Source organism: Camelus bactrianus, chromosome 1 (assembly GCF_048773025.1).
Source record: "Camelus bactrianus isolate YW-2024 breed Bactrian camel chromosome 1, ASM4877302v1, whole genome shotgun sequence".
NCBI classification, from domain to species: Eukaryota; Metazoa; Chordata; class Mammalia; order Artiodactyla; family Camelidae; genus Camelus; species Camelus bactrianus.
Genome location: NC_133539.1, coordinates 72,289,478 through 72,433,656, shown reverse-complemented (window position 1 = coordinate 72,433,656; position 144,179 = coordinate 72,289,478). Strand labels below are relative to the sequence as shown.

Below are 144,179 nucleotides of genomic sequence, written 5' to 3'. Positions count from 1 at the left end.
AATTTCCAGTGTAGAGCACAATTTTTCAGTTATACATGAACATGCATATATTCATTGTCGCATTCTTTTTCGCTGTGAGCCACCACAAGATCTTATATATATTTCCCTGTGCTATACAGTATAATCTTGTTTATCTATTCCACATATGCCTGTCAGTATCTACAAATTTCAAACTCCCAGTCTGTCCCTTCCCACTACCCTCCCCTCTGGCAACTGCAAATTTGTATTCTATGTCTATGAGTCCGTTTCTCTTCTGTATTTGTGTTCTTTTTTTTTTTTTTTTTTTTTTTTTTTAGATTCCACATATGAGCCATCTCATATGGTATTTTTCTTTCTCTTTCTGGCTTACTTCACTTAGAATGACATTCTCCAGGAACGTCCATGTTGCTGCAGATGGCATTATGTTGTCATTTTTTTATGGCTGAATATTTTGTATAAATACACCACATCTTCTTTATCCAGTCATCTGTCGATGGACATTTAGGCTGTTTCCATGTCTTGGCTATTGTAAATAGTGCTGCTATGAACACTGGGGTGCAGATATCTTTTTGAAGTAGGGCTCCTTCTGGATATATACCCAGGAGCGGGATTCCTGGGTCATATGGTAAGTCTATTCCTAGTCTTTTAAGGAATCTCCATACTGTTTTCCACAGTGGCTGCACCAAACTGCATTCCCACCAGCAATGCAGGAGGGTTCCCTTTTCTTCACAGCCTCTCCAGCATTTGTCATGTGTGGACTTTTGAATGATGGCCATTCTGGCTGGTGTGAGGTGATACCTCATTGTAGTTTTGACTTGCATTTCTCTGATAATTAGTGATATTAAGCATTTTTTCATGTGCCTATTGATCACTTGTATTTCTTCCTTGGAGAATTGCTTGTTTAGGTCTTCAGCCCATTTCTGGATTGGGTTGTTTATTTTTTATTATTAAGTGATATGAGCTGTTTATATATTCTGGAGATCAAGCCTTTGTTGGTTTCATCTTTTGCAAAAATTTTCTCCCATTCCATAAGTTGTCATTTTGTTTTGCTTATGGAAGCTTATAAGTTTCATTAGGTCCCATTTGTTTATTCTTGCTTTTATTTCTATTGCTTGGGTAGACTGTCCTAGGAGAACATTTTTGAGATGTATGTCAGATAATGTTTTGCCTATATTTTCTTCTAGGAGGTTTATTGTATCTTGTCTTATGTTTAAGTCTTTGATCCATTTTGAGTTTATTTTCGTGTATGTTGTAAGGGAGTGTTCTAGCTTCATTGCTTTACATGCTGCTGTCCAGTTTTCCCAACACCATTTGCTGAAGAGACTGTCTTTATTCCATTGTATATTCTTGTCTCCTTTGTCGAAGATTAGTTGACCAAAAGTTTGTGGGTTCGTTTCTGGGCTCTCTATTCTGTTCCATTGGTCTATATGTCTGTTTTTGTACCAATACCATGCTGTCTTGATGACTGTAGCTCTATAGTGTTGTCTGAAGTCTGGGAGAGTTATTCCTCCAGCCTCTTTCTTTCTCTTCAGTCATGCTTTGGCAATTCTAGGTCTTTGACGGTTCCATATAAATTTTATTATGATTTGTTCTAGTTCAAAAACAGCACAATCATTGCAGGACAAGGGGGCATGAGATAATGGTCCCATCCCAGGTCTCAGGTGGGTCTCTGAGTTGAGTGGGACTCCAAGTGAAGGTCCTTGGCTTCGTGCAGGAAAGAATTCAAGAGCAAGCCACAGTAAAGTAAAGCAAGTTTATTTAGAGATATACACACTCCATAGGTAGAATACAGTCCATCTCAAAAGGAGAGAGCTGCCCTGGGTATGGGGTTGTTAGTTTTTATGGGCTGGGTAATTTCATAGGCTAATGAGTGGGAGGAATTTTCTAATCATTTTGGGGAAGAGCCAGGGATTTCCAGGAATTGGGCCCCTGCCCACTTTTTGGCCTTTTATGGTCAGCCTGGGAACTGTTGTTCACCTATGGGTGTGTTATTTAGCATTCTAATGTATTACAATGAGCGGATAATGAGGATCAAGGTCTGCTGGAAGTCGAATCTTCTGCCATCTTGGGCTTAGCTGGTTCTAATTGTTGTCATATCCTCAGTGGCAGTGTCATTCTTTTAATGGTTATGCCCTGCCCCCTTCCTTCCTGTCTCATAGATTCAGTGAACCCTTGAATGCAAATAACCCTTGGCCTAATTCAGGAAGCACAGGAACCAGCATTTGTTGTGTGCTTACTATGCGCGAGGCACTGTGCTTGGTGCCTTACTTACGTAATTTCACTTATAGCAAGCACATTATGCAAGTGTAGAAACGTAGTGTGCAAGTGGGGCCTAACTAGGTTAAATGTTAATTTACTTTCTCAAAAGCATGAAGTAAATAAGAGGCAGACTCTGGAGTCATACTGTGGTGTGTCTGACTCCTAAACCATTGTTTTCCCAGTGTAGTCCTCCATCTAAGGGAAGGAGAGACAGAAAGCGTCTGACCATGGCCACGACTCAGTGGTTTGTTTTGGGTTTCCTTAATTACCAGCAGCAGATTATTCCTTTGTCTTAGCCAGTCCTGGCCACCAAACCAATGGCTAAATAATAAGTAAATAGCACACAATTGAGAAATTGCTCAGCAAATAAAAATCTAATATTATTCTGCTTTGTACACCTAACCAATTGCCTTTTGGGGCTGTGATCTCCAGTACTTTTTGATTACTCATCCTAGTCAATAAAAAATTATTGAGCACACACCCTCAATAAATGTATATTTACTTTTGTAAACTATATACAGGCACTATTCTTAGAAAAAAAAACCAAAAAAGTAACATTTATGAAATACTTTAGCAGTTAGAAGTCTAATATTTTCTTTCCACGTTTGAGTATGTCAGCTTGCATCACTGCTGAATAAACTGTCCACCCGGAAGACCACTCTCATGTGTAGTTACTGTTGAGACACAGACCTGCTGCTCCAGACCCGGACTCACTTGTTGACATCTAAGAAAGCACCAGCAATGGTTAGAAATGCCTATAATGAAAGATTATTGCTTCTGTAGCCTAACATTCAGGTGACTATAGCATCATCCACGTGGCCAGACAGAACCCTCCCAGATCCCTTTATGTTCAAGTGGCACTCTGGTTCCCAGGGAACATTTGCTTAGCTCTTCCCTAAGTGTCCTGGTTCTGACAGCTAATGTGTTCAGAAATGGTCCTGAACTAAAGAGTATACCATAGAAACTCAGACTTCTGCTTACACTTTGGTTATAAAGGACTTACCTGAATTTGGGGTGGGATGCCCTGAATTTCCTGGAAGTCATTCCATCAAAAGAGCATCCAACTCTCTACCCCATGAAGTCTAATTTATGTTTTCTATCAGAAACAAATACCTCTGGGTTTGTCTGTACCATGGGATGTTTAAAGCCCTCCTCCCTGAGTGGGGAGGCTCTTTGTAATGTCTTTGTAAGTTAACCCTTCTGCATGCCTTGTCTGAGCCGAGGAGAGGGGCTGGCCTGGCAGGGTGGCCTCACTGACAGGGATTTCTTTCTCCTGGACCACAGATGGGTCAGAATGAACTCAATGTACAGGGCAAAGCAGCCTGTGCAGTGTGTGTGGCCTTGGGGATGAGAGAATCAGGGAAGAAAAGGGTGATTATCCAGAGAGGACTGTTCAAAGAGGTAAGCAGACAAAGAGGAGGGTCTGCAGTAAATATCACAAGTCAGGGTTCAAATCCAAGCTTAAAGAACCTGTGAATCCCAGTAGGGCTGAAACTGTGTGGGCCATCTTGGCCAAGTGCCTGAGGGGAGACTTGGGGGAAAGAAGCCCAACTCCAAGGTGAAATGCCCTGGCTGGCAAACTTTACTGGGTCCAGGATCACCTGAGTACTTGTCAAAAATGAGAATCACATTCAGTAGACTTTGGAGGAGAAGAGGGCATGGAGACTATGAATCTGCTTTTTTAACAAACACCCCAAGGGATTCTGATGCTGGTGTTGCATGGACCACATTGTAAGAAGCAAGTAAATAAGTTATAGCAATGCTCAGGTTACTAGGCTACTGTTGGAGAAATAGTGCTACGATGTTTTAATGATATATAGGTGCATAAATGATCTTAATGATCATAGTCATTAGTGTATGCTATGTATTTTTCTCATCGAAATATGTATCCAAAAATCATCTCACGGTGCATTAAGTGCTACCAATAAAAAGTCTAAAACTAGGAAGAAAGGAATGTAATGGATGACCAAGCAATAGCAATTATGATTCCCTCCTACTAGTGGGGTACAGCACCCTTTAGGAGTCAACTTACAAAAATTACATCACAGGTCCCCAAATTGATAGGTTTAGAATTTATATTATTCCTGTCATAATTTCTATTTCACATTACATTTCTCTCTTTATTTTAGTAACTCATGGCTCAAAAGCAATCATTTCTCTAACTTTAGAGTCGGGGTTAATGTTTTAAGATTTGGAGAGAAAAGACCATAAAAGTGTTGCCAGGTGCTATTCAGATATTGCAACAACCAAGAAAATTACAAAGACTTGAAAACAAGAAGAGAAGCATTGCATTAGTAGTAAACACAGTATTATAAAGCAAAAGATAGTGGTGAAATCAGTCTAGGAATGTGGATTTACTGATTTGAAGGTGTATTGGCTTCATTTTTAGTGCAGTGATACCCTAATGATGAAAAGTCCCATCAGGATTCAGCAGTGGTAGACGGTTTGGGTTTTCATGTTTAGCAGAAGTTGAAGGAGAAGGTTTCCTAGGTTCTGAGGATAAATACAATCTCTACCATGCCTTTTGTCCTGTTTCTGCTCATTATTATGGGGCTGTGGTATTAACTGTAATACTGATTTCTGCTGAAATTCAATTTGTTTCTCTGTTGCTTTCTGTACACTAATTTTCTGTGAACTACTTGATTTAGCTGCCCAAGTGACTGTGATATTGACATTCTTTCCAGTAATTTGATCCTGTATTTTGTGCCAATTTTTAGTGAAATACTTGTTTAGCTACACGTGCTGTGACTCCCTGTATAGAAATTCATTCAAATTTATTTTATGTTGCTGCTTGCTTTGTGCCCATTTTTTATTGCTATATTAACTCAATTGATATAGACTAATGTATTTTGTATTATAGCTCACTTTTTGGTACGAACGTTTTACAAAATACAGTCTCATTATTTGCCTTTACAATACGACATGTAGAGTAGGGAACTTAATTTGCCAGTCAGTTTGTGATGCTTTATTATCTTCTAGTCACCAATATTCAGTGTCAGTATATATCAATATATTTCTTCAGAATCGTGTATTTTATATTTTTCTAAGTATTTTATATCTTTCCAATAGTAGAATATTATTATATATTGTATGCTGTATTATATGAACAAAACCGTATTTTCCCCTTACAAAAGGCACTTTGAAATTACTTTTAATACGAGTTTAGAAATAGGTCTATTATTGTTTCCTGTGTTGCAGGCAATTTTACACAGGTTATTTTATTTAATCTGTATGGCAACTCTAAGAGGTAGGTACTACTATCATCCCTATTTTGTAGATGGTGAAACTAAGACTCAGTGAAAGGACATGACTGCCCAAGTCACGCAGCCAGTGACTGGGCTTTGGGTAAAGCACCAGGACTCCTCAGCCCTGCGCTTGTCTGTGTGATCCCATCTGCCCTGAGAGAACCCTCTTGTATTCAGTTGTGTATGTTGGCCAAGGAAAGGAGCAGGTAGAAATCTGAGATTTCCATTCCATGTGATATCAACAGTGAGTAGAGAGAGTCACAAACAGGAGTCAGTCCATTCAGGTTCCTCTTTCATCTCCAGTTCCATCATTAGTCACCTAGCGAGCTCAGACAAGTCACCACCTTCCCTGATCTTGAGTTTCTTTGAAGTACAAAATAAGTAGCTTGACTGAATGGTTATCAGGAGCTCGTCAGCTCCGAATGCTAGAAGTTAACTTGCCTTCTATGTCTGTATGTGGAGGAGAGAGGTGTTAGAAAGCTAAACTTCTGGTAAGCCTGCTCGACCCCATCTTCATAACATCAGACACCATATTCTTTATCCAGTACTTACTGTACACCAAACTTCAGATATTCTCTCATTTAACCCCAAAGAACTTTAAAAGATCAATGGTGTTATTCTCATTTTACAAGAAAGGGGATTGAGTCTCAGAAAAGATAACTAACTTGTCTAAAGACACAACCAGTAAGTAGTAGAAATAGGAGATTTATCTCCCTCCAAAGCTCCTGCAATGAACCACCACACTCTCCTCCTCCAGCCATGCTGGGCATGGGTTCAACAGAGAGATGGGGAAGATGGGACACCTTCTTTCTCTGTCTGTGGCTACAATTTTATGAATAAGAATGTATATATAGTATGACTTGTAATCTCTCCAAGTGCCCCACTTCCTCCCTCTTCCATCTTCTAGGATGGCTAAGATTAACTGCTTATTAACCATCAAATAGAAAGCAGCATAGAGAACTTAAAAGAAATGGGTTCTCCCTCCTACACTGCTAGTGGGAATGCAGTTTGGTGCAGCCACTGTGGAAAACAGTATGGAGATTCCTTAAAAGACTAGGAATAGACTTACCATATGACCCAGGAATCCCGCTCCTGGGCATATATCCAGAAGGAACCCTACTTCAAAAATACACCTGCACCCCAGTGTTCATAGCAGCACTATTTACAATAGCCAAGACATGGAAACAGCCTAAATGTCCATCGACAGATGACTGGATAAAGCAGATGTGGTATATTTATACAATGGAATACTATTCAGCCATAAAAAACAACAACATAATGCCATTTGCAGCAACATGGATGTTCCTGGAGAATGGCATTCTTAGTGAAGTAAGCCAGAAAGAGAAAGAAAAATACCATATGAGATGGCTTATATGTGGAATCTAAAAAAAAAGGAACATAAATACAAAACAGAATTAGACTCATAGACATAGAATACAAACTTACAAACTTGTGGTTGCCAAGGGGAAGAGTGGTGGGAAGGGATAGACTGGGAGTTCAAAATTTGTAGATACCGACAGGCATATGCAGAATAGATAAACAAGATTAGACTGTATAGCACAGGGAAATATATACAAGATCTTGTGGTAGCTCACAGTGAAGAAAAAATGTGACTATGAATATATGTATGTTCGTGTATAATTGAAAAGTTGTGCTCTACACTGGAAATTGACACAACATTGTAAAATGACTATAACTCAATAAAAAAAAATGTTAAAAAATAAAAATAAAAAAAGGCTTGGGTTCTGCCCTGACTCTACCACTTGTGTGATTTTGTCAAGTACCAATCGTCTGTAAAATATATCAGTAAAATAAGACTAAGAATACTTTCTCTGCCTGTGTCACATTACTGTTATGATAATCAAATTCATTCTTTCACTTACGCATCCATTGAACAAATATTTGGTGTGTACCTATTATGTGAAAAGTATTATTCTGGATGCTGGTAATAAAATAATGAGCAGAATAGGTAAGACCCTGCCCTCATGGAGCTTATATTCCAATAGAGGAAAATAAAAAATAAAAATGTAAACAAATTAGTAGGATAATTTCACACTGAGATAAGGATTGTAACTGTGGTAAACAATGACTAGGAGAAGGGGGACGATTTTAGATAAAGATGGGGATGAGGGTAGGAGTCAGGGAGGACCAAGAAGGGATCTGGAAAAGGTGATATCACTGCTGCTTCCAAAGCATGAGAAACAGCTAGCCATTTAAAGGGCATTCCAGGAAAAGGACACAAGTGCAGAGTTCCCAGGGTGGGAATGAGCTGAGCACATTCAAGGAAGAGATGGCCAGTGTGGCTAGAGCACAGTGAGCAAGGGGCAAGAGGTTGAAACAAGAGAGAGGCATGTATGAAGGTGGTTTTCATTCTTAGTGCAAAGGAGGGTATTCAAGGGTTTGAAGCTAAGGAGTGACAAGATCTGAATAATGTTTAAAAGAGGTCTTTATGGCTGGCGTGGGGGTGGGGCAGATTGCGTGTAGAAGGAAGAGGCAGCAGGGATGCAGGAGACTAAGTCGAAGGTCGGAGTCCAGCAGAAAGACAGAGAGTCTGGGCGAGGCTGGATCGGGGCGGAGAGATGGGAGAGACCAGGAAAAGGGAGGAATGACAAGAGACAAAATATGTGCAAAGATTGCTCAACTGTAACACACTGTACCAAGCTAAGGAATTATCATTGGATTATGGCTTCCTGGGGGAATGGCCAAGAAGAATTCTGCTGGGAAACAGACAGAAGTACCAAAAGGTCAAGGAACTGTAAAAAACACATAACATTAAATTTACTGTCTTATCCATTTTTTAGTGTACAGTTCAGTAGTGTTAAGTATATTCACATTGTGCCAACAGAGCTCTAGAAGTTTTTCATCTTGCAAAAGTGACACCCTATACTTATTAAGCACTAATTCCCCACCTCCCTTTCCCATTTATACTGTATTTTGAACATAGATCTAAACAACTGTATTCATTCTCCATAAACTTAGGCTCCATCCCTTGGTACTTGTCCTTCATATTTGAAAATAGCATTGAAATTAATCAATGTCTAAAACATCCAACTGAATTGGATTTTGTTCTCAAAGAATTTGATTCATTCGCTCAAAAGCTACGAAGTCTACTGGCAGGAGGGAGCATTCTCTGATACCTATGACTTAGTATTTTTCATCAGGGTGATATTAGCTTGTTTGGGGGACCTTTCTTCCCTGTGCTGCACTCTCCATGCAGGAGGACCTCAAGCATCCCTGTGCCCCACCCTCATTAAACACCAGTCACATCCCAATCATTGTGACACCCCAAAACACCCCCCTTACATTTCCAGACACCCCTTGGGGAGCATTGCCCCCTCCCAGCAGGGACCCACAAGTTGTACATTTACTTGGACCCCTTGACTCTGGGGACTTGTCTGTCATAGCCATATTACCTAACTCAGTTATGTCATCACAAGTTCTAGTTACTTATTTTGCATGAAATAATTACATTTTCCCACACTCCTTTCCCCTAGAAGCATCTGCATGAACTTTTTGGCCAATTCCCTCAGGCTCACACTTCTTTGAAGTGACTATCATTAAGTAAGAAGGTTTTAATAAGAGAGCCCTGCCCTGCTTCCCTCACTGCCCGCCCAGTCCTGCCACCACTTGTGCTTTTTATTTCTTTATCTAGACTCAAGGAGGGGTGTGCCCAGGAGCATAGAGGGTGCCAGGAAGGGGCTGGGTTAGAAGGGGCTCGCATGCCAAATGACTGGTTCAAAAAGGGAAGACCTGGGTGAGGGCCATCATCACCACCACACCATTGGCACCAGCTACCTTTTCAGAGCAAAAGCTATTTTCCTGAAGAACAGCCCAGTTTTGTCAGAGAGAAAGAATACAGCAACCTTTATCAGACAAGGCGCAATGACTCACTCCTTCCCTGCAGGTTTCTCCAGTTCTTCTGGTGTTGGGTGGTTTGATCTGGTAGTAAGAACCAAAGGTAGACTACCTCCCACTTCCGGGCTCCGCCTCCGATTCATAGCAGGTTTTTCTTCTTCCTGTGGTGAATTTATTACTCACCAAAGTAAGCTACAGCCACCAAACTTGATAATTGTCTTCTCTGGGATCCTCCCAGAGAAAGAAGTATATATTCCACAGCACACAGTTATGAAATTTGTGTCACCTCCAATTACATCTGTACTTTTACCTCATATAAGTGATGACAAGTTGTCTGTATCATGTCATGATGAGGTTGCATTATCTACTTCTTGTCATGACAAGACAGACAATTACCCTATTTTCACTGGAAGCTACAAAGCTAAGGGGTGCAGCAGACTGTGTATCCTTTTATTTATTTATATTTCCCTAGCTCAAACATCAGTTTACAGTAACATAATCTCCTGTGAAGTCTGCTGGGGAGAAAAGCAGTTTGGACGTCCCCACTGTAACTTGCTTCACAGACTATTGAGTGCAGCAGACACCTCATGTTACTGTCTTAGCGATCCCGGAAACACATGATAGATGCCTCATCTTCTCTCCATTCTGCCTCCAGGCATGTCTCTTAACACCTTTTCTTTCGTCCTCTCCACCAGTCTCAGCTGTGGGACATACCGCTTGCTCTCCCATCTGCTCCCTCCATCACTGTCTGTCTTCCTTCCCTCCTTATTCGGTGGAATCCTCTCTCTCTAGCTTCTTCACTCCCTTCTAGTTCACTGGCCCTTTCTTCTGTCTACCATCTGGAACAAACCTCTTCTGTCCTAGATATAAAACCAAGCAAACAAAAAACCTTGGCTAAGCCATGAGGAAACCACCCTGCTCCCCTCCTTCCTTTCTCCGCCAAACTCGTCTCCACCCACCGCCTCCACTTTTGTACCATCCACTCACTTTAATCTAGTTCCACCTCCAGAGTCCAGCGAGTCTACAGTCTCCTGTGCTGTCCCCTTGTCTCTCTGCTGATCTCTGCAGCTGACACTCCACTTTTTGAGAGACTTGCTTTCTTTGAATTCCAAGAGTTTTCTACTCAATCCTCCCTCTTTCTGTTTCTTTTGCTCCTCATCACTTTCTTCTCACAACCACTCCCCCAGAAATCTCACCCACCCTCGCTCAATTCTGGCCTTGCCAGGCACTTTTAAGCAGCTGTGCCTACCCAAGCGGCATGTCCTCGTTTCACAGACTTGGCTCCCTGAATTGCAGCAGGTGGAGGCTAGATGTCTGGCAGGGGAAAAGGGCCTGATTCATTCCTAGCCCTGTGCCTTTTGACATTCCTTCCTGTCCATCAGCCCACTCCGCTGTTACAGACTTACCTCTCCCCTCAGACCATCACACTGTACCACCTTGCCAGCACAGATTCTCATTATATCTTGGATCCTGATTTTTCTCCTGAGGTTTCATTCTACCTATTAACTAATCACTAAATATTTCTATTTGATTTTCCTGTCATCATCTCAAACTGAAAGCCTAAGAATAAATGTACTTACTCCTGAGGGAGTTGGGGGAACATGGTATTCTTTTTGATTCGCAGATTTCTGTCAGTGGTACCATCATTCACTTAGTCTCCGAAATCTAGTCATTGTTGCTGCCTCTTCCCGTTCTAGTCACAAAGCCCTCTTAATTCTTCCTCTGTACTTCTCTTTTTTTTCCTTCCTATTTCCACTACTGGCATTGATTTCTGTACCCTATCTGCTACTAGTTAATCTTCATAAAACCCTGCCCACAAATGTTTATTGCCTATACTAATCAGAAGTTTTTCAACTGCAAATTAAAAAGCCAGTTCAGACTGACAAATTAAAAAAAGAAATGTATTGGCCCACACCTAACTGAAAAGGCCCAGGGTATCTGCTTGCAAGCGTGGTTGGATCCAGATACTCAAGTGACATCACTGGGAATCTCTCTCCCTCCACCTCTTGGCTAAGGGTTGGCTTTACTCTCAGGCACACTCTTCCTAAGTGTGACAAAACAGCCACCTCTACCTGCAGACTTGTACTGAAGAAATGTAGCATCACTAGCAGGAAGAGAGGACCCTTTCTCAGTTGTCCAGCAGAAGTTCTAACGCTGACTCCGATTTCCACAATCTGGGTAACGGACCCAGCCCTTCACCCAGCTACATAGAATAAGAGTGGGAAAGCCGGTTCCTGTAGAAATTAAGGTGCTATTACAAGATGAGGGGATGGGTTCATCTGTAGGCAAAGGCAACAGATGTCCAGTACACTCTCCCTTGACTGTACAATACAGTTAAATTGCCTTAATCTCTCATTCTAGATCCTTGTACCTTAACTTGGCCTAAAACTTCCTTTCCTATTTTCTCACCCCTTATTCAACATAAGCCTTTCACCTGAGCCAATCTCTTTTTTCTTCCGCTTTATTGAGATATGATTGACATATAACATTGTGTAAGTTTAAAGTACATAACGTAATGATTTTATATGTGTACATACTGCAAAATGATTACCACAATAAGATTAGAACATTTCCGTCACATCACAGAGTTACAATTTTTTTTGAGCTAAGTCTTAACTATTTGTTATCCTCTGATCTCTCCATGATCTTCCTATCTCTACATCTTTGCTAATGCCACTACCCCATTACCTCTTTAAATTCTGCCCATCCTCCAAATCCAACAGTAGTCCACTCTCTTTTAGGTCCACCTAACCCTCCAGATTGCAATGATTTTATGCTTTTATTCACTAGATTAACATTTATTGACTATGAGTTAGGCCAAACAGAATATCACTCAAAAACCCGAAGCAGGAGTCAGTGTCTGCTGTTAGACTGTGAACACGTAACCAAAAGAATAGTAAACACAGAAAAAGCTGGTTTGGAAATAATATTTATTTAGAATGAAAAAATAAATTGCTTTTTCTCTTTTTAGTGTACTTTATTCACCTAATCGTCATTTATTTTTTAAAGATTTTTGGATTTTTTTTTTAGGGGGTTTGATTTTTGGGTTTTTTTGCTTTTTTTCAGGTGGTTAATTAGGTTTATATATTTATTTTTAATGGAGGTACTGGGGATTGAACCCAGGACCTCATGCATGCTAGGCAGGCACTCTACCACTGAGCTATACCCTCCTCCTAATTATGAATTTAGAAAAGTTGACACATCACAAAATCACAGGATCCAAAAAGAAACAATTTTTTTTATTAATTGCCTGGCACCCCTCTATATTTGTTTGGTATATTGTAAGCTGTATATTCTTTAATCAGATCTTCATTTGACAATTATTTTGTCATATTTGCTCTAAAGAAAATAGAAAGATAATTCAGTGTATTCTCTAGCCTCAGTGACACTTTTTACTCTTTATTATTGATATATTGCATAACTTATTTCAGTTTCACAGCTTATATTGGTAATATCATGTAAACATTTAGGACACTGTCGCATTTGGGGAAAGCTCTGTCATCAGGCTTTTTTCTATTTATGATCTATAACGTTTGGAAAATTTCTTCACAGACTAGCTTCTGGCTCCTAGTATTCCAAACGTTGCTGTTTGTTTCTCCACAACACACTGCCACTGGTACTGGTCTGTGTGGAACATAGACATTTCATGGTAAGAATCTGGCCCTGCATTTTTGGGTGGCATGTGACATGTGAGTCTGCACAGAGTTTGGTAGGAATGTTCTTAGGAGCCGTTTCATGTCCTCCAATAGAATGGCTAGCAATAACTTTACCCATGGACGTGACAGTGAACTATGTAAATATATCTTTTTAAAAATCTCCACTAAATGTATTTCTAGCTCTGCTTCTGGCCTTAACATTTTATGAATAGGGGTGAAGTGTGCTTTGAAGGGCAGCTTAACCCTCTCTATGCCAGGCTGGTTGTAAGGTAGAAAAACAGAAAAGAAGGCACTGGGGAGCTGATACAGTCATATGCAGGGCAAAAATTGCTCCCAGTGCCACTTGAGACTGCGTATAGCGCCCAAGTCTCAAATCCCAGGTCTCCCTCGTCTGGCCAAGCCCTCTGTGTTCTAGAGCACTTCCTTTCCCAAAGGGGAGCATTCCAGATCAGCAGCCACAGGTGTCCTACTGCCAAGGGTCCTCTAACCACCTAGACTAGTTCCACGAGTCCTTCTCCATTCAAAGAAGTGTGAGCCCAAGGGAACTGGCCAAAAAATCCAAGCAGACATATGGGCAAAAGAGCAATGCTGAATTAAAATTACAATATCCTAAATGGCCAGTTGTAAAATTCTAGTTCCTGTTTACTAAATGATGTTCCCTTCTCCCAAGCAATAATGCCTACATATTCCAGTTCTCAGGCTGGAGTGGCAGCTGAACCAGCCACCCCAACTGATCACCAAGGTTCAGCTACTCTTTCTCCTTCCCCTTAACTGAGCAGTGAAAAACTGCAATTTTTTCCAAAATGAATTTTAGTACGTGGAAAGCAAACTAGAGCTGTGTTTTCCATGTTCTCCTGTTAGAGCTGAAATTCTACTTTGAGGTGCCATTCCCCTTGTGCAAGATAGTGCTTCTTCCAAGCAAAGAACTGTGCGAGGGGCCTAGCCCAGATAAATCTGAAGTTTTTGAAAACTGCAGGCCTCCATCTTTTTATCATTCTTCTGAACGGCTTCAAGGACCAAAATAGGTGGTTAGGAGAAAGCTAGGAGAAATAGGGAACTAATAAAAGGAGCCAAAAGTTTTCCTCAGGTTAATTCTATTGCATTGAAATGGGAAAAAAAACAAAAACAAAAACAGGATAAATGTACAATACTGCAGTTGAGTCAGAAATTCTCCAGATGCTTGCAGAAGTCCAAGAAGATGAAAGCAGTTAACATTTGTTGAATGTTGCTGTGTCAACCACGATTATAAGGGCTTTGCTTGTGTTTGCCATATCGTGGATGCATTGATGGTAAAGGCTGTGTGAGTGTTAGCTGCCATTAACTCATCTAGCAAGGTTGTAAGGGTTAGAAATGGTGTAGGCACACTGCCAGGCACATAGTAGGTGCGCAGTGAACACTGGCTAATACTCGTTTCTAAAGAATGCTTGAGGGAACCTCTACCTTTTAATATAGAGTGATTCTTTAATCTTAGATGGAGAGATGTAACTAAAGATAATAGTTGCCCCCAGTTAGTTGTAGGACTGTCAGTCTGAGGAGGGAATGGTTTGTTTTGTGTGGCCCTATAGGAAGGATAAAAACAGTAAGTGGAAGGCACTGGTGAAAAAAAGAAAGAAAGAAAGAAAAGGAGGGTGAGAAGGGGAAAGGGAGAAAGAGAAGCACAGAGGAAGGATTTAGCGGCTGTCCTGAGAAGCAGTGAGTCCCCACATGTCTGTGGGGCTGTTCTAGGAAGGGCAGGAACAGACCTCTGACAAGGGCAATTATAAGGGGAGTGCAAATATCAAATAAGTTACAGATAAGGGATGTTTTTACCATTAATCTAACACCAACTCCTACTTCAAGTTTGCCCAGATGGCTTGAGATATGAAAGTGAATGCCATGGAGACTTTTCATCAGAACTCAAGCTTCACTGGACAAAATTTCCCACCAAGTGGAGTTCTGATGAATTGAAGCAAAGAATAAAGTGGATTCCTGTATAAACCAAAAAGTAACTTCCACATCACTCATTTTTAGGAGCCCCTTGAAATTAATAAGAGAATAAACTTTCCCCTATCAGCCCAACATTCCTGAAGCCAGTAACTCAGTGACCTTTTTTTTTTTTTTCCTGCTGCCAGAGGACAGTGGATATTTATAAAGCTGTAGGGAGTTCATTAGTCAAGCGAATGTGATAATGTAATTCTTAGAAAATGCTGGATCTTTTCTGCAAAGTAAAGAATTGCTCCTCCCATAATAGCAAACTCAACACCCATAAACATTTAAAAAATAAAACAGTAGACAAATACAAGGTGCCATTTTTATTATTTTCACAGTCTCATTCAACACATTTCTTGATAAAATGTGCTTCATTATAGAACCTCTTTTTTTCTCTTTAAAAAAGGGTACTTTTCCCCATTCATTTTCTTTTTTACTTTTTTTTCTTTTTTTTAATTGAAGTATAGTCAGTTTAAATGTGTCAATTTCTGGTGTACAGCATAATGTTTTAGTCATACATATACATATGTATATTTCTTTTCATATTCTTTTTTATTATAGGTTACTACAAGATATTGAATATACTTCCTCCCATCCATTTTAAAGAATCAACTTAGAGCTTAAAAAAACAATATTTATGTTAACTGGATAAGGTATATTCTTTATAAAATATTTTACAAAAATGTTACAAAAGTTCACTGTAGCATAGTCTCAGAGTCACACTTCTGATTTTCACTTGATTTAAAATCAACCACATGGCAAATGCAAACCCTAGTCAGGCATTTTGTAGAATACGATACATTTAACACACTTACATCTATCTTAGTGTACAGTATGGTATAATAGTTAAAGTGAATTAGTGTTAGAGATGACTGGTTCAAATCCTGGCTCCACCACTCACTAGCCATTAACTTAGTCAAGATACTCAAACTTTTGTGCCTCACCTCTAAAATGAAATTAATGACTGTCCAACTTATCAGCCTTTTGCAAGTTAATACAAAGAAAGCACAGGCATGCAGTAATTGGTCAGTGACTGTTGGGTACCACTGTTATTAGTACAAATATTAAAGGAAGAAGAAAATATGTCACATCTCAGAAAAACTGACTAATGCTGAGTTAAAATATCATACTCTAAGTAACCAATTGTAAAAAGGTTAATACCTATCCATTAAATGATGTTCCCACACACAGTAAATACCTACATTGGCATGAAAAGTTAACATTGTATTTCAAAGACATACATTTCTTGTTTGTTCTTGCATGCAAACACTGAGGTAAGCAATACCTTCTGCTATGGATGTGTGAGTGTGTATGTGAGTGTGTAGGTGTTGTTTAGGGGACAGATGTGTACCAGGGAGTATCGTGGCAGAGTCCCATGTGATTCCACAGTAAGGTTTTTCCACTCTGATGTTTGAGATCACACACAATAACTCTTCAAGGCAATCTCATTTGATAACACACAGTGAATTTTCTGAAGCTTCATTATTATAAGAAGCAAGTATGTCAAATATATATAATACTTTTAAACAAAAGAATAAGTAACAATATCCATAACTAATTGGTAGGATGGATTACATACCATCATTTGCAGTGGTTCCTCATTCTATTTTAAAAATATTAATAATAGCTAACATTTCTTATGTACTAAATATGTGTCAGGCAGAGTTGTAAGTGCTTTACATGTATTTTTTCATTCTATCCCCGCAACAACCCTGTGAAGTAGGTATTATTATTATTACCCTCATTTTAGCAAGATTCTGAGAGGTTAAGTAATTTGTTCGGCATCACACAGAAGATGTGAAGGCAGGATTCAAAACCATGGAGTCTGATTTCTGAGCCCCTGCTGTTAACCAACTCATCATGCTGAAAAGAGTTAAATCATTCATCAACTTCTCACTTTCAAAAAGGGTTTCCTAAAAGAGTTTTATCAGCATATCTTAATACATTAAAATATGATATAATTTATAAAATCTTGCATCACGCATCTCAAGAGCATATAATTTGCATAAAGTGGTTTTTATTAGTTCACTCTGGGAAAATGGCATATTCTCCTTTTACGATTTCACCTTCAAGTTATCTAGTTAAATGCCTTAAAATTAACCTATGCATGGATCTTTATTAATATACCTGAAACACAAACAATACACAAATCTAAAAATATGATTATTTATTTGAAAATGCATATATATATGTATATATATATATATATATATATATATATATATATATATATATATATATATATATATAAAACACATAATTTTCTGTGCTAGAGAATCCTGCAGGGCACAAATAAATTTCAAAAAGACTATGATTACTACCTTCAAAGAAAAAAGATAAAATGTTAAATCCATGAATCAAAAACAGGATGATATATCTATACCATCATACATGACACATATGTAGAGCAGGAGGAATGTTTAGTGATATTACAGGGGAAATGGTTTGGGAATCTGGTTTCCTTAGACAGCAAGTAAAGAATGTCTCTTCCTAACACATAAAGTTTGAAATGCCCCCGTGAGCTGAATGAAGTAAGAGAGGAAATGCCACAAAGGAACACAGATCACACCTAAACCTGGGCTACAAGTTCTTCCCAATCCCAGGAGGCAGGAACTGGGAATTTACATCAGGATTGTATATTTATCTTTAAAGCAGTTTATAGTAAAGTGTATAGAGTTTTCATTCCAGAGTAGATTCAGTCAAACATAAATGCCTTTATTGTCTTTACAAAATCCCAAGATAAAAACCTCCTCAAAAGACCTATGTATAGACCTGTGTCAGGATAATTTTTTTAAGTTCTAATTTACCCAATTCTTCTGTTTTTCTCCTCTTTCAATCTCAAGCAAGAAGGAAGCTCCTTTTTAACTTTATACCTTAGGAATTTTTACAGAGCTGAAAACATGTACCTATGAAATCAGAGGCTCTTCGGCTCCTTTGAAAAGTCTAAGTCCATAAAAGACATAACTGTGGGTGTCTTAGAGGGAAGAGGAGTGAGGGAAGAATTCTTAAAATCAGAAGAGAGAGAGAGCTGAGATTCTGGGAGACTGGACAGGGACAGAAGTCATGGGGTTCTGTGGAGCACCAGGGACCTGCTGCATAGCTTAATGGCAGTGTGCCCAGGACGAGGCAAGGCCTCCGGGAAGAAGGCTTATAGAGCTCCTAAGGAGGATGGACCCTGGACACAGGATCCCCAGGCTCCCCTGAGGTTCTCCTGCCCCAGGCATGGTCCAGAAGCAGCCGAGTCCTCAAACCATGCTGGCGAGACACAGACATGTCAGCAGAAGCTGGGGTGGACCATTGGTCAGTGACTAGAGGGGTCAGTATCTACCCAGAATCTCAGCACAGTTCTGTGGCAAGATCCAGCCAAGACAGTGAGTGAATTCTGCCTGTTCTGCAGGATGGGGGCTCAGAGTCAGATTTCAGTTGATTTAGGGAAAATAAAGAAATGTGATATTTCCTGCACAGCTGTTTGTGAACTGAAATTCATTCCCACAATAGATAAGTATCTAGAATATATGACTACCACCACCTGACTTTCCCAGTTTTGGTGTTCAGACGGCATAAATTCAGCACACCCGGCCTTCTTACAGAATGATGTCTTAACAAGTTTAAACGAGTAACTGGGGTGGAGAGCTTTTAAAAAATTACTTATTGGAAGCAGTTATCATCCCACTTCTGGATGGTTAGGGAATATAGTGAATTAAACTTCAAAGTATGGAAAAATTGGTAACAGGAAAAATTGGTAAATTGGAAATTTATTAACTTTGATAGTTACAATCTTACAACCTAATGGAGAGAAAAAATACCCCTGAAAAAAATCTCATGAACAAAGCAACACAGTCACATGCTGGGTGAGGTGCCATATCATTTCATTGAACAGACTGAAAACTGAACAGTCACTTCACGTTTGTGGAGTATTTTATCATCGTTTATTAGCTGCTAAAATGTTTGTCAATCTCAAATAAAGGGCAAGGAACTGGGAAAAGAATTGAGGACAGCTGGAATCAGGCATCAGGGAAGTGTTTCTCTACTGATTTTCATTGAAACTCACAGTCAACTTTAGTGTTTTCATGTGTCTCTTTTTGCTTTGTTGTGTTTTCATCTTCTACTCACCCCCTCCCCTCCCTCTGTCTTCTCCAGCACTAAAAGCCAGTAGACCCATGTGGTTTTGAAGTAGTGTAAAGTTTTCAGGCAAAAAGACTTGAGTTTGAGTCTCTACTTGCTTTTGGGCAGGGAAGTTAACTTCCCTTTGTCGCCATTTCATCACAGGTAAAGGGAGATGACAGTGCCCACCTCACAGAGTGAGGATGAGGGAAATGTCAGTCAAGAAACCAGCACCAGGCAGTGTAGGCACGCCATCAGTGGTGCCCATTATTCTCTCCCCTTTAGAAAAAGAATAGAAAGAGGAGTCTTTGCCTTAGAGCAGTGCCTCTCAAGTTTTCATATGTATATGAAACATCTGGAGATGGTGTTAAAATGCAGATTCTGTCTGGGTGGAGCCTGAGATTCAGCATTCCCAATGTTGCTGGTCCTGGGACCACACTTTGAGTAGTAAAGTTTTTAGAGGTAAAAAGAACTTGGAAATGGTTAGAGGAGAAAGATGAGTGTGCAGGGAAATATACCAACATTTGTGGAATGCTTACTGCATGCCTAGAATTGTATACTTAAATACATTTTTTTAACCCTCAAAATAACTATGAGAAGTAAGTTTTATTACCATTTTACAGAGCAGGAGATTGAGGATCAGGTGCACTAGCTCAGAGGAGATCTTTGTAATTCCAAAGCTCACATTCATCATACAGCTTGAGAGGACACAAAGTCTGACAGATCAACAGAAGGAGGTAGGGACAAAAGAGTCTAAGTGGGAGAGAATGACCAAGTAGGTGTAGGCATCAGTGACCTGAACAGGGAAGAATGAAGGGGCTCAGTGAGAGATGAGAGTACAGAGGCAATAAGCCCTTTGCCCTCCCTCTTTCTCCTGTACACCTTCAAAAGCTGGAATAGCTACTGTTCAAGGTCCAACCCTTCACCTATTCTGTCAAATCGTAATCAGCCAAGCACTAGTGAACTGTCACCTTCCATGCAATGAAGAAGTGGAGCTGGGCCAACTTCACCTCTCCCAGTTATTTCTATGGTTACCAAGATAAGAAAGAAAATGCAAAGAGCAGGTCAGAAGGAGGACAATCAGGTACGGCCCTTCTGAAGGGATTTTTTTGAATCACTGAGTTTAGCAGAGAGTTCATATCTAATCTAAGTTTAATTTTGCCCTAGCAAACAAGAGCTGGAGCCAAAGGTAGAGTCCATGATTATAATGAGGTCTAACAGGTGACAGTCATATGACAAGAAAACCATGCTGCCATAAATGTCTTCCTGTGAGGCAGTAAGTATTGCAGTGCTTACGTTCCATAAACTGTGGGCTTCACTTAGGGAAGACAAAGAAATATAGTGTTAAAAATAAACTCTAACCTTCATTGTTTTCAAAACGACACACTGTTTTTAACATTAAAGTACCCTTCAGGAGGGTACCTTGAACCCAGATTTGTAATTTCTTCAAAAGTTTTCATGAAACCTACAATTGTTAAATGTTAATAATTCATTGACTGTGTTTTATTATTACCACTCCCTCCCTTGAGAGTGTAGGAGCTGGGAGGAATTGCATTGTATGCATCCTCATCCTTGACTTCATAGATAGGATCTAGCTAATATGATCTCCCAGGGTAATCCTGATTAAAGAATTAAAATAATACCAGGAAAATGGTCAAGAGAAAGCAGAACTAGCTTTATGACAAGGGAAGCCAACATATATTTAGTACGGTCTACATATGTTACTTTTATTTAACTTTCACAAATCTGTGGACTAGGTACTGATATGCCCATTTTACAAATGCTAGGACTGAGATTCAGATGAATTAATTAACTTGTTCTTGGTTATACTACTGGCAAGTGGCACAGTTAGGATTTTTTGGCTTAATTAATTTAATGGCTTAATTGCTCTTACAGAGGATGTAAGGATTGTGGTAGACAGTGGTCATTGCATCCCTGTATCAATTCTCCTCTTCCTCCTTAGCAGAATCTCCATTTTTATCTCGGCACACTGGCCCTTAGAATAAAAGACTGTATTTCCCAAACTTTCTTGCAGCTAGTTGTGGCCATGTGCCTAAATTCTAGAAAATGAGATATATTTATATATGTAGAGAAGTTACATGGTAATTTGGGAAGAATTAATAGCTCTCTTGTGTGTGGCAGCCTGCCTCACTGGCCTCCCTACTTAGTCCCTGGTTCTTAGTTCTCAGGCCGCTTCCAAACAAGACCAGACTTCAAATGTGAACTCCATCACAATTGGCTTTATCCTTCCTGAACCTCAGCTCAATCCCTACTTCCTCCCCGCCTGGGGATGACACTTGTCTGTTCCTCTGAGCTCCTTATGATAGAAAGTGAATCCCAGATGCCACATGAGCACCAAGGAGCCACTATTCATATCTGGCTTACACTAAAACTGACCAGGGTTCACAGCTGGTACTCGGTGCCTGGTCGCACCTCTCTCCTGAACCTCTATGAAATTAGAACCCAGCTCTGAACTCTTACAAGCTGGCTGGGTGCCCACTGTCTCCTGGCTGCTGCCAGCCCCATTTCCAGAGCTGGCCCATGGTATGCCTCAGCACTTCACAAACCCACCTCTAGCTTTACAATCTTAGGCCCCAGAACTAGTTCTGCCTGCTCTGCCCCTTCAAGTCAGATCCCTTAGGCAATTGACACCTGCAGGAAACAAACTGAAATCTGTTGCATGCCACCCCACCACCCTCAACAAGATGTTATCAAGCTGTGATGCCTTCTGATGAGCAAAATGCCACATGTACATCCCAGTCTGTATATCTCTGGACAGTAAATTGCAAATCTGTCTCCGTTCAGAATGTTTCCTCTTTTCTTCGTATTATCGTTCCAAATGCCATTTTGTGAAGGAAGGAGGGAGTGCAAAGAGAAGAAACCCTTTTATGAAAGATAAAGATATTTAACCTCTCTAGATTTAAAATATGTATATTTTACAACAACCTAAATGTCTACCAACAGATGACTGGATGAAGAAGATGTGGTGCCTAAATATTACAATGGAATATTACTCACCAGTAAAAAGTAATGAAATACTGCCATTTGCAGCAACAGGGATGGACCTAGAGACTCATACTAAGTGAAGTAAGTCAGACAGAGAAAGACAAATATTATATGATATCACTTACATGTGGAATCCAAAAAAAATGATACAAATTCTATTTATAAGCCAAAAACAGACTCACAGACAGAAAACAAACTATGGTTACCAAAGGGGAAAGGGCAGGGAGGGATAAATTAGGGGTTAGGGATTAACACACACACATTACTATATATAAAATAGATAAACAACAATGACCTACTGTATAGCACAGGGAACTATATTCAATTTCTTGTAATAACATATAATGGAAAAGAAATTAAAAAGAAAAAATATATATGTATGTATGTATATATATATAACTGAATCACTTTGCTATATACCTGAAACTAACATTGTAAATCAACCATACTTCAATGAAATTTTTAAAAATAATAATAAGCATCTCATAAAGAATTGTAAATACTCTATTGCTACAGAAAAATATATATATATATATAAAATTGTCAGCTTTAAATTACAGAGGTATGACTAAAATCTGACCATTATTTTCTACTCACTAGTCAATAGATGTGAACATCTATTCTATATCAAGATTCTGTTTAGACGAAGAAAGCTACTAGGAGGCACAAGTTGGCAAAGAGTCTAATTTGAAAGCAATGTTTAAGTCACAGCATGCAATGCACTGTTTAAATTTGGTTTTGATCGAGCAAATAGGCATACAGGGGCTGCTTGTAAGGTAGCATTAGTCTCATTAATGTCAAAGAAGATCAAACTCCCAAATATGAGTTCCCAGAGATGGCTCATAGGGAAAACTAATCCAAGGAAGGGAGAAAAGTAGGAGAGCTTATTGTTAATTATTTTGAACAATTTCAAAATCCTTATTGTATTTGAGTGTGGGAAAATGAATCCTTTTTCTGTCTGGGGGCCTGGAGTCAAAGGCTGACATTGCTGATCTGGAGTTTTTAAGAGAAAAAGGGATGTGGCTCCATTTTGAACATGCGTCATTTCACTCAGCACAATGTTGCTCTGAAACCCATATTCCAGGACTCCGTATAAGAAAGAAAGAGAAAAAATGAAATTGCCTAAGAAAACATGAGTTCCTCATGGGAATTAAGGTAGCTTCCTTATTAAATGTAGAACTAGCTCCAGAAGGCCAATCAATAAGGGAAAAAATAGGATCAGGATTCCTGTACTGTTGATAAAATGTGGCGCTTGTCTTCAGTGACAATCTGAAAGGAAAATCAGTCCATGATGACCTAACATAATACATTTTTTTAATATTAAAACTGTTATTCTGGGATGTCTTCCTGACTCTCCTGTAGATTTAGACACTACCTCTTTGTACCCACTGCAGTTGGGACATATGTCCAATTCAGCAGGTATTGTTATATTGTCATAGCTTTAGTTTATCTGGCTCAAACTAAGATTATTAACTACTTTGAGTCATGGACTGTTTTTTCTGTGGTTTTTCAGTGACCAGCATGGGGCCTGCCAATATGTATTGAATTAATTATTAGTTTTATGCCATGAAGTCGTAGTATAATACCAATATAAGGTCATTTCTATCAACAGAACGATTTGGAAAAACATTGGTGATGACAACTAAAACTTGTTTCCTTTGGTCCTTTCTCTAAGATAAATATAGCAGGTAGGATCGTCTGCTTATGGCTTTTAGAAGCACATTTTTTCAGGAATATGATTCATGGGAAGACAAGGCACTTTCACATAAAATTACTGTGTCAGTGTTGCAGAATTTAGTGGTAATTTAAACACTGCTTCTTTCTATTTGAAATACATATGCATTAGTCAGGCTTCTCCAGAGAAACAGAACTAAATATATACAGAGAGAGAGAGACTTATTATGAGGAATTGGCCCATCTGACTATGGAGACTGGCAAGTCCAAATCTGCAGTGTGGGCCAGCAGGCAGAGACCCAGGAGAGCTGACTGTGCAGATAAAATCCAAAGGCAGTTAGTCTGCTGGAGGAACTCCCTCTTATTTGGAGAAGGGTCAGCCTTTTTGCTCCATTCAGGCCTTCAGCTAATTGGATAAAGCCCACTCACAATTTGAAGGGCAATCTGATTACCAATTAAATTGTTAATCTCATCCAAAAACCCCTGTGCAAAAACATCCAGAATAATATTTGACCAAATATGTGGTCATCCTATGGCCCAGTCAAGTTAGCACATACAGTTAACCATTAAAACATTCATGTGGCAAGTATCTGTATAGGCCTGTTCACTATATATCGCTCTGCACAATGAAGGTTTGGAGTAAATCTGGATTGAGTAGATTATGGCTAGTTTTGTGTGATTGTGCATAGCATGGGCTTCTGCTTCACAGAGGCCTGGGTTCCAGGCCCTTCTATGCTGATCTGCTCTCTGTATGACACTGAGCAAGGTATGTAGTTTGCACATTTCAATTTTTTCATTTGTATTTTAGGAAGAACATTAATACCTATTTCATGGAGTCATTGTGAGGATTAAAATTAAACGCATGTAAAGCCCTTAGCTAGTACTGGGCACGTAGTAAGAAGTCAATAAATGTTAGTAATTGTTATAATTATTTCCACATGGTTTTCTCCCCAGTTGATGGTCAATTTCTCAAGACAGAATTTATTTTTAACCTGTCTCATTCACCCTCCATGCCTAATCCATCATGTGCATCTGATAAATATTTATAGGTTTAACTGGTCTCAGATTCTACGACTTTCCTTTTATGACGAGAACGCTCAATAGCAGAATTTGTGCTTGTGTTTTTTTAAAGAAACAAATGTGGCAAATAGTTCATATGTTATTGAAGTAGTGGGGGAAGCTAGACAAAATCCATGAAGCAGAAATAAGCCCTAAATAGGCTCTGGTGAAAAAAGATACATTCCTTCAAAGGAATACATAAATTTGTAAATGGAAAGGTCTGGAGCACATGTGCAACATTCTGTGGGCTTCAGTTACATAACAAAATTGGTGTGAGTTCTATTTAAGAAACCCCAGATTGTTCTGAAGCAAATTCAAGATATAATGTCATTCATTCTATATATATTTCAATATGCATCTTTTTTAAGGACTTCCCTTTTTAAAAAGCTACAATACTATCACTTTCTCTAAAGTTAGGAAAAATTCCTAAATACTGCTGATACCCAGTGCTCACATTTTCCTTATTGGAATTATAAAAATTTCTTAAAACAGTTTGTTCAAATCTAAATATAGCCCATATGTTGTTATTTATTGATACAGATTTTGAGGGCTTTCTTCTTTAATCTTTAAGTTTCTCCTTGGGTCTCTCTTTTTTTTTTAACTTTCACTTTTATTGAAGAAAAAGGTCATAGTCCTGCAGAAGTCCTCACTGCCTAGATTTTGCTGATTGAACATCCAGGGACTCATTAAACATATTCCTCTAGCCCGTGTATTTTCTATCAATTAAAATCTTGAGACTTGATTATATATTAGTTTTTTTTTTGTTTTTTTTTTTGATGGAGGACAAAATCACCTCATAGATGTTTATAAACTTCCATTAGAAGGTACATGTCTGGTTGTCTCCTTGGGATGCAAGCAGCCACTATTGAGCAATACCTATGTAGTGACATTCTAATTCTATTATTTCTTGCTAATTTATTGGCTGTAATAGTATAAAAGAGAAACTTTCCTTCATGACTATTAGGCTCTTCTGAAGTACAGGTCATAATAGGATCCTTAGCTATTGAAACTATACTTTCATTAAAATTTTAGTAATTAACTTTCATGTTTGACATTACATTGTGAGTCAATCATTTCTCACCACTGTCAGCTTCCGGATTCTGTCAGTAGTCTCTGTACTATGCATTTATATCATAAAATAAATGCTTATTTTTGATTATGATTGATGAAGGAACAGGGTACCTAGTTTGCAAAGATGATCAACCAAAGTCTTAATCTATACCCTTAGTATTGGTTATTTACTTTATACCAATGTCTTATTATTATGAATAAAGAGGTAATGACTGTATTCATGTATATACTTTCTTGTTTCTTCTGAATTATTTGTTTGGGATAAATTCCTCAAAGTAAAATTAACGGAGCAAAGAACTTGATTATATTTATGTCTAATGTTCTTCGTTGCCATATTCTTTCCAAAAGGATGGTATTAGTTTACAGTGCCATCAAGAACGAGCACACACTTTCACTTCAACATTGACAATTGTTATAATAAGAAGCTATACTTTTTTTTGCTGTTTTATAGATATAAAAATGGTATTTTCAAGTTGTTTTCATCTGCATTCTTTTGACTACTATCATGGATGAACATTTTTTTCCCACGTATTTGTTTATTTAACTATATTTCCTCAGGTAGAAGAGAGATTTTTCTTGAACTATTAAAAGTCCTGTCTGAACAACATAACTATATAATGGGGACAGGGAATTTCAGAATCTGATTAATTCACAGTTTTCACAGACTGGCTTACAAGAAATGGATATAAATATTTCTGGTTTTCATTTCCTTTTTTGTAAAGTTGAGCTGATTATACTTTAACCACAGTAGAAGGCTATTCAGAAAATTCAGTGAGTTTACATAACTTAAATTATTATGAAAAAAGAATATATCCAATCATTATTTTAAGTATTTTTAAAAGTATGATTTTAAAATATGAATTTAGCATTACAAAAAAAAATGTTAATCCAAGATCAACCCTGAATCTTCTTACATTCAGTTATATCCTTGAACTTGGGATCAGAAATTTATACTGAAAAACAAAACTATTCACCTTTATATATTCCTATTAAGAAAAAAGTGGGGTAGATATAAAATGAAAAATTTAAAAAAAACAGTTCTGAAAAAAGTCAATTTAGCAAATTTTAACTAATACATTGGGTTTCTTAAGGATGGGAGCAGAGGGTACTATTTGGGGAAGGAAGATTCCCTGAGGGTTTAAATATATGATAATATCACCTCCCTTTTTTTACCCCCATTGGAAAGCCTAGTGGATTTAACAACCAATCCTGCGACCATCCAGATACAAGTCAATGTACTGCCTGCTCCCCTGGGAAGGTGACTTTCCAAGCCAAACAGTAGCTCTGGCCTAATCCATAGAAGTAATCAAGAGGTGGAGAAGACTCTGGAGAGAGCACTTACAGAGTAGCTACCTGACCTGGTGCTAGGCTAGATCTTGTGTACCAGTCAGCGTGCTCAGTGTTAAGCAAACAAACTAACTTGAGCTGATTTAAAACTGACAAGGATTTTTGCTTATCCACTTTGAACAGTTTGCTGGCCTTAGCAGTTTTCTTAACCCAGAGACACAGTCATAGTGAGAGAATGCCCAGTTGACAATGATTTTACAGAACATTTTATATCTCCCATGGGTTTTACTTCTAGGAAATTTAATCAACTGTTTTCCCTAGTATACAATAGACTTTTCTTCTTTTAATTGGCACCTTAGTGCCCAATTAAATAGTAAGTGTGCTAATTAAAAGAGTAATAATAACATATAATTAACTTTCAAAAACTAGTGAATTTATCAAAGGATTAGGCATTAGAAAACCCTAATTTTAAACCTAGCTTGTTAATGATGCACTCTATTTCTATGCTATTTCTTCCATTTCTGAAACTAACGTAAAACTGGAAATGATGTCAAAATAATTAATAGCTAAAAGTTTAGTAATCACTCTTGTAAGTCATATTACATTCGATAAGGAGATAAACTGGAAGAATGAGAAATAAGATTGCCCTCTGGGTTTTAAAACAAAAATCAACACTGAGATGCCCCTTAATGAAATAAAATAGCCTGCCACCTAATTAAGAGAGTGAAGGTGAAAATGGTAGTGAGACCTGGTCTGCCACAAAAATATAGGAAAAGGAGATTCACAGTGTAAATACTGGCAGAGCCCAGTTAATTTGTGTCTTGAAAAAAGGGAACCCAGACAGCTTCTACTTAGTATCTGGACTGCCTGGTAGGTATTTCCTTAGAGCAGAAATGTGTGCATTGGGCTATCTTAATATGATGCCAGTAAATATAAGTCTCTCATAAATACCTCCTTTCTAAGCCTATGATCCTCAAGGTATCTTCTGATTGTTTGGCTTCTTATGGGGTTTCCATTCAGAGAATGAAAGGGAAAAAAAAAAAAGGGCCCTCCAATCCCTGAAGATTTTACTTCTCACTGTAAATTAATAAAATACCTTTCTGATTTCATATGTCAGTCTTTTGAGAGCTTTGCTAAATTGAACATCCCCAGTCTGATCAACTTCAAAATATTCTGATGAAACATTTTCTAACCTGTGATGTCTGGAGCTGACTCTGTGGAATAGTAAATTTTCCAAGTCTTCCTCAGGTAATCCCCTCTGCATTGATGTATCAGGCAAACCTTTTCTATTCCAAATTGTCTACACCCTTACTAGTGAGCACAGTGCACTCCAGGTGATCTGCTGAATGCAGACAGAATGGTGGATGCACAGGGATGACATCCAGAAGTTGACTTCCTTTTCTGTCTCCTTCAGGTGACACAGGCCTCCCTTGTCCCACCTCCCTTGATCTATATGGTAGCAAATAGAGCTTGTGGCACATAGTAGGTCCTCAATAACTATATGTTGAAATGATGGCTGCTCTTGTGCATGTTTCATGGTTTTTCACAAAGGATAAGGAGGAAATTCACCATTCTGGGAGTATTTTCATGACTATGTATGACTGGACAATGTAATCTGACTGTGGCCCTAAACACAACAGAACTTCCCACAACTTGGGTGACTTTTTTTAAACAGACACTTCTCAGGTTCCCAGGGGGAAAAACAGTGCAAAGAAATGAAGATCACATGGTCATCACCAGCTGAGGGCCTGTCCAGCGTACTCGCTAGCGATTCAGCTCTCCCCATCCAGGTCCCTTCTGTCTTCCATTGGGGTCCCAGGGCATTCCCACCTCTCCTTGCTGCAGTCTCAGCGACCACAGTAGTGCCTGCTTTGACTGCTCCCTACCAATCCTGACCTCTCTGGGTGGAATGGTGAGGAAAAGCTCCAGTTTCAGGTGTTGTTCCTACAACTCTTTGAGGTCAGATCTTGCCTACTGCCACCTTGAACCTGCAGAAAGTTGATGGTGGGGCAGGCTGCATCCCTTCCTAAATGCTGTTGTTAATTCCCAGGATTACCTACCACCAGAGAGCTGTGGGGCCACAGCCTTAGGGCCACAGGTGTTACTCAGAGCCTAGGAGAGATACCAGGTGGGTCTCTCACCCCTGCTGCTGACGTTGCTTGGTGCTGCTGCAGGCTGGCACCTCAGCTGGTCCCACAGGGTTCAGATAGAGCCAAAAGCCCCACTGCAGACTTGAATAGACCTGGAAGAGATGGGCACAGGCTGCTGTCCCAGAAAAAGAGCCAGACTAGAACCTCCATTAAGACACCTTGGCCGGGCCCCGGATGCTACACATATGGGTCTTCCAAAGGTCTTCCGGCTTATTCTCTTTCCAAGTGTAAAAAATGGACAAAATGTACTGCTTCTCTCACCACGTCCAGGGCATTTCTGCTTTTCCCCTAATCAAATTTTCCTGCTTTGGCACAGGGGTGAGGGATATCGCATCCTGGGGGGCTTATTGCACTTTGTTAAATGAGAGTGAACTTTGTAGTTGGCAAATTTGTTGATTTATGTGTGGGTGCTAAGTAACAGCCTGTAAAAGATACACAGCACTGTAATAGTAGCATTTGAATTTCCTTTACTACTAAGGATGGGGTTGTGTATGTGACAGGGGGTTGTGTTGGTGACCTGAGCATTGATGTATGCTAAATTGGAGGCTAGCTTTTTATCAGAAATGGATAGGAAGACAAAGAGACGAGACACAGAAGTAGAGAAGCAAAATATAATGCCAAGAATTTTCAACATCTGGTATTTGGATTTTAGACGTTAAAATTATATAAAAGTAAGCCGAGTTTAAAAGTATATAAAAATGTTACTTTTGTAAACTGAAATTCTTGGTAAGGCTGAATACCAAATTGTGTGGGTGGATTAAAAGACCAATCAGGGCCAAGTAAATATTGCATATATCACAGCTTTTCTAGCTACTAAGTGATTACTTGTACTCATAAGGCTGTGGGAAATAATATGAAAACTAGGGAATAATTTTAAGAAAAACGAAAAGTAACTCCTATAAAACATTTTATAATCTGGGAATATACCTAGTTTGTCAAATAGTGCAAAAGAAAATTACATTTATAAATATAATTGCATCTGACAAATTGTTGACTGTAAGTCCAGAGAAGGCACAATAAAAGGGAAGTGACAAAATAAATCAGTTCTTGCATCCTTAAAGTAACTTGAATCTTGATTAATTGTTATTGATAAGTTAAAATCCAATGGTATATTTTTTCATATCTGGTAGTTTGTGTTAGAGATAAATCATATTTTTGGCTAAGTTAGCAAGCAGGTAATGATTTTTCCTTAATGAAATACATCAGTTCACATCTTGAGAGTCTTCTGAAAGCTTCCTCAGACTACACAATTTAACATTTCCTCAGACTACAGTTATACAAAATGAAATAGCTATTTTAAAATCACTTGCTTGTTTTTCCTTAAGAGTACATTCAAAACAAGATAATTCAATGGATGTGGGTTTTGTGGGCTTTGAGCCTCAATTGTGTCCTGACACTCAATATTAAATCAATTAATTACCAAACTGCCATCTCATTTTACAATGACCTTAAAGTCTCCATTGAACAGTTAGTGGTCTAGTGGTTTGGAAAATGTAGGTAAGATGAAGTGAAATTCTACTGAACTTATCTACAGCTTTTAAAAAGAACATTATTTTCTTCTTAGGAACTTTATTTCAGATACAGTAGGAAAGGTCAACACATTATTTTATTTTACTCCATCAGGCAGCAATCATCACCATTGCTGTGAGGGACTTTGTGTCTAAGGGCATCAACCAATCACCTAAGGACACCCAGAGCCAGAACTGAGGGTCTTACTTTCAGTTTTGATTCAGTTTTTTCTCCTTCTTTGAGCTTTGCTGGTAAGCTCAAAGCTAGTTTGCATTACTGATTATTCAATATTATACCATGAGTTCTGTCATAGCCTTAAAGGGATTTTTCTACTCAAGTAATCCTGAGGGAACAAAGGTTCCTATTGTATAAGCTGTTTAAACAGAAAACTTTTAAAAAGTGTACTCAGTAATCAGGTTGTACACCGTTATTAAATACACAGTGTGATACATAATTTTCTGGCTTCTGTTGATGTACTAGCTTTCCAAAGACTCAGTCTATCTGAATGATGAAATAAAGGAAATTGCTTACAGAGAAGGAAGCTGAAACTAACTGGGGATACAGAGAAGAAACATAGGTAAGAGCACTATGGAAGATCCTCTATTATCCACTGAGATGATGTTGTTGGAGAAGAAATACAAAGAAGTAACAGTCTTTGAGCCTGTCAGCACTGTATTTTTACAAAAGACGTCTTTTACTCCACAGTTATTTTCCCTGAGCACCATATTGAGAAGATCTCTTCGTTTATGAATAATTAAATTTGTTATGAAGAAAACTTATCTGTTAGTTACAAGAAGGTACGTGTTAGTGTGATTACTGCATTACAGTTAAACTGCATCTTTCTATAATTAGGCAAATTTAATCTAATTAAGCATACTTTTACTCTCCATGTAACAATTAATCAATAGAAATTTGAGACAGGTGAATAAAGAGGAACAAGCACAGGCTTTATTTTGTTCACCTCTGATAATTATATTAATTCTTAATAATATTAAATTAATATTAACATGAATAAAGCATCAAAGTTATATTAAAACAGGTGCTCAATAGCAGCAAATGCTGGCCTCAGGTAAGAAGAGGTTCTTTCTGGTACTGGACCAGCACACCCCCCCGATGCTGAGGAGCAAAAGAGCATGTTTAGGGGTCAGTAATGGAGGATTCATTTTAGGGAAGATAGTAGGGACAATATCAAAACTACAAATGAAGTACTGTATCAGAGTTTAAATAGCAACTGGATAAAACGCGACAGATGGAGCTAAAATGGATGGATGCAACTTAAACTCTGGCATCTCTCTCAACATACAATTTAATTAAATAACAGGAGAAAAGTTGCATTTTCTTGTCTGACATATCAAAACAATTCAAAAAAGTAAAAACAGGATGCCATTCAGAATTCGAATGCACCCATGTGGAGCACTCACATTCACTGAAGTTGTCATTAATTACTGGTTGGACTAAGGCCTAGTCATTAGAATCCACATGTATTATTATATTATTCAAGGTTAAACTAGATTTACATCTTTCTGTACAGGTAAATTAATAAAAACAGCATACATAAAATAATATAGAGGAAAACATATACATATGTGTGTGTTTGACACATTGTTTACCTTTCCTATTGTGATTATGAGGTTTTTTTCCCTCTTTTTTCCACAGGACAAAGGAAAGTCACAGACAGATGCATCTAACAGTAATCTCCTCCCCTTTATTTACTTGTGATGAGAATCTTTTTTTTTAATGGAGATACTGGGGATTGAACCCAGGACCTCACATGCTAAACACATGGTCTACCACTGAGCCATACCCACCCCAACCCTCCCCTTTATGTACAATGATAATATTGACCGGCCATTATATGACTGAATTGAATTTCTGGTCATGTTGGTGATTCCACTAAGCTACCTGCTCTCTCTGTCCTATTTTGGGGCTGGCGGTACAAGCTATGGTCATAGGATAAAGTTCTCTTCCTTGTAAAGCTAACAATCACCTCTGAGGATTGAGCCTACAACTTTACACTCGTCGATAACTCTGGATGAAAATCAAATGAGCTAAGAAATAAAACCTGCACATATCACCTCCTCGTATCTTCCCCTCTTAGCACATACTTATACACATATATATACATAAATATGCATATTCTGTCAACACCATCAGCCCCGCTTTATGTAGATGAGGCGCAACCTCCTTTTCCGCAGACAGGATGTTTCTTCATGCAAGGTCACCAAGTGTGTGCGTGCTGATTGGCAAGAAACATTGCCTCATGTGAAAAAGTTACCACGTCCCAGTTGAATCACTAAGGATCTGGTCGGTGAACAAGCAGGTCTGAAGTTGGAGGTGATAGAACTAAGACATTTTTAAACTTTACCTTCCTTTGGACCTTCTTTACTCCATGTACCTGTAATTTCGTACATAGGTACAAGTTAGTACATTTCTGAATACTTTCACATAATATTTTTACTATATTTAAGATGACTGATGTAAAAATGTGTAACTGTTAATAACTTAATGCTAAGACAGTGCTCCAGGCCTAAACTGTGAACCCCTTGAGTGCAAGATGTGTGGGAATATTAGCCCAGGTACCTAGCACAATGGCTAGCACCTACTTAATGCTCAAAAACATTTGTTAAATAACTGAACAGTGGCAGAAGAGGTAAGGGTGGAGGGAGAGAGCTAGAATGAAGCATCTGGGCCAGAATAGGAGAGTCCTTAGTAAGACTTTATAAATGGGTCTTATAAAACTATCAGTTACATATTGACTGTAATGGCAGATTTATGATATATTTGACTAGGAATTATTAGAGGAAATCAATTTACCTCACCAGAATAGCAACATTAAATAGTCTGTGAGGTCTCTGAGTAAATTAGTATAGTAGAAGAAAGTACCTCTTAATTTCATTTGTTTTTCTCACCTAGTAGATCATCATCTTCTTTTATCCCCTCTTTAAAAGTCCAATTTATCACTCTACAAGATTCCCTGATTTATTCATTAGTCACTTAAATGTTGTTTACATTTTACAGAACAGCTGTTCAAGGAACCAAAATTTGAGCTCCTAAACTTCACAAACTGAGACCTTGTTCTACAGAAGAATACAGTGTCACAGGGAAGATGGACATTAAACAGATGGCAGCAAACAATTACATGATTACCAGTGTGCGAAGTACTTGGAGAGCAATGGAACACTGGGAATGCTTAATAGGGAGAGCGCAGACAGTTGACTCAGCAATTGCTTGGGGCACTAGCAGAGGCTCAGGAAAAAAAGAAACAGAGAGAGAGAGACAGAGAAAGAATAGGGCAGCATGTGTGAGCAAGAGAGACAGAGGGAAATGACTTTAATCAGAAGAAAATCCAGAAAGAAGTTATCCAGGATAGGTGTACATTTTGTAGTATGTCATTTCAAAGACAGCTAAAAGTTTCACACATTTTTTGTGTGTTTCAATTCATATTTAGGTTGGTGGTGGGGTAGCCACTAGGATCTTTTAAGTGCTTAGAGTTTGCAAATGTCTTAACCCAGCTCTGCAAGGGAACCAAACCTTCTCTGAAGGGTAACTTCTAAGCTGAGACTTAAATGATGAAAAATTAACCAAGGTAGAGGATATCAGAAGAGATTTCCAGAGGTGCATACAGCATGTGAAAGGACCCAAAAGTGGCCAAGACCACAGCCCAATTCATCTCTTTCTTCTCCTCTTTAGGGAATCATTTCCAAAGGCTGATTCATCCAGATCCTGTCATATCTGCACAACAAATGGCCGTCTTGCCATGAGAGCTACGTCAGGATATCAACCACAGGCAAGTGGGTAATCACAGTAACACAGATACAGACTTCAGGGGGGAAGAGGGTATAGCTCAGTGGTAGAGTGCATGCCTAGCATGCACAAGGTCCTCAGTTCAATCCCCAGTACCTCCATCAAAAATAAATAAATAAGTAAACCTAATTACCTCCCCCTTCAAAAACAAACAAACAAAACCCCCAAACAAACAAAAAAATCAGACAGGTTCAATTTGGTACAGCTTTATTTATGTAATGAAAAAATTTCTGAACACATACTGTGTGCCAGGCCCTAGGTTAAATGCTGGGAATGCTCAAGGATCTCCTGCTCTGGGTTCTTGTAGGTCCAGCCCCAGATCTCCGCTCTCTCCAGTTGAGATCTTGTTCTCACCTGACTCACCTGAGAAGTGTGACTTCTCCTCCTGGCTTCATTCTGTTTCTGTCTCAGCATCCTAACCCCCCAAAAACCCAGCCACTGTCTTCAGTACATCCCAGGGCCCTTCTCAGCCTCCCTGAGCACCAAGGGAGCAACAGGCTTTAAATCTGTTATCCAGGATTACCCAGGGGTCTGCTCCACTCCACCCTCACCTGCTCTCTGATATCCCCTTGCTGGTATTACTGTGAATTTCCCACATCCTTCCTTAGTGGTAAGCTGTTACCAAAAACCTCTTGAACAAGTAGCCACTTTCTTCCTGTTTCCCATACAGAAGTCTCTGTGAATTAGTATTTCTCAAGACTCAACTTCCAACCCATTCTACTTCTTACAACCTTAACAAACACAGTTCTTGATTTCTCTCCCTTTGATTCAGCCTGTTTTCTTCTTGCTCACAGTTTTTTCCTCCTTTCACATACTGCCTAACCTGGCTTCAGCCTTTACTCATTGTTTCCTCCCAGTCAATCTCCTACTCACACAAATTAACATTTATACTCATTGTAAAGCAATGAAAATACATATGTAATTGTGTGGAGGTAAAGGAAATCACATAATCTTCAGATTAGATTACTCAGGGCTTATTGTTATCTTAAAATTAATCTTTATGACTTATAATAATGAATGATTAGCTTATATTTTCCTTTATTCCTTCTATTCAGAAAAGACTGAAGATAACTTAACAAAATAATTGATATAAGAAGATAGAAAGGAGGTGGAGTAACCAGCCAAAGGGAAACTAAGAGTAGACAAAATAAGAAGTCAAGGTAAAAGTAATTCATAAAATGTACATGGTAGTGCGTGGGCACTTGCCATGAGCCCCTAAATTTTTAAATGACCAACACAACAGTAGAAGGAAGCACATTCAATTACATAATTGAAAACACTCAGGAGGTTATAAAACAAACGAGTTGCTCAAGAGAAGCCGAGTCATTTGTGGTAATGAATTTCTGCGGGCTCTGATCAAAAGAACACAGTGTGATGTCCTCAGCTGCAGCTCCATGGCGAAAGCAGTCGTGGGATTTCGGAGGCTGCTTCTCCTATGTCTCTAGACTTAAGCTGTTCATGTGATCCTAAACTGCGGTTCAGTAACAGGAACCACAGCAAGAGCCAAAACAAGACTATCTAAAGGCAGATTTCTGATCATTTTTCTTTAATCTAAAGATAAAATTTCCAACACCAGAAGAGAGTGTAGAGTCCTCAGGAAATCCTCCATTAACATTACTTCTCCCAACTGAGCATTTCTGATAGCTGCAAAGCAGACAAGCGTGTTGACAATTTAGGCCCTATTCATTTCCATTAGTACTCAGCAGAATCGGGGACGTTGTTTTATAAAAGTTAAGGAAACGGAGGAGAACTGAGAAAATATTTGCAAGCTAAGCCAAGATTTTCCTCAGAAAAGAATTTTAGATCTATTCTAATACAGATAAAGGGGCAAATGCTAAGATTTTTGCCGTTGAACACAACTGTGTTGGTTTAGCCTAGAAAATCTATGAAGCAGCTGTTAACAAACCTCCCTGTGCAGCCTTTTTTTCCCCCATTTTTTATTATGATAAATACACATCTAAGATTTATCATCCTAATCATTTGTCAGTGTACAGCTCAGAATATATTTATGCTTTACATATTTTGACTTTTCAAGAAAGAGATCATTTTTATGGACCCTAACTCTCACAGTGGCTTTGAGTTTCAGTTCTGTATCAGCATAAATAGCCAAAAACTAAAACTGCATTCATATATATAACTTAGTCTACCACTGACACCTGTTTGAAAAAATTTCAAGAGCAGTTGCAAATATGTAATGTGATAATGTTCCTAATGAATTTTTTCATAAGGTGATAAAATATGTAATCCTGGTCGGTACTGGAAAAGCTTGCCTTATGTCTTTTTTCTTCGCCTAAAGTCTGGTCTGGAAATTCTGGAATGATAGTTAACCAGAAGGAAACTGCTTTTTAAGTATAATAATTTATAATTACTAGATTTATGATTTTGAAAAAGTAGAAAGCTGTCCTTTTAAAAATGAGAGAAGATTCTAGGGCCCAACTGATGGCTCCTCCATCGATGTAGAAATAATTAAGGCAGCAGATTCGCAAGGCTCACTGTCCTCCAATCAGACTGAACCTTGAAGAGTTCTGACAGGCACAAAACAGAGAGCGCCCTGAGTCTAAAAGATGGTGATCAGTGGTCTTACTGCATAGCTTAGGATCCACTGAAATCATTCAGTATACTTTGCTTTATATCACTTTGCTATTCCTGAACAAGGTATTTTTTCCCTAACTACTTAGGTATTGGCATTAACTTATTGATTCATTTAAGAAACATCTGTTGAGTACCTTTTAGACACTATGGGTTCCAAAATGAATGAGCCAGGAATCTTGGTGTTAACAAGCACACAGTCTGTGCTTTCTATTGATAGTCCAAGATGTTCTGATCAAGAAAAATATCCCTCTTTGTTTGTCTTTGTTATACCTAAGAATCTCTATTAACAGCAAACCAGGAGATTTCCCGTCTCACCCTGGGAAAAAAAACATCTCACAGGTATAACTATCACAGAATTATATTAACAAGTTTACTCAAGAAAAAGAACCATACCATTAATTCAGTGGCTGTTGTGTGATGCTGTTATTCTCTTGGAAAGGTCTGTCACCTCACTTGAAATGACTTAAGTTTCAGGTTTCCTCGTCTGTCACCAGAGCACAACTTCCTAGAATATGCTTTACTTCTGGCTCTTCAACAGTCCAGTACTTCTAAACTTGATGCTTCACCCTAGCAATAATTTCCTATCTGCCCTTTCTTCTCTCTTCACTGTATCACATATAATGTCTATGGACTAACACTCTAATTTCATCTTGTCACTTCATTGTTCAGAAAATTCCAGGGATTGACCATTTCTGGTAAACTCCTGTGACTAGCCAGAAACTCTCCTAACACCATGCCTTTACTCACTCAACCTCACCTCTTACTACTCCAAATTAGTTGTACCTCAAACATTTTGAGGTTTCTGCAATTCTTCCAGTTGGAAAGCCTTTCCCTCCCACCTTCATTTCAAGTTCAATTCAAATTCAGATCCTTTCCTCTGAACTCTTCCCAGCTGCTATTGCCCACATCCATTTTCTGAAATTAGTGATTATTATCAGTTTAGTTTTTAGAACTTAATCCCATACTACATTTGACTGTTATTTAATTGATTCCTCTCTGCAACTTCTCTTTCCAACTAGATTGTAAACTCTCCCCAGAGAAAAGGGGCTCACCTTAAAGTTGCATTTGTGTCTCCTCCTACTTTTAGTCAGTTGTTAGGCATATATTTGGTGTTCAATACATTTAAGAAATAGCTGTGGAATTAGTGAACTACCACTGACTCCAAATGCACTTTCTTTCGTTTGCAGCTGGTGCTTGCAGTAAGTCCTATGTATTCCAACCTCAATGTTTTCAAACCTTTCCAACCACAACCAATAAAAATAAATTATTTTTATATTGTGATCTGATGTGCATGTGTGTGTGTGTACCTGCTGAAACAAATGTTTCAGAAAACAATACATATTATTTACACTGCATAATACATTCTAATATTTTCTATTCTGTTTTTTAGAAACACTGATCATGACACACTAAATTGATTCCATCAACACTAAAGAGTTATATAGAATATATACTCTATATTACGCTCCTTGGATTAATATGAGGTATATAATGTTGCTCTTGAAAAATGCTTAGACCAAAACACTACCTTGAGTGCTTATTCTGTTCCTGAAAATTTGAACTACAGTTATGATCTTTATACAGTTACCCTGAGATAACTTCTTACCATATTCCACCATGGCATTTAGAATCAACTCCTCCCACTTCTACTTTTTGAAATTTGGGACATAGTTAAATAATAATACAAAAAGTGTCCTCTAGATTTCTATTTCTTATGTTGTATTGACAAACTTTAGTCGCACATAAATAAAAATTTCCCAGCCTAATTTTAACCAGACCACTTGCAGATGAATAAAAGTAGTTATGTTCGTATTTTTGTTTCTTTACAATATCTGAAGAGCATGAGCTCTTATTGTCTGACCATCCAGAATCTGATTCCCAGCTCTGCCAAGTTACATAACCTGAGAACGTTATTAACCTGGGCCTCCATTTCTGCATCCATGCAATGGGAATAATAGTATCAAGTTCAAAGGATTGATGGGGGTTAAATTAGACCTTGCAAGTAAAGAGCTTATTACAGGGCCTGGGACACATAAGTGCTCCATGAATGGAAATAATGTTTTATCACTGTAGCAGGTAAGTAAATGTATCTCAAACTTCCTTTTAGGATCATGAAGCAAGGTTCAGTCATAAGAACAAAAGTGAGATTACTTTTTCTCTTTACATGTCTAAGTAATTCTTGTAGTTGGATTATTTATAATGTAAAATTCCATTTCTGGTTTTTTCAGATAATAAATACACCAAAGGAAAGGCTCTATTTGTGGTGCTGGATAATCATTGTATAATAAGGAATATTTATTGAAACTAAAAGACTGTGTATGTCTTGCAAAGACTTGCTTAGTTTTTCAAATCTCATTTAGGTTTCTGTTTTCGCTTATTAAAAAAATCTTTTTAAACTCTTGTATGTTGAATGGTGAAGTGTGCTTTAATTCAGCAAAATACTGCACACAATACACATACATAACAATCAAGATGTATACGGGCCTGGTTTTGAACAAAGCGAGACCCGGCGCTTCATTTCAGCGTTCCAAGTCAAAGTCCAGTTGCAGTTGCTTTTATACCCCTTCTTACCTCCACTTATCCACACCCTTATCTTGCCTAGGTCTTGCTACTTATGGGGTGTTTTTGATTGCAGGAGTTCAGCAGTTAACAGAAAACAGCCACCTTCCCACAGGAAATATTTTCCCCCTTACTTTTTAAATAATGCAAAACAGAATATCTCGTCCATTCTACCGGAACACTGGTCCAGACTGAACCAGGCACAGGGGAGTTGCATCCCCTTTCAAAATTACATAAAGGAAGTGATCAAGGTTCTCCTACTCCAGCTCAGTCGTTTGCTAAAGAGAGCTGCGTTAAACGTTGAGACAAAGGCTTCCACAATTTAATTGAACCGAAACTGGAGATCTCTGGGGATTAACTTTCAGTCATTACTCTCCAGATCGTGCGTATGCGTGCTGGGCGACTGGGAAAACCAAAGGCAGAGAGCCAGAAACACACCTGCAACAGGAGGTAGAAACAGAGGAGTCGGCTAGAAGCCGCAGACTCCGTGTGAAACTCTCAGACCCTATTTCATCGTATCCCAGAAATGAGAGGAAGAGCAGAGCACATACGGGGCGATCGTGAACCCGCAGCTCTCCACGCTGGCCGCCGGCCCCGCCCACAAGGCTGAGCCCGGCTTAGAACAGCGGCGGGGCGCGCTGGGCCCCTCGGTCGGCGCAGCCCCTTTCGTCACGTCCGGGGGCGGGGCGGGGCGGGGCTCCGGGGGGTGGAGCCCGGGGTCGGGGGTGGGGTTTTGGTGGTACTTCGGGTGACAACGGTCAATAATGAAGGTGGCTGCGGCGCGGCAGCAAGCTCAGCTGCGCCGGGCGGGGGCGGCGCCGGGGCCGCGCCTGTAGGACTTCGGGACCGGCGCGGCGAGATGGGGCCCCGGCGCGGGGAGTGAGGCGGCGGCGGCGGCGGCGGCGGCGGCGGCTGCGAGCGAAACTTCAGTCAGAGGGTCTCTCCCTCTTCCCCCTCTGGCTCGTCGGCCTCCGCCTGCAGCCCCTCGGCCCCCGCGTCCTGCGGGACAGGGACGGCGACGGCGGGGGCATGTGGCGTTGGGTCCGGCAGCAGCTGGTAGGTACCTCCGCCCCTCACCTCCCGGGCGCGGGTGGCAGGGAAAGGCCGGCGGCGCGGAGCCGCGAGGCCCCGGCGCAGGCTCTGGGCTAGGCCGCAGCGGAGGCGCTCGCGGGAGAAGCCCCTCGCAGCCCCGGCACACGTCTCGCCTCTGGCCCGGCTCACGGAGGTCGGCGGCGGGAGGCGGCCGTTCCTGCAGCGCTTCTTGGTTACTCCCTACTCCTAGGCGGCTGTGGCCAGAAGTGGGGTCTGGAGCCGGGTCGGCGTCCCCCCACCCCGAGGATATAGGGCGAGGGAACGGAAAGAGTTGGTCTGGGGAGAAAAAACAGGCTTGTTTTTCTTTCCTCTAACAATTTGGGACACGTTTGAGTGAAGGGGAGGGGGAGGACTAGTCTTCTGCCCCCTCTCCTCGCTGTTTTCAAGGTTGCAGTTGATTATCTAGGAGAAGGGGACCTTATCTAGTCTACCCCTCTCAATGAAACAAATTTTACTCGAGGACTGGGTTAGGGAAAGAAAGAATATTTCAACACCCCGTCTAGTTTCGCAAAAGATTAGTACGATAGTTATGAAGGACTGTTTTCCTTACTACCTTGTCCTCACCCCACCCCAAGTGAAACTTTTGGAATGCGAACCTTATACGTTTTTCCGTTCTCCTCGAGGCAGTTTGAGTGAGACCTGTTGGAACCAATGATTGACTTTTCAGTTTTACTGGAACATCTGGAGGAAAAAAGGAATCTTAGAAAAGGATGATTTAAGGCATCTAAAAAGCGCCACCTGTCTCAGAATTAATTCACAGAGAAAAATCTGTCTTGTCGGCTGGCAACTACAGCATCCAAAATACAGAACTTAAGGGAATATTGATAATTAAGACATAAATTGCTCCTGGCTGGGGAAGCCTAACCTTATCTCCATGATGAGGTCTGTTTCTGGCTGCTGCTTAATTTCTAAATCGCATTAGTAAATAAATGCTTCTACAGTTCCGTGTTCTCATTTACTAATTCAAAAGGCGGTGAAGCAGAAACGACTTTTGTGGGACTAAAGCGTTGATACCTCTTTTTCCCCGCTCTAGAACAACATTTTTATGTTGAGGCTGAAACGTTATGTTCATGCTGTTTCAGAGCCAGCCTTCTGTTAATTCATTTTGCAGTGGGCATCATTCTCAAAAAAAAAAAAAAAAAAAAAAAACTAACACGTAAAACTAGGACTGTCTACCACTCCTTCAAACAAATGTTGGCTCTCTATTTTTAGCTAAGTGTAAATTCAGATATCCCAGATATATGCCTTGTTAGGAAACCAAGCTAATGATGTCATTATAATACCATATTGTTGCAATACTTTGGCTTTGTTGCAGTAAGCTGCAGCTTGGTAACTTGACTCTGGAAGTTAATTATTACAGGTAAATAATCTCATGATCTCATGCTTTTGATTTGCCCATCGCCATGTATGGAAGACTTAACTGATGGTGTTTTGTGTGCTAGGAAGATCATTTTAAAGTAATTCTCTTAAAGTTTGTTCTAGTAGATTAAGACACCTCTTCTTAGTGTTAGGTATTTTTGTTAACCTGAATAAAGTCCTGATTGTATAACCATTCTCATCTCCAAGACAGTCTGATAATGTTTTTTAAAATGGCTTAGAATGAACACAACTAAAAGGAAGGGCAGGAAGTTGTGTGGTTAATTTACAAGACAACTGCATTATGGGGTGGTTAACAAGTTGAGCAAGTTGCTGTGCATAAAAAATGCTATCTCTGACATTGGTTGCTCACCTCACTGGTTTTACTTTTAAGTTATCAGATCTTTCAAGTATGTAATAAGACCTATGCCAATGTAGGACTTTGTCTCTCTGATTAAGTTTGTACAGTCACTTAAATTATACATTGAGGACAGGTGGATACACAGAGTAATGGAAGTATATTTTACCATTCCAGTCGTAAACAGCCATTCTAGTTACTACACCAGGAATTATTCAACTCAAAGTCTAGTTTAAATCACACAAACTTCCATTTGCTCAGTAGATTGAGCCTTTTAGCAATAGGTTCATTTAAAAATTTCAGATATATGGGACAAATTTGGGAAAATAAGCAGATCACAAAGACAGGTGTGTTTCTGGAGTTTTAAACACACTTTATTCATTATAAAAATCCTGATTTTCAACACCTTAAGTTGTCTAGCCAAAAGAAAAGTTTGTTGTCATTTTATTACAGAGACGACCCCTATGTTCTAGTAATTTTTCTCTAATTAAAAAAAGTTTGACTCCTTAAATCTCCACGAAGTATTTTCACTTCTTGACACAGTGAGAAAAATTAGGCCATTGTCAGAAGTTGATGTTTTCCTTTGGGGAAGTAGACTGAAAAGATTGGAATACTCTTTCCTTTTCTTTTTCTTTCTCTTATGTTCTTTCTTTCTTTTGGGTCTCACAATGCTAAAGTTATTTTACAGTAAAAATTTTTTTCTTATGATGTCTTTCTCTACAATTAGTATTATTTATAGTGTGCTTATTTCTAGCATCATATTATGTATGTTAACTCAGAGATGACAGCACCTTGATTATGATAGTGAAAATGCCATTAACTACTCGCTGTATTTTAATATTTAGATTTGTATGGTGCCCATTAACCACATTGGCAATTAAAATTCTAATTAACTAAAAAATCCATGTGATACCATATTGGATAATTCAGAGTAGAACATTTTCATTATTACAGAAAATTCAATTGCACAGTGCTAATTTAGAATTAAATGAAAGTCTTTGTCAATTCATATTTTAGTTGATATGTAATATTTCTTTACAGGGCAAGGTAATGCTGTTTTTAAAGTACTTACTGTTTGCAGACATGAAGTGCTAAATACTGGAGACTCAAATGTAGGTCACAAGGGCCTTGTTTATCTCTGTGTGCTCAGTGTCTCACACAATACTTGACAGAGCAGGCACTAGGTACATGTTTGCTGAATAAATGAATAGGTGAGAAAAAAAGAATTAGTCCATGGTATTGCTTCTGTGTTTAAAGTGACAAAATTCAAGATTGACCAGTCCAGAAGAAAGCTAGAAAATTACTGTAATTTTACAAAAATACAACTTAATATTGTCATTCTAGGATACAGTTTCTTAAATTGTTCCATAAATATAGTCCCTTTAGATTTGAATTGGCAATGGTGGAAGGAGTCTAGTAAGATTGTCTTCTAATTCACTGAGAAAATGGGAAGCTCTTTGCCTAAACTCTCAACTTTCTACTCTCTCACCCACTTAGACTTGCCAAACTTGATTATATCTGTACTTAATTCTTCCCTTTCCTCTTGTCACAAAGGAAGGTTTGACTGTCCTTTTCTAAACCAATCCACTTGTGCTCTTTCATCCTGCTCTCCATAGTCCCCATCAATTATCTATTGTATGTTTAATCTTACTCTTTTTCTTTAAGCTGTGAACATGTTCAGGCCTCCCTACACTAATTTACTTTGTCCTGTAGCTGTGTCTAATTCTTTTCAATTTTCTAAAAAATAGCTGTATCCTGCATAACTGTGCTAATGTAGTACATTTGTAATGTGGCTAGTTCAAATTGAAATTTGCTTAAGTGTAAAGTACACATAGGATTTCAAAAACAGGATAAAAAAAGAATATAAAATACTTCAATTTTTTGTATTGGTCACATGTTGAAATAATATTTTGGATATATTGGGTAAAGTGAAATATAACTAATTTTACCTGTTTCTTTTTACCTTTTAAAAAAGTGTAGTTACTAGAAATGTTTAAATTTCATATGTGGCTTGCATTTGTGGCTTATGCTATATTTCTGCTGTTGCTGCTATATAGCATTAAAAGTGAGCTCATGTTGGAGGAGGGTATAGCTCAAGTGGTAGAGTACATGCTTAGCATACACAAAGTCCTGGGTTCAATCCCCAGTACCTCTGAAAATAAAATAAATAAGTAAACGTAATTACCTCCCTTTCCAAAAATAAATAATATAATATATATATATATATTTTTTTTTTTTTTTTTAAGTGAGATCATGTTTCTATACAGCTCGTTATCTAAGTCTAGTTACTTTCACGTACTAGACTAGACTGTTAGTATCTTAGGGCAGGGGCCATATTTTTTTTGTCTTTATGTCTCCCTTGCACTCAAGATAGCAGTTGGCCCACTGTTAGGTATTCACCCACCAAATGTTGGTTGAATAAATAAATGAGTATCAGATTTGTTTTAGCATCAGTTTGAAAGTACCTGTGTTCTTTGCCTTTCTCTCAAGGAACGAATGAGGAATAGGAAAAGGAAGCACTGGCCTATGGTAATATTATTTTGCCGTGGCTGAGTAAATTTTAACCTCAGAAATTAATGTTTAAGATCCTAGATCTTTGAATATTTGCTTTTTTTTTCTCATGTTCATATATATGTTCTTAGATACTCAGTTTTTCATTTTGTTGGAGAAGTCAGGCATTAGTGGAATCCCACGTGTCCTAGCAGCACTGAAGTAGGGACCTTGCCCAAATCCTCCAAAGAACCTTGTGATTGCTACTCTCGTCATTAAATATCCCTTCTATCCCTGCAGTCTGTTGTCAACATAGCAGCCAGAGTGATCTTATTAAAACACAAGTTACATGATGTAATTCCTGCATTTAAAACCTTCTGAGGATTTGCCTTCTTGCCCAGAGTAAAAGCCAGAGTCTCTGCTGGCTCTGTAACCACCCACCTCCCCAAACCACTTCTCATCCCCCATCATTCTTCACTCACTTTGCTTTATCCACACAGACCTTGTGATTCATCAGAAGTGCCAGGCGTACTTCAATCTTGGAATTTTTGCCCTGCCTGTTACCTCTGCCTGGAATGTTCTCCCAGTTATCTGCTGGCCGCTTCCCTTCATCTTTTTTCAGGTGTACCTTATCAATGAGGCCTTTTTGAGCCATTCAGTATAAAATTGTATCTTCCCCCACCCATACTTCCCTGTCCCCCTTCCCTACTTTTTATTTCTCTTAGCACTTACCACTATTTAACATTTTCTGTACATATTTGTCTCTTTCATATCATGAAGGTGCGGATTTTTGTCTGTTTTGTTTTTATTCTCCATGTAATAAAAGCTGTTTCTCAACTCTACATCCATTTTTAGGTAACACTATTTCTTTCCCATTTATTTATTCATTCAGTCAAACATTTCTGAACATGTACACTGTGATAGCATACTGCTAGGCTCTGGAACTACCAAAATTAAGCATCCCCTGCCCTAGCCAGGGCAATATCAGACTAATGGATATTTGAATTACTGTCAGCTTTTTCTTGTTAAAAAAAAAAAAAAATTTTGCAGAGACCACTCTTGTTTGTTTGTTTTAATTGGAATACTTAGAAATGGAATTGCTGGGTCATTGGGTGTGCACGTTATGACTACTACTAGATATTGCCAAATTATTTTCCAAAACATGAGAGAGTTCCCCTTTCCGTACATCTTGGTCAACACTTTGTACTGTCAGACTTGAAAAAATTTACCCATCTGATGAGTGTGAAAGGTATCTCCTTTTGTTCTAGTTTGCATTTTCCTAATTGCTAGAGAGATTCTGGTGTCCTATATTTCATTCATGTGAGTAGATTACCTGTTTTCCTGTTGGGTGGTTTGTCTTTTCCTTATTAGTATCTTCTATAGTCCAGATGCCAGTTCTTTGTTGTATATGTTGTAAATATCTTCTTCCAGTCTGTCCCTTGTATTTAAGTTTGTTGATGGTATCTTTTTTGATATTGTAAATTTGTTTGTAGGTAAATTTATTAGGTGAATGATTTCTGCTTTTTATTACTTGTTTAGAAATTCTTTTCCTCTACCAGGGTCATAAAGCTATTTTTCTAGCATTTTCTTCAAGTTGTCTTAACATTTAGTTTTACAACATTTAGATCTTTAATATACCTGGGATTTATTTTTGTATATGGAATAAAGTAGGTAATTAATTTTCTCCCATATGAGAAGTTATTTGTCCCAATGTGATTTATTGAATAAGCCATTCCCCACTAACCTGTGTTGTTTGCCTTCTCTGTCATATACCGTGTTCTGTATCTAGGTTCTCTATTCTGTTTCATTCATCTGTTGTCCAGTTGGTGCACCAATAACGCACTGTCTTACTTATAGTACTTCCCCCAGTTATCAACTGGCTGCTTCACTTTTATGTACTTTATATGTCTTGATATCTGGCTAGGCAGAACCCCCAATCCTTTTTTTCCCTTTCAGAATTGCTTCGGAGCTTTACTCTTCATATGCTATTTATAATCACTTTGTCTAATTCTGTGAAAAATCTTTCTAGGATTTTGATTTACTTTGCATTGAAATTGTTAACATTTCTATTCTATTTCTGTTTTCCCCTTTGGATCATGTGGAAGCTATGCATTGTATTTGTTTTCTAGCTATGCTTATGTATTAATTATCTCTAGGTACAAATAACGTAGGGGTTTAAAAGATTTTGACTCCAGTATTCCCTCTCTCACCTTCCACATTACTGTTATAATAGTTTAGCTCTATTTTTTCTTTTACCAGCTTTGTTGAGATATAACTCATAGACCATACAATTTATTCATTAAAGTGCACAACTCAGTTTTTTCAATATATGCAGTTGTGCAGCCATCAACCACACTCCAATTTTAGAACATTTTTTTATACCCCCTAAAAGAGATTCCCTACCAATTAACTCTCATTCTCCGTTACCCCAAACCACTAGCCGCCTGCCCTAATCAGTCACTAATCTACTGTCTATATAAATTTGCCTACTCTAGACACTTTGTATAAATGACATCATACAACATGTGGTATTTTGTGACTGTATTCTTTCACCTGGCATAATGTTTTTAGGGTTTGTCTGTGTTGATCTCTATATCAGTACTTCATTCCTTTAAATTACCAAATAATGTTCCATTGTATAGATATACAACATTTTGTTTATCCATTCATTGATTAATGGACATTTAGTTTGTTTCTACCTTTAGGCTATTAGAAATAATGCTGCTTTGAACATTCATGTGTAAGTTTTTTGTGGATGTATATTTTCATTTCTCTTGGGTGAATACCTAAGGAGTAGAATTACTGGGTTATATGGTAGCGCTGTTTTTAACTTTTTGAGGAATTGCCAAACTGTTTTCCAAAGTGAATGTGCCATTTTACATTCCCACCAGTAATCTGTGAGTTCCAGTGTCTTCATATCCTTGTCAGTACTTGTTTTTGTCTTTCTAATTCTAGCCGTGGTCTTGGGTATGAATGGGTAACCTGTTTGTTTTGATTTGTATTTCCCTAATGATTGATGATTTCTATATCTTTTCATGTCCCTTATCGGCCGTTTTTTTGTTTGTTTGTTGTGGGGTGTGTGTGTGTGTGTGTGTGTGTGTGTGTGAGAGAGAGAGAGAGAGAGAGAGAGAGAGAGAGTGAAATGCTTATTCAGATCTTTTTGCCCATTTTTGAGTTGTCTTTTTTTAAACTGAGTTGTAAGAGTTCTTTATATGTTCTGGGTGGAAGACCCTTATCAGATATGTGACTTGCAAATGTTTTTTCCCATAATGTGTGTTGTAGTTCTACTTCTTTTTAAACTCAAAACATTTCCTAACTTTTTAACTGTTCCATATTTTGATTTATTACTACAGGGATTTAGTGATTTCTTTTACTCACCATTGTTTCTTGCATACCACCTTTTCCCTCTATATTTACCTTTATTCTTGCTGAAATACATTGTTCAGTTATTTTTAAGCAAGGCTTCATGTTTTGTAAACTTTCTTAGCTTTCATGGCTTAAAGTGTCTTTATTTCATAATTACTATTGAATACTAATTTAGGTAGATTCAGAATTCTAGATTAACAGTTACTTTCACTCAACATACTGAAAATACTACTTATTCCATTGCTTTTTGACATTTATTGCTGGTGTAAAATATGCTTTTAATCTAATTGTCATGATTTTGTTGATAATATCTTTCACATTGTTTTTAAGATTATCTCTTTGTCCTTGATATTTTGTTATTTTACTATGCTGTGTCCCTCATATTTTTTCATGTGAGTTTTGTTTTTCCTGCTCTACACTTGTGTGTACTTTCAATCTGAAAGCTCTCATTTCAACAGTTCAGAAAATTTTCCACTGTTTTTTTCCTTTAAATATTGCTTCTCAGCCTTTTTCTTACTTTAGAACTCTTGCTTGGTATTAACCTATGCTCTTGAACTTCTTGTTCATATTTCTCATCTGTCTTCTGTCTTTGCTGCTTTCTGTGTGAATTCCTTAGTTCTAGCTCCTAGTCACCAATTCTCTCACTTGTGTTCAATCTAGAGTTCATTCGTTCTTCTGAATTTTTAATCTAATTAACTGTTTTTCTGTTTCAGAAGTTACCGTTGGACGTCTTTCATTTCTATCTGTTCTTGATGCCTATCTGCCTGATTCATCTTGTAATAGTTTGTTCTTTTTTTTCCTTCAAGATACTATTCTGTTATCTCTTTGGAGGTTTTATACGTATTTAAAGGTACATAGCTTTTTTCTTTAGCCACTCATCTGTTGATCAACAGTTTTTTTTTCAACATACCTTGATACCTTTTTCCCCCATACCTTGGCTATTGTAAATAATGCTACAGTGAACATTGGGGTGCATATATCTTTCAAATTAATGTTTTTATTTTCTTTGGGTAAATACCCAGAAGTGGAATTGCTGGATCGTATGGTAGTTCTATTTTTAATTCTTTGAGGAGCCTCAGTTCTATTTTCCATAGTGGCTGCTCCAATTTACATTCCCACCATCAGTGCACAAGGGTTCCCTTTTCTCCACATCTTCACCGATACTTATTATCTCTTGTTTTTTTTTTAATTAAATATTGCCACATTTATTCAGAAGCATCAGTTCATTTTTTCCTGGAACAAAAAGTGGTGATTGAACATAACATCAAAAAGCCAAGGATAGAAATCAAATTACGTTTCTCAGAAAGATCCTCAACAATTGAAAAACTGCTCTATAAAACTGAAGAATAACTTGGGATTTAGAAAATAGAAACTGCAGAAATAGTCTGTAGATCCTAGATATGTCCCCACTGCTTATTAGCTTGTCTGTTTGAGAGCAAAGAGGAAGGACCATCTTGTCTTTTTTATAATAGCCATTCTAGCAGGTATGATATCTCATTGTGGTTTTCACTGATATTCTTTTTCTGGCTCAAAATCTCATCTGGGATAACATATTACATTTGGTTTTCCTGTGTTCTTAGGCTTCACTGGGCTGTGACAGTTTCTCAGACTTTACAGGAGAGCTAAGTCTTAGCTTGTTTTCCTTACTTTCTTTTTTGTTAATATTCTTGCTTAGAAAAATTTATAGTTGGTAACTTTGTGTTAGTTTTCCAATTAAAATTCTTTTTGCTGGTCTGTGAAATCCAGAACTGTGAGAACCAGTGCCTTTGGTTATCAGAAATCAGTGTGATGACCATATGTAATTAGAATCTCCAAGATCCTACTTATGTTTTATTTTTGCTGTAAAAGAAGTATCTATTAGTAATAAAAAAAAAAGTGAATATGAAGTTTAGTGTTAATTGAATCTTATAGAGAGGAACTGCTGGTCTAATTTGTGACAGCCATCTGAGGTTCCATTAGATTTGAGTTATACAAAAAGCCGTAGGAAGGTATGAAGTCTGTAAACAGACACTGAAAAACTGAACTCAGTCACTCAGTTGATGACTGTATCAGATCATCACAAAGGTATTTCTTAAAATTATCAAAATAGAAAATGTGATAGTATATGATTTCAGCTTTCTTCATTTTTCATGTTCAAATAAAAAAAAAATTCCATTTCAAATGAGAGATCCTGTCAGTTTCCAAAGTTAATGTTTTACACCTTTTTGGCTCTTGATCATTTTCTCTTCTTCCTTAATCCTTCAATAATTTTTCCTTCCCATAACTTTTTCTTCCTCTTTACCAGATCCTTCATTTCAAACCTGAAAATAAGCTTATGGTTTGTTTACAGTAAATATTTTCACTTAATCCAGTTTTTCATTAGTTAACTGCTATTCCCACTTCCCACCCTCCTCCCCACCTCCATTCATCAATCCAATGTAGCCCTTTTTACTTTACTCAAACTGTGTTGGCAAAAGCCACCAGTGATTTCCTAATTATTACAGTTGTCTTTTTTCTTTGCAGCATATAATAATTCCTTTTTGCAACTTCTTCCTGGGTTTCTGCCACACTGCTCTTCTTGTTTTTCTTCTACTGTAATGATCTTTTCCTCTGCTTACTCCCTTTCTTCCACAGATATCTCAAATGACAGCCCTGAGAATTCCATCTCTTAACCCTTATTCTCTTCTGTACACTTTTAGTAGGCAGTCTCCTACATACTTTTGACTTTAACCACCATCATTATGCTTGCCCAGTTTTAATCTCAAGCCCAACCCTCATTCCTAAACTCTAAACAAGCATATCCAGTTGTTTACTAGGTATCCTTTTTGAGTTTACCACATTCAAACCAGAAAATAATTCTAGTTTGATCTTAAATATATGAGAGGAAATAGGAAATTAAATGATATCTAAGGTAAATAAGACCTAAATCAACTCCATGTGGTTAGGGACTAAGTCACATATTCCTTTTTATCATCACTGGTCCTTAGCACACAGAGAAGCCCTTAGTAAGTTCTCAGTAAATACTCTTTGATTGTTTGCTGAAATAAATTTTTTTTATTACATTTAGGAAGATACCAGAAAGCAAGAATTTTCAGTCAGTGGTACAATTTTAATAGTCATTACACAGGGTAAATGAATTGCTTATTGAAAGAACTGATAATAAGCTAAAATATTCCTTTGTGTTTTTTTATAATACATTTTCAGAATTATGTGGGTTTGACCCAGTGTTGCTAAATAATCATTTCTGTGTTTAAAGTTCAGTTTTCAAATTTTCATAGCAATCGTTTAAGATCTGCTGAGTTCTTTTCTTTTTTTAACCTTTTTTAACATGTTTTACTTTCTTCTGAAGCATGTCTCAGGTTCCCAGAATATAAAATTAATAAGATAATTGTGTATCTTCCTTCCACCTTACTTTTTTCTACCTTTTGTTTTAGTTCTTATCTAACTTATTAAATAGGTTTCACTCATTATGTCTGTTTTCTGACTTCAATATATTTTTATGTTGTTACTGTTTAGAATTTTTTACCTAACACATAAGCCTGTTTAAATCTCTACTTGGAAATATTTGTTGTAGTTTCCTGGTTTGAATACTGGTATTCTGCTTATGGTATAAGCAGCAGCTTCCAACTTGAGAAAGTCTATTGTAGACCCAAGATAGTGATTACTTGTAATATTACTTAGATTTTGGCCATCCAAGTACATGGTTACTTTTCAGCCCTGTTGGGCCCACTGCCCTCTATTTCTAACATATTTCAAAAATGCTCTTTCCATTCTTATCCTGAAATAAAATTTAAACATATAACCTGCCACATATATAACTTGATTCTTTTAAAAATTAACATTAAAACCCTAGTTTTCATATGAATAAAAATAAATAAATATATTAAATAATATCTACTTCCATATGGAAATGCTCAATTGTAGCTGCGCTAGAGATAATGAGTATTCAGATGCTGTAATCAGTGTGAATGCATGGCTACTAAATGCAGGCTACTGGAAGTGTAGTATATTGGTGATTCAGGTACAAGTGACATTTCCATTGGTGATGTAATTTTCTGAAACAGTAAATACTTTATAAAGTTCTGACAAATTATTATCTTCATTTTACATGATAGTTCCATTCCTGAAACACTCGTAAATCTATATAAAACATTTTGTGTTTGTTTTTAAATAGGAAGTTCACATTTTTCTGAAGAGATTTTTACCAGTGTGAGTATCAGGCAGGGCATTTGAAAGTTATCTGGTTCACAGGACATTTCTTTGTTGGCAGGACTCTACAGTTGATTGAAGAATATCTGATAATCTCTGCCCTAGCCATCCACTCATCTCATAAATACCACTAGACACCACCCTCCCAAATCATTGTTTGATCCTTCCCTTAGGCTCTTTCCCCAAAAGGAGTTCTGACTTTAAGGCGAGTAATCTCTTAGCTGTAGTAGAGAAATTATATATAGATCTCTATGTACTATATAGTAAGAATAGGGAAACACAATTAAGCAACCAATCAGAAAACTGGTGAGTAAAAAAGCCTCTAGAGCAAAGTATATGGTCATTCAGAAACATTATTTCAGTGACAGTATTATTTTGGTTGATTTTTCTAAACATAAATGCTTGGTATTACATTGTACCTATCTGGTAACAAGAATAGCATTTACTTTCATTTCTATATAAGAGCAAGAGTGTTATGGATTTTGGGAAACATTGAAAATGTTTATAATTGTGGTGAGATGAAAGGATGTCTAGACTGTGGAAAGTCCCAAGCCACCTTTGCATTAAGGCAAAGTTCTTGGAAGCCCAGACTGCTCTGATAGATGGCAAAAACTACCTTAAATCCTAAAATGAAAATTATGTAACATGACACAAAAGGCTAAAATTAAATTATTGTGTTTACATCATGGGCATTTTAAGTTATTCCCTATCACCTTGCTTTGGTCTGCTAACAGTGTAAAATTATCTTGCCCTTATAATACCTTCATGTAAGTATATTTTATTTAAAGTTTATGTCCAGAAAACAGTAGTTCACAATTAAGTTTGTAGATTTCGTAAAATACATTAAATCATTCTTCCCCAGAAACGTATTTTTCCTAGGCCATTTTTCATGTGCCTGTGTACATTGGAACATGTAGCCAACAAAACTCACTTTTTGTTATATAAAACGTATGACCTAAATAAACCTCTCTTCATTTATTTTAATAATAGTGCTATTGCAGTTTTGACTCTGAAGCTTCTTTTTCCTGTTGTTTTTGCATTTTTTCATTTATTTTGTAGCTTTTCTATTATGCAGGAAATAGATTACATATAAGAATGATTAAATACACAAATTTACTTTCATCACCATGAACTCTAAAGATAATGTTTTCTTAGTTATTTTAAAGAAGTGTAACACTAATTACAGGACTATGGTTTTAGTTTCTTCTTAGCTGTTATTTATAATGCTTGTTGTTTTCATAAAATCTTTGGGATTTTTAGAATAGTACAGAAGCTGGTATATTTAGTATGAAAATATAAAATGTTATGATTCATTTCCAAATACTGCTTTTTGCCAAAGACCAACTTCTAAAAATTAGAAAGCTTTTTTCTAATTTGGTTTCCCTAGGCTTCATCAGTTTGCTGCTACAAAAGGAGTCTCTTTCAGATCAGTCCCATGTGTTGTCAGTTCTTCCCCTAAATGCCACCATGAGATTTTTTTCCACCTTAAATACTCGTCCACTTTTTTTTTTAATACCAGTGGTTTTTACATGTGTTAACAAATTCAGATGGAAGAAAAAAAGGTTTTTAATTTCATAACTTTTTTAGGGTATGAGAGTTTTTATTTTTAAATAGTTTAAGTTTGTGTGCTTCCAAAAGCCTATATAGTTGACCCTTGAAAAACACAGGTTTGAACTGTGAAGGTCCCTGTATATTTGAATTTTTTTCAGTGGTAAATACTGCAGTACTGCATGATTGTCAGTTGACTGAATCCAAGGATGCAGTAACCAGCTCTAAAATTATACTTGGGTTTTCAACTGTGTGGAGGGTGGGCTCCCCTAACCCCCAAGTTGCTCACGGGTCAGCTGTACTGTACTTATTATTAGCAGGGATTAAATTAAAATCAGGGTGGCTAAAATGGCTTTAATCTGTCTCAGTTCCTTTGCCCAGGACAATATGAAATCAGAGAAGAAAGGAGCAGGCAAGCCATCAAGGAGTTCAGAGTGTGAATGGGTAGTCTAGGATGACAACAGAAGGTGTAATACATGCCACAGGTTTCTGAACCCTGGCCTAGTGATTAGGAAGTTCAGATTTGACAGTGCCATAGAATTGCTGAGAATGCTTGCTAGAAATCGTGTGAAACTAGTTGAACTTCACACTGACGGTATAGTTATAAAATTAATTTTGATAACAGATCTTGTTTTGATTCCTGTTAAAGAAAGTAGAGGTGCTGTTGAAACAGATTCTCTGTCATTTTTAAAATATGGAATATTGAGATAGGAAACTGATTATAAAAGTGAGACTTGAAATAAGGGGTTTTAACTTTCTTTTCGTCATGAAAATCTGATGAAAGCTATGCTCACTGTCATTAGGAAAATGCAAGTATATCCAAATTTGCATACAATTTCAGATATTCACAGTCCTGAAGTCCTGCTCTAAGTCACTTCTTTTCATTTTTTGGACAGTTTTATTTTTATTTAATTCGGGGCTTGAATTTGTTGCACAGAAGACAATGAATTGTTGCGCAGAAGATAATGAATTGAAGTTTCAGGTTTAATTTCCATAAGGGACACTTAGCTGTACTTATACTACAGTCACAAATAGAAAATTTAACCATTTTCTGTGTGAAAAAAAGTGACACACAGCTGTATGTATATGGATGCCATTGATTATGATTGGTTAAGATCATTTGAATTAATCACTGGAAAAACAACTCAAAATGCTTAAACTGGATGTTGTAACATCTTTGGGAATAAGGAAAAATGGATTATCATTATTCTTTCAGAATTATCATATTTTAAATCATGATTTCTTGGAATATGGTGATACTGAATTTAAAATTCAGTTTAATTTAAAACTGATTTCATTTTTTGGAACATTTCAGAATATCTCCTTGAAATAATTGTAGAAATCTCAGGAGTCCCAAAACTTTAGTATGTGATAGCTGGTTCATACAGTAGAGATGAATGGAGAATGATGAGCATTTGCTTCCTGGAAAGTGCATGCATTTCTGTGTAGCATATTCTAGTCATGAATGAGAGGATATAGTATATATGTATCATAATATATTTGGGGGAGGGTCTTTGTATCACTGATTCTCAGTCTCAGTTGTCTTGACGTCTTAAAGACTTATGTATTCTTTCAAACTCAAATTTACTTTCTTTTTTCTTTAATTTATCCCAGAAATTTACAGGTATCAGTACAACTTAGTGTTATGTTAAGATGGTTTCAAAGTGAATGCAGAATAAATATGTTGCATGCAGTCTACTGCTTCAGTTACCTTCACGTCCCTCTCAGTTTTATGAACTCTACAGGCAAACTTCCTGCAGATCCTCTTTGAGAAATACAGCCATAGACTACAGTAGCATTCAAACTCTGTTTGTACATTTATTTATTTATTGAGTTGGAGCGTGTTATGGTTTGCTTTCATATATAACAAATCACATAATCCTTCATGGCTTCCTGTAGTACTTAAACCCAATAAATATTTATTGATTGAATAAATGGAATATATCTTTAAAATGATTATGATATTCCAGATAGAGCAATGAGTTCCAGCTCTGATTTTGAAACCTGCTCTTTTCCCCCCATGAGTTGTTACAGGGCACAATTGTGAAATGTTTAAAAGAAAATTTATGAGGAAGATAAGCATGCATGCCACATTTAATCCTTGAAGAAACTAATTTTGAAATTAGACATATCATGGCACATTCTTATCCATAAAATGTGACCATCACTGTAAGTAGCATAAACAAATAAAATAAAACTTCACTTTTTTAATGGAGCATACAAATTCATTTAATTTGCACACCCGTATACCAGCTGTTTCTAAGATCACAAAATAAATTTTTTAAAATCACAAATAAAAGCAGTTGAAAACCATGCATAGCATTGCTAATATCCTGATGTGCTAAATAAAATAACCCTCTAGGTTATATGGAAATTTCCACTATCTGTTTATGTCTGTGCTTGATAGAAATTTTACAGGGATGCTAAGCATTGGAAGGGCAGTTGCAGTACTTTCTTAGTAGATTGCTAACTTAGAGTCCTTAATATATAAAAATGGATCACTGTAGTTTATGAATACCAAGTTTAATCAATCTCTTAATAACTTAGTAGTGCTAGTAGATAGCCCTTGACCACCATGAAAAACATAAAAATCTAAGAAAATTTGATTCATTGTCTGTTAGAAGAAGTCTTGTATTTGGTGATTGCTTTCAGCCTGTCAGAGGGTCCCCAGGATCTACCAAAGGAGTCTAGAAGTTTCACTTGCCACCCTGGAAAAGAATATAATACTGTAGGAATAAATTATCAGTATTCTTGTCACCAGGGAAAAATTTTCCACTAGAGATCGTTACTAAACATACCTTAATAAATGGTCTTCTAAATTTGAGGCTAGAATTATTACATATGTCCATATTTTAGGAAGTTGATTGATAATGTAACCAGCACAGAGAAGTGCTTGTGTGGAATGAATCTGGGTTATCCAATGCCTTGTTAAGTCCTTTGGGAACAAACCTCTTTGAAACCGAGTTGATTTGGGTGTAAAAGAAATGAAGTGTAAACCTTTCATCTCATGTGGTAGGTCCTGACTAGGCCTTTGCTACACAGGACTTCCACATCACTGAATAGGAATCTATCCTAAGAAAAAAAACAAAGAACCCCAGGAATGAAAGGGAAGGAAAGAAGCCTTGTCTTCAAATGCTTCTGTAGGTCTTCTATATGATTATTCTTTTCTTGTGAAAATATTCTGACAGAATATGGACTGTTTTTCATTACCAGATGTTATTACCTGGTTAGTTTATACCTGAAGATAGTGTTTACTTGTTTACTTGTGAAAAAAAAAATATGACTCAACTCTCCTAATAATTAAATAGATTGAGCCTATATGCAGTTTAGGGTCAGTAATGGTACATATAATACGATCAATTAAATAGAACCATTAGTAAAGAAATCATAGCAGCTAACCTTGTTGACCATTATTTTTCTTTTGCTTGACCTTAGGGTTTTGACCCACCTCATCAGAGTGACACAAGAACTATTTATATAGCCAATAGGTTTCCTCAAAATGGCCTTTACACACCTCAGAAATTTATAGATAACCGGATCATTTCATCTAAGGTAAGAATTAACACTTTCATAATTAAAACTGTGGTTGTGTACTGTTTTGTTTCAAAAAAAAAGTGATTTGTTTATGTATTCTAGTATACATTTATATCCTTAAAAATTCCAGGAAATGGTGATTGGTAGATTTATCTTAACCAAAATTATGAACTGTAAACTAAAAGGAGTTGCTAGTTGCTAATATCAGGTAGCCAACATGCCAAAAATTATCCTTAGTTGCAATTAAACCAAGGAACTAATATTTATATCATGTGCTAGGCACTGTATTTGGTGCTTTCCATATTATTTAACCCTTACAACAACTTTAAGATAGCTTTCACAAAATTGTTGTTATACTCATTTTATATCCGTTTCTTCAGTTAAAGTGCTGGAAAATAATTTACCCTAGGGATGAGATAAGAATTTAAACTCAATTCTGTGTGACTTTAAAGCCTGACTTCCTCCAATTTTATGACTCTTGTGTAAACATTTTATAGTACAAAAGTACTGCTTCACTCTTATATATTCTTCCTTGTTTCATTTTTTTTCCCATGACATTTTTAAGGTGTTTAAAGTTTAACTTGAAACTGAATATTATAGAGTAATGCTATCTTATAGACTCTTCCCTCATGATTGAAATGTTATCCGTGCTATTATCGATGCTAATATGATAGTCATTAGCCACATGGGGCTATTTGTCTTGAAATGTGGTAATGTAATTGAGGAACTTAATTTTTAATTTAATTTTAATATACGTAAAATTAAGTGTTAATAGCTACATGCAACTAGTGGCTACTGTATTGGAAAGGTCAATTATAGAGAATGTGAGTCAGAGACTGAGGGTCAAGTTCTCCTTTGAGCATACCTGTTGCATAATAGGCCATCTTAAGAAGCATCTTTGTCTTGCTCTTTCCCTCCCTTCCAGGGCAACTAAAATTTTCTGTCTAATCCTGATCTCATTTTTCTGAAAGATACTGTCGTAGGCCAGTGGTTCCTTTGTCCTGTTCCTTTTTTACAACTTTCACGTTATTTATTTTTGCAACACACCTATTAGTGACATCTCATTTTGGACAGTGGTTCTCAAGTAGAAGGCAGGAAGGGGAAATACCAAAATCTAGGGTAATAGAGAGTTCTAGATTGATAACACAGTTCTTAGTAAATGATGCAAGAAATGTCCATAAGAATTTTAAGTGTTTTATTTTAAACTTTGGTATATGTATATACAATAAAATTCACTAGTTTTAAGTATATAATTTGATAAGTTTTCACAAATGTATAACATCATGTAACCGCTACCACAATCAAGATATTGAATATATTTGTCACTCCAGAAAGCTAGTAGCCAGTCCCCCTCTTCCTCACCTCTAGCACTAGCAACTGATCTGCAGAAGGTAAACTTTGAATTCATTTTTCTTGGCCATTGTTACATAATTAAAAGCATTTTAAAACAATCATTTACTATTTTTCTTAGAAGTATTTTCATGTGTTTTAATATTTACTTGAATGCCACCTCTCTGGCAGGATAAGCACAGAATTTGGACTCATTCAATCTGTTAATTTGTTTATATTTCAGAAAACCTGAAAACAACAATTCGTAACATTTGTAAACTAACTTTCATGAGAAATTGTTATGTACCATCTGAGTTTTTCCATTGTATTTTTGAGCTAGCCAAAGAAATCCTGAAACCAGTTGCCATTTTGTCAGTTTATACAGTTGCTCTTTTCAAGATTCTGGAAGATGAAATATATTGTCACTATTGTAATTTAAATAGATTGATGTAAACACTGAACATAGCCAACTTAATTCTTATGAAGTTTTACCCATTTGATCTGGTGACTGAGGAAGTTGCATGGAAATACTATGACCCCTGTAGGGACAACTGTCTTTTTACTGTAGTTAAGATCAGCTAGTAATGATTTGACCCAGAATTAACATCTAATATGTGCATATTGAGCAGTGACTTGTTTTGGTTCTAAGAAGTGTCTACTTCTCTTCTCTATAGAGCCCTGAACATAGTTCCCAACCCCAGATTCTAGAGCACTGGTGCTGTGACCACCACAGGGAGTTATGTTTCAGGAATGCCAGGTTAGAAATGAAAATGTTGTTTCACCTAAGAAAGGCAGGATCTTAGATTCTGTACTCTACTCTTTTTATACCCTTAGGACAGATAGGCTTTTGTGGGCTCTTCTGGAACCTAACCCTATTTATAAAATTATTCATATGGAAAAGGATGTTTCATGTATCAAATAACTAATTAAGAAACAAATTTCTGACATAAAATTAGAACCATCTTATGTTGCACCAGGTAAAACTAAGTAAACTATCTCTTTAAAAATCTTGAATTGGTCAATAACCAGTAAGGCTGCATTCATTGCCTGACATGAGAAGAGTTATCTGAAAAAAAATTTATTTCCAATCGTATTTATTAATTTATCTATCTATCCTGCTACAGTTTTGATTCCTGTGTGCCAAGTACTAGTGTAAGTACTAGAGGTAGAGCAGCAAATAAAGCAATGTCCCTAGCCTCAGGGATCTTACTTTACCCCATTTACATTCTCCCAGTAGAATGTAACAGTGCTATAAAGTTTCCCTGTTTCATAAAGTTGTGTTGTGAGTAGTGAAAGGCACAAGTAAAATTTGTACTGAATTACCTTGCCCACGTAATATAGCATTACAGGCTTATAAACTGATTAATAATATAACAGATATGTGTATAGCAATTAGCATAAGCCAGATTCTGCCCCAAGTTCTTCATAAGTATATTAGCATATTTAATAATCCTATACAGTGTAATTATTATTGTCCTCATTTTGTAGAGGCACAGAGTGGGGTACAGAAAGATTAGGTCCAAGGACATTCAGTGACCTTGGATTAAGGATTTAGAGCAAAGCAGTTTAACCCCTTACCATCTTTGTTTGTGAGCATGATATTCTAATGTCTTACTTTGAAAATTGACATTGTGACAGATTTTTGTGTCCTTTATGAGATTTTCTTGGTGGTTATACCAGTGATCACTTATCTAAAGGCTTTTTAATGAATGAAAGAGTCTTTAACTTCTGTAGTGCTTTATAATTTTCAAAAGTTTCACACAGATGATTTCATATAATCCCATAATAACTCCTTTTTTAGTTGATTTATAGTGTTTCAGGTGTACAGCAAAGTGAGTCAGTTATATACTAAACATATATATGTGTGTGTGTATATTCTTTCTCAATCTCTTTTCCATTATAGTTGATTTTTTATGATGATTTATAGTTGATTTACAGTGTTTCAGGTGTACAGCAAAGTGAGTCAATTATATACACACATATATATGTGTGTATATATTCTTTTTCAGACTCTTTTCCATTATAGGTTATTACAAGATATTGAATATAGTTCTTGTGCTATACAGTAGGTCCTTGTTTAATAACCCTTTATTTCCCTCCTACTCTTATGTTTCCCTGCCCTCCTTCCCTCTCCTCACTGGTAACCACTAGTTTGTTCTCTATATCTGTGAGTCTGCTTCTTTTTGTTAAATTCACTAGTTGTATTTTTTAGATCCCACAGTGATATCATATATTGTTTGTCTTTCTCTCTCTGACTTATTTCACTTAGCATAAGGCCCTCCAAGTCCATCCATGTTGCTGCAAATGGCAAAATTTCATTATTTTTATGGCTGAGTAATACTCCAGTGTGTGTGTGTGTTTGTGTGTGTGTGTGTGTGTGTGTGTGTGTGTGTGTATTTATCTCACATCTTTTTATCCAGTCATCTGTTGATGGACACTTAGGTTGTTTTCCTACCTTGGCAAAATGTATCTTTTCAAATTAGTGGGGGGTTTTGTTTTTGTTACTGTTTTGTATATATATCCAGGAGTCAAATTGCTGGGTCATAGGGTAGCTTTATTTTTAGTTTTTTTGAGAAACTTCTGTATTGTTTTCCACAGTGGCTGCACGAATTTACATTCCACCAGCAGTATGGGAGGATTCCCTTTTCTCCACATCCTCACCAACATTTGTTATTTGTGTTCTTTTTGGTGATAGCCAGGTATGAGATCAGGGTGATGCTGCCCTCATAGAAGTAGTTCTCAAGTTCCTTACACTGCAGTTTTTTGGAATAGTTTTAGAAGGATAGGTATTAACTCTTCATTCAGTGTTTGGTAGAATTCACCTGTGAAGCTATCTGGTCCTTGGACTTTCGTTTTGGGGGAGTTTTTAAATTACTGATTTAATTTCATTAGTGATAATTGTTATGTTCGTATTTTCTATTTCTTCCTGGTTCAGTCTTGGGAGATTGTACCTTTCTAAGAATTTGTCCATTTCTTTTAGGTTGTCCATTTTATTGGCATGTAGTTGTTCGTAGTTTTCTGTTAATGATCCTTTGTATTTCTGTGGTGTCAGTTGTAACTTCTTTTTCAGTTCTGATTTTATTGATATGGGCCTTTTTTTCTTGAAGGTTTGGCTAAAAGTTTATCCAACTTTGTCTGTCTTTCCAAAGAACCAGCTTTTAGTTTCATTGATCTTCTCTATTGTTTATTTAGTCTCTACTTCATTTATTTTTGCTCTGGTATTTATGATTTCTTTCCTTATACCAGGGGTTTTGTGTGTTCTTTCTCTAGTTCCTTTAGGTGTAAGATTAGGTTGTTTCAAGATTTTTCTGAAATAAATCCAATTTGAAGAAAATGGCAATACGAACATACATATTGATAATTACTTTAAATGTAAATGGACTACATGCCCCAACTAAAAGACATGGAGTGGCTGAATGGATACATAAACAAGGCCTATATATAGGCTGCCTACAAGAGACTTACTTCAGATTTAGAGACACAGACTTAAAGTGAGGGGATGGGAAAAGGTATGCCATGCAGTGGAAATCAGAAGAAAGCCAGAGTAGCAGTACTTGTATCAGACAAAATATACTTTTAAATAAAGACTGTTACAAAAGACAAAGAAGCATACTACATGATGATTAAGGGGTCAATCCAAGAAGATGTAACAATTATAAATATATATTATGCACCCAACATAGGAGCACCTAAATATATAAGGCAAATATTAATGGACATAAAGAGAGAAATCAACAGTAACACAACAATAGTAGGGACTTTAATACCTGACTTACATCAATGAACAGATCATCCAGACAGAAAATCAATAAGGAAACACTGGCCTTAAATGACACATTAGACCTGATGTACTTAATTCGTGAGTATAGATCATTTCATCCAAAAGCAGCAGAATACACGTTCTTTTCAAGTGCATATGGAACATTCTCCAGGATAGGACAAATGCTAGGCCACAAAACAAGCCTCAGGAAATTTAAGAAAATTGAAGTCATATCAGGCATCTTTTCTGACCACAACTCAATGAGACTGGAAAGCAACTACAAGAAAAAAACAACATGAAACACAAATACATGGGGGCTAAACAGCATGCTACTAAGCAACCAGTGAATCATGTAGAAATCAAAGAGGAATTCAAAAAAATACCTAGAAACAAATGAAAATGAAGATCCAAAACCTATGGAATACAACAAAAGCAGTTCTAAGAGGGAAATTTATAGTGATACAAGCTTACCTCAGGAAACAAAAATCTCAAACTAAAGTATTTTTAAATCTTTTTTCACATTTTAGGTTATTTTTCTGCAGCCTATGCTTAATGAGAAATAATTGAATAATTATACCATTTCCTCTGTTTCTGACACTGAGCTAAATAAAACGTGAAATAAATTGAATTGAATCTAGTGTTAGCATTTCTATCAGCTCTTATTCATCTTTAACATTAGATTTAGTTTTGTGTAAACAAAATCCAAAATAAATTATTAAAATATTATTTTAGATCTGCCATTTCCAACTTACAAAAAATTAAGGACTTAATAGCAAAATTAATAGATTCTGGTTTATCTCATTTTTAAAAATTATACTAAAATTACCAATAAATACTAAAAGAAAGATAAAAAGTTGAATAAAAGTCCTGAAACTCTAAAAACCAGATAGTTTTATAGCATCAAGAGTTACATGAATTTAGCTAAGGGCTTAGTTAATCTGATATTACTTTTCTTATTACATGTATGTAGTATATATTATTTTGAAATATTAATTCATTCATCTCTCCCCTCTCCTTTATTTTTTTTTAGTATACTGTGTGGAATTTTGTTCCAAAAAATTTATTTGAACAATTCAGAAGAGTGGCAAACTTTTATTTTCTTATTATATTTTTGGTTCAGGTAAGCTTTATCGCTTCATAAATTTTTAAGTTTATAGATATGATTTCTAAGAATATATCTTCAGAGAAAAGTTGCATTGTATTTTAAATCATTTGACTTTGGGGCCTTTTATTTTTTTCTGCAGAGCTTACTCATTGTATTCAGTGAGTACAATGATTTAAACCACATGTAGATGTCTAAAAAATAGCCTATGAATTTTAAGATTAATTGTATTTTGTTTTATCACTGATGTGCTGTGGTGCTGACAATTATAATCAAACCCAAGAAAATAACATCATTCTTTTAGATGCTCTGCCTCAGAAAATAAACATTTGTCTTCTAACATACAGCACTTGTTTTTGGCCTCATCTTTGTACAAAGTAAATTTTTCTTTAGCTTTTCTTTTTTTTAATTTAAATTTTACTTTTATTAAAACAATTTTTTAATTATAATTTTTAAGAATCACTATGTAGATTTTTATCCACGAGGTTATTTTCTTAACTTAAATCTGTGTTTATATAAGCTGTTTGACAGTTTCTTAATTTTCACATTGTACTTTTTTTTTCTAATATCAAGATATCAAGAGAACAGCTTACAAAACTTGAGTATAAAGTCAAGATTCAAAATTAGTAGTTGTCATTTTCTTTTGAAGAGGTTATTCTTTTCTGATCGTGTTCTTTTCTGATCATTCTTTCTGATCATATTCTTTTCTGATCAGCAGTCTCTTTCAATGTGGCATTGAATTTTTTTTGTATAAACTTTGAACCGTTCTCTCTATAGAACCTGGGCTTTCAAAAGGAAAAAAAAAACTTGTCAAGTAATCACTTTAAAACTCAGGAAATTTTTTTATATTGCTTTCTTTCATGAACAGAAAAAGAACTTCTGATTTTTTTTTTTTTTAATCAACATCAGCTTGGGTTTGGTCAGAAAAATAAGAAATTTATACTAACCACATTGATATTAATGCATGAATTTGTGAAATTACTAGCCAGGATCAGGAATTCACCTTGTCTGTGGAATAGAACAAATTTAATTAGCCTATCCAGAGTAAAGGAACATTAATAAATCATTAGACCCACATCCCAAGTAACCAAACATAATTACTGCAAGTATTTTCTTTAATTCTCCAGCAATATATTGAAATCTAAATCTAATCTAAATCAGTTGTATGATTTAGATTGTATTTATAGCATCATTTTACAAGCTGTAGCCCTCTGGGTCTGCTAGTTGTAACAAAATCACTTGTAGAGAAAACCCTTTCTCTAGTCCCATTTCTTGTTCTCTCCCTAAGTGATGAGTTTATTCTGGATCCCAGGGTAAAAATTGACTTTTCAGCATTTCTCAGGATGGGCAAAGAATGTTAAATGAGATTTTGAGCAACTGTAACTCTACTTCAAGGCAAATATTGAGGAAGATCTTAAGTACTGTGTGTGCTAAGAAAGCTGAGTGACTGAGTCCATCCTAGCAGTATTTGTGGGGATGCAATAGATTTAGATATTTTACTAACCCCATATAATAGCCAACCAAGTGAGCTTGTGAAAAACTATGAACTTTTTCACTCTGGACCATGATCCATATTTTGTATGATGTTCTCTGAATTCCCAATAAATATGAGATTTTAGATGTTAATAGTGTGATATGTACAATATAAAATATAATATTCTGCATTCTTTTTTAAAATCCAGCTTATGATTGATACACCTACCAGTCCAATTACCAGTGGACTTCCATTGTTCTTTGTGATAACAGTTACTGCCATAAAGCAGGTATGAATTACTTTCTATTGTTTTTTTTCTTCCCCAAGTTATTCAGAAGTTGCTTAGTATTTGCACTCCAAAGTAAAATTAATTGTTGTGAAAATAATTTTCATAAGAAAGAAGTAAATTAGTTTGATTTTGCATACAGTAAAATTAAACTGCGTTAAGCCACCCTGTTATACTTTAGGTACCTGGTGACTCATGGGATGATTACAGTTGTTAAAATATGCTGTTCCTTTGACACACCTAGGAAGCATCCAAAAGCAAACATTTCATAGGTACAAACCAATTCATATATGAAACAGGTTAATTATAATAATGATCTTTGTAGAATTTGGCAGTATTTCAAGGAAATATAATTCAAAGGGGATATATTTATAGGAAGTGAAGCTTGTGCTTCTGGTGTGAACATTTCTGAAGAAAAATTGTGTAGTGCTTTCCTACTTTTTACACCTTCTCTGGTGATGTTGATTTTTATGTAAAGTAGTGTCCTAGGGGAAATAGCTCTAACCGACTTTTGAATTGATATTAAAATCTAGGTATAGAAAAATAGGATTCTTGGGTAAACATGGCAAGTAAGAAATTTAAAAATTCCTAGAAATGTCATGTTTGTATAGCTACCACTTCTCAGAAAGTCTTGTCAGAGGCTCAGTTATACAGAGTTGATCCTTTGCACCTGAGAAAGAGTTAATTTGAATTTTATTGTGTAAGTGTGATAAATTTTCATTTTATAAGATTTCAAGATAAGATTTAAATTGACTTAGAAACAAATTGACAAACATTTTATAATTCTGGAATGTAGTATATTCTTTGTTACTTACATGAGATAAGGGGAATCTATAGATTTAACAGTACATTCTTTTTCTGATGTGTCAGTATCAATGCTACTGTCCTCACTAAGTTTGATTTCCCTTTCTTCACTATTCTGTTGCAGACTAGAATTTGTGTAAGTTAGTAAGCACCCAGATTACTTCATGCAATTACATATTTATTTGGTTTTGCAGATGTCATTTACAGCAAGCATATATTTTTCACAAATGATAGCATAGAATATAACATGTTCTGTACCTTACTTTTATCACTTAATGCTATCTCCTAGATATCATTCCGTTATCTATACTTATCCTTTACCTCTGAATTCTTGAATTTTCCCTAAAATAGCACAAGTTTTTTTCTACTTAAAAAAAAAATGCCACTCTTTAACATTTAATCAAAGGATTCTTTGTGAAATGCTTGTTTCCCTTTTTGATGGTGATCTGTATAGCCTACCATATTTATTTTGAAGTACAAATTATAATTTTGTTGGTCTGTTGTTTAAGAGAGTGAAAACTCAACCTCGGTTTCAAAATCTGTTTATTTTTTCCTATTTATTGTCTGTAATAATGCCCTGTGAATTTATGTTCTATGATTAAAGTATCATTTGTACATAGAAGCAATAGAACTTATTAAATGAATAGATGTTAGAAAAGGTAGAAATCAAGAGTGACTCCCCAGATTCTGGTAGGAGCAACTCAGTAGATGGTGAGATCATTTGTCAAGATGGGAAACATTGGAAATGCAGCAAACTTGGGGGATAACATCATCAATTTACTTTTGAAATGTTTAATGTATTTGTGAAACATTAAAATGGAGATATTAAGAATGCAGTTGGATGTTCAACTTAGACTCAAGAAGAGAGACATGGGCTAAAGATATAATTTTTAAAGTTTTAGAACATACAGGGATAGGAAAATCTTGTAAGAAGTGAAGGATGAAAAAAGGCCCATTAAGATGACATAGAAGGAACCTCCCATGAGGAAACTGAGGAGTAACTAGAGAGGTACTGTGAAAACCAGAAACGTGTGTAATGAAAACCAAGAGAAGTGTTTCTAGTAGTAATGAATGTCAAATACCTATGATATATGCATCAAAATAGCTTAACGTAATGCTAATGAATGAAATGCTTTGGGAGAAGTTTTTATGTTTCTTTTTTTCATTTGATAAAAGTATCTTCTAATTATACTAAAAGGGGCACTTGTTATTTTTTTGATGTTTACAGGGATATGAAGATTGGTTACGACATAACTCAGATAATGAAGTAAATGGAGCTCCTGTTTATGTTGTTCGAAGTGGAGGCCTTGTAAAAACTAGATCAAAAAACATCCGGGTATGCATTTCATTAAAAAAAAAAAGATCAGTTTTATCTTGGTATCACAAATTCTAATGTAAATTATATTTTAATTAGAAGCCTTCTTTCCTACATTAAAATATTAGGGTAGCCCACTTGTTTAGCACTGAATGAAAATAAGATCTGGCCTTTTAAAATCTGTATATTCCCTTTTCCCCAAAATTCTTTATAGGTGGGTGATATTGTTCGAATAGCCAAAGATGAAATTTTCCCTGCAGATTTGGTGCTTCTGTCCTCAGATCGACTTGATGGTTCTTGTCACGTTACAACTGCTAGTTTGGATGGAGAAACTAACCTGAAGGTTTGTATATGTATATGTGTGTTGCTTTTGGTAAACAAAATGCCTTTGGATTATAGTGATACTTTCTTTTGCTTAAGGTGATAAAGTTTGACTTCATAAAAGATGTTTTAAATTACTGAAAAAAATTTTTTTTTCTTAAATAATATTATTAGGTATTTATTTCAAGGATAGCCCCATGTGGTTTAAAGTTTAAAATGAGAACTATTTTTAGGGAAAATATGATCTTTCAATATTTTGGTACTTATTCAGATGGGAGACACATTTAAATTTTTCTCAATTTTCAGAGTACAATCAAGGGTTGTACTTGATTCACTTTTTTTTTTTTTTACTATTAAGTTGTTTACAATAAATTTTGAACAGTAGTGACTATTAACACAGACTTAATTTCCTTATATGCAAATTGCCTCTGTGGACAGGTAATCACAGTAGCTTCTTTTGTTACTTGTTATTTTACATTCTTCTCTCCTCTGCTGTCTAAGTAGTCTCAAGTAGAGAATGCTATGAATTCATCTGTAAAAGAGATGTTATTTAAATTAGATGATATTTAAGGTCCCATTTGGATCTTGAAACTACAATTTAATTTTTTTCAGACACATGTGGCAGTTCCAGAAACAGCAATATTACAGACAGTTGCTAATTTGGACACTCTTGTAGCTGTGATAGAATGTCAGCAACCAGAAGCGGACTTGTACAGGTATGGTGTGATTACCATACTCATTTTAAGTCCTATTTACAGATCTTGTTTTTACGATCATAAATGAGTGATGAAATCTTTAGCTTATTGAAGACATTATTGGAGTGAGCAAGGCAGGAGATCAATTAATGGGGGAAAATGGTAAAGGCAGAATTTACCAGAATTCTAAGTTAAAGTTGATTCAAAAGTACTACTTTTATTCCATTTACCTTCTTTTTTGGCATGAACTGGCTTTATAACAATAACAGTAAACTTTATAATACGGGGAATGTATAGCTCAAGTGATAGAGTGCATGCTTAGCATGCACAAGGACCTGGGTTCAATCCCCAGGGCCTCCCCTAAAAATAAATAAACCTAGTTATCTTCCCCCCCTACACACACACAAAAAAAAAAAAGAAAGAAAAAGATAACTATAACTATTTTTGTAAACTGACTATAACTCAATAAAAAAAATTTTTTTAAACTTTATAATAGTAATTATAACAGAAATAAGATTATTTCCTTAGAAGAAAATAATCTAATGAGGGTGTGTGTCTGTGTGTGTACTTCATGAAGGCATGTCTTTTTGTTCACTAGGAACTAATTCCCTTTTAATATTACAATTCATTAAATAAAATGTAAGTCATCTTTCATCGATACGCTGCTTATTGTGGACTATGGAATAGAAACAACTTTTTATTATTAAAGACTTACAAACTAAACTTATTTTTACTCAATAATTGGTGATAGAATATAAATTACAGCCATATTGTTAAAATTACCCTCAGTTTTTTGTCACGTATCTCCCTCTGTTGGTTGAAGTGTTTCAAAATCTTATCATTAGTCATTGGCTTTTTCAAATCTCATCTTTGTTCTGGAACCATATATTTATAATGGAGTTTTCTCTATGTGATGTTCTAAGTCTTGCATTTTCATCAAAGTCAAATGCAGTATAGAGTTTTCCAGTTAACTGTAAAAGTTTGGAGTCTTGTGCTTTAAGAGCATTGTAACTATAAAATAGAGTTAATGGAAAAATTTAGTACTTTATGAGTTCTATATTGCTGTTATTTCCAAGTCCCAGGCAAGGGTAAATTATAAGATTATTAAAAACTAGAAAATGATGCAGCATTAAGCAAGCATAAGATTAATATGAGATCAAATATGACTAACGCTTTGGTGGGTGGTTTTTACATTATTTGGAAAATGGGGAGAAAATTTTTTAAAACTTTTTAATTACTGTTAAATATAAGGTCTTCCTTATTATTTTTTCTTTTCCTCTTCCTTAATAAAAGTGTGTATTTTCTTTTAAATATTAACGTAACATAACTATTACGGAAGACTGTTAGAATAGAAAGATAATTCGTAATTATGCCATTATTTCAAAAATTTTACAGCTATTTTTATTCATTTATTTAACAAATTATTGTTGAGCACCTATGTGCTCATTATGATAGGTGATAAATAAGATGAGTAAGCATAGTTTCTGTCCTTGAGGAACTCAAGGTATTTTATATATAATAAATATACTCAAAGATATTATATATAATATATTAAATTATATTTTTTCACTTTATTATATGTTATATATGAGGGAAGCATTGAAAGCATTTTCAGTGTCCAAGGAGGAGAATGCTTAAATGGGTATATGGTACAGATAGAAGATGAAATATGCAGATAATAAAAATGATGCTTTCAGAGAATTTAATAACAAAGGTACATACTAAAATATAATATTAAATAAAATAAGAGTTGTGGTTTCATATGATCCCAATTATATGAAAAGAAATGTGTATGTATTTGATGGGTAGGTAGTTAGGAAGATAGAAAAAATATATAGGTATAGAGAGAAACTTGGAAGAATTACTTGTCAGAATGTTACTAGTTGTTTCTTGGTGTTAGGATTTCAGCTGCCTTTTAATTACCTTTTTTATTCTCCTAATTTTTTTAATATTTCTTGAAAGAATATGGGTTGTTTTTATCATTGAAATATTTTCCATCTTACTGCACAGTATTCTTCATGATCATTTTTTAACATTTTTTATTGATTTATAATCATTTTACAATGTTGTGTCAAATTCCAGCGTTCAGCACAATTTTTCAGTTATTCATGGACATATACACACTCATTGTCACATTTTTTTCTCTGTGAGTTATCATAACATTTTGTGTATATTTCCCTGTGCTATACAGTGTAGTCTATTCTACAATTTTGAAATCCCAGTCTATCCCTTCCCACCCTCCACCCCCCTGGTAACCACAAGTCTGTATTCTCTGTCTGTGAGTCTATTTCTGTCCTGTATTTACGCTTTGTTTTTGTTTGTTTGTTTGTTTTTGTTTTTGTTTTTTAGATTCCACATATGAGCGATCTCATATGGTATTTTTCTTTCTCTTTCTGGCTTACTTCACTTAGAATGACATTCTCCAGGAGCATCCATGTTGCTGCAAATGGCATTATGTTGTCGGTTTTTATGGCTGAGTAGTATTCCATTGTATAAATATACCACATCTTCTTTATCCAGTCACCTGTTGGACATTTAGGCTGTTTCCATGTTTTGGCTATTGTAAATAGTGCTGCTATGAACATTGGGGTGCAGGTGTCATCCTGAAGTAGATTTCCTTCTGGATACAAGCCCAGGAGTGGGATTCCTGGGTCATATGGTGAGTCTATTCCTAGTCTTTTGAGGAATCTCCACACTGTTTTCCATAGTGGCTGCACCAAACTGCATTCCCACCAGCAGTGTAGGAGGGTTCCCCTTTCTCCACAGCCTCTCCAGCATTTGTCATTTGTGGATTTTTGAGTGACGACCATTCTGACTGGTGTGAGGTGATACCTCATTGTAGTTTTGATTTGCATTTCTCTGATAATTAGTGATATTGAGCATTTTTTCATGTGCTTTTTGATCATTTGTATGTCTTCCTTGGAGAATTGCTTGTTTAGGTCTTCTGCCCATTTTTGGATTGGGTTGTTTCTTTTTTTCTTATTGAGTCGTATGAGCTGCTTATATATTCTGGAGATCAAGCCTTTGTCGGTTTCACTTGCAAAAATTTTCTCCCATTCCGTAGGTTTTCTTCTTGTATTATTTCTGGTTTCCTTTGCTGTGCAGAAGCTTGTAAGTTTCATTAGGTCCCATTTGTTTATTCTTGCTTTTATTTCTTCTAGGAGAAAATTTTTGAAATGTATGTCAGATAGTGTTTTGCCTATGTTTTCCTCTAGGAGGTTTATTGTATCTTGTCTTATGTTTAAGTCTTTAATCCATTTTGAGTTGATTTTTGTATATGGTGTAAGGGAGTGTTCTAGCTTCATTGTTTTACATGCTGCTGTCCAGTTTCCCCAACACCATTTGCTGAAGAGACTGTCTTTATTCCAACGTATATTCTTGCCTCCTTTGTCGAAGATGAGTTGACCAAAAGTTTGTGGGTTCGTTTCTGGGCTCTCTATTCTGTTCCATTGGTCTATATGTCTGTTTTGGTACCAATACCATGCTGTCTTGATGATTGTAGCTCTATAGTATTGTCTGAAGTCTGGGAGAGTTATTCCTCCAGCCTCTTTCTTTCTCTTCAGTAATGCTTTGGCAATTCTAGGTCTTTGATGGTTCCATATGAATTTTATTATGATTTTTTCTAGTTCTGTGAAATATGTCCTGGGTAATTGGATAGGGATTGCATTAAATCTGTAGATTGCCTTGGGCAGTGTGACCATTTTAACAATATTGATTCTTCCAATCCAAGAGCATGGAATATCTTTCCATTTTTTAAAGTCTTCTTTAATTTCCTTCATCAACGGTTTATAGTTTTCTGTGTATAATTCTTTCACCTCCTTGGTTAGATTTATTCCCAGATATTTTATTACTTTGGGTGCTGTTTTAAAGGGGATTGTTTCTTTACTTTCTTCTTCTGTTGATTTATCGTTAGTGTAAAGAAATGCAACTGATTTTTGAACGTTAATTTTGTAACCTGCTACCTTGCTGAATTCTTCAATCAGCTCTAGTAGCTTTTGTGTGGACCTTTTAGGGTTTTCTATATATAGTAGCATGTCATCAGCATATAATGACACTTTTACCTCTTCTTTTCCAATTTGGATCCCTTTTATTTCTTTCTCTTGCCTGACTGCTGTGGCTAGGACTTCCAGGACTATGTTGAATAGGAGTGGTGATAGTGGGCATCCTTGTCTTGCCCCAGATTTTAGTGGGAAGCTTTTGAGTTTTTCACCGTTGAGTACTATGCTGGCTGTAGGTTTGTCATATATAGCTTTTATTATGTTGAGATATGTTCCCTCTATACCCACTTTGGCGAGAGTTTTTATCATAAATGGGTGTTGAATTTTATCAAATGCTTTTTCTGCATCGATGGAGATGATCATGTGGTTTTTGTCCTTTCTCTTGTTGATGTGATGTATTACACTGATTGATTTGCGTATGTTGAACCAGCCTTGTGTCCCTGGGATGAACCCCACTTGGTCATGATGTATAATCTTTTTTATGTGTTGTTGGATTCTATTTGCTAAAATTTTGGTGAGGATTTTGGCGTCTATGTTCATCAGTGATATTGGCCTATAATTCTCTTTTTTTGTAGTGTCTTTGCCTCGTTTTGGTATCAGGGTGATGGTGGCTTCATAGAATGAGTTTGGGAGTATTCCTTCCTTTTCAATCGTCTGGAAGAGTTTGAGAAGGACTGGTATGAGTTCTTCTTTGTATGTTTGGTAGAATTCCCTGGTGAAGCCGTCCGGTCCTGGACTTTTATTTGTAGGGAGGTTTTTAATTGCTATTTCTATTTCCTTTCTAGTGATCGGATTATTCAACTGTTCAGATTCTTCTTGCTTCAGTTTTGGTGGACAGTATGTTTCCAGAAACTTGTCCATCTCCTCTAGGTTATCCAGTTTGGTTCCATACAGTTTTTCATAATATTCTCGTATGATATTCTGTATTTCTATTTTGTTTGTTGTAATTTCTCCATTTTCCTTTCTTATTTTGCTAATTTGTGCTCTCTTTTCTTCTTTGTGAGTTTGGCCAGAGGTTTGTCGATTTTATTTACTTTTTCAAAAAACCAGCTTTTGGTTTGGTTGATTTTTTTCTATGGTCTTGTTAATCTCTATTGTATTTAATTCCTCTCTGATCTTTATTATTTCCTTCCTTCTGCTGCTTTTTGGGGCTTTTTGTTCTTCTTTTTCTAATTCATTCAGGTGGTGGGTTAAATTGTTTACTTGAGATTGTTCTTCTTTTTTGAGGAAGGCCTGTATCGCTATAAACTTCCCTCTTAGCACTGCTTTTGCTGTGTCCCATAGGTTTTGAGTGGTTGTGCTTTCATTATCATTTGTCTCAAGGTATTTTTTAATTTCAGCTTTGATTTCCTCATTGATCCATTGTTTTTTCAATAACATATTGTTTAATCTCCATGCTTTCCTTTTTTTCTCCTTTGTTTCTCTGTTGTTGATTTCCAGTTTCATGGCATTGTGGTCAGTAAAGATGCTTGAGATAATTTCTATCTTCTTAAAATTGTTGAGGTTTCTTTTGTGCCCAAGTACATGATCGATCCTGGAAAATGTTCCATGTGCACTTGAAAAGAATGTGTATCCTATTTTTGGGGGGTGTAATGTTCTGAAAATATCCACCAAATCTAGTTTTTCTATTGTAGTATTTAATTTCTCTGTTGCCTTGTTTATTTTCTGTCTGGAAGATCTGTCTAATGATGTTAATGCAGTGTTAAAATCTCCAACTATGATTGTATTCCCATCAATATCCCCCTTTATCTCTGTTAGTAATTCTTGTATGTACTTAGGTGCTCCTATATTGGGTGCATATATATTAACGAGTGTAATATCCTCATCTTGTATCACTCCTTTAATCATTATAAAATGTCCTTCTTTATCTTTCTTTATGGCCTTTGTTTTAAAGTCTATTTTGTCTGAAATCAGTACTGCAACACCTGCTTTTTTGGCTTTTCCATTTGCATGGAATATCCTTTTCCATCCTTTCACTCTCAATCTATATGTGTCCTTCTCCCTGAAGTGGGTCTCTTGTATGCAGCATATTGAAGGTTCTTGCTTTATTATCCAGTCTGCCACGTGTGTCTTTTGACTGGAGCATTTAGTCCATTAACATTTACAGTAATTAATGATAAATGTGTGTTTATTGCCATTTTGAACTTATCTTTGCAGTTGAATTGGTATATCCTCTTTGTTCCTTTCTTCTTCCTTTTGTGGTTTGGTAATTTTCCTTTGTATTATCATGGATTTTATTTAATTTTTGTGACTCCTTTGTAAATTTTTGGCTTGTGGTTACCCTTTTTTGTAAATCTATCAACCCATTACTATAACTGTTTTTATTAAACTGATAGTAACAAGATCTCAAACCCATCCTACTGTTAAAAAAATTTAAAAAAGAAAGAAAAAAAATATTCTATATTTCCCTGCCTCCCTCTCCCACTCTCAGTAATTTGTATGTCTTCTTTTATAATTTCATGTTTACTTTATTTGTAATTCATGTGTTATCACCTTTCCAGTTGTGTGTTTCTCATTTCTGTAGCATCCTGCTGCTTTTCTATTTAGAATAGCCCTTTCAATATTTCTTTTAGCATGGGTTTAGTGTTGCTAAACTCCTGCAGCTTTTTTTTTGTCTGTGAAACTCTTTATTTCTCCTTCTATCCTCAAGGATAGCCTTGTTGGATAAAGGATCCTAGGCTGCATCTTTTTTTCATTCAGGGCTTTGAATATATCTTGCCACTCCCTTCTGGCCTGTAGTGTTTGTGTGGAGAAATCAGCTGAGAGCCTTATGGGGGTTCCCTTGTAACTTACTCTTTGCTTTTCTCTTGCTGCCTTTAGAATCATTTCTTTATCCTTGACTCTGGCCATCTTGATTATGATATGTCTTGGTGTGGGTCTATTTGGATTCTTCCTGTTTGGGACCCTCTGAGCTTCCTGTACTTGGATATCTGATTCCTTCTTTAAGTTTGGGAAGTTTTCAGTCATGATTTCTTCAAAAACCTTTTCAATCCCCTTTGATCTTTCTTCTCCTTCTGGGACCCCTATTATGCGAAGATTGGGACGCTTTATATTATCCCATAGGTCCCTTATGCTATTTTCATTATTTTTTATTTGCTTATCTTGTAGTTCTTCTGAATGGGTGCTTTCTATTGCCCTGTCTTCTAGATCACTAATTCGTTCCTCTGCATTATCTAGTCGGCTTTGCACAGCTATTAGATCATTCCTCATCTCTGTCAGTGAGTTTACCTATTCTACTTGGCTCTTCTTTATAGCTTCAATTTCATTTTGACATATTTTATATCTCTATAAACACTATCTCTTTTAATTCCTTCAGCAATTTGATCACTCCTTTTTTGAAATCTTGATCTAGTAGGCTATCAATGTCTATTTCGTTGATCTTTCTTTCAGGGGATTTCTCTTGTTCTTTTAATTGGGAAAGGTTTTTCTGCTTCTTCATCTTGCTCATACCTCTTTGGCACTGTGGTTTATGGAGTATCAGTTGTTTATTTTGGTCCTTAAGGATTTTATCTATCTAATGCCTATTTAGGAATAGAACTTAGGAAAAAAAGAAAAAAAAAATAGAGAGAGAGAAAGAATTTTAAAAGAAGGGAGAAAGAGGGTTTGAAAACAGTGTATAATGAATAATAGAAGAGTGAGTTGAAGCAGAGTATTAATTGGGTTGAGACGTCCTTTTAAAACCTTTACAAAAAAGGGGGGGGGAGATGAATAGATGTATTTGAAACCTGTGTCTAATCAATAGCAGGACATCAAAACCCAAGAGAAATAGAAATGAATGAAGAAGTAAAAATTAAGAGAGTAATAGAAAATAGAACAGGTAAAAACAGATTTAAAAAAAGGGGGGGGGTTGTCGGTGTTCTCCTGGAGTCTGTGTGTTTTTAATGTGAAGTCTTTCTGTCTTCGTCCTGTTTTGGAAGCTCAGCTTGCCGTTTTCAGAGGCCCTCCGTTGGCGCCCTCTTCTGTGCTGCTCCCAGCACCTGTCGGCAAGCCGATCGCGCCTCCTCCTAACACTGGGTCAGGTGCAGCTCTCTGCTGTGGGCGGGCGGGTCGCTGCCCCTCCAGATGCCTCAGTCAGATGTTGCAGACTGGCCGAGTAGGAGGGTGGGTCTTGCCCCCTCCCAGCACCTCGGTCAGGGGCTGTGTTCTTGCCCGAAAGGCGGGGGGGCCGCTCTCCCTCTACCTGCGCCGGTAGCTCCGCTCTCTGTGCGGCTGCGCGCTCTGTCCTGGTCGGCGCTCCGCCCTGGTCGGCGCTCCGCAGGTGGGCTCGGGGAAGACTGAGGGACAGCCCTGTCCCTGCTCCCAGCGAAAACCCAGCTCCTTGTTTGTCTTTGTGGAACAAGTTCTCTGAGGGACCAATGGAAGGATCCTATCTGCCCCGGGCTGCAGGCCAGTCTCAGTCTGGCCTTTGAGGCTGCCCAGCCCTTCCGTATGGATGCATGTTTCGCCCCACCCCCGCCTGGGTGCTCAGCGCAGAGGATATGGCGGCTGTGCCTGAGCCCCGCCTCTCTTCCCCCGAAAACTTTCCGCGGGTTTTCAGAGATGGGGGTGTGCACCCTTCCCCCGAGAGCACATCAACCTTGCTGTTTTATGGAGGGCCCAGGTTGTTCTGCCCTGTGCACCCACAGTCACAGCGTGCAGTCCCTTACAGTACCCCGGGCCTGCCTCTGTGCAGCCGCCCCCGTCCTCCACCCGGCTTGTGCAGCCTGGCCCTGCCCGCCGCTGCCGGCCCGCTCTCACGCTGGGTGTTGGGGGGACGCTCTGTGCCCCTTTTAACTTAGTTCTGTTAATCAAGGGCTGCTCTGTACAGATCCGAGCCTCAGAGGCACCCCCTCCGTCCCGCTGGCCTCTCGGTTGGAGAGGGGAGACCCAGCGAGCGAGTGCCAGTCCTCCTTTGCCACTCCCTCCCCCGCGGGACCCGTCTTGCGCTGCTTTGCCTTTTGTTCTTTCTTTTTTCCTTTTCTCCTACCAGATTTTTGGTGTCTTTATCTTTTGAAGAGGGCGATGTTCTGTCAGAGTTCCGCAGGTGCTCTGGTTGGCTGAGTGGGTCTGTAGACGTGGGTCTTGGTGTATTTGTGGGAGAGGGTGACCTGCGAGCGTCCTTTTACTCCGCCATCTTCTCCGTCTCCCATGATCATTTTTAATGGCTGCCTAATAGTCTTAGTAAAGGTACTAGAATCTAACCATTCTGCAGTCTTTGAATACCTGATTCTTCCATTATTTTGCTGTTAACAAATACTGCATGGCACCTTATTACACTTAAGTTCTTCAATTCAAAATCCAGTAGTTGGATAGTTCATTATTCCCTCCTCTTTGATACAGTTTGTTCCCTTGCCTTCTGGGACACTCCCCTCTTGATTTTCCTCTAATTTCACTAGTTCTGACTTCTTGATGTTAGCGTGCTCCAGGACTATTCTCAGTCCTCTTCCCTTCTCTACCTATACTCTACCTATACTATGTATGGTCACTCCTTTGTGATCTCATCCAAGCTCTTGACTTTAAAGACCATCTACATGCTGTTGATTTCAAATTTATATCTCCATCCCAGACTTCTTTCCCAAGCTTCGAATTCTTACATCCAAATTCCTGTTCCACAATTCCACTTGGATATTTAGTAGAAATCTCAAACGTAATCATATTGAAAGCTGAACTCCTGACCTTCTCTCTGGAACTTTTTATGCTAACAGCCTTTCCCAACTCAGTTGATGACAGTCCATCCTCTCAGTTGTTCAGGGTCAAAACCTTGGAGTCAGCAATGACTCTTCACATACCCTCACTACTCACTTCTTCTCACCTCCTCACCCACATCTCATTTCAATCTGTCAGAATGTCTTACTGGTTTACCTTCTTTAATATATCCAAAATCTGACCATCTTTCACCAGTTTCACTGCTACTGACTTGGTCCAAACCAGCATCATCTCCTCCTTGGATTATTGCTGTCAGAGGCATCCTTACTGTTTTTTCTGTTTTTACCCTTCTTTTCCCTGCAGTCAGTTTGTTCTCACAAAAGTAGCCAGAGTGATCCTTTTTAAATGTAAGCCAGATTATGTCATTTCTCTGCTCAAACGCTGCAGTGACTTTTCTATCTCACTCCAAGTTAAAGCTCTTATCTTTATAATGATCTATACGACCTTTCTGATTTCCCCCATCTCCAGTATTTCCTCTCTGACCTAGTTTTTGGCCCTTCTCCCTTTTGCCTCACCCTCCAGCTACATTGGCTTTCTTATTTTCCCTTGAATATGCCATACCCACTCCCACCTTTTCACTGACTGTTCCTTATCTAGCTTCTTTACCACCTTCTACTCTTTGCTTAAATCACCTCCTCAGTGAGGCTTACTTTGACTGTGTAATACTGGGACCTAATTCTTACTCTGTTCTGCTTTTCTTTTTCTATAGCACATAATACCTTTTAGTATACTATGTAAATTACTTGTATTTATTGCTTATTATTTCCCTCTCCAACTAAAATGTAAACTCAAGGACAGGCATCTTTGTGTGTTCTGTTCACTGATGTATGTGTGTTCTGTTCACTGATGTATCTCAAACACCTGAACAGATCTGGCATATTGGAGTCACTACTACATGTTTGTTGACAATAGAAAAGAATAAATATATTATGTACTTAATTTTTTACACTTAAATTTTCCCTTTTATTGAATAATTTCTCTGTGATATGTGCAAGCAAGATTTGTGTGTATATAGTTCACTTAGCTATTGAATTGAAGTACCTAGAACAGTGTCAGGCACATAGCAGACACTCAGTAATTAACTGTTGATTGAGTGGATGAATGATAAAGAGTTCCAAAGTGTTACTTGATCAAAGTATGTGAGAACGTTTTTATTGCCCATTTATTCATCAGATAGTGCCTCCAATAACTGAGGCATAGTGCTTGACACTGGGAATACAACAGTAAAGAAGCAGCGATAGCTCCTGACTCTCAGCGTTTATAGTCCAATACTCGATTATTCCCTAAGAACAAACAGCTGCAAAAATGGAGTTAGTGGATTAAAACCCTAATTGAGTTTGGCCTTTGATAAACATACTGACACATTACTTTATGGAAACATTGAATTATTTTTTATTGCCATGAGCAAAGTATTGTTTCAGAATTTTACTGCTATTAAGTATTATAGTTTTGAAATTTTTGCTAATTTTGTAGATAATAGTTTTATAGTTTTAAACCTAGTTTTAATTTGTTTTTTTATTAGAAAGGCTAAACATTTTTCTGTGTTTATTAATTTTTCTCCCTTGAACATTGTCAGTTCCTTCCCAATTACCTGTTTGTTAACTTGGGTTACATTATCTTTTTAAAGAACTTAAATACCTATTTGAGGAGAGGCTAGAGCATGGTAAGAAATTATCTCTGTCAAACCATTAGATGAAATAAAAACAGGTTCTACAGGTGCCTTTTTCACAGTATTCTCCATTTTCTCTTTTTTATGCTCCTTTGCTCTTTTTGTTCTTTCTTTTTATTCTTTCCACTTTTTTTTTTTTTTTTAAGCCTCTGACTCATCACTTCCACTTCTAGGAGGTTTTCCTAACGAAATAATGAAATTCTACTTCTAGGAATTTACCTTAATGAAAATGTGAAAACATATGTACAGAGGGTTGTTCAGGGCTGCATTGTTTAGACTATCCATAAATTGGAAAAAACTTAAACTTCCATCAGTAGCGAATTACTTAAATACATCATGTAATAACTCCAAAATACAATACTATATGTGGCCATTAAAAATAATGATGTAGTTGTTTTTGACAGAGCACATTGGGGGGGGTGTTACCAACCGTATTTATGGTATGATTCCATTTTTATACATGAGATATATAAATATTTACCTATATGCATATGAAAAAAAAGCCTAGAAAACATACCTTAAAATGTTAACAGTTTTATTTGAGTAATGGAATTACCGGTGGTTGTTATTTCCCCCTTTGATGTCTTTTCATATTTTCAGAATCATTTATAAAATGTGTATTTAGTCTTTATAAATCAGAAAAGAGAATACAGTTCTTTCCATTTGGAAACAAATCAAAGTGTGAGTTTGGAGAAAGGACTAAGGAAAGTGCAACAAGAGTTAATCCAGCACGGAACTGGCATGAACAGATACAAGAAATGCCTTAAAATCAAGGATAATAGGATAGATGAAATAAAGGAAAACAGGTCTCTTGGAATTTAGCTTAGGAAAATAAAAACTGACCACACATCATCTCTGAAAAGTGCCAAGGAGACATCAGCTGAGTTGATTCTTTGAATCTAAATCCAAAGTTGAGGCTCAAACCAGAGCTACATAAAATTCCATTAAATGGAGATGATTTTTTTTCTTTTTAAGTGCTGCTCCCTGAAACAGGAAGCTGAACGAAGTAGAGGTAAGAGATTAGTAAGAAACAATGAAGCTGGAGTCCACAAAGGGTAAAGCATCGGTGCCCTAGAAACAGGAGGGATAATAGGGGACATCTGGAAGGGAATGCTGAATAGTTCTTTGCCATGTTAAATGATTAACATGAAGCTCTGCTTAGAATTTGCTTCAACTTAGAATTTACTTCTCACTATAGTAGAAAGTAATTTTACACTTGAGTTGACTCTCTGCTACAGAGCTGTTTTGGTAGTGGAAGCTGGAACTGAAAAGTCAGGGTATGAAGATTCATTGTAACAACAGGCCACTCACTCTAAATTTCAGAAAACCAAAAGTTTAAAAAGCTCTGGCGGTCACTAATAGTTTTTTGCTTACTACACTAACTTCACCACATAATTCACACATAGTAGTTGCTCAGTGAATATTTATTGGATAAATGAGTGCATAAAAAAGTAAATGAATGAGTCAGTGATTCTGGTTACAGGAGTCTTTGTTTAGTAAACTGATGAAATGTATGAGCATTCATTTTTGGCTAAATAATGTATATGCATCTTTGTGTAGCAAGTATAAATTCTCATCATGACCAAGCTGATAATATATGTCATAATGTATAACATTTGCATTGCTATCTTGAAAACATTTTCTTTTCATTCATTAACTTATTCATAGCTGGAGTAGAGAAGGCAAGAATATTACATTTTTTAAAGCTTAATGACTGATAAGTATTTACTTTTATAATTTCTAACATGAATATTGGACCACTCACTTATCTCTGCAAAAGACTGAATTTGTTTCATGTATAAGAATAGTACCAAAACTATCTAAAATTTTCCACCCATTGATATCATAAGTAATGTATCTTTTTTTTTTTTTTTTTGACATGTTGACATCTTTGATAGATTCATGGGACGAATGATAATAACTCAACAAATGGAAGAAATTGTAAGGTAAGAATAAATTTGCATTATCTAGTTACTTTTAAGTGAGAATTGTTTACTGGAGGGCTAAAATCAAGTTAAAGGGAGATTAGATAAGTAAGCAGTGTATTATGAGAAAGGGTTAATTTTAAAACGTTTAGCATTTCATCTTATAGTAAATTCTTGCAGCAGCAAATGAGATGAGGATGAAACAAATCCCATGAAATAATACCAAAATAATTTAGTAAGATTATTTGTATTCTTACATATTTGTTTTCTAATAATATAACTTAGTAACATAAAGGAAACATAGCAGTTCCTGTTTAAATCCTTACACATTTAAACCCAGCACCACTTAAAGTCTTAGAGTACAAAAAATGTTTTATGTAACATTTAACAAGTAAAAATGTTATGGTCTCCATGTCAGAATCATTCAGCACAAACTAGGGTATTTATCGGCCAATCCAGAACTTCTTATTTACTCTTCTGATTGGTTATTTGTTTGTTTAGTTGTTTTGGTTTGTGTTCCCTCAGTATTGAGGTTAATTTCTGGCACCTGTATGAAAAGCTTTGGTTCATTTCAGCACTTGCTGATAGGATGCGATTACATTGTTACTCATGACCACGAAGCTGAATTTAGAATAAACTTACGTAGGAATCAGCCCTTGAACTTCTAATCAAACTAGCACTCCACCTCTTTTCTGGAGACATGTTCAGTTTATACTGGCTGCATGAAATAAGTCACTAATATAGAGAACTGAGAACATTTTAAATGAAATCCTTAAAACAAGCCACCAAAAATATGCATCAGCACAGATTCACATTTTTAATAAACATTAACACTGGAGCACATTCAATAAACTCTGTGTAACAAAGTCTTTTAAGTGTAGGGCCCCTGCTGAATAACAATGACTGAAAAACAGTAACAATGGGTTTACATTTTGATTTCTGTAGTGTCATAGTGGGATGCATGTGTGGATACGTAGTCTGAATTTAAAGGAGAAGATCAATTATGTTACCTTAGCCACTAGAATGGTTTAGGGGGAAAAAAAGAGCCATATTATTTATTGAAGCAACCTGATTGAGCTGATGAATTATCTTTTAAATTTGAAGCTTTTTATCATTATATTCCAATTTCATATCCCAGTGTGAGCTCAGAGTTTTTCTATTCATTGTTGAAACCAATACCAAATGAAAAAAAAAGCTCTAATATGGCTCCTGGATAATTGATTTTGGAATATCCATTGAGTGTGCTCCAAATATGACGATCTGATAAAACCATACTTGTTTACCATGTCCCAAACACCTGGCCCCTGCTCAGTTCATTGGATTTTTTAGTGTTTGGGTTTGCAGACATCTTCAGAATTGGTTCACATTCTTTTTGATTTGGATAACTGTATGTATGATTCAGAAAAGCCTTATGATAAGGAATATCAACAAAATTAAGGCTTTTTTTACATGTCCATAATAGAGTCTTATCATTTGCTATCACTAAGAAAATACAATTTTCCTTTCTAGTTATTCCTTCTCGTTTTATATCTCCTTTATGGAGAGAAATTCAAACAGCAAGAAGACGCGTGCTCCAAGAAGTATGCAAGTAGTCAAGTTGTAGTGTTGATCTTGCCTGGAAAAACTACTAACTCACTTACTATTTTTTCTGTTTTATATCTAGTGTAATTTTAATTGTGCAGAACTTATGCATTTATACACAAAGCATACTACAATTTATGTTTACATTACATTTTAATTTTGTATTTTCCCTTTGAAAACTTAACTTTGCTCAGAATTTTAAAATTTCATCTTCTGTAAAACATTTTAAAATCATTGCTTTATTTTTGGTTTTGTTGTGTTCCATGTTTAAACTTCTGAAATAGATGGCTTTGTGAGTTTATTTACAGGCGTAATTTTATTTCTGAGCCATTGATCTTAAAATGACTGAAATGCTAAAGCGGGTATTTGTTATTACAGTAACTAACATCATGATTGGCCTAGACAGCTTTATAGCAGCTGAGATTTTGGTTTTATATATAAAAGCATCGTTGTAAGTATAGCTCAAGTACTTTCTGCTAAAGATGCCATTGTAGAATTTAATTCAATTTTTAATATATTCAGTGCTTTTGGTTATTTTTTTCCCCTAGGCCTCTGGGGCCAGAGAGTCTCTTGCTTCGTGGAGCCAGATTAAAAAACACAAAAGAAATTTTTGGTTGGTATATATCAAACATTTTTAATTATAGATTCATGTTGATACTTTATATGAAGTATTTTTACAGGCACAGCATTTGTGGTCTTTTGGTTAGGGAATGTTATTATTAGTCAAATGTTTCTGTGATCATTTTCTTTCACAGGTTGGTTAATATAATTTTGTGGGGTTTTTTGTTGTTGTTAATTCCTATTTTTAAGTAACAGACTGGAACCTCGCTCTTATATTTTCATTGTGGCTACCTGGTGAAATTGAGTGCTAGGAAGATAATTCTGGGACTTCCACTAATGGTAGATGAGAACTATAAAATCTGGCACCATGATCCAGTAAATTACTCGTCTAATTTTATCATGATTGTTCTTAGATTTGATTAATGAAACTGCTGACTCATTTTTTCATCCATTTATTGATTCAACAAATTCTTACTGATCTGTAGCTATATACCATATACTGTTGGAATACTCAATAGTACTCTTGCGTTAGAGATCTAAATTAATTCACTAGGCTCTGACTCAACTCAAGGCAAATTGTAAAGTCAGTGATAATCTTTAGCTGTCATCTAGCTACTCCCCTTTCAGGAATGGCCCCTCATATACTGCCCAGCTTATGTTATTCACTGAACAGTTATAGCTTTTGAGGTCCTCTTTCTCATTCTCTTATTTCCTGTTAACTGTAGTGTATCTTATCTCTCAGTATTAGGCTCTCTGATAAAGAAATCCATATACTTTTAAAAACAGAAATAAGGAGTACAGCAAAAATGTGAAGAAATTGGAACCCTTATATATTGCTGGTGGGAGTATGCAGCTGCTATGGAAGACAGTCTGGCAGTTCCTCAATAAGTTAAACATAGAATTATCATATCACCCAGCAATTCTACTTCTAGATATATAACCTAAAGAATTGAAAACATATGTTCAAACAAAGGCTTGTATTAGAATGTTCATAGCAGCACTGTTCACAATAGTCAAAGGAGAGAAAGTGCTCAAGTTCTATCAACTAATGAACGGATAAACATATGTGATATCCATATAATGGAATATTATTTACCCATAGAAAATGAAGTACTAATGCATGCTGCAACATGGGTAAAACTTGAAAAACATACTAAGCGAAAGACATCAGACACAAAAGGACCACATATTTTTTGATTCCACTTATTTGAAATATCCCAAATAGGCAAACTCATTGAGACATAAAGTAGCTTAGTGGTCCCCAGGGGCTGGGGAGTGGAGGGGATTGGGGGAAAAATTACTTAATGGGTACAGACTTTTCATTAAGGGTAATGAAAATATTCTCAAGTTAGTGAGAATGATTGCACAACACTGTGAATGTACTAAGTGCCACCGAATTGTACACTTTAAAATGATTAAAATGGTAAGCTGTATATTATGTGTATTTTACCACAATTTAAAAAAGGAAAACTGTAATTTTTGATGGCGGAAGTCAGAGAAAGCCTCTATAGCTTTTAGACCCTCTCATGTAGTGCTGTGTATTTTAACACATCTCTTTAGCAGTAACACCTTTCATTCTCTTGAAAGAACATACGTATTCGAATACCTTTAGATGGGTTCCTTGTTGTTTTCCTCAGCACCACTTTTCTCTTGTATCATTCTGACTGATTTCTCACATTTCTATAATTTTGGTGTCCTTTGTCATTTGAGTTGTAATCCCTGCCTTTAAAGAATAATTCTGATAGTGAAAATTCCAGGACAGATCTTAAGGAAGAGAGCATGATGAGTCCTATATTGCTTCTCAAATTTTAGTATTTAGGGGTAGGCATTAACTTTTATTGATCATCTTTCTGTTTCTAGGTGTATTGCTAATTTGTTACATAACTCTCAACAACAGTTGTATGAGGTATTTTTTTTCCCCATTTAAAAATAGGGAAATTGAAACTCAGAGAGATTAAATAACTTGCTCAAGGTCACAGAACTAGTAAGTGGCAGAGCTAGCATTCAAACCAAGCTCTAACTCAAACCCAAGTTTGTTTGTTTTTTTTGATAAGACAGATCTTACCTAATTTTATTCACTGCCCAGTTTTAGTTCCATTATTACTGTCATTCTCTCTCATCTCAGAGTCATTCACATAGACAAATTTTTTAAATAGCACTTTTCTTGTGTTTACTTCATTTACTTTGACCGATTTCCATATTATCTTTCCAGTGCTTATAAAATTATTTCTAGATTCCAGATACGGCATTCAATGCCTTTCAAGCTCTGACCCCAATCCATTGTTAGAACCTAACAGAAAACTCTTTTCCATTTTGGTCTTTGCACTATCTATAATGGCCTTCCCTGCCATCTTTATCTTTTCACATTCTTTTCCTCCATCAATTTCAACTCAAATAATATCTCTTTCATTCAGATATCTCAGTTACAACTCAGGAACAGAACCTACATGCCTTTCTCGTCCAGCAGACTCAGTGACTGAAGGTCCCCAAAATTGATCTTGGAAAGCCTTTTTTAAACTCCAGAAAAACTTAGAGCCAAATTCTGACAGCTGTCAGACAATATATTTTCTTAGATGTTTTCATGCTACTGAGTACATTTCTTTTGTGAACATAGTAGAGGATTATTTTAAAAGACTGTTTTGTTTCATTTTACAGGTGTTGCTGTATATACCGGAATGGAAACTAAGATGGCATTAAATTACAAGAGCAAGTCACAGAAACGATCTGCAGTAGAAAAGTAAGAAAACTATTTTCATTTATTCACACATAAATACTATTATGGATATGTATATTATATATGTGTAAAATATGGGCATAAAAATATTTCAAGTCAACAAAAGTTGTTATTCTTGAGGTTAGGGATGGTGTCTCTTTTACTTACTAATTTTTTAAGTTATTGAAATAAAGCTGATGTACAACATTGTGTTAGTTTCAGGTGTACTACATAATGATTGGACATCTGCATACATTATGACGTGATCATCACAATAAGTCTAGTGATCCATACAAAGTTTTTGCAATATTATTGACCATATTCCTTATGCTGTATATTACATACTTGTGGATTATTTATTTTATAACCAGAGGTTTGTACCTCTTAATCCCCTTCACAATTTTATCCATCCCCAAACCCCAGCAAGCAACTGCCCATTTTTTCTTTGTATCTATGAGTCTCTTTTTATTTTGTTGTTTTGTTTTTTTGATTCCACATGTAAGGGAGATCATACAGTATTTGTCTTTCTCTGAGTTTCTTCACTTAGCATAATACCCTTTAGATCCCTCCATGTTGTCACAGGTGGCAAGATTTCATTTTTTTAAAGGGTGAGTAATAGTCCATTGTGTATATATGTGTGTGTGTATGTATATATATCACATCTTCTTTATCCAGTCATCTGTTGATGGATACTAAGGTTGTTTCCATACCTTGGCAATTGTAAATAACTCTGCAGTCAACATTGGGTACATATATCTTTTTTAACTAGTGTTTTTGTTTTCTTTGAGTAAATACCCAGAAGTGAAATTGTGGGATCATATGGCAGTTCTAGTTTAACTTTTTTGAGGAACCTCCATACTATTTTCCATGGTGGCTGTACTAATTTACATTGTCACTGATTGTGTGCTAGGATTTCCTTTTCTCCACATCCTTACCAACACTTGTCATTTGTTCTGTTTTTGAAGATAGCTATTCTGGCAGGTGTGAGGTAGTATCTTATTGTGGTTTTGATTTCAAATGCTTATAGTAAATGACAGTTTTGGCCAGATATTTTTGTCGTAAGTAATTATTCTAAGATTTTCTACATTTTTAGGAACTAATTTTAATTGCAAACATAACTAACATTTGTACAGCATTAAGACTTTATAAAACTTCTCTCATATCAACCAACTTGTCTAAGCATTTGAACAGTAGCTTACCTATAGTAAATGTGCTTGTAATCTTACATACCTGTTCTTTTATTTCTAGTAAATAGATTCTATTAAATGATCATTTCTTAAAAACAAAGACTGTGTCCTTTAAATAGCTGCTACAATACCTTATATATTTAGTTTCTTATTTAACACCAGTATTAATTTCCAAGTAGATGAGCATAGTAATACATAATTGATACATTTTATAGTCTCTTTTTCTCATTTCAGGTCAATGAATACATTTTTGATAGTTTATTTAATAATCCTTATTTCTGAAGCCATCATCAGTACTATCTTGAAATATACATGGCAAGCTGAAGAAAAGTGGGATGAACCTTGGTATAACCAAAAAACAGAACATCAAAGAAATAGTAGTAAGGTATTTTATGGTGTTCTTGACTCTGTTGTATAGGAAACTTTATTCTTTGGCACCGTTAATGCTTTGGTGATGACTTCTGATATGTGTGACCACTGTCATCCTGTAAAACCATTACTTTTGAAGGGTGCAAAAGGACATTGCAAGTGAAGAGTAACCAACATGTTTGTGCTGGTTTGCTTTTTGCATTGTAGGCCATAAGCAATTATCTTTTTGGCATGACTTGAGTAGTTAAAAGAGATAACAAAATTTAAATCGTCTATATTAGCATTCCACATCAGTACTACAAGTTGAATTTTTTACTCCATTTATGTATGTTATTGAGTTAAAGAGTAAGTTGATTTATTTTCAGTTTTATCAGAATAAATCTAGGAGTCTTACTATCAGTGTATTCATGTATGAAGTAACAAATCAAATTATGTCATAAAAGTTTAAACTGGTTGAGTGTGGACTACCAGGAGAAGTTAACCTGCAATTTTAGTAAATAATTGTTCTCCAAATTTCACTTGAGATCAGAATACAAATATTGGAAGACAAGTTTGGATCTCAGGAGACCACAGAGCAGATAATGACAGGAACGTTTTTTCAGTATCAATCACAATTAAATATTTTACCTTTCCCAGAACACATGTGGAGTTGCTCTGCCATTGAAGTAGGCTATTCCTGTATGGTCAATAATTAAGAATTTCAGTTTCTAATAGTTCTAGCCTAGCTATTATTTTAAATTTTTTAAATTACAGTCAATTTGTAATTATCTGATTTTGAAGACTAGAAGTAGAATAGTAAATATACCCCAGAGGTTTTTATTATAGTTTTGCCACAGGTAGTTTTTAGTCGCAAAACGTTTTTGGTAGCTTCTATAAAAAGTAACAAATAAAGTAATTTGAATTTAACCTTTTTTTCTTTTACTGTGTTCAGGATTCTAATGAGCAATAAAATAGCCAAAGGAAATGTGTTAAAAAGACAATTCAATAAATGAATTTCAATTCATGAGACTATTCTGCTTCAGAATGTAGTTGATGGTCTGTTTTGATATGAAACTGTCTTACAGTTTTCTTAAATATCTGATAATTAAGAAATTCTCATGTATTTTCTCTTACCAAACAATCATTTTCCCTCCTAGATTCTGAAATTTATTTCAGACTTCCTTGCTTTTTTGGTACTCTACAATTTCATCATTCCAATTTCGTTATATGTGACAGTCGAAATGCAGAAGTTTCTTGGGTCATTTTTTATTGGCTGGGATCTTGATCTCTATCATGAAGAATCAGATCAGAAAGCTCAAGTCAATACTTCTGATCTAAATGAAGAACTTGGACAGGTAATGATGATCGTTTTGTTTTTCTAATTTGTTATTTTTATCAAAATTATACGTGTACAAAGATAAATGAAACAAAAATATTATGAGGCTTATACCAAAAAAATCACTACTTTGCTCCATACCTAATTTCTTATTTCACAGTTTTAAATATTAAGCCATTTCTTTCACTATTTAGCACTGTGTTTGTATATAGTATTCTTTGTTGTTTTTCAATTTGAGACATTATTTACCATGGAATATAAAGATATGGCTCTTATACTACTCCTTTCACAACCCATGCAAACAGACACATACCCACTTTACTGCCCCATGGTCCCAATATTGTTAAATCACAATTTGAGATTTAATAAATATTCACTTATTGACATTATTATGACTTTTAGAGTCGTTCACTAACTCCTAGTTATTTATGTGTGCCCTATAATACTATAATTACATTTTCTTTCTTAGATGTTTTTGCTAGAGTTAATTGCTCTGTATTTTCATTTTTTAATTTCCATATACCAAAAACAAATCTCTGACAAATAAATGAAACATCTCTACGTATTCAAACACATCAGGTAATCTAGGACTTCTTTAATCTTTATTGCTCTCTCCCTCACTCTCTTTTGAAGCCTTTTATCTTCCTGCTTCAATTCAGACTTCTTTCTGGGCCAGCTTCTCAGCTGTCACCCTAGACTTCCTTTATCATCACCTTGGCAGTTCCTTTGTCTACCGCCTGTTTTGGATTTCTTGTCTTCTAGATTCTATGTCTTCCCACCTGTGACTTACTCTCTTATTTCTTCTAATAACTTCTGAAAGGGGGTGCGTAAGAAAAATATTTTGAGCTTTGAAAGTCTGAAAATATCTTGATTCCCTTTTTACACTTGATTAATAATTCAGCTGGGTAACACGTTCAAGGCTGGAAATTATTTTTCCTCAAAAATTCAAAAACATTTCTCCATTTTTGTTTTTTTCCCCCTAGCTTCTAGTGTTTCTGTTAAGAAGTCTAGTGCCATTCTGATTCCCAGTTCTCTATGTAGTTTGTTGTTTTATCTCTGAAAGTATTTAGGGTTTAAGAATCTTTTCTTTCTGCAATAGTTCTGAAATTTTATGATAGTATGCCTTGGTGTGAGTTTTTTGTTTTTGTTTTCTTTCTTTTTTTTTTCTTTCATTGGGCAGTGAACACTGAACACTTTTAGTCTGGAAACACATATTCTTCAATTCTAGGAATTTTTCTTAATTTGATAAACATGTCTTTTTATGTTTTGTGGGGTTTTTTTTTGTAGAAATTTATTAGTTTGGATGTCAGATCATTTATCTTGATTCTCTAATTCTTTTTGACTTTCAATTTTCATTTCCTTGTTTTTATAATCTGCTTTTTGGGAGAATTTGTGAACTTTGTATTTCCCCCTTTCTTTTGATTTCTTTTATATCTATTGTAATATTTTAAATTTCTAATAATTCTAGTATATCTGAATAGCCTTCTCTTAATTACATCTTATTCTTGTTTCCTGAATATACTTTATTCTTTTACCTCTCTGAGGATATTAATGACAGTTTTTTTTAAAGTCTTCTGCTCCCTGCATTTTCTGTTTGTACAGAGTTCCTTTTTCAATACGTCAGTTCTGCTGTAATGTGACACGCATCCCTAAAAATCAGTGTTCTATACAAAATTGCTTAGTAAAAACCACAGGGCTTATTATGGGAAAATGAGATAGGTGTACAATAAAACTTTGTCAGTAACACATTTAAAATAAAAAGATAGGAGCCTGATAAAAACAGGGCTTGCTGAATTATTAAGAAATAGATAAATACTGCAATAAATATGGCAGTTTATTTTGGAAAAACTCTGACGTTTACTTGTGGAAATGGCCATCTGAAATATTCCAACTTATATATTACTGTGAAGTATTGAAAGGAAGGTTATCAGAAAACAGAAGGAAAGTTGTATCATATGTGGATGGGTGCGGCTTATATATGGTGACCTGTGGTAGCTGCTAGCTGTTTGTACATTTCATGTATTCTAGGTGCAGTTTTCTCCATTCACCTACCATTTCTCATAGATGAAATTGTACATAACCAAACTGTGCTCATATTAAGCTCAAATTGTGTCCTTATGTATCAATCTTATTGTAATAAATTCTTGTCCTTTTAAGACAGTGTTTTAGCAGAATTTCCTATAATTTGTTTTAGACTCTACCTTTTTATGTAAGTGGATATCCTCAAATGAATACTAATGTTTGGTTTTCTTTACAATTCTAAAAGTTTCCTCTAGAAAAGCCTGGCAGCCCAGCTGTTTTTTGGGGTGTTCCCAATATCGATAATTGATCTTTCTTCAGTTTCCCCAGAGAGAATAACTGCGGTTGGTATTTCTTCTGCTTGTGATTGTTGGAGCTGTCCAGTAGAAACCTGTTTTTAGTGCACTGCTCACCCATTTTCAGCTTTCCACAGGGTCCAGATTCTCTCTGGTTCAGCCTCCTTAGAGAATAAACCCTGTCAGCTATTGCTCTGATAGAAGGGGGTCAGTATCAAATTTGCAAAGTTATAAAGGGATTTCAGGATTCAAACTGCTCTTGATACCTCCATTTTCTGTCTCATCCTTTACTCCCACATTCAGTGATAGTACATCTACTTTCTGAGAGTTTCTGGGAATAGGGTTTCCCCCATTGCTTAGGTTTCATGTTCTAAGTTCTGCTAAGTCACTTACCATTGATTCATCTCTTTTCCAAACTTGAAAAATTCCCCTTTTCATGTTGTCTCTTCTGTCATTGTTTCTGTTCTTTTTTTTATTCTTTTACTCTTATTTTGGTGAAGTTTGAAGAGGAACAGAGATAATTAATTGCATTTGTTCAGCCTGCCATTTTTAACCAGAAGTTGATCCATTTATTTTTAATAGCATTTAGGAGGCTTTAATAACTTAACACTAAATATTAATTCATGTCACATTTTTTGAATTATGTATTACATATTTAAGATCTAAAAACAGCCTGTTTTTACTGCTTCTCAGGAACACATTTTTTCCCTATTTTTTTCTTTGACTTTTTCTATCCCTATTTCCTCCTCCTCATTCCTTTATGATGATAGATTATCGTTTTTCTGGAACCACACACTGTATGCTCAGATATTCATATCTGCATTCTCTTTAAGAAACTATAAATGATAATGGTCTTCAGTTTCTAATTCATCAGTTTCTTTACTTTTAAGCCTACAGGTGTGTTTTTGTTTGTGCTACTGTAACTTTTCTGTTTTTATGTTAATGAAATCTACTTTATTTCACACTCTTCTATGTCCTTTCATTTCCTTACTATCCAAGAAACTCTCTTATAAAGGTATCCAGTGACCTCTTTCACCAAAGTTAAAAGATTTAACTTCTTGATTTTATGTATTTTCAAATAAAAGTTAATTTATATACTCATCACTACCATTTAATCTTTCTTATTATTGAAGTATGGTTATGTGCAATATTATATAACTTACATATGTACAATACAGTGATTCAGTTTTCAAAGGTTATACTCCATTTATAGTTATTATAAAATATTGGCTATATTCTCCGTGTTGTACAATATATCCTTATAGCTTATTTTATACCTAATAATTTGCACTTATTAATCCCCTACTCCTATATGACCCCTCATTCACAACCACCAGTTTGTTCTCTGTATCTGAGTCTACTTCTTTTTTGTTATATTTACTAGTTTGTTGTGTTTTTTAGATCCCGCATATAAGTGATACTATACAGTATTTGTTTTCCTCAGTCTGATTTATTTTGCTTAACATAATGCCCTCCAAGTTCATTGATGTTGCTGCAGATGGCAAAATTTCATTCTCTTAATGGCTTAGTGGTATTCCACTGTGTGTATACACCATATCTTCTTTATCCATGCATCTGTTGATGGACACTTAGGTTGCTGTCATATCGTAGTAATTGTAAATAATGCTACTATGAACATTAGCATGTGTCCTTGCAAATCAGTTTTTTTAGGGTTTTTTGTTTGTTTGTTTTTTGTATATATACCCAGGAGTGGAATTGCTGGGTCATATGGTAGTTCTATTTTTAGTTTTTTGAGAAAACTCCACTGTTTTCCATAGTGGCTGCACCAGTTCACATCCCCATGAGCAGTGTACGAGGGCTGTCTTTTCTCCACATCTTTGCCAGTGTTTGTTATTTGTATTCTTTTTGATGATAGCTGCTGACCGTGTGAGGGTTTTTTTCCCAACATTAACTTTACCTCCCTTTTTGTATATTGATCTTTTGTTTTTGCAATCTTGCTGAACTCATTTATTAGTTCTATTAGTTTTTTGATGTATTCATTCAAATTTGCTATAAAAAAGGAAATAGATTAGTTTTTATCTTTTTCCCAATGTGAATACCTTTTATTTCTTTTTTCTTGCCTAACTACCTTGGCTAGAATATTCAGTAGAATGTTAAATAAAAGTGACAAGAGCGGACATTTTTGTCTTATTCTTGAACTTAAGGGGAAAGCATTCAGTTTTTCTGCATTAAGGTATGATCCTTGCTATAGGTTTTTTATAGATACATTTTATCAGATTGAGTACCCTCCTGTCCCTAATTTGTTGAGTGCTTTTACATGAAAGGGTATTGAATTTTGCCATATGCTTTTTCTGCATCTATGGAGATGATCATTTTATTAATAGAATAAAGGACAAGTATTGTTCTGTTATAATGGTGGGTTTCATTGATTTGATTTTTGTATTTAACTAATCTTGTATTCCAGGGTTAAATCCCACATGTCATGATGTGTAATCCTTTTTATATCTTTTTGGATTTGTTCTGTTTGTATTTTCATAAAAGATACTGACTGTGGGGTTTTTTTTTCCCCTTATGATATCTGCTTCCCTTTGTAAATGACTTCTTTCTCAGATCATTATTGCAATAATCAAATCCTTACTATAATCCTAGTTACATGAAGATTTGACTATTTTATCTTTCTCTTTGAGGACCTATCTTATTTTAGGGTTATTTTCCTAAAATTAGCCTCGAAGAATAATTAAAATTAATTATTTCATATTTTAGCTTATTAAGCATCCCTTCCACCCTTGTTCAAAGTTCATTCTTAGTCCTACTATTTAAAAATGCCTTATCCAGAGGGTAGAAAAGAAGTACTAATGCCACAATATCAGTCAACTCTGTAGATGAACGTGAACTTAAAGATTCCACAAACTTCAAAGTGTATATAGATTTAGAATATTTTGTCACCCTGTTTGTTTCCATGGCATCTATAATTATTTGATTGTGCTTGTTTTATAAGACTCAGCATCACTGTATCAATGTTAATAGGTAAAGGACTTCAGGAGACAGAGGACGAAGTTTTTTTGTTTAACATAAGACCCTGAATACAAAGGTTTGTTTTCTTTTGTTTTGTATCTCTAGGTGGAGTACGTGTTTACAGATAAAACTGGTACATTGACAGAAAATGAGATGCAGTTTCGAGAATGTTCAATTAATGGTGTAAAATACCAAGAAATCAATGGTAGACTTGTATCTGAAGGACCAACACCAGACTCTTCAGAAGGAAACTTACCTTATCTTAGTAGTTTTTCTCGTCTTAACAACTTATCCCATCTTGCAACTAGCTCCTCTTTTAGAACCAGTCCTGAAAATGAAACTGAACTAGTAAGTAATTTTTAAATTAATAAATAGGAGTTTCCTTTGAAATAGTAACTCTTTGGTAGTTGGTGATTTGTAGAAGAAAAAGTTTAAGTGTTAGTAGGCAAGGAATATACATTTGAAATATTTATCCTTTGATTCAGCACTGAGAATTTGTAGTTATCACTTCGTATGTATCTACTTTAGTTCTCTGGGTTTTTTCATGGGATTAAGGAAAGCCCTTTCTGCCTTGAAGTAAAGAAGATTTTACTAAGGAATAGAGCTTAAATTTATTTAATACCTTTTGAGATCTCAATTCTTCCATAAAAGAGTTTCCATCTTTACTGGCAATTTGGTTATGCCTCCTAAAAAAATACTCACTTTGAAGGGTCATAAGCAAATGTGACATTTTACTCTTTAGAAGTAATATGTCATCTTCTGAGGTGCAGCCAGCTATTATTTATGCAATTTAAGATTGTAGCAGTCTTATTCTACATCTTAGTTTACCAAATTATTAACTGTATTTATTGACTTTTTTAGAATTTTGTTTTTGGTTTCTTAAATGTTATTTGGTATTGGTATTTTTATTACGAGTATTAATTATGTTTCTACAGATTAAAGAACATGACCTCTTCTTTAAAGCAGTCAGTCTCTGTCACACTGTGCAGATTAGCAATGTTCAGACTGATGGCATTGGCGATGGTCCCTGGCAATCCAACCTTGCACCTTCCCAGTTGGAATACTATGCATCTTCACCAGATGAAAAAGCTCTAGTGGAAGCTGCTGCAAGGTAGTTTGAGTCTAACTTTTAAATCTTCAGAAAAATACTTTTAAATAAAAAATGTGAAAAATCTAGAAAATAATTTTAAATTATCAGACAAAATTCATAACACATTAAGGTATTTTATATGTGAATTTGAAATGTGTCATTAATTTTGTTGTTAAACTTGCATTAAGTCATATTTTGAAGCGATCTCTTTAAAAATCTGGTTAGTACAAAATAAGAATAATATAATTTGCGAGAAATACTTGTGTATGTATTGTTTTAGACCTACTCTGATCTTTCAAGTTCTTTCTCTCTCTCTGTTTTTTTTTTTTTTTTTTTTTTTTGAGAATAGAAAAGTTTATGCTGCCATAGACAATAGCGGGCCACAAGGCAAGAGGTGCCTGTGTGAGCCCTGAGGGTTGGTTGTTGGGGTCTTTTGTAAGGTAGGATCACAAGGTGCCTGATCTTGTACACAAGTCTCTAATTGGCTGTGGGTGAGGTGAGGAGTTTAGAGTCCGTGAAGGGCAGTGGGTGGGCTGAGACAAACCAGCCTGAGCTATTGTGAGATTAGGGATTACCTAGGGCTATTAGTTTGTTAGGGCGAACCCCAGTAATGGTTCTTAAAAATAATGCTATATTCAAAGGAAATACTTTAAAATACATCTTAAACTTATATTTTACATATTTTTATTCAAGCTAAGTTATATTGTGAAACATCCTTTAAATCGTAATACTTCTTCTTTTTTTGATCCCTAGATTTGGCATTGTATTTATTGGCAGTTCTGAAGAAACTATGGAAGTTAAGACACTTGGAAAACTGGAACGGTAATTTTTTTCTTTATTGTAATTTTCTATATATTCATTATTTACTATAGATCAAGAATCAGTAAAGCATACCCACAAGCCAAATCTGGCTTACAGTCTGTTTTTGTAGAGCCTGCAAACTACATTACATTTTTAAAGTGTTTTCCCCCACCAAATGCAACAGAGACCATCTGTGGCCTTCAAAGCTTAAAATAGTTACTATCTAGCCCCTTTAAAAAAGTTTACTGATCCTTGCTCTAGAATGATGTCAATATAATATTGTATCTCATCAGAGTAATAACAATATTATGCTCTGAGTCTTTCATCTGCATTTTAGATGTTTCTCGAATTTATTGATGTGTTTATTTTTACCACTCTTGGAGTTATAAGTTTCATAAGTTTCTACTCACTAAAAAACTTCCTTGGGGGAGAGTATAGCTCAAGTGCTAGAGCACACACTTAACGTGCATGAGGTCTTTCCTGTAATTTTATCTTTTAGCCTTTAAAGAACTTCTCTCTTATTTCCAGTATTTCCACTGTGATAAACTAGTCCATTGTTATTATTCGTACCTTTCATGGTTTTATCAATTCTGACCACATCTCAGCTACATCTGTGCTTTTCCAAACTATGATTTTCTGAACTAATAGTGCCCAATCTTTGGCTTCTTTTATCTTGGAGCCTGCATAGCTCATTTTATCTACTTATAAGCCATCATTCTACTCAGTGTTTTTCTTTGAGATGTACAAAACATGCCTTATGTACATGGTTGTATAAATTCATCCAGAAGACTTTTCAAGCCATACCTAACCCATCTACACAGTCTTTTACAGCCCTTTAGAGAGGCATTTGTTCCCCCTACGTGCCCAGTCCTAGGTTCAGAATCACTGCTATAATGAGCCTCTGTTACTAATTTGTTTGTATTTCTCAAGTATGTTTGGGCAGAAAAAAGGGTTGAGAATCAGTCACCTTTTTTAGTGAGGACAACATGGAGCTGGACTGATCTGGATTCCAATCCTTGTGCTGCCACTCACAAGCTTATTTGACTTTAGGCAAATTAATATGTCTTTCTGAGTTTAGCAGTCCTTATCTGTAAAATGGTAGAAGACCTACTGCGTTTGGTTTTCACGGATATTGACATAAGGTGTGTAAAGTACATAAGGTATTTGGTGAGAACTTAATAAATGTCAGTTCCTTCTTTTTCTATCTTGTATTGTTATTAAAGACTCATAATCCATCATCTTGAGAAACGTAGTTGAGATTAATTTCTTGTTCTGAATTAACCATTTTATCTATAGGGATTCTTTCCAAATACTCACTTATTCAAAAAGTAAAGATTTTGCCTTTCTTATTTTTTCTCCCTTAGGTACAAACTGCTTCATGTTCTGGAATTTGATTCAGATCGTAGAAGAATGAGTGTAATTGTTCAGGCACCTTCAGGTAACCAATCTAAACTTTTATGAATTTTTTTGTATCTAATTTTAAGAGCTTAATAACTCATTTTTCTTTTTAGGTGAGAAGCTTTTATTTGTTAAAGGAGCTGAATCATCGATTCTCCCTGAATGTATAGGTGGAGAAATAGAAAAAACCAGAATTCATGTAGATGAATTTGCTTTGGTGAGTGCAAATTCTCTTACTTAAAAAACTCTCAGAAAGATTTGGGATTTCATTTTTTCATTAACGTTTTATCAAAAATTATAGAAATTCTACAGTTCTATTACATTATGTGTTGGCTCCTCATTGTTTGGTTAAAAATTGATTTTTAACCTGCTAAAATATGTCTTCTCTTTGAACCCATTACAGTCAGAGCCCTTACGACTGCAAGGACCAGTCCCAATTGCTATATTAAAAAGGGAGATTTACAAAAATCCCACAGACATAGAGAAACTAGAACACCCATTCATTGCTGGTGGGACTATAAATGCTACAGCCACTTTAGAAAATAGTTTGACAGTTTCTCATAGAACATAGAGTAATACAGAGTTACTATATGACCCAGTAGTTTCACTCCTAAGTACACACCTGAGAGTTGAAAACATATGTCCATACAAAAACTTGTGGCCAAATGTTCTTAGCAGCATTATTCCTAATAGCCAAAAAGTGGAAACACCCAAATGTTCATCAACTGATGAATGGATTTAACAGTCTTATAGCTATATAGTGGAATGTTATTTGGCCATTAAAAGAAATGAAGTATTGATATATGTTGCATCATAGGTGAACCTTGGAAAGATTGCTAAGTGAAAGAAGCTAGTCACAAAAGGCCATTATTTCCATTTGTATGAAATACCCAGAAGAAGCAAATTCATAGGGCCAGAAAGCAATTAGTGGTTGCCAGGAGCTGGAGGAAGGGGTCAAAGGGAAGTGTATGCTAATAGATATGGGATTCCTTTAGCAAGTGATGAAAATGTCTGGAATTATATAGGTATAATGACTGCACAACTTTTGAGTACACTGAAAACCACTAAATATATACTCTTAAAAGGAGTGAATTTTATGATATATGAATTATGTCCTTTTTTTTAAAGTAGAAATCCGATTTATTTATTTATTTATTTTTAACTTTTTTTTTGATTTATAATCATTTTACAATGTTGTGTCAAATTCCAGTGTAGAGCACAATTTTTTAATTATACATGAACATATATATATTCATTGTCACATTCCTTTCTCTGTGAGCTACCATAAGATCTTGTATGTATTTCCCTGTGCTATACAGTATAATCTTCTTTATTCTACAGTTTTGAAATCCCAGTCTATCTCTTCCCACCCCCCACCCTCTTGGCAACCACAAGTCTGTATTCTATGTCTATGAGTCTATTTCTGTTCTGTATTTATGCTTTGTTTGTTTGTTTGTTTTTAGATTCCACATATGAGCGATCTCATATGGTATTTTTCTTTCTCTTTCTGGCTTACTTCACTTAGAATGACATTCTCCAGGAGCATCCATGTTGCTGCAAATGGTGTTATGTTGTCAGTTTTTATGGCTGAGTAGTATTCCATTGTATAAATATACCACACCTTCTTTATCCAGTCACCTGTTGATGGACATTTAGGCTGTTTCCATGTCTTGGCTATTATAAATAATGCTGCTATGAACATTGGGGTGCAGGTGTCATCCTGAAGTAGACTTACTATATGACCCAGGAATCCCACTCCTGGGCTTATATCCAGAATTATGTCCTTCTTAATGAAAGAATATAGAAGAATCTGGTAATCTCACAAAAACAAAATGCCACAGTTTATGTGAAGAGGAAAATTATTAAGCAGTTCTCTCAGTCTTAGGGCTTCATAATCTTTCATTTCTGAATTTCTGAAATGTATGCTCCATACTTACCACTGCTCACCTGCCTCCTTTACTTATGGTTTCTTTTCTCCCATTACTTGTCTCTTAATTGTTTATGGTCTATATCATTTTAGTATCCGGAAGAAAGCTGACATGTAGTTGTCACTCAGTAATTGTTTGTTGTAGAATGAATTGATTAATTTCATACATTAATAACTCTCATGGTCCTTTAACTATTTATTTAAGAAAAATAGGTGTTCGTAAGTTGGATCACTTGTAAATAAAGGAATGCCAGTACTTAGAAATCTTCTAAATAGTGTCATACAGTATTTTAAAACCTACCCTTTCCAAGTTCTGTTATTAGAACATTTATTTTAGGTTTTTCTGAGGAAAATGTGTTTTAGGGAAAAGAACTTTCATAAGCTTTCAGATTTGGATGTCAACTTTCAGATATTCACACCATAAGGAAAATTTGCACCCAGTAGAATCAGATAATCAAGTATGTATTCCTAAGTTTTGTGTAATTCCAGTTCACTAGTAAAGATGTTATAATATAATTTAAAATCATTCATTCAGTGACTCTAGAAAGTATTGTTGATAATGTCCACCTTACAGGCTTCTTTATTTAAATTGTGAATTTGTCGTACCATAAACCCTCAGGATATTATAGTCCCCTTTGCTTAAAAAAATTCTTACAAAGTAGATAAAAATGAGCTTGCAGTGATTAAAACAGGAGAGTAGAACCTGGGGCTGCCTATCTCTTGGCAATCCTGAAGGTACCACTGTGGAACTTTCTGGCTTTCCAGGTAGAACAGTTTTAAAATCACAGATAGATTGTCTTTATGATCCTGTCTAGGCGCTAATATTCGACAATTCAGAAATCTTAATTATTTTGAGCAACTTTTTAAGAACTCATCAGAAATTGGAAGAGCTATGATATGTGACCCATAACTTAGATGACTAGGGTTTTATGATGGTTTATGTATTTCCTATCACTAGATAATAGTACTTTTTTTCAATTGATTTTTGGTAATAGGGTCCTCAGTTTGTTTCAGTGACTTCCTGGTTCCCCGTTAGTAAGTTTTGTTCAATTTTTGTCTTTAATTTAGTAAGTTTTGTTCAATTTTTGTCTTTAATTTTTCTTTTCAGAAAGGGCTAAGAACTCTATGTATGGCCTATAGACAGTTTACATCTAAAGAGTATGAGGAAATAGATAGACGCCTGTTTGAAGCCAGGACTGCCTTGCAGCAGCGGGAAGAGAAATTGGCAGATGTCTTCCAGTTCATAGAGAAAGACCTGATATTACTGGGAGCTACTGCAGTAGAAGACAAGTAAGTACCAGATAAGCAGGCAATGTCATTTTTCTCTCATAAGAATTTTTCTAGCCAGGTGTTTTGAATTTGACAGATTCCATTTATTAACATTTTATAATGACAACATATTTAAAATAAAAATAGAGTTAAATCCTTAATTTTTCCCAGTCCATATATACAATTTTTATTCTAGCCAGACATCTGAAATTGTTGAAAGAATCCAGCTGTGTATAGTTGTGCTCCTCAGTGTGCTGTACAGAGACTTGAAACACCTGCCTAGTCCTCACTCACCTCCTACCACTGCCCACTTCCTCTTTACATTTTCAGCAGTGCCAAACTGTCTATAGTGCCCCTCTGAACAACAACTATAGTTAAAACTATTGTATTTTGTGCCTTTGTTCTCTGGCAAAGCTGTGCCTTCTGCCTGGATCATTCTTCCCTTATCCATTTGTGAATACCTATTCATAAAATTTACTCCATATAGTACCCCTATTTCAGGAAGACCTTTCCTAGCCCATAATAGATTAAAAATTCTCTTCATTGTTAAGTCTGTGTTGTAAGTAGTTCTGTTCTTGTCCTTTTAACAGTATAATTATTTATTTAAAGACTTTTTTCCTCTGTTAGCCTGTGAATTTCTTGAGGTCTGTTTATTCTTTGCCTTTGTTCCCCAGCATCACTCCCAATGTGTGTTTCATAGTTTCTTGAACTAAATTGAATTCTACAAATTAAGCCTATTGTTATATTTTTCTCTATCCCCTGGATCTAAGGGTGCTTGCATTTTACAAAATCTAGGACAACTTTTCAGTTGTCCTCATGAGGTTTCTGACTCAACTGAGGTTTTATAGTTCTTTATTGTCCATGGTCTGATTTTTGAACTACTGAGATGAGAGATTTTCTTATCAGAAAAAAAAAAAAAAGAGAAATCTTCTAATTTGAAACTTAAGACTTTCTACTAAAATAAGAGTTTGTAAAGACTATATAGTTAGTTGGTTCTATAAAAATCAACTTTGAAGATACACTCTTAAAATCTGAAGTTGTACATTTTATGTTAGTCAATCACCAATCTGGTTATTCCTATTTCTTCCCTAATGGGGAAAAAAATTTTCAGTTATATTATTGTACTATAATATTCCCAAGTTAAGGAGTCCAGAACTCCTTACTTACTTGTACTATGTGCTTTATACTTAAAATGCAGTCAAAAAAGTATTCTCTACTACTAATTTTGTTTATTTTCAGACTACAAGATAAAGTTCGAGAAACGATTGAAGCATTGAGAATGGCTGGTATCAAAGTATGGGTACTTACTGGAGATAAACATGAGACAGCTGTTAGTGTGAGTTTATCATGTGGACATTTTCACAGAACCATGAACATCCTTGAACTTATAAACCAGAAATCAGACAGTGAATGTGCTGAACAATTGAGACAGCTTGCCAGAAGGTAAGAATAATTATCCAGATCATGGAGTTCAGGGGGCGGCAAGCTATGGCCCATGGTCCCAAATATGGCCCACTGCCCTTTGTTTACAGCCTATGAGCTTAAAATAATTTTTACACTTTTTGATGAATGAAAAAGAATTCAAAGAAGAGTAATATTTTGTGATGTGAAATTTATATGAAATTCAAAGTTCAATGCCTGTAAACAAAATTTTATTGGAACAAAGCCACATTTGTTTATATATCATCAGGGAAGGCTTTTGCACTATAACAGCACAGTTGAGTAATTGCAACAGAGACCTTATGAACACTTTTATTATTTCTCACTGCTGCTTGATACATTACAAATTACAGCGACACAGTTATAACTTGTTTTGAGTGCCACACATATTGCCATATGACTGACATTTTAGGATATTTTTATTACCAGTATTTACTTATCATGTGCAAGCATGAAAAGAAAAATGGACTTTTAATGTCATGTTCTTAAGGCACAGTGGAGTATTGATTATTTTATTATCAAATTAGATGGCAAAGCATTTTGTTTATTATTCAGTGATAATATGCTTTAATATGCTACCTCTTTGAAAGACAATCAAAAATGAAATATAAAGTCTCATTACAGATCAGCATTAACAGATGGTCATTTGCAATTGATTTTGATGATAAGGAAGAGAAATTAACTTTAAACCCCAGTTAATCAAAATGTTCTTCCCTCTACATAAAAAAGATTTCTGTTTTCATTAGTAGATTTCTATTATTTTAAAAACTTATACTTATTCTTACTATATTTTTTACTTGAAAAAGTTTGTTTCCTCTTTTGTAGTGTAAGTGCCTACCTAATACCCTCAATTTTAGCCTCTTAGCTCTCAAAACTTGAAATATTTACTTCTGACACTTTACTGAAAACATGTGCCAACCCCTGATACAGTTCACATGGCCGAACTGGGAAATTAATCTGCATTTTACTGTTCAAAGAAAATTTCATAAGCATTTATTATCTTAATTCTCTTTTTCTCTGAATCTTCTTTTTATAGGGAGAGCAGTCTTATCTAGGAGCCCCCCATTTAACAGAGTCTAATTTTTCACAGTAAATTAGGAGTGCTTCAATGTAAGCATCAGGGTTGCTTGTATGTAGGCACCTTAGATGTCCTGTAGGTTCCTGTCTTTGCAGTCTTATGACATTAATGCAGAAAAAAACCCAAAAAGACAATACCAGAGTTCTCAATGTACATTCAGAGCTTTATTTACATTTATTATGCAGGCATTGATGTGGTGTTAAACTCTGGATTTCATCAAAGAAAAACTTATTTGAAGAATGTCTTAAAGAGACATTACAACTCTGAGGAGTATTTGCTTGAGTTCATAAAGGTGATTTATCTAGATTATTATACTACAGTTTTGGAGCAGTGTCATCACTGTTGTGGCTACTTAAAATTTTAAGTATGATAATGTCAGGAACTCCCTAAAACATAGGCATTAATTGCTGAGAATTATTTACTTTATATGTGCCTTTTAAAATACTATTCCTGATTATAAAAATAATGTTCATTTAAAAATACTGACAGTTATAAAGAAGATATGATGCTTAATGATATAATACAGCCATCTAAAGATAATTATTATTTATGTATATTTTTTAATTGAAGTGTAGTCAGTTTACAATGTGTCCATTTCTGGTGTACAGCACAGTACTTCGGTCATATAGAAACATACATATAAAAAAAAGAAACATACATATATTCATTTTCATATTCTTTTTCACCATAAGTTACTAAAAGATATTGAATATAATTCCTATGCTATACAGTATAAACTTGTATATCTATTTTATGTATATTTACATATTTTAGAATTTTTTTTAATCTTCTGTATGTGTGCTTTTAGTGAGTGTTAAGATCATGGATATTGTTCATTTCTCTTTTTGTGCAAAAGCTGTATTATAAATTGAGGGTTGTATCTTAAAATGAATTTTAGGCTTGCTATGTGAAATTTGTATTATATTTTAGAGATACCATCTTTTTGGTGGAATGTATTTTCTGAGTTATACACGTAAGTCAATTGGATTCTTATTTACAGACTTTTCAGGAAGTTATCTAGTCTAAAAATCTTGGGTAGAGGAAAGAATTCCTTACCTTTGAAAGCTTAGTATGTATATCCATTCCTCCACAAGCATTATTAATTGTCACCTATCTAGGCATTCAGAACGGAGTCATATGAAATGTATTGTTTACTCTCAGAATACTTACAGTGTGTAGGAAAAATAGAAGTAAATATATTGTATAGACTTCTCACAACTGAGGCAAGAACAGAGGGCTGTCAGTGGATAGAAGAAGGAAGCTTAGCCTACACAGCTAAGCTCTACCTCTGTGGAAGAATTCATGACTGTTGTCTCCTGAGATGAAATGTGAACTGGTCAGAGAGTAACACCAAGAAGCAAAGGGAACAGTGTATGCAAATTCCCAGAGCTGAGAAAAAGACTCATTTGATGACTTGATAGTAGTTAAGTATAACTAGAGAATGGATAGATGGGAACAGGTGTGGGAAGTATTGAGACATGAAGCTACAGAGATGAGCAGTTGCTACCTAGTAGGTGCTAGAACTGTGAGGTGTTTTTCCATATTTCATAACTATCTAAATACCAGTTCATTGCAAAATTGATTATCATCTGTTTTACTCATCATACTAGTCTCAGTTCTGCTTAATCTTAACTTTCAGGTAATACAACTTAGTTCTTCCTTGAGATACTAGTTTTGTAACAGTGAAGTCTGTGAGTGAATGAATGGTCCATCTTTCAGTAAGAATCTTTTGTTTACTAAATGAGTGTAAATAATATGGCTTCAAAGTATCTTATAGAAAATATAATTATTTTCCTTTTTAGAATTACAGAGGATCATGTGATTCAGCATGGTCTGGTGGTAGATGGGACCAGTCTGTCTCTTGCACTCAGGGAGCATGAAAAACTATTCATGGAAGTTTGCAGAAACTGTTCAGCTGTACTGTGCTGTCGTATGGCACCACTGCAGAAAGCAAAGGTATGTTTATGCTATAAAAAGTCCCATAAAGATATTTAGATCTAAAAGTATTCTTTAAGGTTAATGCCTTATCTGATTCCATTTGGTGGTATGCAATATATGAATCTGACTCGAAGGCAGTAATTCATATTACGAATTTTAACCCTTGTACATTAGGCTTTTGGAAATTTCAGAGTGAATATTGAAGTTTCAACTATTCATAATGACCTAGAAATAAGTCACTGTGGCTAAAAATGTCCATGTGATGGGTAGCAGTGATTTTCCTGAGACACAAAATTGAATTGTGATAACCAAAGTTTTGCAAGTTAGTTACTTAACTAGTGAGGGAGCCTGTAAGACTTAAGTTCTTCTGCATCTTCAGGTGGTTCTGTTGATCTTTACTTATTCTTGCATTCTCATGAAGTGATAATTCTTTGTTAAAAATGGCTATTAAGTGATAAGTAGAGCTTCAGTAAAAAGTTGTAAAGCCAGTTAACTTGTGATATGAAGCTGCATATAGAAAATATTTTAATTTCATCTAACTATGATTCAATTAGACGCCTATACAGATAACTTTATAACTGTATTCTACGCAAGGATGTCCTTTGAAATGCATGTTGGAACACTGATTGTTTCTCATATAGATCTAATAAATTATGCATTAGTTGTTTTTAGCTTCATGGAATTTTGTTACAATGTCTATATTTTAATTATTATAATCCATGTACCCCAATTTATAGAGACTAAAACTAGTGACCAAACAGAGCAAATGCCTAGGTTCTTTATAAAAGTACATTCAAGTATTCCAAAGAAACCTTTCTTTTGATTTTATTGAATTTAATCTTGATTGCTTTTTCAATTAAAAAAAATTTTATTTTAAGGGAAAATAATTATCTTTCCTCTGTGTCAAATGAAAAGAATATTTTCTTGGGAAAGAAAAAATTTTGCCTGACAAAGTTCAATTAAGTATAATTATCTTTTTACAAACTTAATTATTATTAAGCTTTTTATAAATGGAACTGTATTTAAAAGATTCTTGCTTCTCATCATAAAATCCAAAAATAGTACTCTGTTTTGCTGTGTCATTTCTAAAAGACATTCCTAATACTTAATGGAGACACCCCTCAAAAAATGAACCCCAGTGCATATTATTATATAACAAAATTAATTTTTTTTATTTCTACTCTTCTTACAACAGAGTCATTTCAGATAACTGACATTTATTTCTTATATAAATATAAGAAAATTGAAATTTTATTGTAACTAATTAATTGTATGTCTTTCAGGTAATAAGACTGATAAAAATCTCACCTGAGAAACCTATAACACTGGCTGTTGGTGATGGTGCTAATGATGTAAGCATGATACAAGAAGCACATGTTGGCATAGGTGATTGATTTTTTTTCTGAACTTTTAAAGTTGGTATAATTGGTGATTTTGAATTTTCCTTTTGTAGACTAAAGCACAATTATCAAATATACAAATGAAAACTAAGTGCAACAGAGTAATATATCTCATTGTATCCCCATCAGAAAACTATTATAATTAAGCCGAATATTTAGGGTATTTTAATTCCAAATTTTCAAGAAAATAAATACCACATTAGTAAATTTTATCTTTGGTAATTCTCCTTCCTAATGAAATGACGTTATTTTTACATGCCATTTTGTATATTCATGCTTTTTTAAAATCATTTTTAAACTCTGAGTTTGTGATTTACATAATTGCCCTTATGATTTTAAATTCCTGTTTTAGACATTGTTATTATTTATTTGTCAGTCTGAAGATTCTGAAACTTATTTGAAAGATGGTTTTAGAGACAGGAAATTACAACAAACTATAATATAAAAATTAAATTTTTTAATAATTTTCTAATTTAGTAACCTTTATTCTGATTTCTATACTATTTTTGCCTAAAGTTTTCATTGGATGCAGAATACTAATATGACTTTATTATATTTGAATTATCAGTCATTTCATATTTAAACCATATTCTGACCTTTCTGCCCCACTAATTTTATTATACAAATACAGAAGCAAAAGAGAAAAGTATGAGATTTTGTTGAAGGATAAAATTTCAGAATTAGAAAAGAAAATAGTCCTCACCCTGGAATTGCTTTTATCCTGTGATAGGTGGTTATCAGGTCTAATATTTCTAGTGTATCTCTCAAATTAGCTTCTTCCTCTTTGGGATAATTAACTCTTCATTTTGAAAACTGCATTATCTTTCCACTATGTATACTGTTGTTTTCCCTTAGATCTTCATAACAATTTGATAACTTCCGTATACCATTTGTTAGACCACAGAAATCTACAGTATTTATAACTGTTTGATTCTAATATGGTAACAGCCAGACTAGTGAATAGAATCGATTCAAACATCTGGAAATTTAGATATAACAAAGGAGATGTTTCAAATAAATAGGGAAACAAATTATTTGATTTAAAAAATACTGATATAACTAGTTAATTATTTGGAAAAGAAAGAAGTGAGTTCTTTTAGATTGCTTATAGCAAAACCAATTCCAGATGGATTAAAGATTTAAATAATTTTTAGCAATAATAAAAGGTGATAGGAAATTTTAATAAATAATCCTGTTATTTGAGATGTGGAAGGATCCTTTAAGTACAAAACCAGACAAAACAAGGAACTAAAAAGGAAAAGATCAGTATGTGTGGCAGAAGTAAACACTCCACATAAACAAATTGTGAAGACAAACCAGGAAAGAATATTTGCAAAATAGATGACAAAGTCTTAATATTCCTTAATATGTGAGGTCTTATCAAATTCAGAAGAATAAGAAAAACACCCAAGTAGAGATATGTTGAACGATGTGAACCATCAATTGTCACAAAAAGGAAAAATCTAAAGTGAATACTAAATGCATGAAAAAAGTGTTCAGTCTCACTAGTAATCAAAAGAATGTAAGTTAAAATTGCCTGTGAGATTGGCAAAAATTACAAAGATTGATAAAGCCTGGAATTTGCAAAAGTATAGATTAGCAAGTGCTCGTGTATGTTGTTAGTGGGAATGTAAATTGGTACACCCTGTGTTATTATGTATAACATTTTTAGGTGTATACCTATTGATCTAGCAATTATGCATCTAAGAATTTCTTTTAAGAAGATAAATGATTATGATATAAACAATGTCAATAATGTAGTGACAAAAGCAGATTACAGAACAAATAATCCCACGTTTATGCACTTGTTTGTATATGTATTAGATATACACACATGAAATATGCAGAAGAAAAAATTCTAAAAGGATGTAGATCAGAAATAGTGATTTTTCTCTAGGAGTTGTGACTATAGGTGGTTGTCTTTACATTTTGGAACATTTTGATCTTTTTACGACAAAAGTTAAAATTTTTAATTTTGAAAAAATGATTTTATCAAAGCTTCTTCTACATTGAATAACCAAACGTGGTAGTAATTCTTTTGAAACCTAAAGGATTATTGTAACCTAAAAAAAAGTATGCATGTTTATCAGATAAAATTATGTGCTGATCTGAAATATTGTACATTTTTCTTTTTAAAAAGGTACACTTTGACTTATGCATAAAAGTTTTAAAAGTTAAGCATGTAATTATTAGAGAAATGCAAATCAAAACTGTAGTGAGGTACCACCTCACACTGGTCAGAATGGCCATCATTAAAAAGTCTACAAATAACAAATAGAGAGGTGGAGAAAAGGGAACTCTCCCCTACACTGTTGATGAGAATGTAATTTGGTGCAGCCACTATGGAGAACAGTATCCTTAAAAAATTAAAAATAGACCTACCATATGATGCAGCAGTTCCACTCCTGGCCATATATCCAGAGAAAACTGTAATTCAAAAAAGATACGTACACCCGAGTGTTCATAGCAGCACTATTTACAGTAGCCAAGATGTAGAAGCAACCTAAATGTCCATCAGCAAGTGAGTGGATAAAGAATATGTGGTACATATGCACAGTGGAATACTACTCAGCCATAAAAAGAATGAAATAATACCATTTGATGTGACATGGATGGATCGAGAGATTATCATACTAAGTAAGCCAGAAAGAAAAAGACAAATACCATATGATATCATATGTGGAATCTAAAATATGACACAAATGAACTTATTTATGAGACAAACTCACAGACTTGGAGAACAAAGTTATGGTTACCAAAGGGGAAAGGGGATGGGAGAGAGATAAATTCAGAGTTTGGGATTAGCAGATACAAACTACTCTATATAAAACAGATGAACAACAAGGTTCTACTGTATCATACAGGGAACTATACTCAATACCCTGTAATAAAGCATAATGGAAAAGAATATGCATTTATATCTATAACTGAATCACTTTGCTGTACACCAGAAAGTAACACAATATTGTATATCAACTGTATTTCAATAAAAAAAATAAATTTAAAAAAACCCAAAAAACAGTTCAGCATGATCATTTTTGCTTGGTGCAAATTACTCAATTTGTGTATTTTTTATATTCATTGGAAATAGTGAAGTTAAAGCTGTTAAAAGTGTTCTCTTCATTAGAAATATATTAACTAGTACTTTGTGCTTGTTAATCTAAAAATAGTTGTTCTCCTTAGATCCTGAACTTTTAATTTTATTTTCATATTAATTGTATTTTATTTTATTCTAATACTTTGAAAATTGATGTTACATCCTTGGTATTTATTGTGGCTTTGTATTAGTTACATATTTGATTTAAGTAGAACAACTTTTTGGTAATCTGTCTGCTGTATTTTAGGACATAGTGATCCTAAGTTCAGGTTTAACTTCTGTAGATAATTAAGATATTTGCAGAGATATCATGAAAATTACACTTACCAGTTATGAATGAATTTGCCTTTTTGTCCCCTTTATTGCAGGAATCATGGGTAAAGAAGGAAGACAAGCTGCCAGGAACAGTGACTATGCAATAGCTAGATTTAAATTCCTCTCCAAATTGCTTTTTGTTCATGGTCATTTTTACTATATTAGAATAGCTACTCTTGTACAGTATTTTTTTTATAAGGTGAGTTTTATGGAGATATTTTAGAATCTATTACTGATACAGTATTTGAGGTTTGAACTTAAGGAATGCTATTACTGTATAAATTATTCTTAAAAATTATTTCTATAAATAAAAATAACAGTCTATGGATATACTTCTATTATTTTGTCATAAATCTAATGTGTACTCACAGAAAGCTAATCAGTGGTTGCCTGAGGACAAGGGTACAGGTGATAGAATTGACTGGAAAAGGATGTAAGAGAACTTTGCGTGACAGAGAAGTTCTCTAATTTGATTGCGGTGGTAGTTACATGGGTATATAAATTTGTCAGAACACATCAAAATTCACACTTAAAATTGGTATGTTTTATTCTATGCAAATTAGAACGCAGTTAATTTGATTTCTTCAGTGTTATTTTGTCCTGAGCCAGTAGTAAGTCTTAATTTTAACTCTAATATGATGATTTCAAGCAGATGTTAATCTTTTTGGGGCCATGAATTACCATTTGGTCATCTGATAGAAACGTATAAACTATTCAGTATAGGAATTTTAGATGCATAAAATAAAATCCATAGGTTTACAAGGAAACCAATTATGTTGAAATACTGTTCTCTCTTGACCCTTTGGGTCAAACTTAGGGTTCTGTGGAACCAATGTTAAAAAAGCCCCTGAGTACCAAGACATTAAATACATCACAGTGTTTGTCCTATATTGCATATATTCCTGTAATTAAATAATAGCTAAAACCCAATGAAAGGGCACAGGTAGATCGCATGATGCTAATAGACGCCAATGGCAGATTTTTTTCTAGCTGTTACCATAGCTTTTGCTGTGACATAAGTCTGTTAGAATGGAAGGATGGTTGATAGTCCCATTTGTTGTATTTTTACATTTTAAAGCAATTTTAGCCCTAAAAGTATAAGTAAACCTTACCTACTGTCCTAGATATGAAAAATACTGAAAAACAGTTGGCAGATTGTAAACTCAAAATTATGGTATTGCTTGGCAGTATTAGCAGTCAAGAGTATTTTCATGCTGACATTTGCAGTGCTGCTTAGACAACTTTTAGATTTTTCTTCAGTAAAATGGGAATCCTAATTTTCCATTGTATATGGACAAGTTCTTATGGGCAGATCTTCTACTTAACATGTCAGCTGAGATTGTTGGACTCTTTAATAGCCGGTTTTAGAAATTATTTCTCTTTTGACCTAAATATTTTAATTATTTCCATTCTTTTTTTTTTTTTCAGAATGTGTGCTTTATCACACCCCAATTTTTGTATCAGTTCTACTGTTTGTTTTCTCAACAGGTAGGTAAATAGAAGCTTTTCTTTTATCCTTTCAGAATAAAGTTTGTATGTTTAGTTTTTGATAGATACTTAAAGGGATTTTTTCCGTTTTTCCTAGTCCTACAGATAACTAAACAGAACTTTTCTAATTAGTATATTTAATTAGTATAATATTTATATTCATTCACTCTAATTTTCAGTTCAAAGTGCATCTTTTTTTGTTTGTTTTTTAAGATTACTTTTTTTTTTTTTTTTTTTTGGTGGGGGTAGGTAATTAGGTTTATTTATTTATTCTTAGAGGAGGTACTAGGGATTGAACTCAAGATCCCATGCATGCTAAGCATGCACTCTGCCACTTGAGCTATACCCTCCCCTCCAAAGTGAATGTTAATACCAAAGTATATTTTAATTCTGGATGCTTTTTTTAAAAATGGATGTTAACTCGTAATAGTTTATGAATTTTTTGAACTCTTGAATGGTTTATGAATTCAACTCATATGATATGTAATATTTCTGTAAAAATCCATATGAAGCCAGGCCAGATAACTATTGGGGGATTACTTCATTATTTATTTTTTGACTCAAAATTTTTTTTAGATTTAGAAGGAACCTTAGTGATTGAGTCTAGGGGTGACCTATAGGTTTTATCTCAGAAGGTAACTAAATAAAATTGTTAGAGGCCCCAGGAGAGCTATATTGAAAAGAGTTCTTGAAGCTATAGGTTCAGAGGGAAAACTATGTGATAAGTTAGCAGTAGCTGTGATGCACACATGGTGGATCTTTTATTGTACATATGTCCCATAAAAAAAGGAGATTGAAATCCATGGAGATTAAGTAACTTGCCCAAGATCTCATAGCTAAGTTAGTAACTAAATCATCCTTGGACCTACTGCTTCTGAGTAACTGAGCACCATTTTCACATACCACATTCCACATATCTAATTGATCGAGACATTTGTGTTAATTTATTGAAATGACAAGAGCTTAATTATTTTAGGTTTTTTATGAGTTGTTTCTACCCATAATCACCATTTTCTCCTCTGTTTACAAACTTGTTACCCTAAATTTCTAATATTTGCTTGGACATTGATTGCCAGTAAAATGTTTGCTTACTTAGGTGAAAAAAAGAATGCTGTAAGAGTATGTGACAAGGAGACTTAACCTATTTTGATTAGGTTTTCAAGTTCATAGTATAGTTTGAGAGACAGTATCAAAATCAACAGAAACAATATATGAAGTGTAGGCCAAGTGCTAAGCCATTAGTACAAGCAGTAGCACGTATGACTGTTTAGAAAAGGAAGCTATCATCAAGAATTTGAGCCAATGATTTTAAGTTTCCTGGATCATGGATTAAAGGAAGTACAGCGGTTAGATGGGAAGACAAAGCCATGAAAGCAAAACTACGTGTATAGCATATCAAAGGGATAATAACAAGCCTAAGATGCATGTAGGAGAATTGTGTAGAATTGCATCACAGTGACATACAGATCCAATTCACTAGAATTCTAGAAACACTTGACATAACAAAATGTTTCAATTTCCACAAAGAATATAAATCTAGTAATATTATCTTTGTGTCTCTATAAGAAACAAATTGGAATTATTAAAATGGATTTTGTGTAAATTGAAAAAACTGTATTTTTATGTTTTTAATATGCTTCTTTATTATGATTAAATGCTTAAGTATAATAGTAATGTATAGTTTAAAGTCTCAAAGTTCCTACCAATTTCTCTTTCTAGACACTGTATGACAGCGTGTACCTGACTTTATATAATATTTGTTTTACATCCCTACCTATTCTGATATATAGTCTATTAGAACAACATATAGACCCTCATGTATTACAGAACAAGCCTACCCTCTATCGGTAAGTATTTTCCAGTATTAAATGTTTGTAACATTTCTGACTGCAGGTAGAATGTTACAATTGCCAATTTTTAAAAATACCTTAAAATTAAGCAAATATATTAGGCAGTGTCTTGGTAATTAAAGCTTTACTAAGGGAAGTTGTCAAATGGTTTATAATTGTTGACCATTAAAGAGAAAACGAACACTTTTTCCAGAATGTTTACAACAGAATATGATATAGATAAGTCAATTTTTCACAATTAAACTGAAGTATAATGTCTGTATCATATTTCTTCATCAAATGAGAAAACATTTAAGTGTATTATGAGAACTATAAGCTGTTACACAGATACCTGATATAAGCAGTGGTTTGTAAATTAGAATTTGTTTTGCAAAAATTTCTAAGCAATCTTAAATTTTAAAAATCCATCTTGTTTTTTAATTATCAAATTGTAATAATTATTTAGTAGGTAAATAATAAATATAAGTCCTAATGTGTTTCTCTTTCTCTTTTTAATTTGCAGAGACATTAGTAAAAACCGTCAACTAAGCATTAAAACATTTCTTTATTGGACCCTCTTGGGTTTCAGTCATGCCTTTATTTTCTTTTTTGGATCCTATTTTCTAATTGGGAAAGATACATCTCTGCTTGGAAATGGCCAGGTAAAATATATAGTGTTTTTTTTTTAATATTTGTTAATAATTTGATTTTGTTTGGTTTTTTCTTGTACCTTTCTGTCATAAAAAGTAAAATTCAATTTAAGTTATAAAATTGCAGATATTAAAATGCAAGTATAAAAAGGGTTTGAACTTTTTTCTTAATAAAATTTCATACAAATGAAAATTAAAACAAAAAGGCAATGCAATGTAATCTTAACATGAAACTCAAGTTACCTAAGCAGTTTTGCTGTTAAAAGATTAATTCACACAAGAGGATATGTTCATGCCCCTGCCTGCTGTTCACTTCAGGATTGTGTTTTAATAATAGCTACTGTTAATTTAGTGCTTACTGTTGTGCTAAGTGCTTTACATGGCCCATTTCCATTAACGCTCACTATACCATAATACTGTTGGAGAGAGATTATGACCCGGCCTTTTTAGATGAGAAACCAGGACTGAGTGGTTAGGTTTTTGCTTTTAATTGCGTGAATTATTTTTTGGGTATGCTTAGGAAATGTTGCCATAGTCTTCAGGGCATACCAGCAGTTCTGAAAATGTCAAGTTACTGTTTAGAATGGCCACTTTTCTGAAACGTGAAATTGGGAAAGAGTACCACACTGTACATTGTTTCTGTGTCGTGACTGGATTGCTCATGTTGAGAGACTCTTGGCAGAACTAGGCCTCTTTCTAGGCTTAGCTAGATGGGTTAGGAGGAAAGGGATTGACAGCAGTTGTTTGTGGTGGACTGGAAATGCTTGTCACCTTTAGTTTCCCTTTTCCATTGGCAGTACTTAAATATTCCATAATGTATTTGTAGACATAGAGATACAAGATATGAAGTTGGGAGAATATGAAGTTTTATCTGTTCAACAAACATTTATTGAGGACCACCATTCCTGTGAACTATGCTAGGCTCTGAATATATGAGAATAACTAACACAGTCATGGAGCTTAGAGTCTTGTGACAGATACAGAAAATAAGCAAGTAAAATAATAACAAAACATTCAAATGCAGTGAAGGAAATTGGTTTCAATTGTAGAGAGGATTTAACCATGCATATCCATTTAGGATGTAAAACAGGAACATACATGTTACTACCATGTCACTTTTGAGGACATATTTAGCCTGGGTTGGCCAAATATTTGAATCTGGTTTGTGTAGCATGAAGGATACAGTGCTTCCCCAAGTAGTAACTACTTACTGAATTTTTTCTCTGTGCCAGGTATATTACATATATTAGCTTATTAACTCGTTATAACAATCTGGGTGAAGAAAGTATGTTACTTTTTACATATTAGAAAATTAACCTCAGAGAGGTTAAGGAATTTGCCTTAGGTAACACAGTAAGTAAATTACTAGAGTAGTATTTAAACTCAGATCTGTATGACTTCAAAGCCCATATGCCTACCCATGATCCTAAATTTCTTTGAAAAGCAAGTATTAGCAAAGTGTCCTTCCGTGCAGTATTGCCACCTGTACAAGGACTTTCAAATATATAGACATATGAGTGAGCGTGCCCATTTCCATCTGAGATAATTGGGCTGAAAACTGGACAGAACAAAGAAGGGGAAAGAGTTAAGAAAGGCGAAAGATGTCGTTAGATGAAAAGGAAGTCAAAGAGATCTTTTGTTTGTAGTTACTACTTTTTTTTTTCTGATTTTAAAGGTAACGTGCCCATGATAGTAAATTTGAAATATTATATAGGAAAAAAATTTATGTAGTAAATGCTAGCCATATTACTTGTTATTACTGTCAAATCATTATATTGAAGATCCTGTCTGATCTGCTCCTCCCAGAAACTCTGCTTTTACTGACTCCCTTATTCATTCAGGTCTCTCTCAGAACATGCAGTGCTCCTTTCTAGTTCCAAGCCATTGCTCTTTCATCTCTAGAGTGCTCTTGCCTCTTTTTCCCAAAGTCTTTCTTATGACCATTTTTCAGGGTTGAGCCCACAGACCTTTTGCTCCAGATCCCTCTTAACATCTCCCTGTACTAAAAATCTTTTTAGACATCTAGTCCCTTTCCCATTGTTCAGACGTGAATAGGTTGAATGCTTTCTGTTTTCCAGTTATTATTCTTGTATGCCCAAGAAGTCCGCAAACAATTGAGGACCTAGAGTAGAAAACATTAGGGAGAGAGGTACTGGGAAGAAGAGTGACTTAGAGGTAAAGGTGAAGTCAGTACAAACAAGTGGTACTGAGGGAAGAGCAGAAGAAAGAGTTGCAGTAGTCTGGGGTCCACACAGGGTAGGACAGTTCAGGAAAAATTAAGATTCTATCCCTGTCTTTTGTGTAAAGGCCTAGCAGTACCATGAATATTATAGCTACTAATAAATTTTCAACAGAATTTTTAAAGTAGTCATTCATTCTTAATTTCTCTTTAACTTAGGAAAGAACTATTAATTCTTTGTATAATCCTCTCAGATCTTTTTAATAGTCTTCCTTTCCCATAGTAAAATATAAGAATCCAGAGAAAATTTCTCTGAGATTTGAAAAGACTGTAAGAATGTATATGACATGTCTGAGTACCTGTTTATGTGTGTGTGTCTATAAACTGCTTTCCTATGGGCAGATCTTTACCTTCAGAGCATCATTTAAAAAAAGCATTCCTTCACTGTCACTCCTTAACAAGTTGCTGGAGAACAAAATATATTAAGAGAACTGTGAACTAGTGACTAATTTTTAATTGTTTTTCCCTTTTCTTATGACAACCAAAAATGTCTTCAGACCCAGCCAGCTGTTCCCTGGGAGGCAAAATCCCCCCCTCCCCACCCAACTTGAGAACCACTGTTCTACACAGAGCAGTAAGTAGCCTAGAGCTCAGTGCTGTGCCAACTTTCCTTTGTCTGTACACAAGGTGAATTCATCCTTCTCATGGTTTAAATACTGCTTTTATGCTGAACTTCCAATTTTACATCTTTGGCAGTCTCTCCATGATTCAAGTAACTGCTTTCTCTACTTCTAGGTCTCATATGAATCCCAAGCTTAATATTGCTTAAAAAATACTTTTTTTGTGTCTTCTGCCAACCCATTTCCCTTCCAGTTCTTTCTGTATTAATAAATGGAACTACCTTTTACCCAACTACTCAAGCAGAAGTCTAGGAATCATCCTTGATTTCACTTCTCTCACAGCCTATGTGCAGTCACATTGATTTCAGTGTCGCTCATATCCCGAGCGTTTCTACTTCTTTCCTCCTCCACACCATGCAAATCATCACCATCTCTTTCTGGGACCATAGTAACTGCCTTCCTGCTTCTGTTTCTGTTCTTCCCTTTCCTGTTATCCATTGTCCATACAGCAGCCCAGGTGATCTTTTAAAAATAAGATCTTGGACTACCTCTTGGACTGCATTTTCTACCACCCTCCCTTTTATTCACTCTACTCCAGCCACACTGGTTTTCTTGCTTCTTCAGTCCAATTTGTTTCTGGCTTATGACTTCTGCACTTGCTGTTTCTCTGCTTGAATGCTTTTTATTCACATGGTCATGTAATTGACTCCCTCATTCATTCAGGTCTGTTCAGATATCACTGACTTGAGTAGGCCTTTCTAGCCCACTCCAGTAAAATCCCATCTCCCTCACCTTCCATCGCTTCCTGACCCCTTACTCTACATTTATTTTTCTTCATAGCACTAATCTCTACCTGAAAGTATGTATTTTTAGATTTATTTATTTTCTGTCTCCTCTGCATGTAAGCTTACTGTGTGTCAGCTCAGGAACTTTACTTTATCACTGCTTTATTCCCCAAGGCCTGGAATGGTGCTTGGCATAGACTCAGTGCTCAGTTACTATTATTGAGTATTACAAATGGATAATGATTGATCCTTTTTTAGTTTGGAATACACGCTTGGCTTTATTAAATAATTAGGTAACAAAATAAGTTAGAAGAAGTAATCCAGAAAATAGGCAGATTGTAATAGAAAGTGTTTTGAGCATCTGTCTCTTCTTAGCAGGGGCAGATCCAGGTTTAGTAGTCTGTCGACTAAAAAAACCGCCACAACCTTAAAGTTGAGAGTTATGTTTTATTTGATGGACAAAACTGAGGACTTAAGCCCAGAAGATAGCTGCTCAGATAGCTCTGAGGGACTGCTCTGAAGAGGTGAGGGAAGCCAGGATATATAGGAGTTTTGCAGCAAAAACCAGGTAGTTGGAACATCAAAAGATTACTATTAATTAAAGAAAATCAGATATATCAAGTTAATGAATTTAGCATTTTTCTTTGTATGGGAAGGTGCAAGAGTCTGGGCAGATCATTCCTTTGATATGCACCTTAACTGTCTCGAGCCAGTATCCTGCTTTTCTCCGTCCTGGCTTCCCTCAGGCTAACAGTTGGGGGTGGCTGCAGTGGCTGCCCCACTGCATCCCAAACAAAGGATGGCCCCAAAATCCTTTGTTTACCCATATGGCAGGCAGTATTTTTCATCCACAAGTCTAAACCTTACACATTTTGGCAGGCCCTTTTTTAGGGCCATACAACTGTAAATACAAACTTAAGTATATGTGAAAGTGACTGTTAGTGACATAAATAGGTCCCACTTAACCTAAGCCAATGTAATGAGTCCAACTTTACTTCTGTTTAGCCAGATTCTCAAAATTCCCTCTGCCACTTACTTCATCACCAGCTAGCTCAAGAGGAAATCAGAATGGAAGGAGTCCTCACTGACTGATTACAATTGAAATACATTGCTAATTATACAAAGAAAAAAGGCGGGGGGTGCAATGTGAATGTGTTTTCTACAGCTCCCTCCAGGGCATTGAATGCAAGAAAGAGCCCTAAATTGTCCTCTGCGCCTAAGGAAGATACCATGTAACTAGCTCCAGTTTGCACCCAGTAAAACCAGATAACTGAGGGATAGACGTGTGTAGTTGTTCGCACTTCCAGGCAGTTTCCCTGACAGCATCAAATACCTGTCCCCATATCCCTGAAAGAAGAGACTGGCACTCTTAAGAGCTGAGTTGAGTGAGACCTCTGGTGGTTTTTCAGTATTTTCAGGTCATTTCTAGAGATGATAAAAGCAAGAAAAGTTAATACAACCTTTCTGTTCTCCTCATGACAAACTTCCCCAGATACTCTCAAATATATGAATATTAATTGATGTTTCATTGCTGATGATAGTAGCTATTATTTATTGATTGATAATTGTATACCAGGCACCTTTTCCTTTTTGCATACCCTGATTCTTATAGGTACCTATAAGATTTTTCCCCATTTTACAAACGAAAAAGGTGAGCTATCGAGAGGTTAAGTAATTTGTCAAGTAAATGCTAATTGTTAGAAATCTGTAATTAAAAAAGTCTTTAAAATTTTTTTTAAAACCGACGGTAAAGACTGTGACTACTTTGTAAAGTAAATGAACATACACTTCTGATTGTGCTCTTATTTGTGGAAATAAAATCCTGACATTTGGAGATACCGCACTTTTAGTAAACCTTAGTAAGTTTTGGCTGTAAAGCCCATGGGACTAGCATCTGACTGGCATTAACTTCATTTTTACATGGAATACTTGAGGATTAGTTCCACTGGCCATTATCTTTCCTTTCAGGTATTGATTTTGTATGTATCTCTTTTTATGTGCTTTGTCTTTGCTGTGTCTAGAAATACAGTGGCAATTGATCTGCTGTGATTTCTTTTTATATATATACATATATATATATCTTTTTATTAAAGTATAGTCAGTTTGCAATGTTGTGTCAATTTCTGGTGTACAGCACAATACTTCAGTCATATAGGAACATACATATATTCGTTTTCATATTCTTTTTAACCATAAGTTACTATGTGATTTCTGATTAGAAATGGTTTCAGAAAATAATTATGAATGATCAGGGTTTTGTTTATCATTTTTACTGTGTGACAGGAATAAAGCAGTTACTAACAATTTTAACATTCTAACTAAAAACCATGTTTGCCACACAATTCCAAACCTATCTTTGGGTTTCTAATCTGATAATATTATCCAAAGAATCATTTTACATAATAATGCTTTATGGTATTTCTTCTCATAATCCTTTAACTTTGCAGTCACAGATTTCAAATGTGACTGGTGTAAATGATGCAAGTCATTTTTAGTGAAAATAAAGTGACTTTTTGCCTCACATCTAATTTAGCATCATGTTAACACATAATACAATAATGGTTTATTCTTTGTTTTAGATGTTTGGAAACTGGACATTTGGCACCTTGGTCTTCACAGTCATGGTTATTACAGTCACAGTAAAGGTACGGTATGGAAATTAGAAGCATGGGATCATTTTGTATCTGTGTAATTGTTAATTTTCTTGATTTTTTTAGCCACAGATAGTTTTCCCTTTTCCTTTTTCAGTCATGAATAATCGCTATTTTAATAATTCATTTTAGTTTCTGTCAAAAAATCCTTTTTAAAATTCAGTATTTTGGAAAGAAGCCTTAGCTGATTTTTATGGTCAAATAAAGGTTAACCCAACAATACTCATCTCTGAAATTCTGCTTCTCTATATATAATGTAAGACAACACAAATTGGAGTTAGGCCATGGAGTTGAGAATAAAGTACTGATGAAATTTTAATGCTGCTTCCTCACAGAAGAAAATTAACCTAAACTTGAAATTGTTCAATTCCATTCTAGGATCCTTTCATTAATGTTTACCTTCTGAGGGACTTCGCCATAGGAACCTTAGTCACTTATAATTAATACATTTTATTCTTGAGTTTTATCTGAGAAGTTAAAGATGTATTAATTTATATTCAGGATTTTTCAATTTATTGTTTTAGATGGCTTTGGAAACTCATTTTTGGACCTGGATCAATCATCTTGTTACCTGGGGATCTATTTTATTCTATTTTGTATTTTCTTTGTTTTATGGAGGGATTCTCTGGTGAGTGGCTAAATTATATTTTAATTATATTGATTCAACTCTAACAAATATTTATTGTGATAAATTATGAACAAATTCTGCTTAGAATAATTTTGAGACCCTATTGTGATAAGAAATATAGTTCTTTCAGTTGATCTTACTGATATGTAGGGAAAAAGAAACTAACAATTACTTAATACTTACTACATTCTAGGTGTTTTACCTAAGATATGACATTGATTCATCATCATAATCTTATTACCCCATTTTTTCTATTTGGAAACTGAATCCCAAGATCACAAAGGTTGAAAAGTAAGCAAAGCTGGGATTTACTCAGTAGTGTTCTTTACACTACCAATATTACCTTTAAATTATTATTAATGTATGTAATAAAATAAGTTGCACAGAACCATTAAATTTTCATGAATGCATTAACTCCTCTCTCAATTTAAGTAAATAGTATGCTGCATCTTCATTGGTAAAAATCAGATATTCAGCTACTCTGATAGATTAAAAATTAATACCTCTTCTAAGAGTCATTGGTACGTGATGGGCAGCTAAAGTCTCTCAGTTGAAGAATTTATATTACATTTACATGCTGTGCCTGTGATCCCTGTATAAGGCAAAAACTTAAAGGTAGGCAAAAACTTGGGTTGGCTAAACATTAATAACTTTCATTTAGGATCATATAAGGATACTCTTATGCATAGCATTTGTAATGTTTGTTTTTAATCCTCATCATTTCTTTATATATTTCCCTATATTCTTTTGAAGTGATATGTATAAAACCCCAAAAAGAGTATCCTGACAATACCTACTTGTATATAGAACTAATATTTTTCGTGAGTACATTTATTTTAAAACATATTTGTAGAGAAGAACTTCTAAGACCTTTTCAGCCTAAAATTTGGGTAATCAAGCTTGTAGTTGCCTAGTAGAAAATATTTTGTTACATACTTTTTATTGCTTTTATTTTCGTCTCTCAAGTCTGTATTTTACATAATTCTTTTGATATTGTACCACTAAGAATGATCTAGTCAACTACTTGCCTTTTCCTAATTGTGAAAATTACAGTTTTCATTGAAACTAATTAAATTGGATTTTATTTTTTAACAATTAAATCTTGTCTTGTTTTGTTAGTTGATTAATTAAATTTCAGTGATTCCAAATTTTGTACATTTTCATGGTGTATTTTTAAAATTGTAACCTTCAGATATACTGGATTTACTTGATATCTTGACTTAAGAATCTGTCTTCAGTTTCTACTTTTATTAAGCCCATTTTCTTTCTTTGCAGGCCATTTTTGGGGTCCCAGAATATGTACTTTGTATTTATTCAGCTCCTGTCAAGTGGTTCAGCTTGGTTTGCCATAATTCTCATGGTTGTTACATGTCTATTTCTTGATATTATGAAGAAAGTATTTGACCAACAGGTCCATCCTACAAATATTGAAAAGGCACAGGTAACCTTTTTATATACAATAGCTTTTTAACTAGGAGTCTTTAATGATGAATAGCTGTCATTATAATTTGCTTATATCAGAAGATAGGAAATTATTCCTATATTAAGTATTTCCCCTACCCTTAAAAAAACAACAAACATACAAAAAGAAATATTAGAATTTGAGTAATACTTCTTCAGGTTATGTTATTTTCAACAAAAGTATGAAATAAGTTTTTTAACCTAATTAATTTTTACAGAATGGATTTTTAAAATATTCTCTCACTAAACACTTACTAATAAATATTAATGTATAATAGGTATTATCAGTATGTTATGTAGTGTTTAGGAATATGATCTTTAGGGCCTGGTAGTTGTCAGTTAAAATTCACTTCTACTACTGGATAGCTCTGTGACTTTAAGTCTCCATTTCCTCATGAGTAAAATTTTGACAAAAATGTCTACTTCATTACCTTTGTAATGAGTATTGAATGAAATAATATTCAGACAGAGTAGATGCTCAAGAAATGGTAGCTGTTTCGTTGAATGTCTTTTTTGTATATTTGACTTGTACATAAACTAGAAATCTATCTTAATTTGTCCTATTAACAGTGCCATAGCATTGAATATATATCCTCAAAAATATATTCTAATCAACTTTTATTTCAGCCTTTATAAACAGAGTTTATTAATCATTTGGTTCTGCCTGGATTGTGTTTTTTTGTTTTATTTTATTTTTGCATGTTTGCTACACATCAAGCAAATTTTGTTTAAATTTTGGAAGTTTAGTTGCATGTTTATGCTACAAATAGAATAAATGCTCCCCAGGTATTTAGTAATTTGAGTTAGGCTTTCTAAATGGTGTATTGGTTTTAATTTCAGTTGATCATATCAACATTTCTTTAACATTTATTTGCTTTGATAACTCAGTCCTAGTCAGTATACATTTTAACACCGTAGGAACAGCATAGGCCTCTGAAGCCTGACAGACTTAATTCAAATACTGTTTTAACCATTTATAAAATGTATGTCCTTGGTTAAGTCACTTCCCTAAACCTCAATTTCCACTTCTGTAAAATCAGAATAATAATTACTGCCTTACCTGATTGTTAGAAATAATGAATATAAAAACTCATCGTGGGTCGTGTGTAGTAAGTTCTCAGTAAGAACATAATTTTAAGGGCGATGAGCATGTTGTTCTGTGATACTGATCTCCACATGGGGTTGAAAAAATTTGCATAATCTTGATTACTCTGTCTGCCTATAGACAAGCTTTTCCACTCTGCAATATATTACTTAAATATATATCAGAAAGATTTGCCTATCTTTTTTCTTATCTTCAGAGATAAATATTTATGGTAAGAGAATGCCATTTTTAATACATCGTCTATTATACTTCTTCTAGACCATTATGGAGAACATATTTGTCTCGCCCTTTTGGCTATGTAAAGTTATATTTCACCAAAATATATTAATGACATCACTTTAAAAGCTTAATTCTTTATAAAAGTAAATAATCAGATTTGTTTGCATTTCCTTAGAAAGTCTTCTTTAGGCAGAGCATTTGCAAACTTAAGTATTTTCATAGAGATTTCTTAATGGTAATGAAAAAGTGATATTAGTTCTTATTACTGCTTTTATAGCCTCTTTTAAAGGATTACACAGGAAATATTGGATACCTTAAGGTGGTCCCTTAGATAAGAAAAAGTTAAAAGTACTTTATATATATTATGGTTCTTTTACCATTGGTTAAGTTGATAAAAAATGGAATTGATTAAAAATCAATCATTTTTCTGTGTGTGAAAGCCAGCATAAGCTCCCTTTCTGCCCCACTAAATTCCTTTTAAATTACTTTACTGGATGTTCTACTGTGGTCTAATCTAAAGAGGAAATCTCACTTCCACTCAGGGATCTTCTAGCCTGCTAGGGGTTTTTGATTTTGGTTTTGTTTTTGTTGAAACAGTGTATGGTCATTCAAATCCCATGTGTGACATTATTCCTTTACTTTAGTCACTAATCTTTACTATTTCAGCCTTGGACTGCCACCTCTGATTTCAAATGACAAAATTGTTAGAAAGTTGTCAGCTGTTTACTTCATTTTTTACCAAAAGTAGCAAGAAAAATCCTATTAAAAGAAGAGTTGTCAGGTCAGCATTTGTTTTGAGCTTTGTTTTTCTCCAGAATAACAGTGTCGTATTAAGAGTAAATTCTTTTGATGGCAAAGCCAACAGCCCTACTAACGTCAGTCATGTATGTATATCATGTATATTTCCTACTCTTGTAGGAATAAATGTCTTTACAAAGCTTGTCCTGTGTCTGTCTCTTAAGTGATGAATACAGCTCACTGACTTGTATGTCCCATCCCTTTTCTGTCCACTTATAGATGTACTCCAACACAGTCGCTTTAAGTGATGAGTTCATCGCACTGCAGCCATTGTCGAGGGCAAGGAATCAGCTGAGCAAACTTAGGTAGAGTAGGAGGAGTAGAACCTCGTTAACTCTTCTGCATGCTGAAAGTCAATTAAAAAATATTCAAAAGATGGGCAGAGGCATGGATTAAGAGTGGTGCATTTTTGTTAGCATAGCTCTGTCTCTAATTTGATCTCTATCAATATATATGTTAAAAAAATCCATTTCTTCTTTGAGAATAAAATTCAGATGAAAATTCAGCATAACAGGACAGAGATCTGTACCTTGTTATATATTTTACATCTTAACTACCTTTCCTAGCACAATTCTTATGCTTCTGCTTGTCATATTATTCATATTTAAGAATGCTCCTGCATGTTGAGTAATTTAAGCTACAAAATTCACCATAAAATTTAAAGTTTTAAGTTTCAGTTACTTGGAAGTGAGAGTTGCCCATTTCTTTTATCTTGCCTTAATCTGTGTTGTAAATACATGTGCATATTTGTCTTTGTACACTATAATGACTGCCGGAACATTTCATACCCTGCACTGTTTAGTGCATCTATAAATTGAACAAATATTTTGTATTTCTTGTATATAGCTTTATCTCCACATACAGATCCATTCTCTTTCCACAAAAAATAACCAGTAGTCTAGAGATGTCTTTTGATGGGAGAGAATGAAAGTTTAAATCCTAGAACTTTTCATATTAAAATACCGAAACTATATATTAACTTTAACTCCAGTCTGGTTTGAAGAGAAAAAGTATTACAACTTTTTTTTTTTTTTTTTAGTTTTGGCACCCTTCAACTTCTCACCCTATCAGTATCTTGTGGATTCTTAATCATATATATTTTTTAAGTTCTTTTTTATTCTCAGAGTTTCTAATCTGCCTGTGTTCACTTGATCAAATGAATGGCTTTGACAAGCACTGCTTAAATAACCTCTTATGTAACCCTATGAGTTCATAATTTTGAGCTTTTCTAAAGTTTTACCAAACCTTTTAATTTTATTATTCCTATTAACATTGGGATTTTTGAAGTGCTTTGAATTACAAAGGTATAATAATTGTAGATGAATATACAAATAGGTGTTTGAGAGGTAGTCAACTATATTTTATGTTTAAAGCAAGATCTAAAATCAATACAAACCTGGAACATTTGCCTTCACCTTTTGTTGAGCCAAATATGTATATCACATTTTATCTGTATGTGCCTTTCTGAAAACAATGGGTATCACATTTTCAAACATCTAATTATTTAAGGCAATAGGAGAGCTCATTATTTAAAAGAACACTCTGGCTAGCACTTTTGTGAAGTGAAGATTACTTGCATTATGAATAAACTCAATTTTTTTTATTATATCGTAATTCCACATATAGTGGCTTAAATCAAGCACATTTTTTGAGCAGTAATAGACTAAAAAAGAATCAGGCAAGGAGTTCATAAATTAAGGAGATCTCACATTCTGTAATAATGTAATTAAGTAGTGAGTAAATATTTCATAGTATTCACCTGTGAAAGAGCACAATGAGAGCAGGATACATTAGTAACATAATCTTCACTGCAAGTCACTCCCCAGTCAGGTGGTGTAACAAAGGGAGAAGAGCCCTGTTGTGGAGACAGTGGGCATGGGCATGAATGTAGTGCTGTCCTTGGCACTGCTGCCTGTATGTCCTAGCCAAATTAGTTCACGTCTTTGAACCTCCAGGTTCTTCACCTGTCAGATGATCATTTTACACACTGGGGTCTGTTTACTTACTGTCAGCATCAGAGAGAAACAGAAAGAAGAAATACTATGCTCAACCAAAGGCCAGGCAGAAATAACAGTGCCTAAGTGAGCAGTTAGTGACCACTGGGTGGGCATTTGTTCATAGCTGCGTGAAGAACGAGTGCCCACAAACATCCATCTGCTGATGCATCCTATGAATTTGGAGTACATCTTGTTTTTGAACTACATTGAACAGTATTCCTTGGTGTGATCCACAGTAGCTTGTTTAGTGCTGTGACAGAGAGGAAAACTGTGCATATGTCATATATCTTCAAGAACTTACAAATTGTTAATCAGGTTAGCACTTCTTAAGAACCCTTAACACAGTACTAATAACAGTTTTAAATAAAAGAAAACTCACTTTGAGTATTTTATACTCCTTTGTTATAGGCAAAACTATAATAATAAGTTATCTTTATGTAAATTTATTGTACTCTTGAAACCAAGAAATTTTCTGCTTTATTTTTCATGTATGTAAGAAATTTATCATAGCATTTATTTATAGAAATAATTATTGATCAGTCCTGCAGCTGAGAAAATGCATAGAAATGGGGGGGGGAATTACTTTCTGTTTATTGAGGACTTTTTTTTTTTTTTAAATAATTTAAGAAAGGTTAAAATTACTTCAGCTGTGGGCACATACTCCTCAGAAGGTCTCTAATACTTACAGATATAGAAAAAGCAAAGAATAGAAATTTGTATAAATTAGTTAATACTCATTAAAAATATATATTTCAAATTAAGGATTAGAATAATTTGTTTAATTAGGCAAGTAAAGCCCCCTCCTTACCTATATGTCTAACATTTGTGAGGCTATGTGATTGACCCTTCTACTCTGCCGAAGACCAGTTTCAGTAGAGAAGCCTTCTGAGAAGGGAGCATGAGAAAAGCGAAATGAGATACACCTTTATGCTAAAAACCCTAATTCTTGGTGACAAGGAATTTGTTTAATAGAAGACACTGAGTTTTATTAACACAAACCTGGTTTTAACATAACGTTGTACACTGGAAAATCATGGCTTTTATTTTGTGCGCTCCTTGAGAAGCTACTATTAGCTCTCTTTTGTGACAGTAAATGAATGTGGTGTTGTGTGAACATTCAGTTGTGCCTTATAGATTGTGGACCCCAACTTGCTGTTTTGATTGTTAACTTATATACAGTGAGAGTATTGTTCTGTAATATGAGACTTACTGCTTTTCTGTCCTTCCAGATGGAAGAAGATAAGGGTTCAGTCAGCTCAGCATATGAATTTGCTGAAAGCAAGCACAGAGGGGAGGACAGTAGGCACCTGCTAGCTGAGGCTTGCAGCCAGCAGGACAGTTCTTGCGTGCACTAGGTAGTACTGCGCTGGACCTTCCTGGGGACATATCCGCTAAGTTCTCAAACTTGGGGCATGCTATGGGAGAACTGGCCTGACATTGCCATTTTTACTTTACTAATTCCTTCACTGTTTCTCACATGTTGTTTTTGTTTACCTGTTTTCCCTTTTTGTGATCTTTACACTTTTTTATATGTCCATACCTGAATATTTCATTAGTCTTCCTTTGGAGTTAGAGTGTTAAATCTTACATCACCTCAGGTTCTAACCTAGTAAGGTATTCTCAAAACCTGTGGCCCTACATTCAAGAAATTATTCTTTTTCACTTTTCAAAATATGTTGTGCTATTTATTATTTCTGAAATCAGTTTTCCTACTTGATAGTTTTATATCATTTTATATATGTTAATATAGTTAGACAGTGAATTACTTATCTAAGTCTACCTCTTGAATTGAATGGTCAAATGTAGGGGTGCTTGGACCTGTTACTGAATAATTCCCTGTTGACTGATAATTCACTGAACTCTCAGTTCTTATTTTTCATAAACTTTCACAGTTACATCTTTGTAATGAGAAAGTATGAATTGATAAGGACTTGATTCACTCCCCTCTTGAGAATTAAACCCTAACAACCATTTCTAGACCTAGTTGGGATATACAAAATATTTTAATTGGTAGTGATTATGGAGGATAAAAATTCTTACCACTAATAGTTATATTTTTACTTGGACTATTTGCCATTTTGTGTATTATAATTACTGGTCAAGAAGGTGTTGCTGTTTCATCTGGGGTAAACCCTCATAAATGGTGAAACTTTAAAACAAAACTACTTGAAGATTATAAATCCCTTAACTCTGCTATAAATCAGACAATGGAACAGATGCAATAGTTTGAAAAAATGTGAATTATTATGTTAATTAATACTATAGGAATCTAATTTAAAATATTGCCCAAAATGGAAAATGTTGAAAGTTAATCAGCATTACTACTAATTGAAAAGAAATTCAAAGGAATCTGAATTCTTACTTTGTTTTGAGTTACTTCATATGATTATCTTTACAATATATTTATCTTACATTTTGCTTTGATAAATATAGACAGATTTTTAGTTTTTGAAACATGCCCTTATTGGGCTGCAAGGAAAATTGAGCTGAAAAGCTCACTGGGTAAAGAGGGGTAGCTGGCCAGGATTTATATTATGTCCTGGTTAATCCACAAAGCAGATAATCCACTTGGGACCTGACTCTACTAATAATGTGAAATTATGTCCTTTGCAATAAAAATTCCCCAAAGGTTCAAGTGAATATTTCATAAAACAGGGATCTGGTGCTACTTTAATATGTTGATTAAAATGTATAGTACAGTTGAGAATTGGGTTCTTAGAATGTTCCTATTAAATAGTAGGGGCCTTGTTATGCTTACTTTTACAAAGGATTGGTAAGTGAATTTTCTTACCATCCTGTGACATATGGTCTTTCTATAAACAAGAAAGCAGAAGAACTCTCAGACTGAAAATATGATTTTAGTAGAATTGCTGGGGGATGTTACCCTGATCTGCAGGTTTTTTCCTGCTTATCACTGAATTTTAAGTGGTTCAGTGAAATATGTCTTGAATATTTCTCTTCTCATATATTTCTGCCTTTGGCATATAGTTTGAGATAAAAATCACTTTTTTAAAATGTGTTAAATAATATCTTCTATATTTTCTGTACTGAAGTGGCAGCAGTAGTTTCTCTAGTCAAAATTTGATCAGCCTTGCCAAAATCGGGGGACTATTACGCTGAGCCCTAGCTGTGGCCATGGGCTAGGCTCTTCTAGTCATCTCCCTCTACTGGCGCCTGCTTCTTTGGCCTCCATTGTTCAGTCATTTTTTTCCCTCTGGATTCCTGGCCCTGCTCTGGATGCCCTCTTTGCAGCTGTACTTAGCAACTGTAGTGATACCAACAGGATGCTAGGGCTACTGACCTTTCTCATTATGGATCAAGGTGCTTAGGCCCCAGACCTGAAATCTACCACCACCACCAACAAAAAACATTTGAAGCCATTTCAATCAACTATAGGTCACCTACCTCTCCTTGTGTGACAAAGATACTTACAGCTATTGCCTCATTTAACAAAGCATTGAACTACAAAAGGAACAGAAAACCTTAATGGCCTGTATTCAGTTATTTGCCACCAAAAGCTACACTTTTCTGAATGAATGAAATTCTATAAACAGATAGAATCAAACATTTAATAAATTGATAATAATAAGGCTGCCATTAGTGGCAGAATGCATATCTGGTAAGTATGACACTTTACAAAACTATGTTATTTTCAAATCCATGCTGACTTAAATGTTTTCATCTGGAGGTCAAAAGGAAGAAAATACTAGTATTGACTTTATTCCTAACAATTATCCTGTGACATGCTGTGAATGATCGATACTTAGAAAACTGATTTCTTAATATCAGCTGTGATTAGTTAATTAATTATTGCTAGTCTGATTTACCCTCTCAGTTAAAATTGGGGATTTTGTTTTTCACAGATACTCATACTCTCATTTACCTAAACTATAAGTTCCTAGTCATATGTTTTTATTTATGTAACCACATAAAAATAAAGGGGCTTCAGTCTTTTTGAAACAAAGAATAAGCCCAGTTTATTAAAATAAGCTTTAATATAATTCATATTATATGCTTATTTTCATACTTAAATTTAGGCAGCATGTACAGAAATCTTCTCTCTGGAAATCCCTAAAAGACAGTATAGAGGTATTTTATTTATTATGACTGTCTTTCAAAATTGCTTATTTTACTTGGGGAGAAGTAAAGAGGGAAGGGAGTCTAGGGCAGTAAATGTGAGTTTGAGGCATGTTTTGGAGAAACAGGCCTTGGGTAAGAGAAGCAGTTATTTAAATGCCATCACTAAACAGCTACCTCTTCCAGTTCTGAATAATGACATGAAGATATTGCTTGTTTTAGGGTTTTTGTTATTAACCAAATTTGAAAATCAGTAATATTTGATGACTATTGATCTCACATTAAAAAGAAAGATATTTCCTTAAACACAAACCTTTTTTTCCCCTCATAATTATAGTTTAAGACTTATTTCCAAATATCTCTTTAAGGCTGAGCAAGGTGCTCACTTTGATTATCAAGTATATAAAACAGTTTTAAGTGCAAAAGAAAAATATGGTTTAAAATAGTTCGATAATTCTTATCTAAACTTAAAGAAGCTTTATTTGATAGGTAAAATGCCGTAAGAATGACTTTAAAAAGTAGAAATGTATGACAGTTTTCTAACACTAAGAAGATTTATGGGGAAGAGGGTGGAGTATATAGCTTAGTGGTGGAGCACACACTTAGCTTGCATGAGGCCCTGGGTTCAATTCCCAGTACCTCCATTAAAAATAAATAAACCTAACTACACCCTCCCCCCCCCCCAAAAAAGCAAAATAAATAAAGTCTTAGCTCTTAAAAAAAAAGATTTATGGAAGATTTTTGTAGAAGCAACAGGAGAAACTTCTAAATGTTTACCATCATCAATATGAAAATAGTAAGAGCAGTGAACCAGAATTTATTTCAAAATGCAAGTTCTGTAAAGATGAAAATTTTTTATTAGCTGTACACAGTCATGTTGAATCTTCATAGTTGTTTTGCTTGGCAGCCCTTTTAGTTCTAAATTACGTGGTTGTTCCTGAGAAGTAAGTGTGGTAGAAAGTGAGTCTTACCAGTAAGTCAACATTTCTAATTAATCAGAAGTTACTTTTTGGTGCTTCCAGGTAGGGTCTCACTTTATTTTTTCTTTCTAGTATTGTTTTTCTAAGTATTTATAAGTTGTCTTTAAAAAAGAAAAGATAACGACTCCCTTTCCTTAGATTAAATGAAATGAGATCTGAATGCTCCACCCCCACTTCTACTAGAAGCTATGACTACATGTACTGTGGCTGGGGTCTTAGTTCTAAATATGAGATCAAAGATGGGTATATGGGAAAGTGGTGGAGCTTGGAGATTTGCTAGAGAACTCTTTATAGATAGATTTACAGAAACAGTTAAACAGAATTCAGCATTTTCAAAGCAGATGGGGTTTTTTCCTCCTTAGGGAAATAAAGGAAGTGTATTTTGCTTAGTTCAAAAAGTGATCTGAAGAAGTCAGTTCTTTATAATATTCTTGATATTTCAAGATGTTTACTCTCAGTGTTAAGTTGCCCATAGTTTAATACCTGTCCTTAGATTTTAAAGTGAAAGGTGATGAATGCAAAGCAAGGTAATTACCTAATTTCAGGTCCAGACCTAAGCAATGTTCTGCACATCTGTGGACACTCAAATGCTGCTGATTTTATGGATGTCATCTTTAGTGAATCCCTGTCAGTTGGTTTAGTACCAGTGCAAAGCACACATTGAACTAAGAAGTACCAGACAAATTCCTAGCTCTTTCTGGTCTAGTTCAGTGCTCCCCAGATGAATGTGGTGAAGGACCAGTTTGTTGTTTTCTGGTTTTGTTGTTTTTTAGTTCCAGTTCACCATGGACCAATGCTTTTGTAAAATACAAGTAAAAATTATTAGGAAATGAAATTTAAAAGATACATAAAATAAACCCTAATTTTAAAATTATTATTAGATTCAACAGTTACAAAAGTATTCTGTCAAATTGCCATAAAATTTTCTAATCTCTTAAACTCACAGACCAGATACTTGTCTCCTCATGGGCCAGTAACAGTGTCTTCGGAACAACACTGATCCAGGGATCATACTGTGAGTCGCATTGGTCTTTTTGCAAGGGAGTAGGAGTAACTACTCTCTCTCACACTTAGGCTAAACGTGTGCTGAATACACAACATGCTTTTCTGCCCATCCACAGTTACTCATTCTCTTTGCTTAGCCTAAAATGCTCTCTCCTCTATCTCCAGCTATTGAAATCCCATCTAGTGTTCAGTATGTATTTTAGATGCTATTTTTCTCATCAGATATCTCATGCCCTCCCACCAATATCGACAACAGCTGGGTTTGAGCTTTCCCTTCTCTTTTTTGATATTCGAAGTCTGCCTCTTCCCATAATTATAAAAAGGCAGTATAATGGCATGGTAAAGAGGTCTGGGCTCTGGAATCAAAAAAACCAAGACTTAAAGCCCTAACTGGATGAGCTTGAACATGTTTTTAACTTCTCTGTTTCCTTATCTGTAAAATATGCATGAGTATGGTGTGTATCCCAAAAGGTGGTTAGAAATTAGATAACCTATGCGGAGCATCTTACATTGTAACTGGCACATGTGTAGTAAGCATTCCATTAATATAACTGCCATTATTATTTATTCCTAACTTATCTCCCATCCTTTATCCTTAACTCACTAGATTAAAGGCAGGGTTGCTGTCCCAGTAGAAACCAGCCTTGCTCAATAAACATCAGTTGAATGTAAGTGCTTCTGTCATTTAAATGATACAAACAAGCAGTAGAATAGAATTCAGAGAGAGATTACTGACAGCTGGAGAGGTAAGAGAAGTTTTATAGAGATGATGGTATTTAAATTGAACTTGATGTTGTGGGTCAGCATTCTGCCCCTTATTGGTGACAGTGCCCACAGGCAGGGAACACTGCCTGGTTGGCTGTGTGGAGACTACTTAGGAGCGTTTAGAATAAGAAAGGCAGCCTGAGGTCAGGTTATAAAGGGGCTTTAAAGGCCACCTTGTGGTGGTGTACTTTCTCCTTTGAGCATGTGGGAGCTCTAAAGTCCCGCTTCCTACAGAGGATGATTTTTGAGATAAAGGAAGCTGGAGCCTAGTGACCCAAGGAGAAAACTGGGAAATTGGTGAAATCCTGTTACCTAAACCAGCATTTCCTAAACTATCCCTCTGAATATTGACATTCCTTGTGGTGTTGAGTAATGTTCCCTGGGGGAATGGAAGGAAGGGGAGTGTACCAAAAAAACAAATTTGAGAATTGCACTGTCTAGCTCTCCCCCTGAAGACTTCCATACATCCTGATTATTGACAGTCCTTTACTCAAGAAGTCTTTGTAGACCTTCGTTGAACTAGTATTTCTCAAAGTTAGCCATAGAACTTTTTTTATGCAACATCTGTAAATATCTCATAAACACAGTTTAAAAAAACAGTAATGCAAACAGTCATAAACCCAGAGTATTATAATGAGAGCACAAGTAAAATTTGGCTATTTCTCAGTGCTTAGCAGATCCTAGGACATAAGGTGCAATCAGTTCGTTGCCAAATAGGAACCGCATTGTCTTGCACTTCATGATTTTGGCAGAATTACTCCATGCAGGAATTTTGCAGGACCTCACCAGTTGCTTAGGTTCAGAATGCCAGGTTACTTATGTCTCATCACATCCGTCTCTTCTGTCCATTGTGAGTGTCTCCACAAATGTCCGCTGTTGCCATGCTTACACTTGACACTTGGTGATTCCCAACCTTTGAATTGCAGCACTCTAAAATCTGTATTTGTTGTTCTCCTTCCTCCATACTTTCAAAGATTTGTTATGCAATATGTTATATATGTAAAGGAAAGTGAATGAAAGTAAGTTTGTTTAAAATGATAATCCTTGAGAAATTTAGGAGTATCCTTGACTGTGTCAAAACCAGGGTTGGGATTCATTGGGCTATGTGGTCATACCATTTTTTCCCCCTATTTTAACAGGATTAAAATTAGTAGTACTATAGCTTTATGTTATCTTGCCAGGTTATTTATGCCTGAATCAGTGTACGTCTTGCATACTTACAGAAATTAATCTGGTCACTTAGTCACTACTTTAATAGATTTTAATAATGTACAATCAGTTAATTTTTTAAAAGCAAGATGAGCTTATGGGAATGGTTAGCACTTAATAGTTTCTTAGCAATTTAAGGCAAATGATGCTTTTTTCAAGGATAATGTATGGAGTGTGTGTATGTATGTATATGTGTGTGTGTGTGTGTGTGTGTGTGTGTGTGTATAGTATTTAAAACCTGGCATATGGTAAACACTACATAAGGTGTTTGCTACTATTGTTGTTGTTATTGTTGAAGATTAGAGATAGGTGGTCCTGCCTGGTTATTTCTAGTCTTCAAAATAACTTACAATCTACTTTTCTCAATTGCTAGGTATTTTTAATTGAAATTGCAGGAGCATTTAACCTAAACAAAAGCTTAAAGAAAAAATAGAATTTATTAAGTTCTAAGTGATTGATGTAAATCATTTTGACCATAATATATTATTAAGATATTAAAATCCAAAATCTTTGCAGATTTATATAATACTCAGCTATTTGTTTTCATATAATTATTTCAGTCAGCCTCTAATTTTGGACACAGTGTCTTTTAAATATTTTTGTATGATTATTCTTAATTAAAGCCTTCCATATTGTAGAAAACATGTATTTATATACATTACTTTTGATTTTTAAAGTGCTTGTTGTAATTTTTTTAATGCTTTCTGGAATTCCAAACCTATAAATAATATTTTTCTGCTTCAACTCCTCCAGCTTACTGAAACAAATTCAAGTATCAAGTGCTTGGACTCCATGTGCTGTTTCTCAGAAGGAGAAACAGCGTGCGCGTCTATTGGAAGAATGCTGGAACGAGTAATCGGAAGATGTAGTCCAACCCATGTCAGCAGGTGTGAAATTTCTCTAAGTAGCCTTTGCTGCAGTTGAGTATCCTGTAAACTGCAACAGGATGAACCTGCATCTCTAGATACCTAATAAATCAGCAGCTGGTTTTATCAGCTGAAGCAGAAAGTGTGCCATTTATTAGCACTCTTTGATGGTATTTCACTGTGTGGCTTTAGGGTAGAGGGTTCTTTCACTAACAGAGGAAGAAAAAGCACCTTTGAAGAGACGTTTCATCTAATGAACAAAAATTTTGCTTTACAGTCTTTCTCAAATGTGAATATAGGAGTGTGTATATGGTACTCTTGGTTGGTATTTATAACTTTCTTTTTTTGATTATACCTATACTGTTGTTTTATTTCCTGCATTTTTTTGCTTTTTTGTATTTATAAAATAATCTACACATAATAGTAAAATCAGAAGATTTTTGCTTTTCTTATTCTTCGTGCGTATTTACTACTCAGTCATTTGAGACTTTGAGGTATTTATAAACATGTAAGGCTGCATTTCTGCTCTCCTATATCTTTTTATCTATGTAATGATGTTTTAAAATGAGTTATGATTTTTAAGTTTTTACTTGGCATTTGTGGTCTAATTAAAAGTTTGTAAGTTAGAACAGGCTCTTTAAATTATGGTTTAGAAGAATCTTAACATTTCTATCCCCTCCCAAATGTGTTTCTTGAACTAGATTTGCTTTTGTGGATTATAACAAAAAAATACCATCTTTTGGTAAATACTACTTAAACTGTATTTAAAAATGAAATTGATTCAGTTCTTTATGTGGTTATCCAAGAGACATTATTATTTAGGAAATATTAAGGAATAGAAGTAACTTTTTTCATACTTCGGTGTACGTTAGGTGATGATATTAAAGTCCACAAATCAGAGCAGCAGGGCTCTGGTGTGCATGAAGGGTTACAGATGAGCAAGGATAGATGGTGATTTCGATTGTCCACAGTGTGCCATGTAAATAGTATCATTTTCTACATGTTCCATCGCTTGGAAAATGTTGGAAAGAAAGACTCCAGAGGAATAAAGGGTAGAGGAGACACTATTCTCTTATCTATTGATAAAAAAAATTTTTAATACTTGGTTGGCTTTATGTTTTTAAAATGATAAGAATGGTATCATTCATGTATAATGGAGTACAGGTAACTTTTACTGGTGAACTAGTTAGTTCCCACTTTGCCTTTATTTATGGCCATTTCTTTACCATACACTTGCATTTATAAAGAGCATCCTTATGTCAATATAACTTCTATGGTTTCAGCCTCCATTTGTTGATTATAATGTAATCAAAAATATTTCCATAATGTTGTCATCATTTTATAGTAATTTTATTGCATATATAAGAATTGCCATGAGCAGCTAAATTTATTGGGACTTATATGTTATGACTTAGACAATAGTATTATAAAATGTGTTACAGAAAAGCAGTTCTGTCATGTACCCAGGCCAGTGAACTTCCCAAAGGAAGTTCACAAGGATCTAATTTACAACATTCTTTTACTTATTAAGAAAGCTTCACTGCACAGAACTAAGGTGAGAGTTAGATTAAGAGACTACTATAGAACTTTTAGAGAATTTTTAAAATATCTTTTTCAACAAGAAGTTCTCTTTAGTTACGATATAAATCTTCCCTATTAAAAAAAAAAGACTAGAAATAATTTTCAGTGAGCCCAAAATATTTTTCTGCTTTAAATATATTCCTATTTATTATTATTATGCAAATATTATTTGCATAGTCATTTTTATGCCACATTATTCCTTTTGAACCTGCCCCAGGAATTATAGGATTTATTTCTGCATGTTCTACTGAAGGTGTCTGTTCTCATCTGCACTTCTTTTCACTTAAAATTGTTTAGGTTATATTATTGGTTACTACTGTCGTGACCTCCCTGTTTTCTTCAAATGAATCATCTAAAAAGTCTTTTGAGATTTGTTCTTTTGTTCTTTCTTTTTTCTTTTTTTAGTGGATAAAATCATACAGTATGCAAAACCACTCAGTGCTTTTCAAAGGGCTATATGAAAATTGCCATCAGTTCATTAACATTATATTTAAACTTTGAAAAGGCCATTTTTGATATGTTGAATTTTGTTTTTGTTTTTTACATATAATTGTATTAGTGGAATATGTTAGGCATTTCTGTTTTGATTTTGGAGCAGCCCCTATTCTACATTTCTCTTTCATGTCTAATTTAAAAGGTAAGACAAGGCTAATACCACTATTACATGATGTAGAATCCCTTGAATATTTATTCCATTAACATTAAACATAAGAGATAATGGGTATCATGTGAGAAATATAGCTAATGCTTTCATATGACAAATTACTGATGAAGTTTTACCATCTAGGCACAGAAATTCTACTTATATTTTATCAATTGATGTTGTCAAGGGGTTATGCCATATTGCAAGCTCAGTTTCAAAGGTAGCATCATGGTATTATGTAGGGGATATGCCATGTTGTATGCTAAAGGGCTGTACTTCAGCAATAAATGTTTTTTTTTTTTTTAATGTATTTTACCAACAGTTACTTTATCTTAATCAAAACTATCTTTTAAATAGGTAAGAATTATTAGTTCACATGTAGTTCAGGTGTTTAATATTTCTGTCAATTATTATATTTAACAATATGAATGCACATGTGCACTTTGAAAAAATCAAAAATGAAAGAAACTTTACCTAATGAGATTCTTCTACATAAGCAATGGTTGGAAAAGAGGAAAAAATAACATAAATATTGACAGTTGAGGAGTGGAAAATTGACTCCAGATAGTTAGTGTATTTATAGTTATGTTTTGTTGTGTGTTTCTGAACATACTTTTCCTTGCATAAATACTTAACCCTAAGAAATGTTCATAGTCTCATTTCATTCATTTAGTTTACGAATACTGAGTGCCTACTATGTACCAGGCACAGTTCTAGGTGCTAGAGAGATGGTATTGAACAAGCCCTTCTTAAACTAAGGTAGATATTGTTTAAGATTTTTGGAAACTGGTAAAATTATTAGAGAACCTGTAAACCTCTGGTATGGTTTCTGCTTGTTTGTCTTCCTCTTAGCTAACTTTGTAAAGTTTCTAGGTTCCAAACTTCATTGTGACTGTGCTCACTTAAACCGATTTAAACTTGAATTACATACAAACTTTACAGTCTCTAGGAAACAGGTTTTTGATAAAAGTGAATGTAGGCTGTTTTAAATGCTACTCTCATCCTCTAACATCTTTATTTAAAGAAAGATGGGGAACGTTACATAAAATGTATGTATTGTTAAGTGCTTTTAGTCTTCTAAAAAAAAAAAAAAGCCACCTTTGACTTGGTAACCCTAATACTGTCCTTTGAATAGGTTAAGCTATTTTAAGCATGACAGGCTGTTTTTAGTCTTCAGTTACTTTGGCTGAAATTCATACAGCTGCAAATAAAATATTGTATAATGAATTGCTTATGGGCCTTAACATTCAGACAAGACAGTAGTTAACTTTTTCCAGACCAGTAGAGGATCATTTGTTCTTAGTTAAGTGGAAACCCTAGTGACTTACAGGTGTCTTTGATACCTGTTGAATTAAAACATTTACTTCATTCAAGCTGATTATGCTAAAACCTTAGAATTTATAACTGAAAAGAAATAATAGTGTAATATGAACATACTACTGTTCCATTCCAAAGCTTTTGGTAAGTGATTTTGTTTGCTTCTGTAATGTCAAAATACAGCCTAGTTGCTTTTCAGTAAAACTGAATGTGCATAACTCTTAATAACATACTTGTTTCTTATTGAATTGTTAAGATTTTAAAATTGTCTCATGCTTTACTATCTATAGAAGTTGTTTTAATGCTAATGAATGTCTGAATTGTGGCTAATAATTTCATATGATAACTAGAGCATTACTTTTCCCAAGTTTTTGTATAATATAAATAGAATGTTTGGTCATTCACTGCTAGCATTTAAAAATGCAACTTTAACATTTAAAAGTGAATCAGTCAGTGATTATTTTTTAATACTCAAATTGCATTTTGGTCCTAAGTTTTAGAGTAAATTTTTTTCTGAATTAAAACATAGGTCCTGGTGAGCCAAACTTTTCTTTTATTGTTACTTTAGATCATGGAGTGCACCGGATCCTTTCTATACCAACGACAGGAGCATCTTGACTCTCTCCACAATGGACTCATCTACTTGTTAAAGGGGCAGTAGTACTTTGTGGGAGCCATTTCAACTCCTTTCCTAAAACTCAGTGTGAGCATCCTGGTAATGGCCACACTAGCTCTGCAGAATTAGTTTCTGACATCTCTGGAATAGTTCATACCCACTCAAAGTTATAATGGCAAGCAAACAAAAATCATTAACATGCACCCCTCTCAGCTCCCTTTAATTTAAATCTGAACATGTTAAAATTTGTGAATAAAGAGACATTTTTCATCTCTTTATCTGGATTGTCTCATGTGCTTATGGGACTCTTAATGGCATTTCAGCCTCTTGCTAAGGCCACTATATTTTAATATCAAGGTAAAAAAGAGGTAATTCCTGGTTAATTGTATTTTTTAGTATTAGCTTGGTTATTGAGTCTTCTATTTAAATCTGCTTCTGTAAATTATGCTGAAGTTTGCCTTGAAAATTCTATTTTTTTATTAGAGTTATATTTGAAGCTTTTCATGGGAAAAGTTAATGTGAATAGTAAGGAATTTTGGTCCCTCAGTGACCCATGTTGCTAATTCATTAATGCTTTCTAAGTTCCCAGAGCAAATTAGGAGAATGCATTTCCAACCATTATTTCCTGCATTATGGGTAGTAAGTATATACCGGTACCAAAATTTCTCTAAATGTACTGTAACAGTCTGCCCGGTGTCTCATTATAAGGTATGTTTTCAGATGTGGGTATAGAATGTAAATGAAACAAAGTCTAACTATATACATGCAAAGGATATATCATATCTTACATATAAATCAGGAATCAAGTCCATTCACCAGATTTCAAATTGATGTTTACTATTTTTGTGACAGTATAAAGAACCTATAGTGGGTGAATTATTATTATTATTATTTCATGTGTTTATCTGTTGGATCTTTTGCATGCTTTAATCTGGTTAATATATTTAAATTTGCTTTTTTTCTTCTATCTGAAGACTCTGTTTATAGTATTTTATGATACTGTTGTTAAGTTCAACTATATCAATAAAAAGCAAGTTTGGACAGTATTTAAATATTGCAAATACTTTAAATTATACAAATCAAAAGTTTAGGGCAACTAAGTAAAATTTGAGAAGAGCCTCTTTCTATAGCTAGCTTAGAATTGCTCTTGCCTTTCAGTAAGCTAGCTTTTAGAATAAAGGATTTCAGATGAGAATCCTGTTATTTTTAGGTTAGTATATGTTGTCTAAGTTATAGCAGACTACCACAGTAAAGTGAAATCTGCCCAGTGTCTCATTATAAGGTACATTTTCAGATGTGGGTATAGAATGTAAATGAAACAAAGTCCAAAATGCTAAATTTTATGGGTAATGACTGCAATACATATAAATGCTAAAAACAATGGGGTATGCATTACTGCCATTAACTCACTGCACTTCAGTAATTGATTTCCATCCTGAATTTATCATGTAGATCCAGTGTTTTTATTTGTTTTGATAAAAAGTAATGTTTTAAAATTTGAAAATGATTATTGGTTTAAGAACTATTACCCAGCTCTAAGCATGTAATAATTGTGTACATATACATTCAAAATTGTATGAAAATGGCTCAGTAAGGTTTTGCCAACACTTTTCCTTCAGAATATGATTCCTTTTTGTAAATTTATTGCACAACCCTCTACCCCTTTCCCATTTCATGAATATAAGACTTCTGGAACTGGGCTGGTAGGGAAAGAATGGTAGAATTAAGACCTTACCTTTGTCTACTGGTAAACTATTTTCTTGCTAATATAACATTTATATGTTTCAATAATGCAAGGATGTTAGGTTATGAATGTCATCCTAAATACTAATTTTCATTAATAGCTCTTCTTTAAGTTGGACATTCCAAAATTGGGTTTAGGAAGTTACTGTTATTCTGGAAATACATTAACAGAATAATAAAATATACCATGTGTACCCTCACCAATTCATGTTCCAGAAGAGGAAGTATTCCAGAAAATACTCAGTAGTTAGTGGAAAATAATACAGAATTTGCTTTTTCTTAGAATGTCTTATAAAATGTTCATGTAACAAAGTGACATTAAGTACCTTGCATTACATCTGCCTTGTGTTTATTTGCCATCAGCTAAACTGCTAACACTAGGAGAGGACTGCAAGCAGTCTCTGACCAACTGCAGCAAGGCAAAGGGGTCAGCTAGCTTATATGGTGCTTAAGATGTGATTGATGCAATTTTCTGCATTTACTATTTGAATTTATTTAAGAACTTTGTCTCTGAAAGAAAGATAATAGCATCCCCTGATATGCTCATCCTACTCTGTTCAAAACCTGCTCCATTTAGAAGATTATCTTGTAATTTCAAGAAAGAGGTTTTCTATTTATTTAAGAAAGTGACAGTGTTATCCTCAAGTTTCCAATCATTTTCTAGTGTTAATATTCTTATTGTAAAGCTATTACTACCTAATGAGTAATCAGAAATTTTCCCCTTTGCGTATTTCTTTAAAATTCTTTGGAAAGTATGATGTTGATAATGAACTTACTGTTATCTGCCAAAACCAGGGTACGATGCTACATGTGTTATTGCTAGTTAATTAGTGATCTCAAATCTATTTGCCTCACTTGCTTGCTTTTGCCTAGCCGGAAGGCTGTAGCCTTGGAGATAGTAAGTAGCAAGCACCAAGTCAGTTTTCAGAATCGTCCATCAGCCACTTTAGGTGACTCCGCACCCTGCCTCAGCTTTAGCAAGCATTAGTAAACTCACCCTAGGAGGAGTAGGGTGTAGGCCAGAAGAACTGTAGCTCCCCAGGCTTGCTGTGGAGTTGACAAGAAAAAAGGGGAGAATTTAGTTTGAATTTCTCTTAACTAGCCTCTCCTCTTTGGGTCATCTTCTCCCTGATAGCCAAAGGCTTCAAAGACCTGATTCAAACTCTGGCACTATCCTGAGTAGGAAGGAGATTAAACAGAGGCAAATCACCCAGTTAGGGAATACCTTTACTCAGACCAGGGTTATTTTTACTGCATAAGATTGTGAAATTGGACTTACAAGCTTGAGACTCAGGAGTCAAGGCCACTAAAAAATTTACAATTAATACCGACAGTTTTTAAAAATACACTTCTCTGGAAAGTTATTGAAGGCTGAGGGAAAAAAAATTCATCCATGTTTGTGTTTTTCCTGTAAAGATCAATTTGGGATACGCTTATAAGCAGGTATTAATAAAACTTAAACACCAAAGAGTTATGTAAAACATGTTCTGTTAATTTTGGTCCCCCCTTTAGAGATATTTTTCTATCCTGAAATGAGTAACCTGTTTTCACAAAAATAGAGCATTATTAAAATGCTATTTATGTGAGATAACCTGAATGATATTCCTGCAAAAAATACATCATAACTAATGATATGTTTGTAATAATGGTGATTGTTAGATTTTTATGAGAAATTAGTAGCTGGAAATACTGTAGCAACACTCAGTTTAAAATTTTGGACCTCAGATACTGTGGCTGTCTAATATAATCTTTAAAAATTATCTGCATTGTCAGTAAATGTGTACCTATTGTACAGCTCTCAGTAATTTTTTAAAGTTTATGAAATTATATTTATCCAATAAAAATTTCTTTTATAAGTTGAGTCTTTTTCCATTATTTAAATGCATTTTAAGCCTCCCCCTGCTCATCACGAATCAATTTTTTTAATTTTACTACATTTACCCTCTGTTGTAGTACAGAAATGCCATTATGCCTTTCACTGCATGTTTTCAAAAATCTAGAAATTCTTTCTTTACTCAACTTTTGTAAATTATCAGTACAGCTCCTGAAAAGGGGTGTGATTGAAATGCACCAACCATAAAGGCCAACACACTTCAGCTAGAAATTGCATCATTGGTGAAAAACC

The 144,179-nt window shown here is 35.1% G+C and overlaps 1 protein-coding gene across 11 annotated transcripts; it reads left to right on the top strand.

The window, feature by feature from the left end:
- The first annotated feature begins 40,520 nt into the window (after positions 1-40,520).
- On the top strand, positions 40,521-143,915 carry ATP11B (ATPase phospholipid transporting 11B (putative)). Of its 11 annotated transcripts, none has more exons than XM_074367231.1 (32): positions 40,521-40,833; positions 57,611-57,727; positions 63,829-63,918; positions 65,583-65,663; positions 67,693-67,800; positions 67,994-68,122; positions 68,713-68,816; positions 82,046-82,093; positions 83,582-83,656; positions 84,202-84,266; positions 86,870-86,951; positions 88,349-88,499; positions 89,620-89,817; positions 95,195-95,437; positions 96,025-96,200; positions 96,933-97,001; positions 98,345-98,418; positions 98,492-98,595; positions 101,414-101,595; positions 102,814-103,017; positions 105,895-106,048; positions 107,314-107,416; positions 110,896-111,041; positions 112,271-112,330; positions 114,050-114,177; positions 114,683-114,821; positions 120,973-121,038; positions 121,569-121,672; positions 122,948-123,113; positions 125,475-125,560; positions 136,042-136,175; positions 140,264-143,915. In XM_074367231.1, exons 1-31 carry the CDS (start codon positions 40,807-40,809, stop codon positions 136,142-136,144), a joined length of 3,582 nt encoding a protein of 1,193 aa, XP_074223332.1. In that variant the 5' UTR covers positions 40,521-40,806; the 3' UTR covers positions 136,145-136,175; positions 140,264-143,915. The 11 variants fall into 11 exon arrangements, 10 of the variants coding, with proteins under 10 accessions (XP_074223332.1, XP_074223346.1, XP_074223335.1 ...); XM_074367245.1 differs by lacking the exon at positions 140,264-143,915 and adding an exon at positions 133,256-133,324; XM_074367234.1 differs by lacking the exon at positions 140,264-143,915 and adding an exon at positions 128,482-128,607.
- The last annotated feature ends 264 nt before the right edge of the window (positions 143,916-144,179 follow it).

Bases quoted from the DNA above. Each gene is read 5' to 3' on its own strand.
- ATP11B (XM_074367227.1), top strand. From the start codon at position 40,807: ATGTGGCGTTGGGTCCGGCAGCAGCTG. The intron at 97,002-98,344 runs GTAATTTTTTTC...TTTCTCCCTTAG, and splicing joins ACACTTGGAAAACTGGAACG to GTACAAACTGCTTCATGTTC. The intron at 112,331-114,049 runs GTAGGTAAATAG...TTCTCTTTCTAG, and splicing joins ACTGTTTGTTTTCTCAACAG to ACACTGTATGACAGCGTGTA.